Below are 144179 nucleotides of genomic sequence, written 5' to 3'. Positions count from 1 at the left end.
GATCCTGTCTGCTGGGCCCTGTATATAAGCCTACCACACTGTAGGTTTAGATACAGGGCCCCAGCACACAGTAATCTTATACTGTATAAGATTACTGTCTGCTGGACCCTGTATCTAAGCCTACGTTGTGGTAGGCTTAGATAAAGGGTCCCACAGACAGTATCACACATGGGCCCTGTATCTAAGCCTAACACATGTGTTACTAATCGTTTTTCTTGTGTGTTTTCTTACAGGTTCGGTTGTTGGACTACGTCGGATTCCAGGACTACTTCGATGACGGCTTTTTTTTTATTATCAATAAAATGGTTAATGAGGGTTGTGTGGGTTTTTTTTTTATTTCAATAAAATATATTTTCTATGTCTTTGTGTTTTTTTTTAAACTATATTACTACCGCCTTAGTAATGGCCGCTGGCTGATTGACAGTATCCATTGCTAAGGCGGGGCTTATTGTTATAAGGTGCAGAGGCGAACACTAACCCCCTTTATTACCCCGGTACCCACCGCCACCAGGGGTGCTGGGAAGAGCCGGGTACCATCCAGTACCTGACCATCTGTAGTGATGGTCGGCCACTGGGGTGGCCGCAGGCTGGTACTATCAGGAGGGGAAAGGCCAAAAACAGTGGCCCTTCCCACCCTGATGATGCTAGGCTGCTGCTGCTTTATTGTATCTGGCTGGTTATGAAAAATGGGGGGACCCCACGTCATTTAAAAAAAATATATATATAAATAATTGGAAAGAACGATGTGGGGTCCCCCCCAATTTTCATAACCAGCCAGATACAAGACAGCAGGCAGCATTACCAGGGTGGGGAGGGCCACTGTTTTTGGCCTTCCCCAGCCTAATACTACCAGCCTGCGGCCGCCCCGGTGCCTGACCGTCACTACAGATGGACGGGTACTGGTTCGTACCCGGCTCTTCCCAGCATCCCTGGTGGCGGTGGGTACCGGGGTAATAATGGGGGTCAGTGTTGGCCTCTGCACCTGCTAACATTAAGCCCCGCCTTAATAATGGGGGTTGCCAATCAGCCAGCGGCCATTACTAAGGCGGTGATAATAAAGTTTAAAAAGATACAAGCACATAGAAAAAATATTTTATTGAAATAAAAAAACACAACCCTCAATAACCATTTTATTGAGAATAAAAAAAACGCCGTCATTGAAGACCTCAAATCCGAAGTCCAACAACCGAACCTGTAAAAAAACACAAACACACAAAAATAATCAGCAACACATAAAGAAGCAAAATAATTATTCTTACCTTTCCTGGGTCCAGCGCTGGAGCCGCAATGTCAGCGAGCTGAGCCCTATATCTAATCCAATCATGTGTGATACTGTCTGCTGGGCCCTGTATCTAATAGTATCATGTGTGATACTCTCTGCTGGGCCCTATATCTAATCCTATCATGTGTGATACTGTCTGCTGAGCCACTGTATCTAATCCTATCATGTGTGATACTGTCTGCTGGGCCCTGTATCTAATCGTATCATGTGTGATACTGTCTGCTGAGCCACTGTATCTAATCCTATCATGTGTGATACTGTCTGCTGAGCCATGTATCTAATCCTATCATGTGTGATACTGTCTGCTGAGCCACTGTATCTAATCCTATCATGTGTGATACTGTCTGCTGAGCCACTGTATCTAATCCTATCATGTGTGATACTGTCTGCTGAGCCACTGTATCTAATCCTATCATGTGTGATACTGCCTTCTGAGCCACTGTATCTAATCCTATCATGTGTGGTACTGTCTGCTGAGCCACTGTATCTAATCCTATCATGTGTGATACTGTCTGCTGGACCGTACATCTAATCCTGTCATGTGTGATACTGTCTGCTGAGCCGCTGTATCTAATCCTATCATGTGTGATACTGCCTTCCGAGCCACTGTATCTAATCCGATCATGTGTGATACTGTCTGCTCAGCCACTGTATCTAATTCTATCATGTGTGATACTGTCTGCTCAGCCACTGTATCTAATCCCATAATGTGTGATACTGTCTGCTGAGCCACTGTATCTAATCCTATCATGTGTGATACTGTCTGCTGGGCCCTATCTCTAATCCTATCATGTGTGATACTGTCTGCTGAGCCGCTGTATCTAATCCTATCATGTGTGATACTGCCTTCCGAGCCACTGTATATAATCCGATGTGTGATACTGTCTGCTCAGCCACTGTATCTAATCCTATCATGTGTGATACTGTCTGCTCAGCCACTTTATCTAATCCCATCATGTGTGATACTGTCTGCTGAGCCACTGTATCTAATCCTATCATGTGTGATACTGCCTTCTGAGCCGCTGTATCTAATCCTATCATGTGTGATACTGTCTGCTGAGCCGCTGTATCTAATCCTATCATGTGTGATACTGCCTTCCGAGCCACTGTATCTAATCCGATCATGTGTGATACTGTCTGCTCAGCCAATGTATCTAATCCTATCATGTGTGATACTGTCTGCTCAGCCACTGTATCTAATCCTATCATGTGTGATACTGTCTGCTGAGCCACTGTATCTAATCCTATCATGTGTGATACTGCCTTCTGAGCCACTGTATCTAATCCTATCATGTGTGGTACTGTCTGCTGAGCCACTGTATCTAATCCTATCATGTGTGGTACTGTCTGCTGAGCCACTGTATCTAATCCTATCATGTGTGATACTGTCTGCTGGGCCACTGTATCTAATCCTATCATGTGTGATACTGCCTTCTGAGCCACTGTATCTAATCCTATCATGTGTGATACTGCCTTCTGAGCCACTGTATCTAATCCCATCATGTGTGGTATTGTCTGCTGAGCCACTGTATCTGATCCGATCATGTGTGATACTGTCTTCTCAGCCACTGTATCTAATCCTATCATGTGTGATACTGTCTGCAGAGCCACTGTATCTAATCCTATTATGTGTGATACTGCCTTCTGAGTCACTGTATCTAATCCTATCATGCGTGATACTGTCTGCTGAGTCATTGTATCTAATCCTATCATGTGTGATACTCTCTGCTGGGCCACTGCATCTAATCCTATCAGGTGTGATACTGTCTGCTCAGCCACTGTATCTAATCCTATCATGTGTGATACTGTCTGCTGAGCCAATGTATCTAATCCTATCCATAGTTTATAGGGTCGTAGTGCTATAGATATGCTATGTATTGGGGCTATTTCCCCTGACATTTTAAGCCCTGAGGGTATGTTCACGCGGCAGCGTCCGTAACGGCTGAAATTACTAAGCTGTTTTCAGGAGAAAACAGCACCGTAATTTCAGCCGTAAAGGCATGTGCAGGCGTCTTTCGCTGCGTCCATTACGGACGTAATTGGAGCTGTTTTTCCATGGAGTCCATAGAAAACGGCTCCATTTACGTCTGAAGAAGTGACAGGCACTTCTTTGACGCGAGCGTCTTTTTTAGGCGCCGCCTTTTGACAGCGGCGCGTAAAAAAAATGACCGTCGGCACAGAACATCGTAAGACCCATTCAAATGAATGAGCAGATGTATGCCAACGCTTTTGAGCCGCATTTTCGGACGTAATTCAATGCTAAAACGCCCGAATTACGTCCGTAAATAGGGTGTGTGAACCCAGCCTTAGTGACGCCCCCGGCTGCTAGTGCGCATTGTTCGGTCACTTAGGAGACCCAGCGATGCGGCTGAAAGCTGCGGACCGTCGGCCATGAGATGTTTGCGGGGGGGGGGGGCCAAAAAGAACTTTTGCATCGGGGCCCATGAGCCTTTAGCTACGCCCCTGATTGGACTATCCCGTTTGAAAATCGAGTACTGCCGTCTCTCTTTACTGGTGTATATATATATATATATATATATATATATATACATACAGCACATAAGAAAATGGCGACAGTATGCTGCAAACACCAATGTCAACTAAGCCACTAAATATAAATGCAAGATCAAAAAATGGAGGCAGTCACTAACCCCATATATATGAATCACATAAACAACACAAAAGTTTGAACAGCACATTTCAACAAAATGAAAGAAAATGTGTTAACAGGTGCAAGAACGCCTGTGACTGCAAATTTATACAGCACACAAGAAAATGGCGACAGCACACTGCAAACACTAATGCCACCTAAGCCACTAAATATAAATAAATATGCATTACTCCTAAATCTGCTTAAAATAGGGAGGTTCTTAGCGCACATTTTGATCAAATTGTGTGAGCCCACCTGCCACGACAAGGCGACCTCTATGAGGTGGGAACCTACGCTGCACATACAGTGAAGGAAATAAGTATTTGATCCCTTGCTGATTTTGTAAGTTTGCCCACGGTCAAAGACATGAACAGTCTAGAATTTTTAGGCTAGGTTAATTTTTCCAGTGAGAGATAGATTATATTTAAAAAAAAATAGAAAATCACATTGTCAAAATTATATATATTTATTTGCATTGTGCACAGAGAAATAAGTATTTGATCCCTTTGGCAAACAAGACTTAATACTTGGTGGCAAAACCCTTGTTGGCAAGTACAGCAGTCAGACGTTTTTTGTAGTTGATGATGAGGTTTGCACACATGTAGAAGGAATTTTGGCCCACTCCTCTTTGCAGATCATCTGTAAATCATTAAGATTTCGAGGCTGTTGCTTGGCAACTCGGATCTTCAGCTCCCTCCATAAGTTTTCGATAAGATTAAGGTCTGGGGACTGGCTAGGCCACTCCATGACCTTAATGTGCTTCTTTTTGAGTCACTGTATGTTTTGGGTCATTGTCGTGCTGGAAGACCCAGTCACGAGCCATTTTTAATGTCCTGGTGGAGTGAAGGAGGTTGTCACTCAGGATTTGACGGTACATGGCTCCATCCATTCTCCCATTGATGCGGTGAAGTAGTCCTGTGCCCTTAGCAGAGAAACACCCCCAAAACATAATGTTTCCACCTCCATGCTTGACAGTGGGGACGGTGTCCTTTGGGTCATAGGCAGCATTTCTCCTCCTCCAAACACGGCGAGTTGAGTTAATGTCAAAGAGCTCAATTCTAGTCTCATCTGACCACAGCACCTTCTCCCAATCACTCTCAGAATCATCCAGATGTTCATTTGCAAACTTCAGACGGGCCTGTACATGTGCCTTCTTGAGCAGGGGGACCTTGCGGGCACTGCAGGATTTTAATCCATTACGGCGTAATGTGTTACCAATGGTTTTCTTGGTGACTGTGGTCCCAGCTGCCTTGAGATCATTAACAAGTTCCCCCCGTGTAGTTTTCGGCTGAGCTCTCACCTTCCTCAGGATCAAGGATACCCCACGAGGTGAGATTTTGCATGGAGCCCCAGATCGATGTCGATTGACAGTCATTTTGTATGTCTTCCATTTTCTTACTATTGCACCAACAGTTGTCTCCTTCTCACCCAGCGTCTTACTTATGGTTTTGTAGCCCATTCCAGCCTTGTGCAGGTCTATGATCTTGTCCCTGACATCCTTAGAAAGCTCTTCAGTCTTGCCCATGTTGTAGAGGTTAGAGTCAGACTGATTAATTGAGTCTGTGGACAGGAGTCTTTTATACAGGTGACCATTTAAGACAGCTGTCTTTAATGCAGGCACCAAGTTGATTTGGAGCGTGTAACTGGTCTGGAGGAGGCTGAACTCTTAATGGTTGGTAGGGGATCAAATACTTATTTCTCTGTGCACAATGCAAATAAATATATATAATTTTGACTATGTGATTTTCTGTTTTGTTTTTTTATATAATCTATCTCTCACTGGTAAAATTAACCTAGCCTAAAAATTCTAGACTGTTCATGACTTTGACAGTGGGCAAACGTACAAAATCAGCAAGGGATCAAATACTTATTTCCTTCACTGTATAAGGTTTCACAGCTGACAATACACATCAGAGCAAAAACCAAGCCATGAGGAGGAAAGAACTGCCTGTAGAGCTCAGAGACAGGATTGTGTGGAGGCACAGACCTGGAGAAGAGTAGAAAAAAAATTATGCTGCACTGAAAATTCCCAACATCACAGCAGCCTCCATAATTCTTAAATGGAAGAAGTTTGAACAACCAGAACTCCTCCTAAAGCTGGCCTTCCCACCAAAATAATCGGAGAGAAGGGCCTTGGTGAGATAGGTGTCCAAGAACCCAATGCTCACTCTGGCTGAGCTCCAAAGATCCTGTGTGCAGATGGGAGAAACTTCCAGAAGGTCAACCATCACTGCAGCACTCTCTCCTCTGTAAAAGTCACATGAAAGTCCGCCTGGAGTTTGCAAAAAAGCACATAAAGGACTCTCAGACTGTGAGAAACAAGATTTGGTGGTCTAATGAAACCAAGATTGAACTTTGTGGCCCCAATTCTAAGTGTCACATCTGGAGGAAACCAGACACTGCTCATCACCTGCCCAATATCATCCCTACAGTGAAGCATGGTGTTGGCAGCATCATGCTGTGCGGGTGTTTTTCAGCGGCTGGGACAGGTAGACTGATCTGGGTTGAGGGAAAGATGAATGGAGCAAAGTACAGAGATATTCTTAATGAAAACCTGATCCAGAGTGTTATAGACCTCAGACTAGACTGAAGGTTCACCTTCCAACAAGACAATGATCCTAAGCACACAGCCATGACAACACAGGAGTGGCTTAGGGACAACTCTGTGAATGTCCTTGAGTGGCTCAGTCAGAGCCCTGACTTGAGCCCAATCGAACATCTCTGGAGAGACCTTAAAAGGGTTGTCCACCGACAGTCCCCAACCAACCTGACAGAGCTTGAGAGGATCTGCAAAGAAGAATGGCAGAAAATCCCCAAATTCAGATGTGCAAACCTCGTGGCATCATACCCAAGAAGACTGGAGGCTGTTATCACTGCCAAAGGTTCTTCAACTAAGTACGTACTAAGTAAAGGGTCTGAATACTTATTTCAACATCAGTGTAAATAAAAAGGACCGATTAATGTCAAATCACATTTCTGATAATAAAAGTGAAAAACTGACAGGCAAGTTAAAGTGTATGTTCACAAATGCCAGAAGTCTAGCAAGCAAAATGGGGGAGCTGGAGGCCTTGATACTGGAGGAAAACATAGATATAGTTGGTGTTGCTGAAACATGGCTGGACTCTTCACATGACTGGGCTGTAAATCTACAGGGTTTTACACTTTTTCGTAAAGACAGGACAAATAGGAAAGGTGGTGGTGTATGTCTGTATGTGAAAAGTGATATGAAGGCGAGTGTGAAAGAGACAATAGTGGGTGAAGACTGTGAGGAGGTTGAAACCTTGTGGGTGGAACTAGAAAGGGAGGTAAACACTGAAAAAATTACTTTTGGTGTAATCTATAGACCCCCCAATATAACTGAGGAGATGGAAGGTCAGCTATATAAACAGATGGAGCGGGCTGCACAGGCGGGTACTGTAGTGATAATGGGAGATTTTAATTTCCGGGATATTAATTGGTGTCATGGTTCGGCTTCAACTGCAAAGGGGAGACATTTCCTCAACCTGTTGCAGGAAAATTTTATGGGCCAGTTTGTGGAAGACCCGACTAGAGGTGAAGCTCTGTTGGATCTGGTAATTTCTAATAATGCAGATCTTGTTGGGAATGTCAATGTTCGTGAAAACCTCGGTAACAGTGATCACAATATAGTTACATTTTACCTATACTGTAAAAAACAAACGCAGGCTGGGAGGGCAAAAACATTTAATTTTAAGAAAGCCAATTTCCCCAGGATGAGGGCTGAAATTCAGGATATAGACTGGGAAGAACTAATGTCAAATAATGGAACAAATGATAAATGGGAGATTTTCAAATCTACTTTGAGTTATTATAGTGCAAAATTTATTCCTACAGGTAATAAGTATAAACGACTCAAATTAAACCCCACATGGCTTACACCTTCTGTGAAAGGGGCAATACATGACAAAAAAAGGGCATTTAAAAAATACAAATCTGAGGGTACAGCTGTAGCCTTTGTAAAATATAAAGAGCTTAATAAAATCTGTAAAAATGTAATAAAATTAGCAAAAATACAAAATGAAAGGCAGGTGGCAAGGGATAGTAAAACAAATCCCAAAAAATTCTTCAAGCATATAAATGCAAAAAAGCCAAGGTCTGAACATGTAGGACCCCTAGATAATGGTAATGGGGAGTTGATCACAGGGGATCAAGAGAAGGCAGAGTTACTAAATGGGTTCTTTAGCTCTGTATATACAACAGAAGAAAGAGCAGCTGATGTAGCCGGTGCCAGTGCTGTTAATATATCAGTTGATATACTGAATTGGATGAATGTAGAGATGGTCCAAGCTAAATTAAATAAAATAAATGTGCACAAGGCCCCGGGACCAGATGGGTTACACCCTAGAATTCTTAAAGAGCTTAGTTCAGTTATTTCTGTCCCCCTTTTCATAATATTCAGAGAATCTCTAGTGACTGGTATAGTGCCAAGGGACTGGCGCAGGGCAAATGTGGTGCCTATTTTCAAAAAGGGCTCTAGGTCTTCCCCGGGTAATTATAGACCAGTAAGCTTAACATCCATCGTGGGGAAAATGTTTGAGGGGCTATTGAGGGACTATATACAGGATTATGTGACAATAAATAGCATTATAAGTGACAGCCAGCACGGTTTTACGAAGGACAGAAGTTGTCAAACTAACCTAATCTGTTTTTATGAAGAGGTGAGCAGAAGTCTAGACAGAGGGGCCGCTGTGGATTTAGTGTTTTTGGACTTTGCAAAGGCATTTGACACTGTCCCCCATAGACGCCTAATGGGTAAATTAAGGACTATAGGTTTAGAAAATATAGTTTGTAATTGGATTGAGAATTGGCTCAAGGACCTTATCCAGAGAGTTGTGGTCAATGATTCCTTCTCTGAATGGTCACCGGTTATAAGTGGTGTACCCCAGGGTTCAGTGCTGGGACCACTATTATTCAACTTATTTATTAATGATATAGAGGAAGGGATTAATAGCACTATTTCTATTTTTGCAGATGACACCAAGCTATGTAATATAGTTCAGACTATGGAAGATGTTCATGAATTACAGGCAGATTTAAACAAACTAAGTGTTTGGGCGTCCACTTGGCTGATGAAGTTTAATGTAGATAAATGTAAAGTTATGCATCTGGGTACCAACAACCTGCATGCATCATATGTCCTAGGGGGCGCTACACTGGCGGATTCACTTGTTGAGAAGGATCTGGGTGTACTTGTAAATCATAAACTCAACAACAGCATGCAGTGTCAATCAGCTGCTTCAAAGGCCAGCAGGATATTGTCGTGTATTAAAAGAGGCATGGACTCACGGGACAGGGATGTAATAATGCCACTTTACAAAGCATTAGTGAGGCCTCATCTAGAATATGCAGTTCAGTTCTGGGCTCCAGTTCATAGAAAGGATGCCCTGGAGTTGGAAAAAATACAAAGAAGAGCAACGAAGCTAATAAGGGGAATGGAGAATTTAAGTTATGAGGAAAGATTGAAAGAATTAAACCTATTTAGCCTTGAAAAAAGACGACTAAGGGGGGACATGATTAACTTATATAAATATATTAATGGCACATACAAAAAAATATGGTGAAATCCTGTTCCTTGTAAAACCCCCTCAAAAAACAAGGGGGCACTCCCTCCGTCTGGAGAAAAAAAGGTTCAAGCTGCAGAGGCGACAAGGCTTCTTTACAGTAAGAACGGTGAATTTATGGAATAGCCTACCGCAGGAGCTGGTCACAGCAGGGACAGTAGATGGCTTTAAAAAAGGGTTAGATAATTTCCTAGAACAAAAAAATATTAGCTCCTATGTGTAGAAATTTTTCCTTCCCTTTTCCCTTCCCTTGGTTGAACTTGATGGACATGTGTCTTTTTTCAGCCGTACTAACTATGTAACTATGTAACTATGTAACTATATAATACAATATTTTAGTTTTTCATTTTTAATAAATTATCAAAGATTACTAACATTCTGTTTTCACTTTGTCATTATGGGGTATTGAGTTCAGAATGATGGGGAAAAACTTAAATTTTTTTATTTTAGAACAAGGCCTCAACATAACAAAATGTGAAAAAATTGAAAGAGTCTGAAGCTTTTCCGAATGCATTGTATAGAGGTCCCAGTCATGGAAAACCCATCAAATATCCTAGATATGCAGTACATTTCTTAGGTATACCCCTTTTGAGCTTCAGTTATAGGTGTCTTCTTCTCTTTTGGAAGCCTGTTTAAGAAATAAACACTTGCTTGAGGAAGATACCAGTTCTGTGTTGAAACGCGTAGCCCTATGAAATAAAAAAATATTTTAAGCGGATTCCAGTCTATGTCCTTAATCCAGCAGCACCCAGATAACCTTGTTTTTTTAACCTTATTTATGCTCTTGTCTTTTGGGAAAACCTGTGAGGGGCAGAGTATATCTTTGGTGAGCCAATACACAGAACAGGACTACAACATCTAGATGAGTATCAACGAATGTTTATTTTATTTTTAAACAACATCAGCCATATGAGCTAGCTTGGCTTTTTCCATACTTCAGATAGATAGTTGTCACGAGGCGGGGTGTGGACCCACTGGGCCGTACCGCGTAGCGGGATGGCAGCTGGCCAAACAGGTAAGTACAGAGTTTAATAGTTCAGCGAGGATACCTGAGGCAATCGTAGACAGTACAGAGGCAGGCACGTCCCGGACCAGGTGGCGGAAGACGTCAGGAGAGGCGTAGCAAATCCAACGAGACTGTAGCACAGCACGGCAACAGCACAGCACGGCACTAGAACTGGGTAGCACGGAAACAGGATACGGGATACAGGAACAAGGTACACTGGGAAACTGGAAGACACTGGGAGACCATTAGCACGATAAACTATGGGTAACAAACAACGCTCCGGCAAAGAGCAAGAGGGCACAGCCCTTTTTATAGCACAGGGCATCCTGGGCTAGATTGTAGACTTCCTGCAAAATGTGTGCACTGGCCCTTTAAGACTGTGCACGCGTGTGTGTGTGTGTGTGTGTGTGTGTGTGTGTGTGTGTGTGTGTGTGTGTGCGCGCGCCTGCCGGAGATAGCCTCACAGGAGGTCAATAGCCTCACAGGTTTAAGGCAGAACGACGGACCGTGGCCATAGACGTTACAGTATCCCCCCTCTTACTCCCCCTCTTCTTGGGACCAGAGCGGGAGAGAAACTTCCTCACGAGGACAGGAGCATCGATGTTCTCCTCTGGCTCCCAAGACCTCTCTTCTGGCCCGAACCCCCTCCAATCCACTAAATGAAATGTCCTTCCTACCACCTTCTTGGTAGCCAGAATCTCCTTTACTTCGAAAGTCCCCGATGAGCCGCCAGGGACCACTGTAGAACTGGGAGTCCTGGAGTAGCGGTTCAGGACCACAGGTTTCAGCAGGGAGACGTGGAAGGAGTTAGGAATCCTGAGGGTAGGGGGGAGCTGCAGCTTGTAGGATACCGGGTTGATCTGTAGCAGAATTTCGAAGGGTCCGAGGAACCTAGGGGAAAATTTGCACGATGGCGCCTTCAGCCGGATATTCCTAGAAGACAACCAGACTTTAGTCCCTGAAAGGAACTGCGGAGGCGCCCGTCTTCTTGTATCTGCCTTTCTCTTCATGCGGTCCACCGCCAACAGGATAGAAGATCGGGTCTGTTGCCAAATCTGTAGAAAGTCCCTGAAGGTCGAGTCAGCTGCAGGAACATGGGACATAATAGAGACAAGAAGAGGTATACGAGGATGCTGACCGTAGACGATGAAGAATGGACTGGAAGTGGTCGACTAATTGGTGTGGTTGTTATAAGAGAACTCTGCCCACGGGAGCAACTGCACCCAATCATCATGGCGCCTGGAAACAAAATGACGTAGATGGTTCTCCATGAACTGGTTAACTCTCTCGACTTGCCCATTGGACTGTGGATGATAGGCCGAAGAGAAGTCCAATTTCACACCGAGAAGGCCACAGAGTGCTCTCCAAAACTTCGAGGTGAACTGGACCCCTCGGTTCGAGACAATATGCAGGGGCAAGCCGTGCAGACGGAAGATGTGTTGTATGAAGAGGTCAGCCAATCGCGTAGCAGACGGCAGGCCCGTCAAGGGAATGAAATGAGCCATCTTGAAAAATCGATCCACCACCATCCAGATCACACTGCAACTCGCAGAAGAAGGAAGATCCGTGACAAAGTCCATAGTGACATGTTGCCAGGGGGCAACAGGCTCAGGCAGTGGTTGGAGTAGGCCAGCAGGTCTGGAGTGAGCAACTTTATTTGCTGCGCATACCGTGCATGAGGATACAAAGTCCATAACGTCTTTGGGTAGCGTGGACCAATAGAACTGACGGGTGATTAGATCTTGGGTCTTACGAGCACCCACGTGACCTGCCAGCTTGGAACTGTGACCCCAGCGAAGAATTCTTCCTTGGTCAGCCAGACGTACAAAAGTCCTTCCCGGAGGAATGTCTCTAACTTGCAGGGGATTCACAGAGAGGATGCAGGATGACTCAATAATATTCTGTGGGGATTCCATGGCATCCTCGGTTTCAAAAGATCTAGACAAGGCGTCGGCCCTCACATTCTTGTCAGCAGGTCGGTAGTGGAGTTCAAACCGGAACTGAGCATAGAACAACGACCACCTGGCTTGACGGCTTGGCTGAGCCGTCTGTAGGTAGGTCAAATTCTTATGATCCGTGAAGATCAGAATAGGATGAACTGCGCCCTCCAGTAGATGTCTCCACTCCTGCAGAGCCAGCTTGATGGTCAGAAACTCCCGGTCGCCAATCGAGTAGTTGCTCTCTGCGGAAGAAAACAGCTTAGAATAGTAGCCACATACCACAGCCTTGCCTTTCAATCCTCTCTGGAACAACAGTGCACCAGCACCAACTGAGGAAGCGTCCACCTCTAACGAAAATTGTAGGGATACATCAGGATGGTGCAGAATGGAAGCAGACATGAAGGCTTTCTTTAAGTATTCAAATGCGGCTTCAGCCTCCGGAGTCCACATCTTGGCATTCATACCCTTCTTAGTGAGGGTGGAGATAGGGGCAGTCAAAAATGAGAAGTTGGGGATGAACAGTCGGTAGAAGTTGGCGAATCCTAGGAAGCGTTGTATGGTCCTTAAGCCTTGGGGGCGTGGCCACTCCAGGACAGCCTTTACCTTCTGGTGGTCCATCTTGAGGCCCTGATCGGAGATAATATAGCCCAGGAAGGATAGAGACTTCTTCTCAAACACACACTTCTCCAGCTTGGCATAAAGGCGATTCTCTCTTAGACGGAGTAACACCTGGCGGACATGACTTTGATAAGTTACTGGATCTGGGGAAAAAAATCAAAATGTCATCGAGATACACCACAACACAAACATAAAGGAGATCACGAAAAATGTCATTGATAAATTCTTGAAATAATGCGGGGGCGTTACATACAGTGAAGGAAATTAAGTATTTGAACCCTTGCTGATTTTGTAAGTTTGCCCACTGTCAAAGACATGAACAGTCTAGAATTTTTAGGCTAGGTTAATTTTACCAGTGAGAGATAGATTATATATATATATATATATATATATAAAAAAGAAAATCACATAGTCAAAATTATATATATTTATTTGCATTGTGCACAGAGAAATAAGTATTTGATCCCCTACCAACCATTAAGAGTTCAGCCTCCTCCAGACCAGTTACACGCTCCAAATCAACTTGGTGCCTGCATTAAAGACAGCTGTCTTAAATGGTCACCTGTATAAAAGACTCCTGTCCACAGACTCAATTAATCAGTCTGACTCTAACCTCTACAACATGGCCAAGACCAAAGAGCTTTCTAAGGATGTCAGGGGCAAGATCATAGACCTGCACAAGGCTGGAATGGGCTACAAAACCATAAGTAAGATGCTGGGTGAGAAGGAGACAACTGCTGGTGAAATAGTAAGAAAATGGAAGACATACAAAATGACTGTCAATCGACATCGATCTGGGGCTCCATGCAAAATCTCACCTCGTGGGGTATCCTTGATCCTGAGGAAGGTGAGAGCTCAGCCGAAAACTACACGGGGGGAACTTGTTAATGATCTCAAGGCAGCTGGGACCACAGTCACCTAGAAAACCATTGGTAACACATTATGCCGTAATGGATTAAAATCCTGCAGTGCCCGCAAGGTCCCCCTGCTCAAGTAGGCACATGTACAGGCCCGTCTGAAGTTTGCAAATGAACATCTGGATGATTCTGAGAGTGATTGGGAGAAGGTGCTGTGGTCAGATGAGACTAAAATTTAGCTCTTTGGCATTAACTCAACTCGCCGTGTTTGGAGGAAGAGAAATGCTGCCTATGACCCAAAGAACACTGTCCCCACTGTCAAGCATGGAGGTGGAAACATTATGTTTTGGGGGTGTTTCTCTGCTAAGGGCACAGGACTACTTCACCGCATCAATGTGAGAATGGATGGAGCCATGTACCGTCAAATCCTGAATGACATCCTCCTTCCCTCCACCAGGACATTAAAAATGTCTCGTGGCTGGGTCTTCCAGCACGACAATGACCAGAAACATACAGCCAAGGCAACAAAGGAGTGGCTCAAAAAGAAGTCAAAAACAGGGATTTTGCTGATACCCCCACTTATTTATTATATACAAAGTGAGTTAGAGAGAACCACAAAGGTGTATACCACCAATAATTACTTATTAAATTATTTGGGAAAAGGGAAGAGAGGAAAAGAACTGTGGTTCTAGTAGGAAATAAAAATAATAAACTTTATTAATATATTTATGTTAAAATAATTCTATCTTTTTCAATGTAGGTCAAAAATAATTAGCAGTGCAGAAGACCCCTTGTCCTGCACTTAAAGAACAAAATTTGTCTTGTATATGTTTAATTGTAAGTTGCTACTATCATACAATATCAAATTGGACTTTATTGCTTACTAGAGTGAGTAAAGATCTGACTACACTGGTATGTTATGTGCACTACGTATTTCAGCACTGGCTGTCAGTCTCTGAACATTGTATCTGCTGTTCTGTGTACACTGATAGTTGCAATGTTTCTGTTAGTAAATAGACATTGTATCAATTCCTTGGTTCTATGCTATGCACTGTTTGTGTCAATGTTGGCTAGCTAGTTCATAGAAATGTAAGGTTATTTAAATGCTCGTATTTACTGAAAAAATCAGCACTTGCTGCTAGTTGATATTCTCAAGATTGAATTACTGTTGGAGTATCGTGCTAGATTTTATAAAGTGTCTATTTTACAATTGTTATGTTAATATAACAGTCCACATTTGTTTGTTATGCCACGCTGGTCATTTCTACCAGAAATAGCAGTGATGCGGTAACCTGTGTGAATGAGCACTACAGGGAGTGCTCTGATTCTAAATTGCTCAATGTCAGTTCCCACCCTGCGTTTGTGAGAAGCTGTGAATAGCAAGACTCTAAATGACGGCACTTTAAAATGTTAGAATGAATGAAAGGTTTTGTGTTCCACTTTTGCAAGTGACATGCACCTACGATCCTCGTATTAGGGAACAGCAGCTAGATTTTATAAAGTGTCTGTTTTACAATTGTTATGTTAATATAACAGTCCACATTTATTTGTTATGCCACGCTGGTCACTTTTACCAGATATAGCAGTGATGCGGTAACCTGTGTGAATGAGCACTACAGGGAGTGCTCTAATTCTTAGTTGCTCAATGTCAGTTCCCACCATGCGTTTGTGAGAAGCTGTGAGTAGCAAAACTCTAAATGACGGCACTTTATAGTGTTAGAATGAATAAAAGGCTTTGTGTTCCACTTTTGCAAATGACATGCACCTACGATCCTCGTATTAGAGAATAGCAGCAATGCAGTGATCTAGCTAGGTAGCCTTTACGTAGGTGAACTTAGTGAGTGCTATAAAATTAATTAGAAATGCACTTGCTGATGTGCTCTATTAGTTATCTGCTCTCTGTTTATTATCACCGTGTTCACGGAGAGGCAGTGAATAGCAGCACAATGTTAAATTAGCTGGCCTCTATACGTCAGCTGGCTTAGTTAGTGCTGTCAGGGATTTTACCCTGCAGCGTCTTTCAGGATACTCGCACCACTCTCCTATAAGGAGCAGCGCTTTTGCTTTTAAGTCGTTGCCGACTATTGATTGATATTTGTAGGTAGCATTCGATTAAGCTAGGACCTTCAACATTGAATTAGTTAATATGTCTGGACACCCGAAACGCGCGTCGGGTGTCCAGACATATTAACTAATTCAATGTTGAAGGTCCTAGCTTAATCGAATGCTACCTACAAATATCAATCAATAGTCGGCAACGACTTAAAAGCAAAAGCGCTGCTCCTTATAGGAGAGTGGTGCGAGTATCCTGAAAGACGCTGCAGGGTAAAATCCCTGACAGCACTAACTAAGCCAGCTGACGTATAGAGGCCAGCTAATTTAACATTGTGCTGCTATTCACTGCCTCTCCGTGAACACGGTGATAATAAACAGAGAGCAGATAACTAATAGAGCACATCAGCAAGTGCATTTCTAATTAATTTTATAGCACTCACTAAGTTCACCTACGTAAAGGCTACCTAGCTAGATCACTGCATTGCTGCTATTCTCTAATACGAGGATCGTAGGTGCATGTCATTTGCAAAAGTGGAACACAAAGCCTTTTATTCATTCTAACACTATAAAGTGCCGTCATTTAGAGTTTTGCTACTCACAGCTTCTCACAAACGCATGGTGGGAACTGACATTGAGCAACTAAGAATTAGAGCACTCCCTGTAGTGCTCATTCACACAGGTTACCGCATCACTGCTATATCTGGTAAAAGTGACCAGCGTGGCATAACAAATAAATGTGGACTGTTATATTAACATAACAATTGTAAAACAGACACTTTATAAAATCTAGCTGCTGTTCCCTAATACGAGGATCGTAGGTGCATGTCACTTGCAAAAGTGGAACACAAAACCTTTCATTCATTCTAACATTTTAAAGTGCCGTCATTTAGAGTCTTGCTATTCACAGCTTCTCACAAACGCAGGGTGGGAACTGACATTGAGCAATTTAGAATCAGAGCACTCCCTGTAGTGCTCATTCACACAGGTTACCGCATCACTGCTATTTCTGGTAGAAATGACCAGCGTGGCATAACAAACAAATGTGGACTGTTATATTAACATAACAATTGTAAAATAGACACTTTATAAAATCTAGCACGATACTCCAACAGTAATTCAATCTTGAGAATATCAACTAGCAGCAAGTGCTGATTTTTTCAGTAAATACGAGCATTTAAATAACCTTACATTTCTATGAACTAGCTAGCCAACATTGACACAAACAGTGCATAGCATAGAACCAAGGAATTGATACAATGTCTATTTACTAACAGAAACATTGCAACTATCAGTGTACACAGAACAGCAGATACAATGTTCAGAGACTGACAGCCAGTGCTGAAATACGTAGTGCACATAACATACCAGTGTAGTCAGATCTTTACTCACTCTAGTAAGCAATAAAGCTCAAAAAGAAGCACATTAAGGTCATGGAGTGGCCTAGCCAGTCTCCAGACCTTAATCCCATCGAAAACTTATGGAGGGAGCTGAAGATCCGAGTTGCCAAGCGACAGCCTCGAAATCTTAATGATTTACAGATGATCTGCAAAGAGGAGTGGGCCAAAATTCCATCTAACATGTGTGCAAACCTCATCATCAATTACAAAAAACGTCTGACTGCTGTGCTTGCCAACAAGGGTTTTGCCACCAAGTATTAAGTCTTGTTTCGCAAAGGGATCAAATACTTATTTCTCTGTGCGCAATGCAAATAAATATATATAATTTTGACAATGTGATTTTCTGTTTTTTTTAAATATAATCTATCTCTCACTGGTAAAATTAACCTAGCCTAAAAATTCTAGACTGTTCATGTCTTTGACAGTGGGCAAACTTACAAAATCAGCAAGGGATCAAATACTTATTTTTCACTGTAGGTCGAAGGGCATAACTAAGTATTTGTAGTGCACATCACGAGTATTAAAAGCAGTCTTCTATTCGTCATCTCGACGAATCCGGATCAGATTGTAGGCCCCCCCCGCAGGTCCAGTTTAGAAAAAAATTTCGCCCCCCGAATGCGATCAAACAGTTCAGAAATCAAAGGCAGAGGGTACCTGTTCTTCACTGTGATCTGGTTTAGGCCTCGGTAGTCAATGCAAGGTCGTAGCGATTCATCTTTTTTTTTGACAAAGAAGAACCCGGCTCCGGCTGGGGATGAGGATTTACGAATGAAACCCCTCTCCAGGTTCTCCTTAATGTAGGTCGACATGGACTGGGTCTCTGGCAAGGAGAGAGGGTACACTCTACCACGAGGAGGAGACGATTCAGGAACCAGGTCGATCGGACCGTCATATGCCCGATGTGGCGGCAAGTTCTCAGCCTCCTTTTTGTTGAAGACATCGGAGAACATGGAGAAACAGGGGGGCAACCCTGTCAATGGCTGAAGAGGAGCAGACTGTGGCGACTGGATATGGCCCAGACAGTGGTCAAGACACTTCGGACCCCACTGGAGGACTTCTCCAGAGTTCCAATCCAGGACGGGGGCGTGCAGACGGAGTCAAGGCAAACCCAGCAGCACAGGGTTGACGGCCTTGGACAGGACGAACAGGGAGATAAGTTCAGCATGAAGGGCTCCCACTTGGAGTTTCAACGGCCTGGTTACGGACACAACTGGATCAGGCAATGGCAGTCCATCCACCGAGGCAACGATCAACAGCCTTTCCAGTGGGATAGTAGGCAACTGAAGGAGATCCACAAGGTCCTGGCAGATGAAGTTGGCTGCAGAATCGGAGTCCAGATAGGCAGAGACCTGATGGGACCTCTCACCAGCAACGATAGTTACAGGAATGAATAGTTTGGAAGAGAGTTCTTGATTCAATGTGTTGACGTCCAAGTTTGTATCTCCAACCAAACCTAGGCGCTGGGGCTTTTGGGCTTGTGAGGACACAGACACACAACATGGCAAGCGAGACCGCAATATAAGCAAAGTCCAGAGGTGCGCCTGCGCTGTTTCTCCTGGACCGATAATTTTAGTCGGCCTACTTGCATCGGAACCTCAGGCAAAGCAATAGAAGCAGGCAAGAGGGGTTGCTGGAAGTTGGGCGCCAGTCTAGGATGCCGACGCTCCTGACGAACCTCGCAAGATCTCTCCCTCAGCCTTATGTCTACCCGAGTGGCAAGCAGAATCAAGTTGTCCAAGGCAGGAGGCAGATCTCAAGCGGCCAGTTCATCCTTGATCTCGGACGATAGGCCATGCCAATAGGATGCCACCAAGGCTTCATTGTTCCAGGATAGCTCTCCTGCCACAGTCCGGAACTGGATCGTATACTCGCCCATGGAGGTGTCCTCTTGGCGAAGGTTGAAGATGGCAGTGGCTGCCGATGAAACTCGACCAGGCTCCTCAAAAACAGTTTGGAATATTCGCACGAACCCCTGGAAATCTTGGGTCTCGGGTCCCTGACGTTCCCAGATAGGATTAGCCCATGCCAGTGCCTTGCCAGTCAGGAGGGATATGATGAATGCGATCTTGGCTCCATCCAATGGAAATGCTCGAGAGTGCAGGGTAAAATGAATGTGGCATTGGTTTAGAAACCCCCGACAAGCACTGGCGTCTCCATTTAACCGAGAGGGCAATGGCAGCGGGAAACGAGGATCCGGACAGGAGCTACCAGGAGGAGTAACAGGAGGATCGGCTTGGAGGACTTGCATAGAGGCAGGAATAGAAGCAACTAGCGTCCCTAGCTGCTGAGCCATAGAGTCGACTGCCACAAGGAGCTGATCCTGCCTAGCTCGGAGATCCAGCAGGTCCGCCTGCATGGCTTGGGAGGGTGCCAAACCCTTGAATTGACCAGTGGGGTCCATGGCCAGAGCGTACTGTCACGAGGCGAGGTGTGGACCCACTGGGCCGTACCGCGTAGCGGGATGGCAGCTGGCCAAACAGGTAAGTACAGAGTTCAATAGTTCAGCGAGGATACCTGAGGCAATCGTAGACAGTAGCGAGGCAGGCACGTCCAGGACCAGGCAGCGGAAGACGTCAAGAGAGGTGTAGCAAATCCAACAAGACTGTAGCACAGCACGGCAACAGCACAGCACGGCACTAGAACTGGGTAGCACGGAAACAGGATAAGGGATACAGGAACAAGGTACACTGGGAAACTGGAAGACACTGGGAGACCATTAGCACGACAAACTATGGGTAACAAACAACGCTCTGGAAAAGAGCAAGAGGGCAGAGCCCTTTTTATAGCCCAGGGCATCCTGGGCTAGATTGCAGACTTCCTGCAAAATGCGCGCACTGGCCCTTTAAGATGTGCGCCCGCCAGAGATAGTCTAGATGTCCGGAAGTGAGTGCGGCACCTCACAGGAGGACGACGCTGCAAGCAGGTAAGATGTCCATGGCCACGGCCGTCGAGGTTTAAGGCAGAACGACGGACCGTGGCCATAGACGTTACAATAGTAACACCTCTCTCTAGACCATGCACTCCCATTCTCAGGATTGGTAGGACTTGCACTAATCAAACTTATGGCTTATTTAGTACATATACCATGTAATTAATAAGAAACCCCCTAAATTCAATTTTTACAAGGAGAACTTCTTTAAGGAAGATACCCCTGTTTTTCTAAAACAAGAATGACAATTTCAAACATATAGGTATATGACTTCAATTACAACAATCATCTTGTAATTTACAGAAATTGGAAAATAACAAGAGTTTGGAAGAAACTAACGTAGATGAACTTCATGTATATTTTTATTGTTACCAAGCCAACAGATCTGTTAAGTTTTACAGAGCTTGAACTGGAATATTTTGGACAGTTTATCAAAAGTTTGTTCGTTGACAAGGCATTACAATAAGTAAAATGCCTGGCCGCAATTAGAGAACGCTACATACAAGTTTTCTTAATGTTATTGACTGTATAACAGAGTTTTTATTGTCAGTGTCTTCATTAATGAGAACATTATTTTTTTTATTATTCTTGAATGACTGTGCCAGTCTTCATCACATCACAGTATTATAGGCCTTTGCAGTAAATACTATTACCCTTGAGAAACCAAAAATCCAAAGGGAAAGATGACTACTCAGTGGTTACAGGAAAATATGCACTCATAGATTTTCCAATTCTTTGGCAAATTCAACGTCTAAATTAAAAAGTTCTTACATAACCAACAATCAAAACTAGTGGTTCCCAGAAACTTGTCCAAAAGTTTGTAAAAGGAAAAATATGCAAAATATATATATATATATATATATATATATATATATATATATATATATATATATATCAGACATAAACATGACTAGTTTCAAATGTAGTGAACAGTTTAATATCATAAAGATAGACACACAATATATGGTATATGGTTTCATGCTAAGCATTAAATGTAGTTTCTACAGATCTAAAGCCAGATGCACAAGACTGTCTCTCTGGAACAGAGGGAGCAGACGGAGGAAAGCACCAAGGTCTCCACAAAATAAGACACCAAAGTAAGATTTTAGGAACTGTGTACAAAAATAGAAATTTCAGTTTTTTCTTGGATATTCACTGTTGTATCATAATGTCTTTATTCAGTCAATACTCCAAAGACTAGTACTTGGAATGCTACAAAAAAACAAGGTGAAAATAGGTGAAGATCACAACTTAGACCAGAGCTTCACAGGTCCTTTTTGAAGTTAAAATGTACATAATGGTTCTGCTCTTCCCAAGACTGATTAAAATGCAATAAGAACAATAGTTATCATCATATGTACATATGTTAGTGCAATTTTTTTTATTAGTATGAGGGCATATAATCTGTGGACTAATACCTTGAGAAGAAACTGAACTGCTAAATTTTTGCTTAAACCAAAAGTCATTTCACATTCTCCGCCATATCTATATATGATAAAAAGAAATTCTATGCAGAATAAAATTCTACATTGTTTGGTAAAAGTTTCTGACCTACTTTTTCACACTAATTGGTTTTCCCTACTCTTTCAGCAAAACACTGGGGACATACAAATGGACAGGGGTGGGACTTCAGGATCATTGACAGTGTAGCAGAGATTGGAGGAGAAGCTAGGTAAGGGAATGGAGAAGGGATAGTAGAACAAACACTGGTTTTCATAGATGACAAAACAACCCCCAATAATGCCCACCTACTGTTTCAACTTCCTGTAATTATAACTTGGGAGACACTAGTCAATATGGCAAAAATAGAACATAGTTTATCTTATTGAAGTCTATCAGCAGCTACCTGGAGAATATTAATCTCATGATCCATTGAGTTATAGAGCAGTTATATACAGCGGGGGTTATAGGGATTGTCCAGATTGGACTACCCCTGTGCATATGCTCTATCAATGAGATGGTTTAGCTAAGGGTTTCAGTAGCAGCAGTAGAGTCAAGGTTGATCATTGGGGTACCTTGATTTAGAGAAGGGGTTGTCCAGCTGGGACTACACCTTCAATTAAAAAAGTATAATAAAAACACAGTATAAGTGGAGGCATGTATAAATAAATAAATAGATAAATAAGTTAATATCTAATAATTACTTTTCTATTGAAAATGTTATTGCATGTATAGTATTTATAGTATCTTTTATGCTTTTACAAGATGTTAACACAGTTTTTTTAGGCATGCTTTGTGTTAAAGGAATCTCTCTGGTTTATCTATGGAATTTCTAAGTTTATGGCTACAATTAGGAGACACACCAGCTGTTTCAGACCAGAGGGTTCTTATCTCCTAGCACAGCATGACATAAGAAGGGATATGGGAAATAAGATTTACAGAAAAGGGAGTTCAATATATAAATTAATAAATGAAACATTTGGGAAATGTTGCAACAATCAGTGAAACATGACCGAGTATTGTAAATACTACAAGCCTGCTCGATTCCCTCATTGAAATCTCACTCTAATGAAATGTTGGGAAATGTTGTTATTCCCAGCAATAAAGGACATCATATACAGTAAACTGGCCACGCACAGAAAATTCTTAAAGGGGATTTACACAGGACGATTATCGGGAAGATGAGCGTTCATATAACACTTGTTGCCGATAATGGCGCTGTGTAAACAGGGCAACGATCAGCAGATGAATGAGCAAATGCTCGATCATCTGCTGATGGTATCGTTTTAAAAAAGTTAAATATTATCATTGTCGGCAGCAAATCTCCCTGTGTAAACATGGAGACATGCTGCCGACATGATAATAATGTATGGGGACTAGTGATCGGAGTAACGACCACATCCATAGCTCCGTGTGACAGGAGCAAGTGCGCACCGATCATCGATGTCTCGTTGATCAGCGCTCGCTGCACCAGCCACTTATAGGCCGGTGTAAAAGGGCCTTTAGACAACAAGTGTTTTGGCTAACGATGTCCAATGTTCAGTTCTCCCAGTAACATTTTTAGGCTTAGGGAGATACACTGCCTGAAATCACAGGCACCGCTTATCTTGGGAGAAACAATAAAATAGTTCTGGAAAAATATGTCTACTTTATTTTTTTTGCGAACATAAGAAAATGTGCAAGGGTCTTGTAGCCCCCATAGTTATTAAATAACAGTGGATTACAACAAAAGTATTTAATGTGTATGGGCGGCTAAAGATGTAGCCAAGTTTATCTGGACTCTGATAACTTGCTGCAGCGTGATATCACACAACAAAAGCCATTGAAAAGCCAAAGTTAAAGTTTCTTGAAACTGTGTATTTAATGCTTTAAAAGGCAAGATAAAGATGGCTACATATGTATATATACATATACACACACACTCCTCAACACCAAGAAGCGCAAGCCGTAAGGTTATGCAAATCGAGGAAATAGCAGGTGTCACTAAAATATGCAAATGATCAAATTGTCAAGCACCTAGCTCCAATCTGTGGCATGTGGGAGGGCATAAAAGGCAGATTGAAAGCAAAGTTTTTTAGCCACATGAAACCTTAAAGAGGCTCTGTCACCAGATTTTGCAACCCCTATCTGCTATTGCAGCAGATAGGCGCTGCAATGTAGATTACAGTAACGTTTTTATTTTAAAAAAACGAGCATTTTTGGCCAAGTTATGACCATTTTTGTAGTTATGCAAATGAGGCTTGCAAAAGTCCAAGTGGGTGTGTTTAAAAGTACAAGTCCAAGTGGGTGTGTATTATGTGCGTACATCGGGGCGTTTTTAATACTTTCACTAGCTGGGCGCTCTGATGAGAAGTAACATCCTCTTCTCTTCAGAACGCCCAGCTTGTGACAGTGCAGATCTGTGACGTCACTCACAGGTCCTGCATCGTGACGGCCACATCGGCACCAGAGGCTACAGTTGATTCTGCAGCAGCATCAGCGTTTGCAGGTAAGTCGATCTTACCTGCAAACGCTGATGCTGCTGCAGAATCAACTGTAGCCTCTGGTGCCGATGTGGCCGTCACGATGCAGGACCTGTGAGTGACGTCACAGATCTGCACTGTCACAAGCTGGGCGTTCTGAAGAGAAGAGGATGTTACTTCTCATCAGAGCGCCCAGCTAGTGAAAGTATTAAAAACGCCCCGATGTACGCACATAATACACACCCACTTGGACTTGTACTTTTAAACACACCCACTTGGACTTTTGCAAGCCTCATTTGCATAATTACAAAAATGGTCATAACTTGGCCAAAAATGCTCGTTTTTTAAAAATAAAAACGTTACTGTAATCTACATTGCAGCGCCTATCTGCTGCAATAGCAGATAGGGGTTGCAAAATCTGGTGACAGAGCCTCTTTAAAAATCGGATTAAGTGGTGAGGGATGATTGTGCGATGCCTCCTGTTCTTTGATGTGCCCGTTATCGCCACTTGTTACAAACTGAGAGGAACAGAATCCTTGAGACACCTTGGTTTATCACTATAGCAGATCACTACGCGCCTAGCCCGAGATGTCAGCACGTTCAACGTTGCGTATCCCGGAGGTTAGGAGAACAACAACAAACAGGAATGACAGCAAGAGGTGTGCGGGAATGTCAACAATAAATTATTTTCTCAACGATTTTTTTCAATTACTGTTGATTTTTTTCACACTAAGCAATTACCATTATGATTGTATTCAATTAACATATCAAGTGCCTATTTATTCAGCACCAGGTACAGGTCATCTATATGTTTTTAGGTCTGTCTGTTAAAGTTTATGAGCACATTGGTATATACGTCAGGAAGTTTTTTTCAGCATATAAGGCAAATGTTGGTAATACCCCATTAATAATAATAATAATAATAATAATAATAATAATAGTAATATTAATAATAATAAAAATTATATTAATAATTATATTTATAACATTTTAAATACTTATTTATAGTATTATATTTTATTAACAACAATGCGGGACAGAATTAATAAGTATCTAAAGCAGACCATATACTTTTTTTTTAACACTATACACTCCAAAAGGATCTTATATAATTTTTCTTAGATCCTATGATTATGATTAGAATTATTTATGTGTTTTTTTACAATAATTCCCTTTGGTTGCAAACTATCAAATTGCTACAATGAATTGTTTAGTTACTGGGACATTTTGTAAAAATCCTGTGCTGAACACTCCACAGATGCCTTTTGTCCTCAGCAAATAGATAGACTGTAGTGTAGTTCTCATACAGAGACCTCCCTATGCAGCAGGAAGGGGAGCAAGTTCCCCTGACACCTCAGTCATTCAGCACTTCCAAGGGAGGAGAGGACTGAAGAGAGGAGGTGACTGGCTGCAGGACTGATATCCACCATAAGTTTCTAAAACTTTCTATACCCTCACCCTCTCACCAGAGACTTCTTCTTCTCCTTTGGCATCATGCAGTAAATGAGTTCAGTCTGTGGAGAGGACAGAATGAACTGTATGCTTTATTAGATGAAGGGGTCCTGATGGGGGCTATCCTGGGGTGATCTCCCCAGCAGCACAGGTTACTGGACTGGGATAGGCAGGAAGAATAGGACATGCTGCATGTGTGACCGCTTTGGGGGCATTGCCAAAAACTCCCAGATGCTCCGAGCTCATTCTTCTCTAAAGCAGAGCAGCTGGGAAGTGTAAAGAAAGCGGACTCCTTCCACTGCTATGTGTCTGAGGAGAAAGCTGTCCATGTGGAGCTGCGGGGCTGGAGAAGTGTCCGAAGTGCAGGGAGCTGGCTGAGTGACTCACCTAAACTGGGGTGGGGGTGGGGTGAGAAGTCCACCAGATGGACAGCCGCACACTGACCCCTGGACAGCACCAGTATGCTGGACTGACCGCTGGTATATCGCTGCATGGGGCAGGGGGGCTGTATTACAATGTTGGGGGCACTGGCTGCTGCCTTCTCTATGGTGAGTATCATGACCTTTGGATACCTGTCCTGGGACAAAGGGAACCCAAGCTTAGAAGAAAGGGAGACCGTGCACCTAAATGTGGATGAGCAAGTTGGACACCAGCCCCATATCATATTTATTCTGGCAGATGATCAAGGATACAGAGATATTGGGTACCATGGCTCTGAGATCAGGACACCTACACTGGATAAACTAGCATCTGAAGGAGTCAAACTGGAGAACTACTATGTACAGCCCATCTGCTCACCATCAAGGAGTCAGTTCATCACTGGGAGGTAAGTGCAGAAATCGGTGACAACCCCTAGCACCACTGCAGACTTTTCAGCCTTCCTCTCCCTAGCAGTACACTGTACAGGTAAGTAACCAGCTTGTATCCAGCTGCTGTAGAACTACAAGTCCCAATATACCTATGTGGCATTTACCAGGCTGGTTATCCTGGGATTTGTAGTTAAACAGGACACAAAGTGCCACAAATTGCCTATAGACATTTTTCACAAGACTGTTATCATGCAATTGTGCCATGCTTTTGGCAAACTGAGAGGTTGTTAACAATAATTCAGTGTTAGACCCCCTAAAGGCTATGTACACCTTTGAAATCGTTTTTTCTCTTTTCTTTTTTTTTTAAATAAAATTGTCTATCTCCGTGTTTGGTGCAACTTTCTAAATACCTTTTATTAAAAAATATTTTTACTTTCTGAGATACAGCTGCTTTTCATTCTGTATACAGAGTAGCTGTATCTAGCGCTGAATCCTGTATCCGTCAGGACTGACGGGTTCAGTGTCACCGGGTCACGCAGGATCGACCTGTAATCTATTACATTTCCGTTCATAACTGTCACAGGCACGCAGGACCCGCTGTCACTGAACCCGTCAGTGCCGCTGACCTGTCGGATGCAGGATTCAGCGATAGATTCATTTTAATACCAATAAAAGAGAATGGATGATTTGTATGTCATATGATCCTTTCTTCTAAGAATACTAAAAATAATGGACAGAACCAGACATATGTTATCTTTCCAATGAACTATTTTACAACACTGGATATAAGATATCTTTGTATTGCTTTGAATGTTGAAGATAATCTCTTAGGCCTCATGCACACGACCGTATTTTTTCCCTCCCGTAAATACTGGCCGTAAATACGGGTCCGTTGTCACCTGTATTCCACCCGTATTTACAGACCCGTAAAGGGTCACATGATCGCTCAGACGCTATTTTCTCTGCTTCTCTTTATTCAAAAATTGAAATCCCCTGACGTCGCCTAGCAACGCTCCCGTAATTACGGGTGCACACACGTAGCCATCCGTAATTACGAGAGCCCCATAGACTCCTATGGGCCTTCCCGTTCCGTAATTACGGCCTGAAATAGGACATGTTCTATATTTTTCAACGTCTCAGGCACCTTCCCGTACGCAAACGGGAAGGTACCCATGGCCAATAGAAGTCTATGGGCCCGTAATTACGGGCGTTTTTACGGTCGTGTGCATGGGGCCTTACAGGGATATATTGCATAAAAAGTATAATTTTACTAAAAAAGAAAAAAAACTGTTTTCTATCGGCAAAAGTGGCTCAAATTCTGGACATGCGCTAAATGTAGAACATTAGGATATATATAAGAATTTGGTACTATATTTTGGAGTATTGTGGAAATGATATCACTTATGCAGCATTTTGCTGCTATAGGAATATTCTTCTAGACTGTACAATTGTATTGGCCCTGAGTAGGCTTGCGTTTGGTGTATTAAATGTGGCACGCATTTATAAATTTTATGAATGTCTTTAACAAATTAGACCACACCCCCCAAAACAAAACAACACGTCAACCAAATGCTTTATCACTTCAGGACACGCAAAATAAAACCGAATAATTGTTTTTTTTATAAGTGTGCCCTATTGTCTCTACTGCCAGTCCCCTCCCCAAGACACCAACAAAATAAAAACAAAGAAACCAAAAAATGCTCTTTATCTAATACTCTATTCTACATTTCCACAGCTATCATTCTCTAAATAATGCAAAAGGAAATGCTGGTGGTGGATAGACAATACTCATTGAATGATTTAAACAATGGCGGATCATCATTGGGCGCGAATTGCGGCAAATACCTCGACAAAACAGCATTGTGTATATTATGTAGAGGACCTGCAGACATAAAGGTCAGATGACCTTATGTCTGCAGTTTTTGTTACTGATTAGAGACCTGATGGTCACATGACCGCAGCTCCTAGAACAGCAGCAAGAGAGGAGACCTTGAGGTAAGCTGCGATCATGGATTTGTTTAAGGAGTCTGGGGTCTGTGTTTAGGTGTCTGTATTTAGGTGGTCTGGGGTCTGTATTTAGGGGGTCTGGTCTGGGGTCTGTATTAGTTTACTGAATCAGGTCTGGGGTCTTTATTTGGGGTTCTGGTCTGGGGTCTATTAGTCTATGGGATCTGTATTTAGGGGGACTGGTCTGGGGTCTGTATTAGTTTAGTGGGTCTGGTCTGGGGTCTGTATTAGTTTAGGGAGTCAGGTCTGGGGTCTGTAGTCAGGGGACTGGGGTCTGTATTAGTTTATGGGGTCTGTATTTAGGGGTCTGGTCCGAGGTCTGTACTTAGGGTCCTTGTTCTGGGGTCTGTGTTTAAGGTGCTTGTACTGGGGTCTGTATTTATTTAGGGTGCTTGTTCTGGGGTCTGGATTTGTTTAGGGGGGTCTGGTCTGGGGACTGCAATAGTTCAGAAGGTCTGGGGTCTATATGTATTCTAATTTATTAGTCTGAATAAAATAGGTTGTCCGGGCACATCGATAGGTCATAAGCATAAAAAAACGGTCTGTGCCCAGACAACCCCTTTAATGTATGGTCCTGGGCCTTGGTGTCTGAATTTGTGTGTTTCTATAGGGGTTGGAAATGGCTGCAGAAGTGATGGGCAAAGATGTCTCATCAGGAGAAGTCGCCATACCGGTCTGTGTCAGATGTAGAAGAAAAGAGAATGACTCCCATTGGAGAAGACATCACTTGTGAGTCACTGGATCTATAGAGGACCTATCCACTCTCTTGACATGTCTGTTGTAGGAAATCCTTGTATTCCACATAAAGTCTTTGCGTACCCAGAACTAATAGACAAGTGCGTGTTACCATTCCCATTGTCAAGAGGATGTGTCCCTACACAGTGTGATACAGTCAGCGATGGTTGGAGACTGTCAGTATGTAGGGACACAGCCCTTTGACAAGAGGAATCATAACACCCATTTGTCAATGCTCTCACAGAAAGGTGATGTTCACTATAGACACTGCAGAGCAGCGGTGGGGAAGAGGGGTCCAAGTTTGTGGAACAGCCCAGGGCCTATGGTCTACTTAATTCGCGACTGGATTTAAAGGGTGAATTTATGGCATATCCAACTACCAGGACCCACTTATCTACAGAATGGAGGAGTTGCAGCACATATTTAAGTGCTGCAGCTCCTTCACAGTGAATAAGGCTGTTTTAGAGATCCCTGTACAGTGTGTGATCGGGAGCGCCGATGTGCAGGAGAAATGCTGAAAATACCTTGGTCCCTTCGTTCTTGGGATCGGCAGAGGTCAGACGCCCACCAATCATAATGTTATGGCATATCTTAGCGATATGCCGTAGAATTCTAACATGGGAATGCCACTTTAAATACAATGGAAAATTCAGTTTTTTTACCAGTTTCTCTTTAAGGGTATGTTCACACAGAGTACTTTGGCACTGTTTTTGACACGTAAACTGCGTCAAAAAACGCCCGAAAACACATCGAAGGAGTTTTTTTCCCGCAAGCAGAAAAAACGCTCTCGGGAAAAAGTTGCGTCATGCTCTTTCTGCAGGCGTTTCAGTCTCTGAACTCCCAGTGACATCAATGGGAAGCAGAGAAAGCGTTTTTCCCTGCATTTATTGTCCATGGCTGAAAAACGCCGCAAAATAATGCGGGCGAGGAGTATAGGCAGGTCAAAATCTGCCTCAAAATTCCTGATGGAATTTTGAAATTGATTTTTCGGCCTGCAAAAACCTCTGTGTGAACAGGGTCTTAATGTGTTGCTTTTTTTGGCTTCTGTAGAGCCATGTAACATTTGGAGAGCACCACTGTATTATCCCTTCTAATTGAAAGCAATTTCGCATGGTTTATTTATTCTTATTGTACTTTGGAGCAGAACTTTGTCATCACATCAGTTTTTCTTTTCCTCCCAGAGAATAAAGTTTGCAGAACTGAGCTAGACTCTGATTCACCGCTAGATCCCTGCACTTCTGAAAAGGAAACTCTTGCTGCTCAGTATGGTACATGATGAGATCATTAGCTTTTAGGTAACTCAGGGCAATAAATTACATCTAGTGTCTAGCAATCTGCAGAAATGTCTAAGAGCCAGGGAAGGTTTGACATGAAGTAGACGAATGTCAAGAGCTTTAATACGTTTTCCGCTGCAACTCAGCTTCAAGTGCAAAGTATATAGTGTTTTTTGTGGTAATATACTAATATAAATACATTATCCACAATAGTTAACCACATAGGAGACTTCCAGTTCAGCTTTCTTATATAAATGCAGGGGCTACACAAAAGCCTTGCCTGGTGTTATTTGATCCAGATGGCAATAACAGGCACGCTTTAAAGAGCATTAATAAAAGAGAAGGACTGCAGCACAAAATACGTTGTGATGTCATATACGTATTTCCAGTAGTGTACATAGAAGAGAAGGGGCCCCATAGAAAAGATCAAAATATGCCTCCCATTAGGCCGGATTCACACGAGCGTGTGCGTTTTGCGCGCGCAAAAGTTCAGTGTGGCATCTGTATATGGTGTGTGGCTGCGTGATTTTCGCGCAGCCTCCATCATTTTGACACTCTGTTTTTATGTTACGAAACAGTAAAGAAGGAGGGGCTTTTATGTTTCCCTTCACTTCTTTAACAACTGTAGCGCGAATCACGCGCGTCACCTGGAAGTGCTTCCGTGTGCCGTGCCCGATTTGCACGCACCCATTGACTTCAATGGGTGCGTGCTGCACGAATCACGGGCAAGCATAGGACATGTCGTGAGTTTTACGCAGCGGACACACGCTGCGTGAAAATCACTGACAGTCTGAACGTCCCCATAGCCTAACATAGGTCCGTGCGACACGCGCGTATCACGGACGTAATATACGTTCATGTGAATAAGGCCTAATGGTGCTGTTTTCTGCCATCCAGGATAGAAGAGTCCACTGTTTGTTTCCTCCTCTAAGTACTTTACATCACCCTTGGGCCTATTCACCACCCTTTGTTTGCAAACAATGCTGTTTCTCTGGGGGGATTCCCGCACAGGTTTTCACCAGCTAGTAGCAAAGAGAATGGAACCAACCAAGGCTGAGCCACCTGTTAACAAGGACCCTAATGGGAGTCGCATGGTCTACCTCTATGGTATATACGTCCTCAAATATTTCTCATGTACGCAAGAAATAGTATGGACTTGTTGACCATAATGGCAGAGATAATGCCAGAGATACAAAATATTGCATCCGGTTGTTGGCATAGCATTTGGGATTACAAGGAGAAATGCTGCACTAACACAAACAGACGGACGGAACAATAATAAAAATGTAACATAAAAAAATTGCGGTAATAGTCTGGTTGGGAATGGCTGCAATACTTGAACCAGGACTCCACAAACATATCTTCATCGGGCAAGCATGCACAATCTGAGTGTGCTATTCATGCACTACATTAGTTGATGTGTCAAGTCATTGAGAAGTTTGAGCTCTCCAATGGGAAGCCTCAGCAGGTCCCTGGAGGGACATTAGTGGAAATCTGAATCTTTTTCCTAAACACTACTTGGTTAGAAGTATATAAACCCAGGACCATTCTGGCCTTTTAGGTTCTTGAATTATTTGATCTAAATAGATATATTGTTATTGAAAAAAAGAAATGCAGTTAAAGAAAAAATAGGGGCCGCTCTGCCATGTATCAATATGGCTGCGGTTGCCTCAGGTAGTGTAGTACACGCGCGCGTATCGAATAGACATGCGCATCACAGGAAAGATGGATGTTTGATGTATTCATCGAGCGTGCGGGTCATGGTTACCTGGTTACGATGGGAATCATTGCAACATGTGCATAGACAGTGCGCGCAGTTGTAATTACTAGACACCGAGGACGGCATGGTCATACGAGGCAGTGTCCAGCTGGGAAGGTTATTAATATGAAACACATGTTTACTGTCATGATGTAATAAATTAATTACATATACAAGATGTATTATCACTGGCACTGTATATGTTTTAAATCATTTTTTATTTGCACTTGACACTTTATATAATCATTGATCTGTGGTTATTTTTGAATATATGGGATATTGGATTAATTCCATCTTAACACTAATATTTTATTAAATTATCATGATCATGTAATTAAATGTCATGCTGTATTTAAACCTGCTACACACATTGATTGTCATGCTTGAGAAAGGCCCATGGGGGCTGAAACGTTGCACTGTCGTATGGGTGAATAAAACCTTTTTTAACGGAATTTCGTGGAGTGCTGCCTATTCCTTTGGAAATACAAATGTGGGACTGGAGTCTGAGGTCCTAAGGCTTGTGCACACACAATTACATTTATTGTAATATTAGACAGACAGATGAACATAGTTTTAGCCTCAGGACACAAAAGAATCAAGCTACGTTTTGGGAAATAAGGGTAATAACTAATATTTCAGCAATAACAACCTGGTTGTCACTTCTGCGACAATTTAGGAGTAAAGGATGTATCAATGTATAACTGGGCTGATTTATCATTTAGGAGTATGGAAAAGCTAGATGACAACCAATGTGCGAGCTTTTATATTGGACAGATTTTTATTCAATTAAATATTTTTTGTTCCTTCTTATCATGTTTATGTCAATGTAGTAAAATGGCCAATAGAAGTTTTTTTTATCAGCCTAAATGAAGACTCATAATTGGCTGTGACATATTTGTAACCCAGCCCACAATGCAAACTACTTGATGATACTACTGTTATTCCAGAATCAGAGAAGACCAAGTTCAGATCAGATAGTCATAACAGCCCTCAACTATTTTAATAAAAGTAGATCTGAGAAGTAGACTAAGGCATACCTCCCAACCGTCCCGGATCCAGCGGGACAGTCCCGGTTTCTCACCGCTGTCCCGCCGGTCTGCAAAATGTTACGCTGCGTGCTGCATCCAAACAGCTGATCGCTGCTGACAGGCGCCCTGCATGCCAGACGTCTGCAGCAGCGATCAGAAGAAGGCAGGAGTCTTGCGGCGGTGTTCTCACTGGGATCGATGCCGGCCCGTGAGTGCACCAGTCCAGTCATCTGACCTCACTGGTCAGGTGACTGGATTGGTTCACTCTCGGGCCTGCATCGACACCAGTGAGAACGCCGCTGCAAGACTTTTGCCTTCTTCTGATGGTGAGTGAGTGACTACAGGAGAAGTGAGTGACTACGCTGTCCATATACACCACGTTCCAAGTTATTATGCAAATGTTATTTTTCGCTGATTTTCCTAAATAGTCGATGCAAATGACAGTCAGTATAATCTTCAAGCCATCAACCGTTGGAGTATAATGCTAATTTTATTGAACAAATCTCCTAATGATAACAGATTTTTTTTTAGAAGTAAAAAACTCTAAATGCACTGATTCTAATTATTATGCACAACAGAGATCAAAACATTTTAAAGGTTGTAAAGAGAACTAAAATGGTAATTTGTTGAATTTGCAGCATCTGGAGGTCATATTTACAGAAATCAAAAGCACTTTCAATAAAAAAAAAACTTAGCAGGCCAAGTTACATGTTAATATAGGACCCTTTCTTTGATATCACCTTCACAATTCTTGCATCCATTGAATTTGTGAGTATTTGGACAGTTTCTGCTTGAATATCTTTGCAGGATGTCAGAATAGCCTGCCAGAGCTTCTGTTTTGATGTGAACTGCCTCCCACCCTCATAGATATTTTGCTTGAGGATTCTCCAAAGGTTCTCTATAGGGTTGAGGTCAGGGGAACATGGGGGCCACACCATGAGTTTCTCTCCTTTTATGCCCATAGCAGCCAATTACACAGAGTTATTCTTTGCAGCATGAGATGGTGCATTGTCATGCATGAAGATAATTTTGCTACAGAAGGCACGGTTCTTCTTTTTGTACCACGGAAGAAAGTGGTCAGTCATAAACTCTACGTACTTTGCAGAGGTCATTTTCACACCGTCAGGGACCCTAAAGGGGCCTACCAGCTCTCTCCCCATGATTCCAGCCCAAAACATGACTCCGCCACCTCCTTGCTGACGTCGCAGCCTTGTTGGGACATGGTGGCCATTCACCAACCATCCACTACTCCATCCATCTGGACCATCCAGGGTTGCACGGCACTCATCAGTAAACAACACGGTTTGAAAATTAGTCTTCATATATTTCTGAGCCCACTGCAACCGTTTCTGCTTGTGAGCATTGTTTAGGGGTGGCCGAATAATAGCTTTATGCACACTTGCAAACCTGTGGAGGATCCTACACCTTGAGGTTCGCGGGACTCCAGATGCACCAGCGGCTTCAAATACCTGTTTGCTGCTTTGCAATGGCATTTTAGCAGCTGCTCTCCTAATCCTATTAATTTGTCTGGCAGAAACCTTCCTCATTATGCCTTTATCTGAACGAACCCGTCTGTGCTCTGAATCAGCCACAAATCTTTTCACAGTACGATGATCACGCTTAAGTTTTCTTGAAATATCCAATGTTTTCATACCTTGTCCAAGGTATTGCACTATTTCACGCTTTTCGGCAGCAGAGAGATCCTTTTTCTTTCCCATATTGATTGAATCCTGTGGCCTGCTTAATAATGTGGAACGTCCTTCTTAAGTAGTTTTCCTTTGATTGGGCACACCTGGCAAACTAATCACAGGTGTCTGAGATTGATTACAATGATCCAAAGAGCCCTAAGACACAATACCATCCATGAGTTTAATTGAAAAACTAATAATTAAATGTTTATGACACTTAAATCCAATGTGCATAATAATTTGGAACACAGTGTATGGACACAGCGACGTCACTCACTTCTGAAGCGGAATCCCCCACCCTGTGGCCGGGAATTCCGCTACAGGAGAAGTGAGTGACTACACTGTCCATATATGGACACAGTGACGTCACTCACTTGTGAAGCGGAATCCCCGACCCTGTGGCTGGGTACTCCGCTACAGGAGAAGTGAGTGACTACACTGTCCATATATGGACACAGTGACGTCACTCACTTCTAAAGCGGAATCCCCGACCCTGTGGCCGGGGATTCCTCTCCAGGAGAAGTCAGTGACTACACTGTCCATATATGGACATTGAAGTCAGTGACTTCTCCTGGAAGGGGGGGATGGGTGCAACCTACAGGGGGCTGGGTGGCATTACCTACAGGGGGCTGGGTGGCATTACCTACAGGGGGCTGGGTGGCATTACCTACAGGGGGCTGGGTGGCATTACCTGCAGGGGGCTGGGTGGAATTACCTACAGGGGGCTGGGTGGCATTACCGACAGGGGGCTGTGTGGCATTACTTACCAGGGTGGCTGTGGCATTATCTACAGAGGGCTGTGTGTGGCAACAAATTTAAATGAAATTCATCATTTGATGTGTTTATGCGGGGTTTTGGGCGTGGTTAGGGGGCGTGGCTTTAAAATGTCCCTCTTTTTCGAATTCAAAAGTTGGGAGGTATGGACTAAGGCCCCATGCACATGACCGTGTTCGGTCAGTGATATACAGTCCGCATGTCGGCCGCATTGCCCAGACCGAACACAGTGCAGGGAGCCGGGCTCCTAGCATCATAGTTATGTACGATGCTAGGAGTCACTGCCTCTAAATTTTTTAGGATATGTTTATTCAGAATCCTGACACTTCTGAATCTTTTCTGTGAGATTCCAGCAAGGCAAGCGTAATCTCGTTTGAAATGACAGGTTACATCGTAATCTCGCGAGATTACGCTTGCATTGCTGGGATCTCACAGAGACGCTACAGACATGTCAGGATTCTGAATAAACTTCACGTCCAGGCTGGTAGTGATGTATATTCATTATCAGGACACTGCAGTAATGTTAGTGTTTGTGTATGTAGCTGCACATAACGATATAACTATATCGCTAGTGCAGTGTAAATGAATGGAGAGAAGTGCATGACGCTGATTGGTCAGCGTCATACACTCCTCTGTACAACGCCCACTTGGTCTAACGTAAAAACACGCCCATTTGGGCATTAAGAAACTCATTAGCATAAAGCTAAAAATCGCTCATAAAGTGGTTTAAAATAGATCGTTTTTCGAAATAAAAAGCATTACTTTCACCTACATTACAGCGCCGATCTCCTTATATAGATCAGGAACACAGTGTTGAGAAAAGGTATGGAAAAAAACAATTCACAAAGCGGCAAACGATCACCCGTCACTGGCGGAATATGTAATACAGACATAGCTGCAGCCAAGCAGCTGACAAAAAAATCCAACATGACCGATCACTTTTTTGGCAGCCATCGGTTGACCGTCGCCCATCACGAACAAAAGTTTGTATGACATTGTAATACGATGATCACCAAAATGGTCAAAATCAGCCATTTTGGACAACTTTTATTTTGTGTAGGGCCAGCTAAAGTAACTGGAGATTTTTCAGTTTCTAAATCCTATATGTACAAAGTATAACGTTTATATTAATGTCATATGCAATACAGTGGACGCACCAAGAAAAAGTGCTATTTCTATAGTCAGATTCCATGTCTCATTCTTTCAGTGCATGTTAGAAAGGCAGATCTCTGCTTGCTATGGGAAACAATTACACTTGTTATGTAAGCCAGTTTTCATACATGAGGTCCAGCTAGTACTATTACAAAAAACTACGATTTCCATGTACTTTAATTGTCATATTTTCCAGCTTGATGTCAGCTTTGATTCAGTCCGACAAAATTACATATTGCCTGCTAGACAACTTTGACAGCCATGACATCTATATGGAAAATGTAGATACTAGAAAAAGGTATTTATTTTAATTAAAATTCATTCTTAGGCCCTGTTCACATTGAGTTTTTTTTGCAGGCAGAAAAATTTGACATAATTTTAAGGCAGATTTTGACCTACCTGCACTCTCTCTGCCACATCTTTTGCTGCGTTTTTCAGCCGCAGCCATTGAGCGCCGCGGGTGAACAACGTAGTGAAAACCGCTTTCTATGCCTTCCATTGATGTCAATGGGAGGTCAGAGGCGGAATTGCCTGAAGAAAGGTCATGACTCATCTTTTTCCCGCGAGAACGTTTTTTTCTGCTTGTGGGAAAAAAACGTCTCCGCCTCCCATTGAAATCTATGGGAGGAGATTTTGGCCACTTTTTCCAACTCGGTTTTCGCATCAAGAACCAAACCAAAAAACTCTGTGTGAACTAGGCCTTATAGTAAACCTCCACTTCTGAAATAAAGGTCTTTGGTAGTATATCTTTATTACTAAAATGTCTTAATGTACTTACTTGTTGCCTCTTTTAGAACATCCCTATAGGATGTATCTACACATCCTGGTACATAACATAAAACTGGTCTTATTCCCACAGCAACCAATCACTGTGCAGTTTTTCTCTTAGACTATTCTAATAAATGAGGCCTACATTGGGGCAGATTCATCAATGAATCTATGTTAGTTTTCTTTCGCCTGTGCGCCACTTTTACCGAGACCAATATGTCACAAAAAGCAGGTGGGGCTTCAGAGTTGCACCAGGCTTGACTAATTTATTAACATTGCTTGGAAACTTTTCTACTTAATGCCAGATCCGACATTGTTTTAGTCTATGCCAGATTTGTCGACAGGAAATGCGCCCATGTTGATGAACCTGTTGCACATCGGGTAAACATTGGCGCACCTCTCACACAGTCCACCAGTATTAATAAATCTCTCCCAATGTTTTTAAGTTCTGGACTATAAACTACTGCAGATTTACACATATGTAACCACTGATCAAGAAGCAATTCTTAGAGTTGTTATTTAATATCACGCATCTCTTTTTCCCTAATCCAGTACATAAAGGCTTTTGTCTCACTCTCTTTTGTTTCCAGCTTCAGCCCACAGAGTTGAAACGCTATCCTGAACCCTTTCAGACCCTTATTTTGGTAAAATTTCAAGACTTGGGGGATCAAACTGATATCCCCTTGATCTCCAGAATCCTGAACGCCAAGTTGTTTAATACTAGAATAATTCTACATCCTATTGACAATCGACTTCCATTAACTGTTCAGTTCTTGAACGTCCCTTGCCTTCATTTATCTCCACATATTAGGAAATTTGACATATTTCAAATAATCACAATTATACGGATCACTGCTTCCCACAGGACCAATGTAAACACTACCCATTGATCTGATTGGCTACATTATATAACAAAATCTATACAGATAAAATAAGTTAGTTCATGTACCCTAAAATGGGAAATTACAATCATAATTTAGTTCAATTTGCCATATAATATAACTTAGTCTCAGCAATTACTTATTTTTAATACAAAAGAAATATCAACAACCTTTAATGGAGATTAAAATGGAAAATGAGAAAGAAAAAGATCCCTTGCCAAAGATATGTTTTTCTTTCCCTTTGAATAATAAAAACTTTAGTCAAAAGCTTTAGTTAATAGGAAATTAAAACTTGCATTATGTCCTTGTATGGTTCGACAAGTATCACTGTACCACCCTATACTTTCCCTTTAAGATCTATGATGTTAGCCAAAAAAGGACTGAATGTTCACTACACACAGAAGCCTGCCAGGAAATTGTAACAGACTGTCCTCATAGTCCCCAGTGTCAAGCCAGAAGTAATGCTGTTGTGTGGTCTGATATTTTGGCACCTGTTCTGCTATTTGTCAAAGGTCTGACTACTTAGATTCCAAAGATGTAACTTGCTTTTTCGTCTACAAACTCCAACAAGCTGCTCAGGATTTGAAGATTAACGACTTAATTTTGACATTGAATTTCATACCAATTTTTGCAAAAAAAGAAAAAATGCTGGTGGCAAATGCGCGACGCCAGGCTGCAACTTTGATCTCTGATCCTGGCCTAAAGGCAATTTCCAAAATACATATAGCTTAAAATGAAAAGTTTTGATTATTGACATTATATATTGCAATAATATTTCTGTACTTTACTCAAGTACAGCGGTCTCTAACCTGTGTCCCCCCCCCCCCAGCTGTTGCAAAACCTTTAACTACGAGTAGTTTGGCAACTGCTGAAGATTGCTGCTCCAGTGCACACTGGGGGTATCTTTATCACACAACATTCCATCCAAATGCCTGAATAATTTCTAATTCTATAATTTATCCAACAGCTCCACCATCTTTTGGGCTTACTAACAACACTTAAAGGGCTTTGCCCAAGATTGAAGCGTATTACCTTTCCACAGGATAGGTGATAAGTGTCCCCCACTGATCATGAGAAAGGGGTTTCCTGTGTCCCCTGTTTGAAAGGAGCGGCGGTCGAGCATGTGCTTTAGCTCCATTCAACTCTACGGGACTGCTGAAGTTAGCGGAGTGCTGCACTCGGCTATCTTCAGCAGTCCCATAGACTTTGGATGGAGTGGAAGCATGCATGCTCAGCCTCTGCGCCGTACAAACGGGGTATACTGGGAACTCCGTTGTGATCGGTGGGGGCAGGGGCGGACATACAGCCAGTGTAGCTGATTCGGCTGCACAGGGGCCCGGAGAAGTGAATTGCAGTTACGGAAGCACCTTTCTATGAGAGCATTGACAAATTGGAGATACGATTCCTCTTGTCAAAGGGTTGTGTCCCTACATACTGACAGTCTCCAACCATCGCTAATATCACACTGTGTAGGGACACATCCTCTTGACAATGGGAATGGTAACATGCATTTGTCTATTAGTCCTGGGTACGCAAAGACTTTATGTGGAATACAAGGATTTACTACAACAGACATGTCAGGAGAGCGGACAGATTCTCTATAGATCTAGTGACTCACGTGACGTCTTCTCTGATGGGAGTCGTTCTCTTTTCTTCTACATCTGACAAAGACCACTATGGTGACTTCTCCTGATGAGACATATTTGCTCCTCGCTTCTGCAGCCATTTTTAGCCTCCAAGGCCCAGAAACATACATTAAAGGGGTTGTCTGGGCACGGACCGGTGTTTCATACTGGTGACCTATCAATGTGCCCGGACAACCCCTTTTACTAAGACTAATAAATTAGAATACATACAGACCCCAGACATTCTAAACTATTGCAGTCCCCAGACCAGACCCCTCTAAACAAATACAGACCCCAGAACAAGCACCCTAAATAAATACAGACCCCAGAACAAGCACCCTAAATAAATACAGACCCCAGAACAAGCACCCTAAATACAGACCTTGGACCAGACCCCTAAATACAGACCCGAGACCTGACCCCCTAAACTAATAATGAGCCCAGACCTGACTCCCTAAACTAATACAGACCCCAGACCAGACCGCCTAAACTAATACAGACCCCATAAACTAATAGACCCCAGATCAGACGCCTAAATACAGACCCCAGACCTGACCCCCTAAACTAATACAGACCCCAGACCAGGCCCCCTAAATACAGACTCCACAGATTAATACAGACCCCAGACCCCTAAATACAAATCCCAGACCTGACCCCCTAAACTAATACTGACCCCAGACCAGACCGCCTACAATAATACCCCAGACCAGTCTGCTTAAATACAGACACCATAAGCTAATAGACCCCAGACCTGACTCCCTAAACTAATACAGACCCCAGACCAGACCCCCTAAACTAATACAGACCTCAGATCAGGCCCCCTAAATACAGACCCCATAAACAAATAGAACACAGACCGGACCCCTAAATACAGACCCCAGTCCTGACTCCCTAAACTAATACATACCTCAGACCAGGCCCCTAAAAACGTTTTTTTGCCGTGATTCGCGGCAAAATCGCGGCAAAAACGCATTGTATTTGGGGCAGCCATGGGCCCCCCGGGAGCCTTGGGCCCCGGGTGGCCGCCCAAAACGCCCAATGATGATCCACAATTGAATTTGGCGCAACATATTTAGAATCTAATGTTGTCCATTGTCTTGAAAAAGTAGAGCACAGGCTTGTCAGGTCTGGCATCGAGCTTGGGCCTGTTTTATAACAGTCTTTAGCAATAGAGACATTTATTCATGAGTGATTAGACATTTTTGAGCATACCTCCAGCCAAAAATAAAAAGTTGACTGTACTCTTAAATCCTTATATCCAGTATCTATGTGCAGTATTTTTCTTTGTAAATTCAGACTTTAGTTTTTGACACAAGATGAAAAAAGATACTTTCTTCCATCCATATTACCTTTCATAAAGATCTTCAAATTTGAATGTCTAGTGCATATGTATATAAGGCTTTTTTCCCCGCATCTCACCGTTTCACAGCTCTGCCTGGCAAACAATCGCTGTAATACAACCTTCCCATCTCTTAAAACCACCCAGGCAATTCCCTGACATAGCCGAAGAAATATTCGTTCAGCTACACAACGACTGCTGCACATGTAGTATTACATGGCGCTCATTCAAATGAGTCAACCAGAGCAGGAACCACTCTTGGCCGGTAATAGAGAGGGATCTATAGACTGGGGTTATGTAGAGACATTCCTGATTGAAGCTTACATGTAGCGTTCATAGTTGTATCTGAGCTCATGACATCTAGTCCCTGCTAATCTCTATATATTTTCAAATAGCAGGTGGATTCAGAGCTACAGAGTATCTTCACTCCAGTGCCATGCAATAACAGTTTGTTCAGTTGATTCTGTGAGTCTCTCACCATTCCACGTGATTTCAGTGATATATGGTCTTCCTCTTTTCACCCCATTTCCAGCATTACCAAAAAGAACACTCCTGGCCTCCGTCACTGATTTTACAGACGTTTCCAGAGGTGAAGACTTCAGTTGCCCGGAGTTGGTCCCAGCAATCTGTACAGAGAATATAGAGAGAAACATATTAGAATACTGTGTGGAACCAGTGGTGAAGACATTTCCCTCATTTTAATTCTCAAAGTGAGGGAAATATCTTCACCTCTGGTTCCACGCAGTTTTCTATTATCTTCCTCATGATATTCTCTACAGATTGCTAGGACCGCGAAGTGTGCGCAAGCCCAACATCACTCACCTGTGTGGCACTGTAATGGCTGCCGGTTCCTCTCCCTGCCTCTGCCACCATGTATTTGCCTCCACACGGCATTCCATGATCCCTGTTCCGCGCCGCATCCTTTCCTCTGTTAGGTCTGCTCGCGATCTCCATCACCGCCACTCTCCTTCGGCATTTCCTAGTGTGCATGCTGGCCCTTGCAATCTTAAAATACAAACGCCCGCCAATTCTGCTACCCAGGTTTCCCTGGGTTTAAAGGCGCCGCTCTTTCTTTGGCACATTGCCTGACCAATTGGGTTCATCCTAGTTTACTGGTGATACCCTGCGTTATACTTTGTTGGATTTCCTGTGATTGACATCAGCTTGTGCCTTTGACTATCCTTGCCAGCCGTCTGCCCTGACCTATTGCTTGTGACCCATGACGAACTATGAGTGCCCGTCTGCCTCCTGCCCTGACTTTTGCTATACCTGAAATTGCATACCACCTGCTGTTTCTGTACCACACCTGTTTACCTCTGCCATTGCCAAGGGAGACTACTGCTGGGGAATCCTAGGTCGCTACCCCCGGAGTAAAGTGACAGAAACACTTGCTGCTACGAGCAGCCGTAGGACTACTGAGGTCTCGACCTCTGGAAACGTCCGTAGAAGTAGTGACGGAGGCCAGGAGCGTTCCTTTTGGAAAGCTGAAAATGTGGTGAAGACCATAGATCGGTGAACCCATCTAGAGTGGTTAGAGGTTCACATAACTAATTTAACAAACTGCTTTTGCGTGACCCTGAAGTGGAAAACCTCTGCAGCTCCGAGTCCACCTGCTATTTCAAAGTACATTGACTTTTTTTTGTGTGAAACACAATATCGGACGCATAGCATAGAAATGTGTAACTGTACAGTATAGTGTGCTCTGTATCTGTGCTTTGTTTTTTACTTAAATAGTTTCTACATAGATAGGATTACAGTGTCTCAGTGTTCAAAACAAGCCCATTGTGCGTATGAATGTAAGATAGACTGTTGTGGCATGCTGGTACTTGTAGGTTCACAACATCTGAAGAGATGCATATTACTGCATGGAAGCCATTTAAAGCACACGTTGAAAAATATAAACATACACTGATATTTCCCTATAAACTGCCTGGCTGTGTACTTCATAATGACATCTTCAAGAAAAAAAAATTACTGCATTCAAGGGCATTAGACTTAATTTTTAACCAAAGTCAGTGCAGTTTATATGTAGCTTTGTATCTTACAACTTGAAAAAAATGGTAAGACAAAGAATTTTTTAAGAAGACTATAGCAATATTATTGTAGTGCCTATGGCACATACATATAATGCTATATGTCTAGATCTCACTCCTAAGATATTATTGTTAAAAAGGACGTCACCTCTCCTGACATGTCTGTTTTAGTAAATAATTGCATCTTTTCTTTGAAGTCTATGTTTTGCCGTTCCTCTGTTATTTCTCATAGAAATTTATGAAGAAATTGACAACTGGGTGTTACCAATTGCGGATGTGTCCCTGAACAGTCTGACAATGTCCAATCAGTACTGACAGAGTGAAATTGGTTAGTCCCCCTCCCCTTTTAATAAGAGGAATTGTAACACCCAGTTGCCAATTTATTCATGTTTTTAGGGGGAATAAAAGACAAACGGCACAATGTAGACATGTCAGAAGAGGTAACAAATCCACTTTTAACCTGCAATTATTTTTCTGCATTGTAACATTGAGATCTTAGGCTTTTCTCAGGATTTATATTTATATTCAAGTATCCATGCTATATCCAATATTCATCTCTATGACTACTGGTATTTTAATACTCGGATTTGTTTTCTTGTTTCTCACAAAAAAGCCATAAAATGTTATTTGACACAATGCGGTAGATTTACTATGCAAAATGTTTCAGAAATCTGACACAAATTGTGCCAAAAATATAGTGTGCACCAAATTTATTATGTTTTTTAGAAAGTTTTTACACCTCCCTCACAGTTTTGAAATGTGCCTAGAAAAATGGGCATGGAAGAGGAGTCATTTGGATTTTTTCTTGAAGGTTCTTTTCCCTTGCAAGATAGATTTTTTTATTGTATTCTACTGTATGATTGTACAATAATCCAGAATACCTGATGATGATGATGATGATGATGATGATGATGATGATGATGATGATGATGATTCAGCATCTGCTGGATTTAAGAAATGTAACTTTTTTGGGAGAAAACAACATACAGAACATATATAATTTACTTGCTTAGCTAAGTGAGTATCAAAGGTCTTGGCAGAACATTGTGCGATTGTCACTTTTAGAGCAGTGAGTAATTCTTATTATCCCTAAGGGTATGTTCACACTTAGTTTTTTCAAGCATATTTCTAAACGCCTTGAAATAAGCCTGGAGAAACACTAGCAAAATGCCTACAAACAGCCACCCATTGAATTCAATGAGAAATACACTGTGCTGTTCACATGAGGTGTATTTCTACTCTGTTGAATTAAAACACCTCGTAAAAAGAAGCCTCCTAAATAAAAGTAGCATGTTACTTCTTGAGGCGTTTTTGCAGCTGATTTTCCATTAATTGGGTATGTTCTTACAAAGTCAAAAACAGCTGAAAATTACGAAGCTGTTTTCCAGGGAAAACAGCCTCTGATTTTCCTTCCGTTTTTGTATCAGAAAACGCTTTTTGAGGCGTTTTTGGAGCTGTTTTTCCATTTGTCAGAATCAATAGCACAGTCAACTGCGCTATTGGTTCCATCAAGAACAACGGAACCCTGTCACAACGGTGACAGACAGAAACCATTAGCTAGGTGTTAAGGATCTGCCAGGCACAGCTTCTGTATCTACGCCCATAGGAAATCAGTCTGCACCTGCTTCTATGTCTGTGAGACTGACTCCATCTTCCACCACTCAGGATGTCAGGCTTAGGAGTGGGAGAGCCTATCACAGCCTGGCCAGACGGAGCTAGCTCCCGCCCTCTGTCTATTTATACCTGCCTTTCCTGTTCCTCCTTGCTTGTGATTCTTCTCGTTTGGTTTCCTGGCCCTGCTGCAGCTTCTTGAACTATTTGACCCTGCTTCATATTGACCCTTGCTTACTGACTACTCTCCTGCTCTGCGTTTGGTACCTCGTACACTCCTGGTTTGACTCGGCTCGTTCACCACTCTTGTTGCTCACGGTGTTGCCGTGGGCAACTGCCCCTTTTCCCTTGCTTCTGTGTACCCTTGTCTGTTTGTCTGTCGTGCACTTATTGAGCGTAGGGACTGTCGCCCAGTTGTACCCCGTCGCCTAGGGCGGGTCGTTGCAAGTAGGCAGGGACTGAGTGGCGGGTAGATTAGGGCTCACTTGTCTGTTTCCTTACCCCCGTCATTACACTAGGTTTCCGTCACCATTGATATCAATGGTGAGGGAAATGGAAGCTTAAGTTTCCGTTTGCCTTTCCGTTGAGGAGTTAACTTGACGGAAACCTCTGACGGAACCCCTCAACGGAAGGGCAACGGGCCGTTATTTGATCTCCCCTCCTTAGAATAGGCGAACAATAGGCTTTGGAAAGGGGGCATAGCTTAGTCTGTTTTTCTCCGGCTGTAACGTAGTAGAAATCTACGCGGCAAACCTAGCACACACCTCTTTCATTACGTCCCAACTCTTATAACACACAAACCAAAATATGTAGAGAACCAAGACTTTTGCCAGATATGTTCAAGACTGTCAGGTGTTTGCAAGAAGGCCTTGAAGAATGACAAAACCAATAAGCAAACAATTGTTTATATATATATTTGTTTTGATAATTTCTAGGTTTAGTGTTTCTTTTAATAACAAACTTTTATATATAAAAAAAAATGTCAGTATATGTATTATTTGTAATAAATAACCCTGTACCCCCCTGCAGTGTCCAAAAAAACTATACGATAGAGTGATCAAATAATACTTTGAGAACCAGTCTACATAACAGAGCCAAAGCAAAAGGTAAGAAAAAAAAGGGTTTTCATGTACCCTATTTTCAGGTTTCTCATGTTTTGGCCAGAGAGGAGAGCAGCTACATAGAGCATTTCTCACTATGGAGGACCTGTCCTGCCCTGCACTAACATAGACTACCCATTGATTTAAATGGCACTGTGCAATGCTTAATTTCTCCTGTGGTGGTGCTGCAGGTAAATTGAATACACACTGCCATGTTTCCCCACAAATTACAGCTGGGGACACTTTCTGATTAGGGATTATTTTCATGGGACCTTTATAACAATTAATAAAGTGATGAAATTTAACCCCTTAAGGACAAGTGACGGTTATATCTGTCACAAACAAGAGCTAGTTCCCGCATAGCGACGGATACATCCATCACTCTGATCTCGTGGGTACTGGTCACTGTACCCACGAGATCAGCGGCAGGGTCATGGCTGTTAGACACAGCCAGGCTCTTGCCGCAACTGCCAGAATTGAAGAGCTCTTCAATTCCGGCAGTTTAACCCCTTAGATGCTGCTGTTAATAGGAACTCCCTCTGTCACGACATGGGCACACCCACGACGAGATAGCGGGGTGCCGATGGGTGTCCATGGCAGCCGTGCACCTAAAAAAGGCCATCAGGTCTGCCTTTAGCCAGAGGCACGGCCTAATAAGTTGCCTGTTAGTTTTAGGGTCAGTTCACACATTTTTGCGTAAATACTGCGGATTTTCCGCAACAGAGTTTGATGCAGAAAATCCGCAGCAAATACAGTAGCAACAAAGTGGATGAGATAAAACAAATCTCATCCACACGCTGCGTAAACACTGAGCGGGAAAAAACGCTCAGAAATTGACCTGCGGTGCGGTATCTTATTCCACAGCATGTCAATTGTATTTGCGTAGACGCTGCTTGCTTGTTGCGGGTTTTCCCCATTGAATTGAATGTAATGACCGGGGGGTAGGGAAACGGACAAGTGAGCCCTAATCTACCCGCCACTCTGTCCCTGCCTACTTGCAACGACCCGCCCTAGGCGACGGGGTACAACTGGGCGGTGGTCCCTGCACTCAGTAAGTGCACGACAAACACGACAAGCATACAAGGGAATACAAGCAAGGGAAAGGGGCAGTTGCCCACGGCAACACCGTGAGCAACCAGAGTGGTGAACGAGCCGAGTCAAGCCAGGAGTGTGCGAGGTACCAAACGAAGAGCAGAAGAGTAGTCAGTAAGCCAGGGTCTGTATGGAGCAGGAACAAAATAGAAGGAGCTGTAGCTAGGCCAGGAAACCACACGAAAAAGAATAACAAGCAAGGAGGAACAGGAAATGCAGGTATAAATAGACAGAGGGCGGGAGCTAGCTGAGTCTGGCCAGGCTGCGATAGGCTCTCCCACTCCTAAGCCTGCCAGCCTGAGTGGTGGAAGCTGGAGTCAGTCTCAGGGATGTAGATTCAGGTGCTGACTGATTAATTAAGGGAGTTAACCCCGAAGCTGTGCCTGGCAGATCCTTTACAACGAGAGCCAAGCTCATACATATATACAGCACCAGAACAAAACTCAATACATAAATACAGCACTAGAACCAAGCTCAGTACATATATACACAGTAGCAGAATCAAGCTCAATACATATATACAATACCAGAACCAAGCTCAGTACATATATACAGCCCCAGAATCAATCTCAGTACATATATACAGCACCAGAACAAAGTTCAGTACATATATACAGCACCAGAACAAAGCTCAGTACATATATACAGCACCAGAACAAAGCTCAGTACATATATTGTAAAGGATATGCCAGACACAGCTTCTGTGTCGACGCCCGTGGTTAATCAGTCTGCATCTGCTCCTAGGTCTGATAGAGTGACTTGATCTGCTACCACTCAGGCTGGTAGGCTGAGGAGTGGGAGAACCTATCACAGCCTGGCCAGACGGAGCTAGCTCCCGCCCTCGGTCTATGTATACCTTCATTTGCTTCTTGTCTTTGCCTGTGATTCTCTCTTGTTTCCTGGCTCTGCTGTTCCTGCTATTACTATTGACCTCAGCTTCATATTGACCCTGGTTTTACTGACTACGCTGAAGCTCTGCGTTTGGTACCTCGTACACTCCTTGTTTGACTCAGCTCGTTCACTACTCTTGTTGCTCACGGTGTTGCCGTGGGCAACTGCCTCTTTCCCCTTAGCTTCTGTGTTCCCTTGTCTGTTTGTCTGTCGGGCACATATTGAGCGTATGGGACCGTCGCCCAGTTGTATACCGTCGCCTAGGACGGGTCGTGCAAGTAGGCAGGGACTGAGTGGCGGGTAGATTAGGGCTCCCTACCCCGTCATTACATATATACAGCCCCAGAACCAAGCTCAATACGTATATACAGCACCAGAACAAAGCTCAGTACATATAGTACCAGCTCAATTTAGTTCAACCCCTGCCATATAGGTTTGTACGGCATAAAACTACAGCTCCTAGCATGCCCCGAACAATGGTAAGGATATTTTGGGAGATGCTGTTTCACAAAAAAAAATCATATCATAATCAAAACACCGATCATCTCGCTGCAGATCATACAGCGACTACATTACTGAATACAGGCAGAATAAACATTTACATTAACCGGTTAAGGACTAGGCTGTTTTACAGCTAAATGACCAGAGCAAATTTCACAATTTTGCTATGCGCTTCTTTAGATGACTATAACTCAGCAGGTGAATAAAGTTCATCTTTGAATTTTACACTCTTTTTAAAGGACAGATAGGGCTTTGTTTTAGTGGCATTTGTCAGTATATATCATTTTTTTTTTTTCTCTAAAGTGGGCAAAATTGGAAAAAAATGCAAGAATTTAGCAATTGCGCCAGTTTATGCTAGCATTTTTCACACACGGTATGGACCACGGCCAAAATTAATCTCCTTTCACATTCTTCCACTTCTCCCGTGCATGGGGATACCAAATATGTGAGCCTTATTCACTGTGCGGGCATGTGCCAGGGCTTGGCATAAAAGGAGGCTTTTTGGCCTTTTCGGTCCAGGAATTTTGCATTTGATTTTATAGCCGTATACTGTTTTCTGGGGGTCCTAATGCTGCTGAAACATTAGAAACACCCCATAAATGACTTCATTCACACAAGTAGACCCCACAAGGTTTCCTTCAAGGGGTTTATCATATTTTTAGCAAGTCCAGTTTTCTTCTGAAAGTTTCTTGAATAAGATGGAACAAAATAAAATCAGCACTTTTTTAGCAAATGCGTCAGTTTAGGCTAGTATTTTTCACACACGGTATAGACCACGGCCAAAATTAATCTCCTTTCACGTTCTTCCACTTCTCCCGTGCATGGGGATACCAAATATGTGTGCCTTATTCGCTGTGCGGGCATGTGCCAGGGCTTGGCATAAAAGGAGGCTTTTTGGCCTTTTCGGTCCAGGAATTTTGAATTTGATTTTAGAGCCGCATACTGTTTTCTGGGGGGCCTAATGCTGCTGAAACATTAGAAACACCCCATAAATGACTTCATTCACACAAGTAGACCCCACAAGGTTTCCTTCAAGGGGTTTATCATATTTTTAGACAGTCCAGTTTTCTTCTGAAAGTTTCTTGAATAAGATGGATCAAAATCAAATTAGCAATTTTTTAGCAAATGCGTCAGTTTATACCAGCATTTTTCACACACAGCATAGACCACGGTCAAAATTAATCTCCGTTCACATTCTGCCACTTCTCCCGTGCACGGGGATACCAAATATGTGGCCTTATTTATCACATAGAGATGTAGGAGGGCGGAGGATAGAAGAAGATTATTTCACATATCGCTTTTTTTCAAAGCTGGTTTTACAAAACTCAACAGAGTTTCTATTAGGCTAAGTTCACACGGAGTATTTTGGGGGAGGAATATCTGCCTCAAAGCTCCAAACGGAATTTTGAGGCAGATATTCCTCCCCCAAAATACTCCGTGTGAATAGCAATTATCGCGCCGTTTTTCGCCCGCGGCCATTGAGCGCCGCGGGCATAAAACACGCTTTCTCCTGCCTCCCATTGAAGTCAATGGGAGGTCGGACGCGGAAGCGCCCGAAGATAGGGCATGTCGCTTCTTTTTCCCGCGAGGCAGTTTTACTGCTCGCGGGAAAAAGACGCCGACGCCTCCCATTGAAATCAATGGGAGGCGTTCTCGGGCCGTTTCTGCCGAGTTTTGCGACGCGGTTTCCGCGTCAAAAAACTCGGCAAAAGACCCCGTGTGAACATAGCCTAACACTTCCAAAATATCTGCTCTTGAAGCAGAAATCCCAAAATATTCTTCTAGGGGTATAATGGGAATTTATTTTTTTGGGTTTTCTAAAATAAGAAATTGCAGGTTTATGCAAATGGAGCTCTCCAGCAGATGAACTTTAGAGAACATGCAAACATGACATCCACCCCCCACCCATTCCCTCCCTCACCCTTGGAGTAAAATCATTGGAAAAATAAAAACGTAATGTAGGGCAAATATATTTTCAACAAATTAACTAAAATCTAATAATTCAGAACAGTGTGGTATTTTTTAAAACATGGCTCAATGCACAGGCCTGGTTGCGAGGGACATGAGGGACAGAAATATCGGGAATCTTTGCGGTGCCCGTCTTTTCTGCAGACGCGGCACTTTTTCTGGGGGTTGCTTCTGGTTGCTGTTGGGGGAATTCGACTGATGAAGTGTCTTTCAGTCAGTCGCGTGACATCCTCAGACTGGGGGCATTCTCGGGTGTCCTGAACATCAAAAATGAGGCCTTCAATAATTTTTTCCTGGAAATCCAGGTATGTGTCTCTGCCTCTGTTTTTTTTATACAGCACAAATGAATTGTGGATTGCCACCTGTAACAAATAAATGGCCACCTTTTTGTACCAGGTTTTAGTTTTGCGTTTTACTAAATAGGGCTGTAAAACCTGGTCGCTTAAATCCACCCCCCCCATGTACTTGTTATATTCGGACACGCTCACTGGTTTGTGCTTGTCCGATGTTGCCCCCCTTTCCCTCACTGCCACTGTTCCTGCGGTATGAATCGTGCTTAGCACATACACATCTTTGCGATCCCTGAACTTGACCGCCAGCAATTCTTCAGATGCATAAGCACAGGAGTCCCTCTTTACCATGCGCTTCCCCACTAATTGCTGTGGAAAACCAATTCGGTTTTTGCGCATGGTACCACATGCCCCAGTCCTTGCAGCATGCAAATGCCTAAACAGGGGCACACTAGAATAAAAATTATCACAGTACAGGTGGTACCCTTTGTGAAGCAGAGGCTGCATTATCTCCCACACAATCTTACTGCTGGTGGAAAGATCAGGGGGGCATCCAGGAACATTTATTGTGCGGTCCCGCCCTTCATAAATCCTGAAGGCGGTGGTATATCCTGACCCGCTTTCACACAATTTGTAGAGCTTAACGCCATATCTTGCCCTTTTGGAAGGTAGATATTGGCGAAAGCTAAGTCTGCCATGAAAGTTGAGGAGGGATTCGTCCACACTTACATTCTGCTCAGGGGTGTAGAGTTGCAGAAATAAATTATTCAGGGAATTTATTAGCGGTCTTATTTTGAACAACCGATCCCGGTTTGCATCGGTACTTGGGGGGGCCTGTGCGTTGTCATTGAAGTGGAGGAACCTCATTATTGTCTCATAACGAGACCTGGGCATTACTGCAGAATATACTGGGGTGGCTTGGGCGGGTCTTGTTGACCAGTAAGACCTAATGGAGGGCTTTTTGACAATACCCATATTTAGGGTGAGCCCCAAAAATTTTTTTAATTCCTGCAAATTGGTGGGCGTCCAATCTCTGGCATGGGTGGATGAAGGTTTCTGCCTTATATATTGCGTGGCATATAAATTTGTTTCGTGGACAATCTGATTTAGGATGTCGTCCGTTATAAATAAATGGAAGTAATCCATTTGGACAAAATTTGTATTGTCCACGGTTATGCCAGGAGTGGCCGTAAATCCGTGGATTCTAGGCCCAAAAGATGGGGCAGGTGCCCATACAAGAGCCTGGACTGGAGGGACCAGGCTGTCCCGTGCTACAGCGCTACTTGGCCCTGCGCTTTCATGTTCTGCAGTTTCGACTGCATCAGGGACAACGTCCCCTGAAGATGAACCTGAAGTGACGCTGTCATCGTCACTACCTAAAACAGGTTCCATCTCGGACGCCATCTCTGATGCGGTCTCCGACTCAGACCACAGCATGGCGTATGCCTCCTCGGCGCTAAACAACTTCCTCGCCATAACGTAACTAACACTAACACTAACTAAACAAATTTTTTTTTTTTTTTTTTTTTTATAAAACACACAAACTAACTGGTATATATATCTACACTACCGCTAACAAAAAAATAAACCGCTATTGCTATATATATTATATATATGTGGATATATATATATAATTATATACTCCCTACCTGCCTATTCTAATAGAATAAAAGATAGAAAGGTAGATAGATAGAAAAAAAGATAGATGGATAGATAGATTGTATAGATAGATAGAAATCTATCTATACAGAGAATGTTTTAGAGTGTAACTGTATTTTTTTGTAACTGTAACTGTATTCTTCTGGCAGCAATTCTCCCGAGTCTCTTCTTCTCCTCAAACTGAAACAATGTTTGAGGAGAAGAAAAGAGGCAGGAGATTTACTGCCAGAAAAGTTAAAATAAAACAAATGTGGTCGCTGTGATAGGTTTTCACAGCGACCACATGTTCAGGGACCATCAGATTGGTCCCTGATACTCTGCCCAGTGCCCAGAGCTGTTGGTAACAGCGTGGGCACAGGGCTGTGTGCACGCGATCGCGTGCACACTGTTTTATAAGCAGGAATGCATGTGATCGCTGTGATTGGTTGTCACAGCGACCACATGTTCAGGGACCATCAGATTGGTCCCTGATACTCTGCCCAGTGCCCAGAGCTGTTGGTAACAGCAAGGGCACAGGGCTGTGTGCACGCGATCGCGTGCACACTGTTTTCTATGCAGAAATGCATGTGATCGCTGTGATTGGTTGTCACAGCGATCACATGTTCAGGGGCCAAAAGATTGACCCCTGACATTCTGCCCAGTGCCCATGGCTGTTAGCAACAGCCAGGGCATAAAGCTGTGTGCACGCGATCGCGCGTGCACAGTCTCTGAAGTGCGGCCGTATATATACTATACGCCGGACTTCAGAGACCCTGACCGCTGGCCGTATAAATACGGCCAGCGGTCGGGAACCTGTTAAGTGACTCACCGGTGACGTCTTAGATTCTAGTTCTTTTTCAATTTTCTTCTCAATCCGGAACAGACCTCTATGACGACTTCTTCCGGCCACAACCCATTCCACTCAGATGTCTTCCGCGTCTCACTTTTAAAACATTTCTGCACCTATAAACGAAGATAAAATTCTCAACACCCCTAAATATAATAGCGCCATACACTGCATCTAATTATAATAGCGCCATACACTGTGTCCCTGATTATAATAGTACCATACACTGTGTCCCTACTTATAATAGTACCATACACTGTGTCCCACACACACACACCATGCCCCCTGTAGATAGTGCCACCCAGGGGCGTAACTAGGAAAGACTGGGACCCATAGCAAACTCTTGACTGGGGCCCCCCTCCGGGTGCCACAAGTAGCCCCCCTTATAAATAGTGCCCCCTGTAGAATGTGCCATACAGCCCCCCTGTAGATAGTGCTATATAGCCCCGCCTATAGACAGTGTAACACCCCATTTGTAGATAGCGACCCCACCTCCCCCTTGTAGATAGTGCCATACAACCCGCCTGTAGATATGGCCATAAAGCCCCCACTGAATATAGCGCTGTACAGCTCCCACTGTATATAGTGCCACAAAGCCCCACTCCCTTGTATAGAGTGCTCAGAGCCCCCCCCCCCCCCTTAGTAGAAAGTGCAGCACACAGACCCCGGTAGATTGCACCACACTCAGCCGCCTGTAGATAGAGCCACAGCCCTCCCCCTTGTAAATAGTGCCATACAGTTCCCCATGTGTATAGTGCCACACAGCTCCCCCTTGTATATAGTGCCACGCAGCTCCCCCTTGTGTATAGTGCCACACAGCCCCCCTTTGTGTATAGTGCCACACGGCCCCCCCCCCCTTGTGTATAGTGCCACAAGGCAATGGCGCATCCGAGAAAGTTGTATCAGCCAGGGAGATGTCACTCAAACATGGAAAGGTGGGTTTGGAGGCAGGACTATGTGACTCTTCAGGATAGCAGCACCGCCCCATGACCCTCTAATGAGTAATTAGCATATAGTGTGTGTCGTTTTAAAAGTGGATTTTAAGGATTTTGCTGCATCGGAAAAAAACATACAAGGGAATGCTTGGAAATATTGTCAGGTCATGTATTACCGCAAGGTGGCGGTTCAAGGGGTTAAAACTACCTGACAGATTCCTATTAAATTTACAATGAATTGAGAACAATTCCATCTGCCCTGCAATTTTGTTATTATAAATATATCCTATATAACTACAGATCCAGAACCAAGCTCTGACATATATACAGTACCACAACCAAGCTCAGTACATAAATATAGTACCACAACCAAGCTCAGTACATAAATACAGCACTAGAACAAAGCTAAGTACATATATACAGCACCAGAACAAAGCTCAGTACATATATACAGTACCACAACCAAGATCAGTACATATATACAGCACCAGAACAAAGCTCTGACATATATACAGTACCAGAACCAAGCTCAGTACATATATAAAGCGCTAGAACCAAGCTCAGTACATAAATACAGCACTAGAACCAAGCTCTGACATATATACAGCACCAGAACAAAGCTTAGTACATATATACAGCACTAGAACCAAGCCCATACATATATACAGCACCAGAATCAACCTCAGTACATAAATACAGCACTACAACCAAGCTCAGTACATATATACAGCACCAGAACAAAACTCATTACATATATACACAGCACCAAAACCAATCTCATACGTATATACAGCACCAGAACCAAGCTCAGTACTTACATACAGCATCAGAACCAAGATCAGTACATATATACAACACTAGAACAAATACAGCTCAATTTAGTGCAACCCCTGTCGTATAGGTTTGTACGGCGTAAAACTACAGCTCCCAGCATTGCCCGAACAATGGTAAGGATATGCTGGGAGAAGCTGTTTCACCAAAAAATATCATATCATAATCATCTCGCTGCAGATCGCACAGTGACTACAATACTGATTAGAGACAGAATAAACATTTACATTAAGTGACTCACCGGTGACGTCTCAGATTCTAGTTATTTTCTTCTCCCTCCGGTCCAGACCTCTATGATGGATTTCTATCAGCCATGACCCATTTCTGCAGTTTTCCGCTCAGATGTCTTCAGCTTCTCACTTTTAAAACATTTCTGCACCTATAAACAAAGTTAAAATTCTAAACACCTCTAAATATAATAAAGCACCATACACTGCACCTCTAACTATAATAGCGCCATACACTGTGTCCCTGATTATAATAGTAACATACACTATGTCACACAGACACACACACACACACACACACCGTGCCCCCTGTAGATAGTGCCCCCATAGCCCAGTGTAGATAGTGACCCCCATAGAGCCTCTGTAGATAGTGACCTACATAGAAGCCCCTATAGATAGTACCCACATATGGACTCCAGAGCTGCAAGGCAATAGTGCTAACCACTGAGCCACCGTGCTGCCCTACATATAGCTTCCCCTATAGATAGTGCTCCACGTAAAGCCCACCTCTATAGATAGTGTCTCACATATAGCTCCCCCTGTATATAGTGTTCCACATATAGCCCACTCCTGTAGACTGTGCACTACATATAGCCACCCTGTTGCTGGTGCCCCACAGGTAACCCACCCCTGTATATAGTGTCCCACATATAGCCCACCCCTATAGAAAGTACCCTAAAAATAGCTCCCTTATAGATAGTGCTCTACATATAGCCCACCCCTGTATAGTGTCTCACATATAGTGCCTCACATATAGACCCCCTGTAGATAGTGCCCCACATATAGAACCCACTGTAGATAGTGGCCCACATATAGAGCCCCCTGTATATAGTGGCCCACATATAAAACCCCCTGTATATAGTGGCCCACATACAGAGCCCCCTGTATATAGTGGCCCACATCCCCACATATAGACCCCCCTATTGATTGTGCCCCACATCCGGACATACAGACCTGCCCTGTAGCTAGTGCCCCACATATAGACCCCCCTGTATATAATGGCCCACATATAGAGCCCCCTTTATATATTGGCCCACATATAGATCCCCCTGTAGATTGTGCCCACATATAGACCCCCCCTGTATATAGTGGCCCACATATAGACCCCCCTTTATATAATGGCCCACATAAAGACGACCCCCCTGTAGATAGACCCCCCACTATAGATAATGCCTCCCATTTTTATGAGAAAAAAATATATAAACTTGACATACTCACATGATCCCGTTCCCACGCTGTTCACTGGCGATGCAGACATGCTCTCTTCTGAGTATATCTGCTGGAGCTGAACGAGCGTCATCCAATGCCGCTGATTGGCGGGGCAGAATGACTTGCCCCCTATATCAGCACCTCCCAAGCATGGAAGCGGCGCGATGATGTCATTGCGCTGCTAGCCAATCAGTGTCATTGTAAGGCATTGGATGGTCGGGCACGGAACATGCCCGGCCATTCAGTGCTAATGCATGTATTTGGCTGCCGCTAGCACCGGGGTCCCCTCCGGTGCTAGCGACACCTACAGGCATGAGAGGGCCTGTGTCGCCCAGCCCATACTTGGAGGCTCGGCGGCGCGGGCCCCATAGTAGCGGCGCTACCGCTGTAGCAGCCTTAACGGCTGCTAGCAGCGCCACCGGGCATATGGGGGGGGCGTGTCGGCTGGCAGCACGGGCCCTCTCAAGCCCTGGGCCCCGTAGCAGCCGCTACGGCTGCTACCGCGGTAGTTACGCCACTGGTGCCACCATAGCCCTTCTGTAGATAGTGCCCTACATAGAAGTCCCTGTAGATGGTGCCCCACATATAGCTCCTCCTGTATATAGTGCCTCACATATAGCTCCACCTGTATATAGTGTCCCACATATAGCCCACCCCTGTAGACAGTGCCCTACATATAGCCCCCCTGTAGATAGTACCACATAGGTAACCCACCCCTGTATATAGTGTCCCACATATAGCCCACCCCCGTAGATAGTGCCCTTAAAATAGTACTCCACATCCCCACATATAGACCCCCCCCCTGTAGATAATGCCACTCACAGTTTTATTAGAAAAAAAAAACACTTTACATACTCACATGATCCCGTTCCCGCGCCGTCTGGTGGCATTGCAGACCTGCTCTCTTTTGAGCAGGTCTGCTGGGGCTGAATGACGCAAGCGGCACGATGATGTAATCGCGCCGCTAGCGTAGTTGAAAGGTTCTGATTGGCAGGGCAGAATGACTTGCCCCGTCAATCAGCGCCTTTCAACAATGAAGCGGTGCGAGGATGTTATTGCACCGCTAGCGTAGTTGAAAGGCCGCTGTTTGGCGGGGCAGGTAATTTTGCCCTGCCAATCAGCGTCATTGTAAAGTGCTGAATGGTCGGGCACGGAATGCAATGCATGTATTTGTATCTGCGTGCTATAGACGCAGGTACAATTAGTGCAAAAATTTGTGGCGGCTCTGGTTTCAGTGGTGCCACCACTCCCTCAGAGATGCAGCAGCACTCTATAATATTAATTTGTATCTACGTCCAGAGGACGCAGATACAAGTCAATGTGGCTGTCGTGAGGTGGCATGGAGCCCGTAGTGGCATAACGGCTGCTAGCGGTGCCACCAGGCATGGGGGACTCGGGTCGGCGGCGGCACGGGCCCCCTCATGCCACGGGCCCCGTACCAGCCGCTACGGTTGCTACAGCGGTAGTTAAGCAACTGGCTGCAGTGGTCCCCTGGGATGAAGGGTAGCGTCATCCCAGGAGGCCGGCCTGCTAGTGCTGCAGTTTTCCGAAGCGGACATTCCGGGCGAAAAACTGCACCACAGTTTGGTGCGTTTTTTCACCCGGAATTCCCTGCCGCGCACAGGACAGATATGCTCCGCGCTTGAACACGGATACGCTGCGCGCTTGAACACAGCCCTACACTGACAGGCAATAATACTAAGTATGCCAAAGCATTATATCTGCGATCAAAAGATCGGCAAGTGAACTCCCCTAGTGGGAAAAAAAATAATTTCAACTGTTAAACAAAGCTTATGAAAACTAAAAATAATAAAATAAAAGTTACGACTCTTGGCATGTGACGGTGAAAAAATAATCCTTGGTCATTAACAAGCAAATAGGCCTGGTCATCAAGGGGTTAAAGACAGGACTCACGTTGTAACTACAGATGTTATCAGTTGATTAAATGATACACCTATATTTGCATCTACAATGTGAGCGTTGTCTTCAAACTTCTTTTTATTGCTTAAATACATGAGTGAGATGGACCAAGCCCACCAGGAGACATGCACCACTTGGACTTTGCTTATATCGGAATGCTGTTCATTTGCATTTTTGCAAGGAGTAGAGATTGTCAAGACTCCTTTATGGTCAATATTAGTTTGCTGGTTATTTTTGGTAGTCTTTTTTTAATTACTTCATCTTATGTTTGCATATCTGAATAGCTAGGAGATATGTCTTATAAAATATAGGGTACAGAAAGGACAGCATATTCAGCTGACAGATCCGCTTTAAAGCCTATGTACAACTTTGAAATCGTGTTGTAGTTTTTTTTTTTTTAAATGTCTATCAGTATGTTTGGTGCAACTTTCTAAATACTTTTTACTAAAAAATATTTTTACTTTTTAAGATACAGCTGCTTTGTATTCTGTTTGCAGAGATGCTGTAACTAGCGATGAAACCTGTACCTGTCAGGTCAGCGGCACTTGACGAGTTCAGTGAAAGTGTTACTGATCACATTTAAGTTTATAACTTAGATTTGGATAACTTAGGACCCGATTAGGGCCCGCTGACCTGACGGATACAGGTTTCAGCACTAGATACAGCTGCTCTGTCTAGAGGATACAAAGCAGCTGTATCTCAAAAAGTAAAAATAATTTTTCATAAAAAGTATTTAGAACATTGCACAAAACACACTGATAGACATATTTATTTTAAAAAATAATAATAATTTCAAATGTGTAGAAGCATTTAAGTCCTGTACAACCCCTTTCAATTTTCCCTTGCTCATTGCTGTAAGTAAATTTATCTGATTTCATTTAAAAAATGTCTGCATTACATTTACATAAAAACACTAATTAGTGTTATTAATTTATCAAAGCAATCAAGACCTGTGATGCTAATTGAACTTTAGTGAAATTCCCAGTTCTCCGTGTATCTTGTTTCCTTGTACTGTTAATTAATTTATTATGTAAATGTATTCTTTTCATTTTTACTTCATTTTGTAGTGTGTGTTTTTAGAAACTTTAATTTCTAATAGAAACTTACTTTGACGTTATATTCTAAAGAATCTCAACAGTTGGCTAAGTTTAATGCTAAGGTTCACATTTGGCGGTAATCCATTTACTTAAAAGGGGGGTTCTCAACGCACCCAAGTATGGCATATTCACTGGATATGCCATAAATGTGTATTAGATGCGGATCCCAACTCTGGAACCTGCTCCTAAGTGGAGAACAGGGGTCCCCTGGCCCATGTCGCATCTGGTGAGACAGCTGCCGGCTGCCGCATCCAGCTAGAGAATGAATGGACAGGTGGCCGAGCTTGCTCGGCCGCCTCCGTTAGGCCAAATTCACATGAACGTGTCCGCAGCGTTTTTCTTGTGTTGCAGTTCCGTGTGGCATCTTTGTACAGTGCGCATCTGGAGGTGTTGGTTTTTTTCCTTATCATTTCTTTAGCAACTGGTGCGTGAATCACAGACAGCACACGGATAACGTCCGTGTGCTGTACACTGTTTTCCCACACCAATTGACTTCAATGGGCTGCGTGGTGTGCAAAAATGCACAAAAATATGACCTGCAGTAAGTTCCACGTAACTAACACACACTGCATGAAAAACAATGCATGTTTGAATAGCCCCATTGAATTACATAGGTCCATGTGACGATCGTTGTTGTAACGTCCATAACACGAACATAAAATACGCTTGTGTGAATCAGGCTTTACTCCCATAGAACTGAATGGAGAAAGCCGCGCACACTTGCGGCTACCTCTTCGTTCATGCCTGGATGCAGCATTCTGCGGCAACAACACTAGTCGGGGCACCGTGTTCTCCACCTAGCTATAGGTCCCAGAGTAGGGACCCACACCTATCACACATATATGGTATATACTGTGGCTGGCTGGGGTCTGAAATTTTCTGATAATAATGATAACGAGATAGATATTGTGGTAACAATCTATATCACAATATGTAGATTTTACATGGTATAAAAAAAATTATATTCCCTTCAAACAAGAAAAATGTCCTCCTTTAGCAGGCTCAGTGTTACCCTTTAGCCTAGTCAGTAATCTGTACAGATCACTTTTGCAGGGATGGCCCGGATGCGGCCAGTCCCGGCTCACGCACATGGTGTATACTGTGCATGAAGAACAACTTTGCATGTCCACACACAAATAAACCTCAGACCAGAACCCCTAAAATAATACAGACCCCAGACCAGACTCCAGGATTAATTGAGGTCTCAGACCACACCCTTAAATACATTCAGACCTCTGACCTCAGCTCAGACCCCTAAATAAATGCAGACCTAAGACCAGACTCCCTAAACAAATCAGAACTCAGACCAAACCACCTAAATAAGTCAGACCCCCTAAACAAATCAGACCCCAGGCCAAACCTCCTAAATATGTCAGACTCCAGACGAGACCCCCTAAACAAATCAGACCTCAGATTAGACTCCCTAAATAAATATAGACTTCAGACCAGACTTCCTAAACAAATCAGACCTCAGACCAAACCACCTAAATAAGTCAGATCCCAGACCAGACCCGTTAAACAAATCAGACCCCAGAGCAAACCTACTAAATAAGTCAAACCCCAGACCAGCACTCCTCGAAACAAATCAGACACCAGACCAAACCTCCTAATAGGTCAGACTCAGACCAGACCCCCTAAATAAGTAAAACCCCAGACCAGACATCCTAAACAAATCAGACCTCAGACCAGACCTCCTAAATAAGTCAGACCCCAGACCAAACCTCCTAAATAAATCGAACTCCAGACCAAACCTTCTAAATAAATCAGACTCCAGACCAAACCTCCTATATAAAGACTTTAGCCCAGACCCCCTAAATAAATCATACCTCCTAAATAAATACAGACTTCGCAACAGACCCCCCTAAACAAATCACACCTCAGACGAGATACCCTTAGCAAAAAATGTGATTTGCGTAATGCAAATCATATCCAGTATATGCCAACCAATAAAAAAATAAACTCATATTTGGGCGTCTGAAGGGGAGGTTTGGGGGGACCAGACTTATTGGACCCCCCGTGTGTGCGCCATTGGCACCCAGTACAGCAGAACCAGTTTCTTGCATTCGTCTTTAAAGGCTATGAACACCTTTTACAATTTTTTTTTTTATTGTCCCAAGACTGATCTTGCAGTCACACTCACTTCCATCTCTTCTTACTAACCTACCAACTATATATTAGCAAGAAGTAAAGCGTGCATAAAAGCCAGTATTGCTGTAGGGTCAGATTTTCCAAGGTTTGGTTGTTGTCTGTTACCATGGAGACGCATAGGTCTGCATAGAAGCTGTAGAAACAAAACTACAGTAAGTTTTAAATAAAGAGCATAGTGATGCAATTCTGGCTGCCTGCAGCCACCACTAGAGGGAGCTTAGTTTACTGCATAATGTTTTAATATTGAGTTCAATGTATAAACAGAGTTCTGCATCAGGAAAAATTCAGAACCGAATTTTAGTTTAAAAAAAAATAGTGGTGCATAAGGGTGTACATTCATTTTTGTTCTTATTGGCATCTATGTTTACATTTTCTTTTTTATAAAGAAACAAATCAGTCTACAGATCCTACTCATTTCTATAAAACTCGACGGACTCTGAAGTGCAACAGTTTGCATCAGTTTCTTTAGCGTCTTCAGGATAAAAAAAAAAAAGATACCAGATCCGTCACGGTTTTAAAATCAGTTACAATTAATTTTAGCGGAGAAATCATGACTGATTCATGTCACCCATGATGTACCACTATTACCTGACATCTTGGCGTTAGTGAGGATCTAGATAACATAGCACGATTTTGCGAAAATCACCCAAAGAACGCAATTTGACAGCAACATTCTTAACTCTAGAACTATACAAAGAACAATTATATTAAAGTAAATTGACAAACTCATCTCTGCTACTTCTACAAACCCAAACTGCTATATCTCTATAACAAGGTCTAATGCAAGTCACTGTGTACTTCTAAAAGCCATCAGCTTACAGCTTGATTGATATTACAATGTCCGCAGCTGTCAACAATTATAGATATATATGCGCTTGTTTCTAAGTCACAAATTGTCTTTATAAATACATTTTACAAAATGAACAGAAATACCTTGCAGCAACAATTTAATTGTATTTTATGCTGATATTTTATGGTAAGCTGCCCCTGGAAAGAACTTATAATGTCCCCAACTAGTAGACTGTGGACATCTGCTCCCTATATCCATGTGCAATTAAAATAATTACTCATTTCCAGGACTCGGGCTGTGTGATCGCCTATAGCTACAGTAGGTGGAAGTGACAAATGACTGGCAGATAATATGGAAGGCTGAACTTTCTCATACATCAAATAATTGTTTGCTTTATAGCCTGTGTCTTAACCTTACGTATTAAATTTAACTTGGGGATGATTACAAATGTAATGTTTCATTCTACAGTCGCCTGTAGAGAATTTCTTCTTAATTTTACTTGGTAAAGTATAGATTTTCTTTTAAACTTGTTCCCATTATAAAATCAGGATTTTCTTTACATACGTTGCTCTCTCTAAGCTGTTCGACTGGAAATGATAAAGATAAAAATTCCACACCTGCCGACAGGAAGGGCTGCCTGTACTCATAGTGGTCAGAATCTGTCATTTTGGATGACTTTTATTTAATGTGTATGGCTTAAGAATGGTGGTGGTCCGACTGTTGTGACACTCAATGACCACTTAAAAGTGGTATCTGTTCTTATATAAATGGCAAGAGTTGGAGGAGTTTCATGTAGCAATGGCCAAGCATGTGCTCATCCTCTTTCATTTATGTTAATGGGAGATACGGAAATAGTTGGACACAAGCACTCCCCTGAATGTTACCATGTTTTCCAGTCCATACTCAGCCATCACTGCATACAACTCTAGCAATTGGTGGGGGTTCCCGGTGGTTGGACCACCACCATTATAGCATTCATTACCTATCTTGTGGATAGGTTATAAATGCTAATATTGGAAAAACCCCTTAAAGTATACCATCAATTATAATTATTTGGGAAAAAAACTGTATATGGCCGGGTTCCCACAGGTATGATACGCTGTGTAATAACTGCACAGCGTATCCGACATGCAACCCGCAGCACATTCCGTCTGAAAAACCGCACCACATTTCGGCAGGAATATCCGCTGCGGAAAGCAGCGTAGAAAAAAATGCATCCAGTCTGGCCTCCCTGGATGACGCTGCGGCCCATGTGACCGCTGCAGCCTGTAAATCGCAACAGCGGTCACATGAGATGAAACGTCATCCCAGGAGGCAAGACTGGAGGAAGAAGCAGGGAGTTCTGGCTAAGTATGATTTTTCTTTTTTTCTGAGATTCTGCCGCAAAAGCCGCAAAACTTGACTTTCTTTTGCGGGTTTTGCATCCCCATTGAATTCAAATGGGGGGAAAACCCGCAACTGAAAAGCAACGAAAACGCAGCATAAATTGACATGATACGGATTTAATTTCCACAACGCAGGTCAATTTCTTAAAGTTTTTGCTGCGGTTTTTTTCTGCAGTGTGGGCATTCGATTTTCAAAATGCTACTAAAAATGCTGTGGAACCCGGCCTATAGGGTGAAACATTTTGTCCTTGTGTCCTTCAGACATTTGTGTTTTGCTTCTTTATTATAGACTCAGTACTTGTCCTCCATTAGGAGGTCAGATATTAAGTCCGCTTGTATACAGCTCCTTTGCCCTGAATTGGAGCTAAATACGAGTGTATATGGATCAGACCAGCACCAGCCAATGGTATGATACTGGCTAGAAACAATTATTAATATATTAGGAAATTGAGGCAGCCAGTATTCGGTAAATAAAGCCCTAACGGAGGCCGCAGCAGTGTGCGGTCTATCCAGAGTACAAGCTGTGAGAAAATATTGACTGTATTCTGCAGACAGTTGGCACATTTGAATTATCTAGAGCCCTGCAAGTTTAGCATTGAAATTGCCTCCAATTGTAAAGATAAAGATCCCTATAGCAATATTACATTAATGAAATTGCTCATAATCTAGTTCCTTATGACAATATTGGAAGTGACTCCACACTGAAGATTTCTTTGAATTTGAGTGTCCAGTGTAAAAGTCTCCAAAGAGGGGAAGTCAGTATGTATATTAATAAATAAAATCTGGGATTAGTGTATTCCTGTGCTTTTAACCTGTATAAACCACCACGGATATTTTTCTTACTTGAAATTTTCTGAGATCTGGCAAAACGTTCCAGATGTATGCAACTGTCGACTTCAACCCTTAGAAACTCTATGCCTGCCAGTTAGAAAATGTTTTATGTTAAGAGAAAAAACAGGTTCCTCATAGCAAAACTCTTCATCCGAAACAACCAGCCTTCACTATTATCAAATCACCTAAATATAGTGGCAAACCAAGTTGATTTTTGTTTAGAAAATATATATTTACACTGGTAACAGGAGACAATGCACAGGTAGTTGCCCCACTTCTGAACGATAGCAGATAAAGAGAAAGGGAACAGCAGATACAGTTAAAGAACTAGTTAAAGAAATTTGACCCAAGTACCTCAAAGCCAGATCATGTCGCAATGTTGAGCGAAAATTGACAGCATATTACTCCACAATTTTCCCATTCGTGTCAATTTCTACATGAATCAATCACCAATAATGAACATATAATAGTAAAAAGAAACACTAGAGAAACTTAGTTGTGGAGGTGAGAAATGCTGTAGTTTTCCCCAGTTAATACTGCCATACAATACATCTCAATACAATGATTAATTTAATCCCCCAATACATTTCCCCAAGTGCCTAATATATACCTCTATACACTGTTCAATAAACACCATCATACTGTGCCCCTGTGGATTGTACCCCATACCATGGGCTGAGAAACACTTCTTTAAAGCATAGTACGTTACAGTATATAGATATCAATGAAAAATAAAAACCTGATTTTAAAAACCTATGAGTATGCCTATTTTAGCCTTGTCATTTCTGGTGATACAGTTTTCTAGAGGTTGACATTTTTATAACATTGTGGGATAGTTGGACTTTTTAGTTATTGTGAGGACTGCATCCAATGAGACAAAAAAGTTATGACTTGGAGTCTAATACAAATTAAAATGATCATCTCCATTGGTGACGTTAAACAGTCTTTGTTGGACTTAAAGAGGCTCTGTCACCAGATTTTGCAACCCCTATCTGCTATTGCAGCAGATAGGCGCTGCAATGTAGATTACAGTAACGTTTTTATTTTTAAAAAACGAGCATTTTTGGCCAAGTTATGACCATTTTTGTATTTATGCAAATGAGGCTTGCAAAAGTACAACTGGGCGTGTTGAAAAGTAAAAGTACAACTGGTATCATCCACTTCTCTTCAGAACGCCCAGCTTCTGGCAGATCACGCTGTGACGTCACTTCCCCAGGTCCTGCATCGTGTCGGACGAGCGAGGACACATCGGCACCAGAGGCTACAGATGATTCTGCAGCTGATGCTGCTGCGTTCTGTAGAGAAGTGGTTGATACTTCTCGTCAGAACGCCCAGCTAGTAAAAGTAGTAAAAACGCCCCGATGTACGCACATAATACACGCCCAGTTGTACTTTTACTTTTCAACACGCCCAGTTGTACTTTTGCAAGCCTCATTTGCATAAATACAAAAATGGTCATAACTTGGCCAAAAATGCTCGTTTTTTAAAAATAAAAACGTTACTGTAATCTCCATTGCAGCGCCGGTCTGCTGCAATAGCAGATAGGGGTTGCAAAATCTGGTGACAGAGCCTCTTTAAAAGAAAAAAAAGCATAGACATCAAGGGCGATGATATGTGGTCCCAACTCACAACTAAAGGATTTCATGCTGGGATCATAAACAACAATAGATATGTCATGTGCCCCTTGCAGCTGGTTTTGGTTTCAAGAGAGTAGAAGTCCTAACTCCCCAAATCTTTAGGCATTTGATGTCCATCCATTGGTTTCCTGCAATTATAAACAAAAGTACATCTTAACCTTAACCAAATGACAAAGTAAATTGTGTCAATTACTGTAAATTGTAACTGAAACATGGAAACCGTATTTTTATATTTATTTATTCATTCAGTCCCATTATCACAGGTGTATAAAAGCCAGCAACTCGTCATGCAGTCCGCCTTCACAAACATTTGTGAAAGAATGGGTCGTTCTTCAGAGCTCACTGAATTCCAGCGTGGTACTGTAATAGCATGTCCCAAATTCAACAAATCAATTAGTGAAGTTTCTTCCCTCCTAGATCTTTCATGATAAGCTGTGAGTGGTATTATTTCAAAGTGGAAGCGTTCTCATTCCACAGCAGCTCAGCCACGAAGTGGCAGACCGCCTAAAGTTACAGAGCGGGGTCGCCGAGTGTTGAGGCGCATAGTGCTTCAAGGTCGCCAACGCTCTGCTGACTCAATAACTGCAGAGTTCCAAACCTCCTCTGGCATTAACATCAGCACAAAACTGTCCTCCGAGAGCTTCATTGCATGGGTTTCCATGGCCGAGCAGCTGCATGCCAGCCATACATTACCAAGCACAATGCCAAGTGAAGGATGGAGCAGTCTAGCAGTCTGATGATCAAATCTGGGTTTGGTGAATGCCATGAGCACATTACCTGCCTGACTGCATTGTGCCATCTATAAAGGTTGGTGGAGGAGGAATAATGCTATGGGTTTTTCAGGGGTTGGCCTATGTCCCTTAGTTCCAGTAAAGGGAAATCGTAATGCTTCTGCATACCAAGACATTTTGGACAATTGTAAGCTTCTAACTTTGTGGGAACAGCTTGGGGAAGGCCCTTTTCTGTTCCAGCTTGACTGTGCCCAGTGCACAAAGCAACGTCCATAAAGGCATGGTTGAACTAGAACGGAGATTGCGAGCCAGGCCGTCTCTTTTAACATCAGTGTCTGACCTCACAAATGCTCTTCTGAATGAATGGGAAAAAATTCCCACAGACACACTTCAAAATCTTGTAGAACGCCTTCCCAGAAGAATGGAAGCTGTTTTAACTGCAAAGAGGGGACCAACTCCATATTATTGCCTATGGATTTAGAATGGGATGTCATAAAATCTCCTGTACATGTAATGTGTAGGTGTCCCAATACTTTTGTCCAAACAATCTTCTTCAATTCTATGTTTAGATTCATGAATGCCAAAATAACAATTGTTTGGTCCTCACCAACTTCAAACAAAAACATACAACATATTTTAATGCGAACGTAATCTTGTTTTCTAAAAAGTAAACCGACATTCAGAAAGAAGATGGGAAAAAATAAGTACACACTTCCTGCTTCCACAATTGTTAAGAGAGTAATTAGCAGTCAGTTACTAATCAAATGCACAAGATTAGTTAATTAAATGCGACTACAGCTATAAAAGAAGAACTTTTGGTAGTTTGGTGTTCTGGAGCACTCAGGTATCTACATCATGTCAAGAAGAAAGGGCATCAGCCATGATATCAGAGAAGCAATTGTTGCTACTCATCATCCTGTGTAGAGTTATAAGGCCATCTCCACACAATGTGAACTTCACCATTCCACTGTGAGAAGAAGGATTTCTTAATAATAGAGTGACTTCAAGACAGTTGCCAATCTTGCTAGGAGTGAGCGTCCAAGGTGAAACCTACCGACATCTGTCAGCACATGCCATGTTTATGTTCATGACAACACAATTAGAGAAAGACTGAACAAGTATGGCTCTCATAGAAGAGTGTCTAGGAGAAAACCCCATCTCTCCAAAAAGATATAGCAGCACAACTTAGGTTTGCAAACCTGCATCTGAACAAACCACAAAATTTCTTAAACAATATCACTTGCTTGGTCATCATGCACAGCGCCATGTTTGACGAAAATCAAGCACAGCATATCACCACAAATACCTCATACCACTTGTCTGTAGAAGTAATTTATTAAGACTGGCGTTTCATACGCTAGTCTTAATATAAAGATAGTTAGAGTAAAATGCGTCTATTTTATCCAAAGGAGCCCGCCTCTTAATAAATCAGGCTTATCTCTGGCCGTCCGTGCACCAAAGAGTCAAATCTACGCCAGCTACGAGCTGCGGTAGATTTGTACCATAATTTACGCCAGCTTCTGGCGTAAGTTATGATAAATTTGTTGGGATGTGGATGGCGCCGCACCTTCTGCTTAGTTCTGCACACTTTTTAAAAAAGTGTCACAAGTGGTGGAAACTGCACAAAAATCGATTTATTTTTTTTACCGCAAATTGCAACTTCTGTACCATTCGCGTCTCTTCTACGGCAGAAAAATGATGTCGAAAAGATAATATTAAGACAACAATAAACTCCGCTTTATACCAGAATATTATTAATACGAATGGGAGGCCATCTGTCCAGCGGGTAAAGCTGGGCTGATATTGGGTTGTGCAATTGGACTATGATCCCAAGCACACCAGCACATTGACATCTGAATAGCTAAAGCAGAAAAAAAGGAAGGTGTTGGAATGGCCAGGTCAAAGTCCAAACCTCAACCCTAATGAGATGCTGTGGCAGGATCTTAAGAAAGCTGTGCATTAACGTATGTCCTCAAACATCAATGAACTGAAGCAATGTTGTAAATAAGAGTGGACCAGAGACTGGTAAAAAGTGGACCAGAGACTGATAAACTCCTACCGAGAACCTTTACTTCCAGTGAAAGGTCGTTCTAAATGTTACTGAAATATAGGGTGTACTTATTTTTTGTTCCACGTGAATGCTGTTTAACATTTGAAAATAAATATCCTACATATTTTTTTTTTCTGTTTACTTGTTTGTATTGTGTATATATATATATATATATATATATATATATCAATAGCGTAGTCGACTACGCTATTGATTCCGTCAAAACGACGGAACCCTTGCACAACTGAGACATGAACCATTGGCACCAGATCCATCACCATTGAAATCAATGGGAATGGAAACGGAAACCTTTGGTTTCCGTTTGTGTCAGTCAGGGTCCCGGTCCAATGGAAAGCTCAGGCGGAATGTCGGAACGGGACCCTGGCACAGATGTGAACGAAGCCTAAGAGTGTTAACTCCAACCAGTGTCTACAGCATCCCACCATTCCCAGAAATGTAGTCAGGGTGTATGGGGATAGAAAAAATGCAGAACACAAATCAATGACTGAAAAATGAGTCCTGTCAGAGAGGACCTGCATCAATATAGTTGCTGGATTAGGGACTACTGGGTGCAGGGGAACCACTACTTCATTAATAGTTCTCAGATCCTGCACCATTCCCCATGCTTCACTATTGCCATGCTTCTGAATGGGGTAAATAGGGCTATTACAAGGACTATTGGTTTTCTTAAGGACGCCTTTTTTCAACAATGAGTCAACTGTAGGGCCAATTCTTATCTCTGCGTCTGATTTCAGAGGATATTGGGGCTTTCTGGACAAAACGCAGTGCAATTTCAGAATTGAAGTTGTCTCATTGTGCCTACTCCAGTGGAATTAGAGTTCCATAAATGGGTCGGTATATTTTGTATTATGGCCTCTACTGCAGCATCTGTAATGAGTCAACTGCTTTTTTTCTGTTAACTGTGGGGTAAGATATAACCGATTAACAGTATCCTCCTTGTTTTCTAATGGTACCTGCAGATGTACGCTGTCTGGTGTACAGTAAATGGTACATCCCAACTTACACAATGAGTCCCGTCCCAGTAGGCTTATCGGGGCATCTGCTAACAAGAAAAAAATGCTCAATAGTTATGGGACCTACAGAAACAGTGGTGGGGTTAGAAATAGGAAAATATTTTGGATTTCCTGTGACTCTCACAGTTTTCACTTTCTGATCCGATAAGGAAAAAATTTCATTATTGATTAGATATACAGAGGCTCCTGTATCAACAAGGAAATATATCCTATCTTGCGATATTACAATTCAATATAGGTTCCTATAAGAGATTGTGAAAACATAAAATCCTCTTCCTGTATTTCATTTAGTCACTTATCAGCTACTAAGTCATCACAGACATCATTTCTTTGTTTCTTGGGCTTTCTACAGTATCTGGCTATGTGACCTTGTAACACTTGATGTCTTTCCTTCTCTGAACTTGGTTACAACTTTTCCCTTAATTACTGTAATGACGGGGTAGGGAGACAGACAGGTGAGCCCTAATCTACCCGCCACTCAGTCCCTGCCTACTTGCAACGACCCGTCCTAGGCGACGGGGTACAACTGGGCGACGGTCCCTACGCTCAGTAAGTGCACGACAGAAAAAACAGACAAGGGTACACAGAAGCTAGGGAAACGGGGCAGCTGCCCACGGAGACACCGTGAGCAACGAGAGTAGTGAACGAGCCGAGTCAAACCAGGAGTGCACGAGGTACAAAGCGCTGAGCAGGAGAGTGGTCAGTAAGCCAAGGTCAATAACAAGCAGAGGAGTGTAGTTCAAGCAGCAGCAGCAGAGCCAGGAAACAAGCAGAGCAGAATCACAGGCAAAGGAGGAGCAGGAAAGGCAGATATAAATAGACATTGGGCGGGAGCTAGCTCCGTCTGGCCAGGCTGTGATAGGCTCTCCCACTCCTAAGCCTGCCATCCTGAGTGGTGGAAGATGGAGTCAGTCTCACAGACATAGGATCAGGTGCAGACTGATTACCCACGGGCGTCGACACAGAAGCTGTGTCTGGCAGATCCTTTACAATTACCTTTCTGTAAGATTGTCTCTTTTGACTCAATTTTTAATTGCCTCTGACTTTCTTTGTTTCTGTTTTTTTTTCAAGATTTTGCTCATGTTCATACAACAATACAACAATATATCTGGCATCTGTCTAACTTTTATATCAGGCATACCAGTCACAAATCTAGTTCTAAGAGTGGAGCTTAAACCATTTACAAAGTAACATCAGGGATCTCAAACAAATCTCTAGCTCCACCCTTACCTTTAATAAATTTATGAAACCTGTAGTGGTATTCTCTAACTGTTTCATTCACCTCTTGATGAATGGTGTGTATAGCACTCCTATCTACATCATCATCATGTTAGGTGACATACAGTACATTGGTGGAGCATGTGGGGCTATAGTTGCTGTAGGAGCATCTCCTCTAATATCTGCATTAGCTAAATCCAACCATTCATAATTTATTTTCATTTCTACATCATTCTTACAATACGGAGCAATAGTTTTGAACATTTTAGTATGTAGAGTACCGTCCAAAGGTAGAGCTGGAAGCACATTTCTCCACCCGTTCCATATTTTGTGTACATTCTTGCCACGTGCCTTGATAGGACTTTCTTCTGGATATGCCACACACTGTGTCCCCTGGGGTTTTACCTTTACCCCAAATTTCACTTATCATCTACGGAAGTCTCAAAATTACAGGGACATAATTTGGACCTCGTCAGACCACCTTTAATAGGCAGGCAATGTTACTGGACCAAACATTAATACTACACATCACACTTTGCTTCTATAGCATAGCAGTCAAAGATTAGTAACTCAAGCACATGCACAGAAATATACAATGGAGAAACACTCTTATAGATACAAAGGATCACACTATCAGTTAGTACACAAACATTCCCTGCTTCACTCTCTACTAACTCCTGCTACTGAGCGTAACACAGAGCATTAAAACTAGATAGCGGACCTTTTATGGGATTCAGAGGCTTTTACCGTCCCTCATAGCATGCAGACAGTTCAGGAGTAACCCTTCACTTGCCTCAATCATTCACACACCTTTCAAAGGTCCTTGGAGTATTGGATATGGCGAGGGAGGGGCTGAAGATACAGCAGCTTTGTCTTTATTTATGCTGTCAGTCATTTGTCCGTCTAGTTTCACTCCACTATACATGAACATACCCTTTCTTTCTATTTCTATAAATCCTTTGTCGTTAACTTTTTTTTGGGACCGCACACCAGGTGTCGACAACTGGTTCTAGTCTATTATCTCTGATCTGCCCTGCACACAGTGTCTTAAACGTACACCACTTTTCACAATCCAGGCACCCTGTCTTTAGCATACCTGGCTTTTTAAACACTTTCTGTATGTCTTTCATGGAATACGTTCCCACATAGTTCTGTACTATTTCTACAGCATTCCTCTCAGGATCTTCAGACCCATGACTGTTTACTCCCCATTATGGCCAATAATGGAAGTACCCGTATAACGCCACAAACCTGCGGACTCTACATATATTCTAATCCTGAACACAAGAACGTCACTCACAGTTAGCTATTCTGCGGACTCCACTCATATTCTAATCCTGAACAAGAGAACGTCACTCACAGTTAGCTACCCTGCGTACTCCACTCATATTCTAATCCTGAACACAAGAACGTCACTCACAGTTAGCTATCCTGCGAACTCCACTCATATTCTAATCCTGAACACAAGAACGTCACTCACAGTTAGCTATTCTGTGGACTCCACTCATATTCTAATCCTGAACAAGAGAACGTCACTCAAAGTTAGCTACCCTGCGTACTCCACTCATATTCTAATCCTGAACACAAGAACGTCACTCACAGTTAGCTATCCTGCGAACTCCACTCATATTCTAATACGGAACACAAGAATGTCACTCACGGTTAGCTACCCTGCGGACTCCACTCATATTCTAATCCTGAACACAAGAACGTAACTCAGTTAGCTATACTAATTCCTAGTCCCAGAACAAGCCTTTCTTCTGTCTCCTCCTTCAATTTATCAACAAACAACAATGCCAAACAGACAACAATGCGAAATAGACACAGTGTGATTATACTCAAGGTGAATCCCTCCTTACAATCAATGTTCTTATTATTCACTCCTAAGGGTTTTTATCTGGACACAAAATCCTCAACTGACTTTTACTTTAGTTCTCACGTCTATATAAAGAAGTCCTTGATGAACTGTGGGAGTATAAAATATCTTATTTCTGGTGTCAGACTATAAGTCAGGGGAATATGTGGGCCGTTTCCGTCCGACCTACTCTGTATTGTCACACTTACAATTGGTAGTTGTCTAAGGGTATGTTCACACGGCCAAATTTCAGACGTATACGAGGCGTATTATGCCTCATTTTACGTCTGAAAATAGGGCTGCAATACGTCGGCAAACATCTGCCCATTCATTTGAATGGGTTTGCCGACGTACTGTGCAGACGACCTGTAATTTACGCGTCGTCGTTTGACAGCTGTCAAACGACGACGCGTAAATTTACTGCCTCGGCAAAGAAGTGCAGGGCACTTCTTTGCCACGTAATTTGAGCCGTTCTTCATTGAAATCAATGAAGCACAGCTCAAGGTTTACGAGCGTCTCAGACGCCTCGTAAATTACGAGGAGGAGCTTTTACGTGTGAAAGGAGGCAGCTGTTAACAGTCTGTCTTTTCACACGTAACTGCCTCTCAGCGTGTGAACATACCCTTAAAGTTCTTCTGTCCCACAAACTATTTACTCATACACTTTGTTACCGAGGACCGGTAAGGCACATGATGTTGATCATAGGTAATTCTACTTACTTTAAACGTCAGACAAGGTACAATATCACAAATAAAAATCAATGGTTCTCTTACCGCGGTTTTTGTGTATTGTCCGCTCTTTGCCATCCAGTAACCTCGACAATGTCCTACGATTTCACATGTGCCCACATTCTCCACCAGTTGATAGAGTACTTTTCTTAATTCCTCTTTTTGGGTTGATAGGCAACGGCTATCGGGCCTAGTCCTAGTACAAAGTCCTAATTATCAAAAGCTCTTAAAGGAACAGTGTCACCACAATTATTTTTTAATATGTTAAAGATGTTAGTGCTTTATTAAAAACGTTTGGATTAATTTGTGTGTTTGTGTGTTACTTTTTTTTATTTTTACACTTTTTCTTCCCTATGGGGGCTGCCATTTTTTTTTCCATTTCTGTATGTGTCGATTAACGACACATACAGACATGGAATACGGCAGCTCCAGTCCCATAGGGACTGCGAACGGGGCCTGTTCCATCCACTTTCGTGTACGCCGCTGTGTGGGAATGGCACATGCGCCGCTCCCACACAGTTCAATTTGAAATGCGCGCCGTCCGGCGCCATTTTCCTGTGGACCGGAAGTCGTGGCAGGACAGTAAGATTACTACTTCCGGTCGCGGCTTCCGGACTTGTGCACATGGAGCAGCGGCAGCAGACAGAGCGGATGGACCGGAGGGAGCGGCGGCGACTGGAGCAGGTAAGTTATTTCTATGTATGTTCGTGTTTCAGTGTGTTTACTACTGTATGTTAACCTTCTACACTGTGTGTTAGCTCAAAAAATGGCGACACACAGTGTAGGAGGTTAGACCGTTCAAACCCCTCGTTTATCCCGGCACTAGCCAGGATAAAGGAGGGGGGGATTCTGAGAGCTCACTAGAGCGAGGGATTTTTACCCAATTTTGCAGCATAAAGCAATGTGCTTGCTTTACCATATGCAATGCTGCAATTTTGGGAATGGCTCCATCTAGTGACCAGTGCTGGGAAATATTATAAATTGAATCCAATTTATAATATTTCCTGACTCGTGAAAAAAAAATAAAAAATTAGAACAATGTTTAATCACCTACACACTAATTGTTTAACTAAAAAAAAAAAAACATGTTTTGCTGGCAACACATTCCCTTTAAGAGAATCAGGGTACACACAGACACAAGTGTATGTATGTAAATCAAGCTGGTTCTGCTTTATTGTGACTGCATTCAGGGTTTATAAAGCCTTAGAACAAGGAAGTAAATGGTATATACCTTATATGGTTACATATGCTGTTTTATCCAATGACAAGAGTACAACTCATCTTTAAAGGGAATGTGTCGCTAGAATTTATTTTTTTCAGTTAAACAATTAGTATTTGAGTGATTACACATTGTTTTAATTTTTTAAATTTTTTTCACAAGTCAGGAAATATTATAAATTAGATTCTAATTTATAACATTTCCATGTGCCTTCCACTAGAGGGAGCAGTTCCCAAAATTGCAGCATGGTCACTGTGGTAAAGCAACCTCATTGATTTATGCTGCAAATTTGGGGTGGACACACTCTCCTCTAGTGTCCTCATACAATCCCCCCTCCCTTCTTCTGTCTAGTGACAGGAGAAGGAGGGGTTTGAATGCCTCCATTTTCTGAGCGACTGCACAGTGTAGGAGGATTAGATACAGGGCTCTGCAGACAGTATCACACGAACATACACGAACATAATACACACATCACATACACGAACATAAATGACCTGCTCCTGCCACCGCCGCCGCCTCCGCTGGTCTACCCTCCTATTCCTTGCGCCTTCGCTTCGTTGAACATATGCGCCGTTCCCACACAGACGGCTTACGCTTCTGAGAATGGAACAGCTCCCGTTCGCATTCTCTATGCGGTTGTATGTGCCGTATATAGCCGTATAGCATCTCTGTATGTGTCGTTAAGAGATGAAAAAAAAATAGCAGCCCAATAGAGAAGTAAAAGTTTAAATACAGTAAAAAGTAGAAAGTCACAACACTAATAAATAAAATGTTTGTTTATATTTAATTAAAAGCAATATAAAAAAAAAAAATCATGACACCTTCCCTCTAACATATAGACAAAGGCTGGTTCTCTGCTATGGGCATAGGTACTTGTTTACTGATTAATCTATGCCACATAAACAGGATTTTACATTCATCTGCATGGGTGTGGCTCAAAATGGCAGTTTTGTCCTGCTCTTTCACTGTGGAAACTTCACACTGGATCGTAAGCAAGTTGGATTGAGTGCCTCTCCACTCTTCCTCCAGAGTGCAAAATTTACTTTCATCTGAAAACAGGACTTTTGACCCCTGAGCAACAGACCAGTCTTTTTAAAGGAGTAGGAAACCTTTGCAGGTGTTTTGTGATGATTAGCTGATTTAGTGTCACACCTTGAGTCTACAATCTTCAACTTTTACCCAATATTCTCATTTTCTGAGAGACTAAATTTTGGGTTTTCATTAACTGTTAGCCATAATCATCAACATTAAAAGAAAAAATGCTGGAAATAGATCACTCTGTGTGTAATGAATCTATATAGTATATGAGTTTCACTTTTTGAATTGAATTACAGATATAAATTGACTTTTTGATGATATTCTAATTAATAGAGAAGGACTAGTGTATATATATATATATATATATATATATACACTACCGTTCAAAAGTTTAGGGTCAGTTAGAAATTTCCTTATTTTTGAAAGAAAAGCACAGTTTTTTTCAATGAAGGTAACATTAAATTAATCAGAAATACACTCTATACATTGCTAATGTGGTAAATGACTATTCTAGCTGCAAACGTCTAGTTTTTAATGCAATATCTACATAGGAGTATAGAGACCCATTTCCAGCAACCATCACTCCAGTGTTCTAATGGTACATTGTGTTTGCTAACTGTGTTAGAAGGCTTATGGATGATTAGAAAACACTTGAAAACCCTTGTGCAATTATGTTAGCACTGCTGTAAACAGTTTTGCTGTTTAGAGGAGCTATAAAACTGACCTTCCTTTGAGCTAGTTGAGAATCTGGAGCATTACATTTGTGGGTTCGATTAAACTCTCAAAATGGCTAGAAAAAGAGAGCTTTCATGTGAAACTCGACAGTCTATTCTTGTTCTTAGAAATGAAGGCTATTCCATGCGAGAAATTGCCAAGAAACTGAAGATTTCCTACAACGGTGTGTACTACTCCCTTCAGAGGACAGCACAAACAGGCTCTAACCAGAGTAGAAAGAGAAGTGGGAGGCCCCGCTGCACAACTGAGCAACAAGACAAGTACATTAGAGTCTCTAGTTTGAGAAATAGACGCCTCACAGGTCCTCAACTGGCAGCTTCATTAAATAGTAACCGCAAAACGACAGTGTCAACGTCTACAGTGAAGAGGCGACTCCGGGATGCTGGCCTTCAGGGCAGAGTGGCAAAGAAAAAGCCATATCTGAGACTGGCTAATAAAAGGAAAAGATTAATATGGACAAAAGCACACAGACATTGGACAGAGGAAGATTGGAAAAAAGTGTTATGGACTTGCAGCACTCTCAAGCATGATAAAGGTCCTATTGTAGGATTGAAACGTTGCTGTGTGTTTGACTGAATAAACCACAATTTTTTCATACTGGAGTGCTGCAAGTTTTCTCTTTCTATAGTTGATATTTGATACTTCGTCCGAGGATCAGGACGTCTTGCTGGGCACCCGTACAACAATTTTAGTGAGTGCTGCTGCTTTCTACCTCTCTCTCTCTCTATATATATATATATATATATATATATATATATATATATATATACATACATACATAAATCATCCTAATCATAGTAATCATAATCCAAGGTCTAGCAGCACTGGTCACAGTAATTGGGTGCAGATCCCAGGGATTGGACTATCATCCCCAATCTGGCAAAGAAACACAAAATAGGCAGCACATCCAGTAGTAGGTGTTAGAAAAAAAAGAGCTTTATTAGCCCAAATGCAACGTTTCGGCTCAATGTCCTAGAGCCTTTCTCAAGCAAGAGATGATTATATAGCTACTGTATAGTACATATGTATCTACACTATTTATTAGTTAACTTGGTAATATCCTCCACCTATATCACATGTCGTAATAATAACAGTTAATCATTGGAAAACCCTGTTCTCAATTCTCAATACCAGTTTTCATTGTCAATAACAGGTCACTAAATAATTTCCTGTCCTGTAAACAGAGTATAATTCTGAGTATTCAGAATTTTTCACTTGAATTGTTTGGAGTTGTGATCAGTTTTCAGATACCGTAGCTCTGACGTCTATATAATTATGTAGGTAATGAAGTAACGCATTACACTATAAAGAGGAACAATAATAGTTGTGACAAGTCATCACTTACACAAGTCCATTAACCAGTAGACTTCAGCTATGACCTGATACATAGTTCAGTGATTTCAAACAAATCTTTTTCTTTAGTTCTCCTGTTACATATAAGTCACACTCAGGGTTTAATACTTCTATAAACTTTGAAATATGTCCATCAGATTTGAAGGTTTTAGATGTAGAAATATGACTTGTTGTTTCTTTCTTCTATGATATAATTCCCTGAACAATAAGCTTGTTCTCCGTGGTGGCATAACGCACACACGCTACTGCACTGTGCAGTCAAGCATATCTGCTCCCAAAACAGACCTCAAATATTTATTATTAATACTATTTCACCAGTGGAATATTTGGGAATGAAATTTGTAGCAATTTATTATATATATTTTTTATATATATCTAATGGTCTAGAAGAGCTCCAGTAAAACAGCAGAGCAGTCATAAAGTCTGTGTCCTATTTTTGCAAATGGCAGCCTGCTGGCCGTTGACAGGTTCACTTGGGAAAGATAGGATATGTAAATGCTCCATAGCCCTCTTACTATAAGGACACTCCAACACCTGTAAATAGAGGAATTTCAATAATAAGTCTACTAAGGAATTGCTACAATTTTCTAATATATTTGTGGTGGGGGGGGGTGTTTGAGCTTAGTTTTAGGCCTCATGCACACGATCGTAGCCGTGTGCACGGCCGTGATTTTCTGGTCGGCCGGCTGCGGACTGTCAGCCGCAGGCCGCCCGCAAATGGCGGGACATGCACATGGCCGCAGCCATTGTTTTCAATGAGCCCGGACCGCAGAAGACGGCCGTAATAAGACGTGCCCGTTCTATCTGCGGTGCGGGCTCCCGGGCCATGCACAGACCGCAAAAACTACGGTCGTGTGCATGGCCCCATGGAAATGAATGGGGCCGCAATTCTCCCGTGGATTTTTGGGGGAATTGCAGCCTCAAAAACACGTTCGTGTGAATGGGGCCTTACTGTTACAGAGCTCCAAGTTTGTTGCTTCCCTTCACACAGCCATTGAATTGAACGATACAACTCTGGCTGCCCACAAAATAACTAGGTAAAGATTACTGAAGACAGATTTATACAGCTTCCATTGGACTCAATATTAAAGGGAACTCATCTGTAAAAAAATTACATACTATTTGAATCAGGTTCTTATTTTAAATATATTTTTTAAACATTTTTGGTAGTGTTTTATATTTTGTATGTGACTATCCACATAAAACAATCTATATATTACAGTTTTCATCCTGGCCACTAGAGCAGACAACAAAGTGATATTTCCTGTTCCCTGTAGCTCATTTGTCAGCTTTGCTGTATATACAGGCACAGGATAAAGAAAAGAGGGTGGGTGAGTAGATGGCAGCCCTGTTGTACTGATCGAGGCATAGATAAGGTAGGATAGCAACATTATACATTATACACACAAATAATGTTCTGAATGTATCTCCCCTGGGCTGTCCTTTATCACTTACTGGAGACAGTCATAATCTATGACATTTCTCTGTAAATTGACTCTCATTCATTTCAGCTGCCGTAAAGCATACACAGCCTGCTGTACTGATTACACAGGTATACTGAATGGTAGCGTGTGTCTCCAATATAAAATGTAATAAATAAAAAATAATGACATTAAAAAAAAAGAACAATCACATTTAGAATCTATCTACTTAAATATAATTCATGAAATTAAATACATGACACATCAGCTTTAAATAATTTATCAGTAACTTCCTAAGCTCCACCTATTGGTGACTGAAATTTTATCATTTTATCTATATGACTGTGTTATCTGAAAAGATTTTAAGATATAAATATAATGTATATTATGAAATTAATCAGTTTCGAATTTTAGACCTTTTTATTTACTCCATTTTAAATACCCACCGACAAAATCCTTATTTATTTGGTGGGAAAGGGACCTGCAATTTTAACTGTCCATGGATACTTGGTGATATTGTTGTTAAAATATCTCTAGAGGAAGCTATTAGGATTCCCTTTATTGAGACCTTTACGTATTTAATTATGTCTGATGCTTAGATATCTACAACATATTACGCATTGCTGTACAGAAGAATACTTTATTAAACAAAACTCTCTCCTGTTGCAGGTCTCTACTTGTCTTCCAGAGACCAGACCAAGGCTAAGTTACTTCACACAGCCTCATGCCTCCTTCACAGCTTTCCCGTCTTTTTGCCAGACGTTCATCTCTCCCGTCTTGTATCCCCTAGGCGCTTTATCTTCACCTTCCAGCCCTAACCTATAGGCCCCTGTTTCTCAAAATGGCATTGACCCTCTGCTTCAAGGGTTTAGTACAGGGGTCAGCTACCTTCAGGGCTTCAGCTGTTGTAATACTACAACTCCTGGCATGCTCTAACAGCAAAGGGATTTATTATTCCAGCCAAAGGCTGACACGGCATGCCATGAATTGTAGTTTCATAACAGCTGGGGTGCCAATGGTAGATGACCCCTGATTTAGTATCTCCGGGACACCGCCTCTCTATATTCTATCCTAGTCACTTCTGACAGGTATTTATACCAGGAGGTCCCCAGACTCTATCCCATCTCCTCCTACACTTCCATTCAATCCTGGATCAAGGCAGCCTTTCCACTGGGGCCCTGACTCTCAAAGGTTACCCACTGCTACCTTTTCCAATGACTATACCAGTAGTCCAGTCTTTCCCAGGACTACAATCACTGGGCCATGTCTCAGGCCTACATGGCAACCAGTCGCCACTGTAGTGTTCACAAAAAATGGAACATACATATACAAAAAAAAAAAAACTGTAGTGTTCCTCACACGCCCACCAATACAGGACTTCACACTAGGCCTTACTGCAGACTTCTCCTGGGCTGACTATCTACATACAGCAGCATACAACCCCCTGTAGACAGCACCATACTCAGCCCCCTGTAGATAACGCCTAACAGCCCCCCTGTAGATAATGCCATACAGCCCCCCCCCTGTAGATAATGCCATACAGCCCCCCCCCTGTAGATAACGCCATACAGCCCCCCTGTAGATAATGCCATACAGACCCCTCCTGTAGATAATGCCATACAGCCTCCCCCCAGTGTAGATAACACCATACATCCCCCAACCCCCCCCCCCAAAAAAAATGGCCTATAGTTTGTCCTACAAAAGAGATGTATCCCCTATCCACAGGAAAGGGGATACATGTGTGATCGCTGGCAGCGATAAGGAGAACGGGGGACCGAAAGTCCCCCGAAGCTCTCCATGACAAAACTCGGACTTCCGGGGTCTGCGCAGTTCAATAAAAATGAAAGGAGCGCTGGTCACGCATGCGCACAAGCACGACCGGTGCACAATTAATTTCTATGGAGCTGCCGGAAGTCCGAGGTTTGTCATGGAGAACTTCGGGGGACTTTCTGTCCCCCGTTCTCCTTATCGCTGCCAGCGATCACACATGTATCCCCTTTCCTTAATAGGGGATACATCTCTTTTGTAGGACAAACTATAGGCGTCCCAGCGATCACACATGTATCCCCTATCCTGTTAATAGGGGATGCATGTCTTTTGTAGGTACAACCCCTTCAGTGGCGTCACGCTGTAGCAGCCATAGCGGCTGCCAGCGGAGCCTCCGGCCATGGGGGGGGGGGGCATGCCGCTACGGCTGCTACAGCGATAGTTACGCCACTGAATATGCTTTGTCCATTCACATTCTATGGCTCCCCGCGTCAGCTATTGTTAGCACATTTGTGTCTACTATTTGAACTTTTTTTGTCCCTATGCAAATTCGTTCAATGAAAGATTTTGAAAAAAAACTACATACACTTTGACTAAGGCCGGATTTACACGAGCGTGTGCGTTTTGCGCGCGCAAAAAACACGGCGTTTTGGCGGCGCAAAAGGTACGTAACAGCTCCGTGTGTCACTCTCGTATGATGCGTGGCTGCGTGATTTTCGCACAGCCGCCATCATTATGACACTCTGTTTGTATGTTTGTAAACAGAAAAGCACGTGGTGCTTTTCTGTTTTCATTCATACTTTTTACTGCTGTTGCGCGAATCACGCGCGTCACACGGAAGTGCTTCCGTGTGCTACGCGTGATTTTCACGCACCCATTGACTTCAATTTTACAGAAAAAAATTGTTGCATGCTCTATTGGACGTCATAGGTATAGAGGGACAAAATATCTCTGTACATACTAAGTCCAACGGAGCCTGTATGGCATTGCACAGAGTCTGCATGGCTCCGTACTGCAGAACTGTACAGGCCCCAGTATATTGCCGTATAGGCTACGCACATTGGGCCCTACTGTGTACTTGAGCTTTCTTCAATGAGTTAATTGTAAAACTTCTATAACAACATACCAATCTTAATTTATGTGACATTGAAAGGCACTATAGCACAAATCACTATATAAATAATACTTGTGTTTTTACTACAAAACTGTACAATTTGTAGAAATTTATAGAGATTATAGAGATATATAGAGATTATTGCATTTCAGCACTTTATACCATCACTTACAGTTCCTGCTAAAAAATTAGAATATCATCAAAAAGTTAATTTATTTCAGTAATTCAATTCAAAAAGTGAAACTCATATATTATATAGATTCATTACACACAGAGTGATCTATTCCCAGAATTTTTTTCTTTTAACGTTGATGATTATGGCGAACAGTTAATGAAAACCCAAAATTTAGTCTCTCAGAAAATTAGAATATTATATAAGCCCAATTTCAAAAATGATTTTTAAAACTGAAATGTTGGCCTACTGAAAAGTATGTAGAGTATATGCCCTCAATACTTGGTCGGGGCTCCGACTCTGCATGAATTACTGCATCAATGCGGCGTGGCATGAGGAGATCAGCCTGTGGCACTGCTGAGGTGTTATGGAAGCCCAGGTTGCTTTGATAGTGGCCTTCAGCTCGTCTGCATTGTTAGGTTTGGTGTCTCTCATCTTCCTCTTGATAATACCCCATAGATTATCTATGGGGTTTAGGTCAGGCGAGTTGGCTGGCCAATCAAGCACAGTGATACTGTGGTTATTAAACCAGGTATTGGTACTTTTGGCAGTGTGGGCAAGTGCCAAGCCCTGCTGGAAAATGAAATAAGCATCTCCATAAAGCTTGTCAGCAGAGAGATGCATGAAGTGCCCTAAAATTTCCTGGTTGATGGCTGCGCTGACTCTGGACTTGATATAACACAGTGGACCAACACCAGCAGATGACATGGCTCCCCAAACCATCACTGACTGTGGAATCTTCACACTGGACCACAAGCAACTTGGATTGATGCCTCTCCACTCTTCCTCCAGACTCTGGGACCTTGATTTCCAAATAAAATGCAAAATTTACTTTCATCTGAAAACAGGACTTTGAATCCCTGAGCAACAGACCAGTCCTGTTTCTCCTTAGCCCAGGTAAGACACTTTTGACATTGTCTCTGCGTCATGAGTGGCTTGACACAAGGAATGCGACAGTTGTGGCCCATGTCCTGGATACATCTGTGTGTGGTGGCTCTTGAAGCACTGACTCCAGCTGCACTCCACTCCTTGTGAATCTCCCCCAGATTTTTGAATGGGCTTTTCTTGACAATCCTTTCAAGGTCGCGGTTATCCCTGTTGATAGTGCACCTTTTTCTACCACACTTTTTCCTTCCTCTCAACTTTCCATTAATGTTTTGTGTTGATTAGCTTATTAGAATGTGACACCATGAGTCTACAATCTTGAACTTTACCCAATATTCAAAATTTCTGAGAGACGAAATTTTGGGTTTTTGTAAAAGGGGGTGGTGTAATATGTGGGGTTCACTGGCTAGTGTCGCCCACTACTACTACCTCCTTTATATCAGGGTCACTAGGTTTATGCCTAGTTCCCCTACCTTTCTTTTATACTAACGTCAATCTAATTGCTTTGCTACTAAGTAAAGGAATACAATTGCAAGTAAATAAAAGGTAATATTTATTAATACAACAGTAATCACACTTAGATATAAAATACATCAAACACAGTAAATAATCACAGTATAGTATCAGTGTATGCCAATACACATAATAACTTAATATTTATTGAATACACTGACACTACACGTTGCACAGATTAAATAAGGTATCGCAAATACTAATCTATACCACCACCCACTTACCTAAACATACAAATAAGTTACGTTGTAATTCTCACACGCTCACTATTTTTGTCCCACTCCCTCCTACATATAACTGTCACTGTACACTAATGGTTAACAACAGAGGTGGAGGATAAAGGGTTACCAGGGGATAATCAGGTAAGGGTTAACAATGGGAATGTGCAGGCAGGTTTGAAAGGGTTAACCAGGGGATGTGCAGGTAGGTAAAGGGTTAACTAGGGGATGTGCAGATAGGTAAAGGGTTAAATAGGGGATGTGCAGGTAGGTAAAGGGTTAACTAGGGGATGTGCAGGTAGGTAGTAAAGGGTTAACTCAGGGGCACCAGCTCATTGCGTAGGGGGGATAGGCAAGGGTTAAGCCAGGGGGAGGGTTTGATACTTAGCGCTCGTTGTCTAGGACGTTAGTGGGGCTGGTAGCCGGAGAGGTCCGTTGGTGGAGCCAGGTAGCAGGTAAGTAGAGCGTCGGTGGAGTGGTGAGGGACGCAGGAGTGGTGAGCTGGTCCGTTGGTGAAGTGGTGTGGGCAAGTCCCAGCTGCTGAGCATACCGATGCAGGGCTATTTAAACCCTGCCGGTACACTCGTAGCAGGGAGCGAGTGGTGTTCGCCCCCGGCTAACACGGGTTGGCACGGTGATAACATATCATGAGTGCCCGCGCGATAGTTTAAGTATGGAGACAAGAGATCAAAAGCAGTATCTCCCGCCTTCATCAGTTTTAAGCAAAGCAGGACAATGACTAATTGTCCTGCCTTGTTTTCATTCCGCTTCCCATGACCAGGGCTGTGTCTCTACAGCCCTGGTTCATTAGACAATATATATATATATATATATATATATATATATATATGGGACAGTTCCCCTTACAGTTTTCATTAACTGTTAGCCATAATCTTCAACATTAAAAGAAAAAAATGCTGACAATAGATCACTCTGTGTGTGATTAATCTATATAATATATGAGTTTCCCTTTTTTGAATTGAATTACTGAAATACATTTACTTTCTGATGATATTCTAATTCATTGAACCAGTAAGCACAACGGCATTTATTTACATTACAGCTTTCTCACTGGGAGGTATCATGTAGTCATGTGTACACTGTAACGTCTCATTTATTTTTATTTCTTGTAAGGCTCTGGTGCATTTTTTTCAATTTGAAATTGTTGATTTAGTCACAGACTTAGAATCCCAGCCCAAATCTGTCTTCAACCCATCACAGGAAATATGGAGGATGTAGGCTTTGACTATTCAAGCTTTTTAATCTATATCTAAAAATATAAATGTTGCTAATATTGGTTTAACTTTAACAGCCCATCTTAATATATATGTGTTTTTTTGCTTATGTTTTAATCGTGGTGGGGGCCTCTTGGCTTATAGCGCCCCCATACACGTGCTTAGGCTGCAAATATGTTATGTCTGTCCCTGCTAACCCCTTAAGGACACGGCCAATTTTGGCCTAGAGGACGGAACAATTGTTTTCCTTCTTTGCATCCCGATGCTCATAACTTTTTTTAAAAGTTAATTCATTGTAAAAAAATAAAAATATTTTTGTGTATCTTTTTTAAAAATAAATAAATTTAACACTACTTTTTTTTTAAATTCATTTAACTTTTTTTTATATCCCATAGGGGGATTTTTTATTTTTTAACTGTAATGTACTGGCATATATCTATACATTAGCCTATGTACGGGTTTTACACAGGCAATTGTTAGGGCATTCCTCCCGTATGCCCTAACAACAGGGAATATGGTCAGACAGCCCTGGGGTCCTTCAATGGACCCTAGGCTGTCTGGCCATACAAGTTATGGTCCTCAATCACGTCACAGGGATTTCCTGTGACACAATGAAAGGTCTGTCCCCCCTTCTCCTATCAGCTTTGATCGCGGCATTCGAGGGATTAACGGCAGAGAGAAGAGGTTTCTATTCTCTCCGCCGTTAGAGCGAGAGTGCGGCTGTTTACTACAGCCATTGCCCCACTCCTGATCGCACGCGCACACTGGCTTTCACACAGGAAGAGAATGCTCGTCCTAATGCGGCAAGCACCTGCTGCTCAGGACGAGAATGCTCGATACAGGACAAGTATTCTTGTCCTATGTCGGCAATCAGTTAAAATAAAGGAATTTTGCAATATATATTTATTACAGGTAAGCCTTAAAGGGGAATTAATAAACTGGGGTCCTCTGTTTAGGATCCTCATCTCTTGGCTAAAGTGGAGAGCGGTTCTAAAAAGCATATAAAAAGTATTTAATGACTAATCAAGAATCTATAAAGCTCTTCCCGACATCCTCCGTATATATACGGCAGAGGTCGAGTTGGAGAGTAACTCACGGGCTAATCCCGCTCCATAGAATGAGCGTGTCGGCTGTATGTAACAGCCGACAAATTCGTGTAACAAGCGGGGATCCCGCTCGAGCGCAATGCCTCTCGTTTAACCCCTTAGATGCAGCAGTATAAAAGCACCGAGGCATCTAAGCGATTAGAAACAGGAGGGCAGCCACCTGTAACGTTGCATCGCGCCCCCCGCGACGTGATCACAGAGTGCCGATGGTTGGCATGTGCTAGGGGACTAGTAAAAAAAACTTTAAATACAGTTAAATAAAGTTTTTTTTAATATATAAAGAAATAATAATATTAAAAGTTAATAAACAAACCTTTTTCCATTCTCTCCAAATACAATCTAAAAAAACAAACTAAAATTAACATAACTGGTAGCTCTGCAACCGTAAAAGTCTTAACTACACCGCGTTCCAAATTATTATGCAAATGTTATTTTTCGCTGATTTTCCTAAATAGTCGATGCAAATGACAGTCAGTATAATCTTCAAGCCATCAATCGTTGGATTATAATGCAAATTTTATTGAACAAATCTCCTAATGATAACAGATTTTTTTTTAGAAGTAAAAAACTCAAAATGCACTGTTTCAAATTATTATGCACAACAGAAATCAAAACATTTTAAAGGTTGTAAAGAGAACTAAAATTGTAAAGGATCTGTCAGGCACAACTTCTGTGTATACGCCCATAGGTAATCAGTCTGCACCTGAGTCTATATGTCTGAGACTGACTCCATCTTCCACCACTCAGGATGGCAGGCTTAGGAGTGGTAGAGCCTATCGCAGCCTGGCCAGACGGAGCTAGCTCCCGCCCTCTGTCTATTTATGCCTGCCTTTCCTGTTCCTCCTTTGCTTGTGATTCTTCTCGTGTGGTTTCCTGGCCCAGCTACAGCTTCTAACTATTTGATCCTGCTCCATACTGACCCTGGCTTACTGACTATTCTCCTGCTCTGCGTTTGGTACCTCGTGCACTCCTGGTTTGACTCGGCTCGTTCACCACGCTTGTTGCTCACGGTGTTGCCGTGGGCAACTTCCCCATTTCCCTTAGCTTTGTGTACCCTTGTTTGTTTGTCTCGTGCACTTACTGAGCGTAGGGATCGCCGCCCAGTTGTACCCCGTCGCCTAGGGCGGGTCGTTGCAAGTAGGCAGGGACAGAGTGGCGGGTAGATTAGGGCTCACTTGTCCGTTTCCCTACCCCTATCATTACATAATCACAAGCCCATATACCTAGTCTACCCTAGTCCCTGACACTACTATGGACCCCCTTGAGACCCTGGCCCAGCAAATGCAGGGTCTCTCCCTACAGGTCCAGGCCCTGGCTCAGAGGGTCAACCAGCCTCACGCTACCATGGTAGTGCCTCTCACCTCACCTATTGAACCCCACCTCAAGTTGCCTGACCGGTTCTCAGGGGACCGGAGGACTTTTCTCTCCTTTCGGGAGAGTTGTAGGCTCTACTTTCGCTTAAAGCCTCACTCCTCAGGTTCTGAGAGCCAGCGGGTGGGTATAATTATGTCCCGGCTCCAGGAAGGGCCCCAAGAGTGGGCCTTCTCCTTGGCTCCTGATGCCCCTGAACTTTCCTCCGTTGATCGTTTCTTTTCTGCTCTCGGACTCATTTATGACGAGACTGACAGGACTGCCTTTGCCGAGAGTCAGCTGGTGACCTTACGTCAGGGTAAGAGACCTGTTGAGGAGTATTGTTCTGACTTTAGGAAGTGGTGCGTAGCTTCTCGGTGGAATGACCATGCCTTAAGGTGCCAGTTTAGGTTGGGTCTGTCGAACGCCCTGAAAGACCTGCTAGTTAGCTATCCCTCTTCTGACTCCCTAGACCAGGTTATGGCTTTAGCTGTACGACTTGACCGACGTCTCAGGGAACGACAACTTGAACGTTTTTGTGTTTTCCCCTCTGACTCCCCCATGATGCCTCCCGAGGTCCCGTTGCTTCGCTCTTCCACGGAAGACTCGGAGGTACCTATGCAACTCGGTGCCTCCGTGTCTCCCCAACAACGTAGAGAGCTCCGCAAGAAGAATGGTCTCTGCTTCTACTGTGGGGATGACAAGCATCAAGTGAACAACTGTCCTAGGCGTAAGAATAAGCAGCCGGAAAACTTCCGCGCCTAAGTGATCATCGGGGAGGTCACTTGGGCGCACAGGTATTTCCCGTAAATATGAAACGTAATAAAATCTTGCTTCCCTTTCAGGTCTCTTTTGGTGGTAGGTCTGCTACCGGCAGTGCCTTCCTGGATTCAGGGTCTTCTGCTAATATCATGTCTGTGGAATTTGCTATGTCTCTAGCTATGCCTTTGATTGATTTGCCTAAACCTGTCCCGGTAGTGGGTATCGACTCCACTCCTCTTGCTAATGGTTATTTTACACAACATACCCCTGTTTTTGAACTCCTTGTTGGCTCCATGCATTTGGAGCAGTGCTCTGTACTGTTGATGCAGGGATTATCATCCGATTTGGTTTTAGGCCTTCCCACGTTTGACTGGAATACTGGGGAGCTTGCCAAATGGGGTAATGAATGCTTGACGTCATGTTTTTCTGTTAATTCTATTTCTCCCCCTGAGGAGGTGAACACGCTACCTGAGTTTGTTCAGGACTTCGCTGATGTTTTCTCTAAGGAGACCTCCGAAGTGTTACCTCCTCATAGAGAATATGATTGCGCTATCGAATTGGTACCAGGAGCTAAGCTCCCTAAGGGTAGGATATTTAATCTTTCTTGTCCCGAACGTGAAGTCATGAGAGAGTATATCCAGGAATGCCTGGCCAAGGGTTACATTCGCCCCTCTACTTCTCCGGTAGGTGCTGGCTTCTTCTTCGTAGGGAATAAGGATGGTGGTCTTAGGCCATGCATTGACTACCGTAACTTGAATAAGGTCACTGTAAGGAACCAGTATCCCCTTCCTTTGATTCCTGATCTCTTTAATCAGGTTCAGGGGGCCCAATGGTTCTCTAAGTTTGATCTACAGGGGGCGTATAACCTTATCCGCATCAAAGAGGGGGATGAGTGGAAGACTGCGTTTAACACGCCCAAAGGTCATTTCGAATACCTCGTCATGCCCTTTGGGTTGTGTAATGCTCCTGCGGTCTTCCAGAATTTCATAAATGAGATTTTAAGAGATTACCTGGGGGTATTTCTTGTAGTGTACCTTGATGATATACTTGTGTTTTCCAAGGACTGGTCCTCCCACATTGAGCATGTCAGGAAGGTGCTCCAGGTCCTTCGGGAAAACAAACTGTTTGCGAAAACCGAAAAATGTGTGTTTGGGGTACAGGAGATACCATTTTTGGGTCAAATCCTCACTCCTCATGAATTCCGCATGGACCGCGCCAAGGTCCAGGCTGTGGCAGAATGGGTCCAACCTGTCTCTCTGAAGGCGTTACAGTGTTTCTTGGGGTTCGCTAATTATTACAGGAGAATTATTGCTAACTTCTCGGTCATCGCTAAGCCTCTTACGGACCTCACTCGCAAAGGTGCTGATCTCCTCCACTGGCCTCCTGAGGCTGTCCAGGCTTTTGAGGTCCTTAAGAAGTGCTTTATCTCGGCCCCGGTGCTGGTTCAGCCCAACCAAATGGAGCCATTTATCGTGGAAATTGACGCATCCGAGGTGGGAGTGGGGGCTGTCTTGTCCCAGGGTACCAGGTCCCTCACCCATCTCCGTCCCTGTGCCTACTTCTCCAGGAAGTTTTCGCCTACTGAGAGTAACTATGATATTGGCAACCGCGAACTCTTAGCCATTAAATGGGCATTTGAAGAGTGGCGCCACTTCGTGGAGGGGGCTAGGCACCAGGTAACGGTCCTTACCGACCACAAGAATCTGATTTTCCTAGAATCTGCCCAAAGGCTAAACCCGAGACAAGATCGATGGGCGCTATTTTTTACCAGATTCAACTTTTTGGTTACCTATAGGGCTGGGTCTAAAAATATTAAGGCCGATGCACTGTCGCATAGCTTCATGGCCAGCCCTCCTTCGGAGGAGGATCCTGCTTGTATTTTGCCTCCTGGTATAATCATTTCTTCTATTGATTCTGATTTAGTCTCTGAAATTGCGGCCGATCAAGGTTCAGCTCCCGGGAACCTTCCTGAGGACAAGCTGTTTGTTCCCCTGCAATTCCGGCTAAGGGTACTTAGGGAAAATCATGACTCCGCACTATCTGGTCATCCGGGCGTCCTGGGTACCAAACACCTCATTGCCAGAAACTATTGGTGGCCTGGGTTGCCTAAAGACGTTAAGGCCTACGTCGCCGCTTGTGAGGTTTGTGCTAGGTCCAAGACTCCCAGGTCCCGACCAGCGGGCTTACTACGTTCTTTGCCAAGTCCCCAGAGACCTTGGACCCATATCTCCATGGATTTTATCACCGATTTGCCTCCATCTCAAGGCAAGTCGGTGGTGTGGGTTGTAGTAGACCGCTTCAGTAAGATGTGCCACTTTGTGCCCCTCAAGAAACTACCCAATGCCAAGACGTTAGCTACCTTGTTTGTCAAACACATCCTGCGTCTCCATGGGGTCCCTGTCAATATTGTTTCGGACAGAGGGGTACAATGTGTTTCATTGTTTTGGAGAGCCTTCTGTAAAAAGTGTGAGATTGATCTGTCCTTCTCCTCTGCCTTCCATCCTGAAACTAATGGCGAAACTGAGAGGACTAATCAATCTCTAGAACAATATTTAAGGTGTTTTATCTCTGACTGCCAATATGATTGGGTCTCATTCATTCCCCTCGCCGAATTTTCCCTTAATAACCGGGTCAGTAACTCGTCAGGGGTCTCCCCCTTTTTCTGTAATTTTGGGTTTAATCCACGGTTCTCCTCCGTTTCACCTGGTAGTTCCAACAATCCCGAGGTAGAGGTCGTTCATCGGGAACTGTGCACAGTCTGGGCCCAGGTTCAGAAGAACCTAGAGGCGTCCCAGAGCGTACAAAAAACTCAGGCAGATAGAAGACGTTCTGCTAACCCCTTGTTTATGGTCGGGGATCTGGTGTGGTTATCGTCTAGGAACTTGCGCCTTAAGGTCCCGTCCAAGAAGTTTGCTCCCTGGTTTATTGGGCCGTATAAGGTCATTGAAGTCCTCAATCCTGTCTCCTTCCGACTGGAGTTGCCCCCATCTTTTCGAATACACGACGTGTTTCATGCCTCCCTCCTTAAACGCTGCTCCCTGTCCTTGGCTCCCTCGAGGAAACCTCCTGTTCCCGTTCTCACCCCTGAGGGGGTGGAATTCGAGGTGGCCAAGATTGTGGACAGCAAGATGGTCCAAGGCTCCCTCCAGTACCTGGTCCATTGGAGAGGATACGGGCCTGAGGAGAGGACTTGGGTACCCGGCCGGGATGTTCACGCTGGGGTATTGGTCAGGAAGTTCCACCTTCGTTTCCCCAATAAACCAGGTCCACTTAGAAAGGGTCCGGTGGCCCCTCATAAAAGGGGGGGTACTGTAAAGGATCTGCCAGGCATAACTTCTGTGTATACGCCCATAGGTAATCAGTCTGCACCTGCTTCTATGTCTGTGAGACTGACTCCATCTTCCACCACTCAGGATGGCAGTAATAGGAGTGGTAGAGCCTATCGCAGCCTGGCCAGACCGAGCTAGCTCCCACCCTCTGTCTATTTATGCCTGCCTTTCCTGTTCCTCCTTTGCTTGTGATTCTTCTCGTGTGGTTTCCTGGCCCAGCTACAGCTTCTAACTATTTGATCCTGCTCCATACTGACCCTGGCTTACTGACTATTCTCCTTCTCTGTGTTTGGTACCTCGTGCACTCCTGGTTTGACTCGGCTCGTTCACCACTCTTGTTGCTCACGGTGTTGCCGTGGGCAACTGCCCCATTTCCCTTAGCTTTGTGTACCCTTGTCTGTTTGTCTCGTGCACTTACTGAGCGTAGGGACCGCCGCCCAGTTGTACCCTGTTGCCTAGGGCGGGTCATTGCAAGTAGGCAGGGACAGAGTGGCGGGTAGATTAGGGCTCACTTGTCCGTTTCCCTACCCCCATCATTACAAAAATGGTAATTTGTTGAATTTGCAGCATCAGGAGGTCATATTTACAGAAATCAAAAGCTCTTTCAATAAAAAAAAGTATTTGGACAGTTTCTGCTTGAATATCTTTGCAGGATGTCAGAATAGCCTCTCAGAGCTTCTGTTTTGATGTGTACTGCCTCCCACCCTCACAGATATTTTGCTTGAGGATGCTCCAAAGGTTCTCAATAGGGTTGAGGTAAGGGGGACATGGGGGCCACACCATGAGTTTCTCTCCTTTTATGCCCATAGCAGCCAATGACACAGAGAAATTCTTTGCAGCATGAGATGGTGCGTTGTCATGCATGAAGATAATTTTGCTACTGAAGGCACAGTTCTTCTTTTTGTACCACGGAAGAAAGTGGTCAGTCATAAACTCTACGTACTTTGCAGAGGTCATTCTCACACCGTCAGGGACCCTAAAGGGGCCTACCAGCTCTCTCCCCATGATTCCAGCCCAAAACATGACTCCGCCACCTCCTTGCTGACGTCGCAGCCTTGTTGGGACATGGTGGCCATTCACCAACCATCCACTACTCCATCCACCTGGACCATCCAGGGTTGCACGGCACTCATCAGTAAACACGGTTTGAAAATTAGTCTTCATGTATTTCTGAGCCCACTGCAACCGTTTCTGCTTGTGAGCATTGTTTAGGGGTGGCCGAATAATAGCTTTATGCACACTTGCAAACCTCTGGAGGAGCCTACACCTTGAGGTTCGTGGGACTCCAGAGGCACCAGCGGCTTCCAATATCTCTTTGCTCCTTTGCAATGGCATTTTAGCAGCTTCTCTCCTAATCCTATTAATTTGTCTGGCAGAAACCTTCCTCATTATGCCTTTATCTGAACGAACCCGTCTGTGTTCTGAATCAGCCACAAATCTTTTCACAGTACGATGATCATGCTTAAGTTTTCTTGAAATATCCAATGTTTTCATATCTTGTCCAAGGTATTGCACTATTTCACGCTTTTCGGCAGCAGAGAGATCCTTTTTCTTTCCCATATTGCTTGAAACCTGTGGCCTGCTTAATAATGTGGAACGTCCTTCTTAAGTAGTTTTCCTTTGATTGGGCACACCTGGCAAACTAATTATCATAGGTGTCTGAGATTGATTACAATGATCTAAAGAGCCCTAAGACACAATACCATCCATGAGTTTAATTGAAAAACGAATAATTAAATGTTTATGACACTTAAATCCAATGTGCATAATAATTTGGAACACGGTGTATTACAATATAACACTATTTAACCCGCACGGTTACCGCCATAAAAAAAATGTTTCAACGCCAGAATTGCCGCTTTTTTGGTCATTGAATCTCCCGCAAGAAATAGAATAAAAAGTGATCAAAAAGGGGTTAAGTAAAAATAGGGTAGATGACAGCATCTTCATAAAAAAAACGATCTTATTTATGCATGCAAAAAAACACTGCATCCAAAAATTTCGATGTTTCAGCTCCAAAGAAGTAAGCCTTCCTGAATATTGTTCAATCTACCATTTTATATAGGACAGAGCAAATCACAGTGTTACCCCAATTGATTAACTGACCAATAAGGTCCATGCATAAAACAGAGAAAATTACATTTAATAATATAATTAACATATCAATACATACATATTTCATCAGGTGCTAAATATCAGAAATCATCTCCAGCATGAATGTGGGCTGCTGTCACGATCCGTGGGTATGTGGACCCACTAGGCCGCACTGCCATAGCGGAGTAGCAGCTGGCCAAACAACAGTCTATAAAGTCTATGCAAAGTCCTAGCACAAGAGTACCTGTAATAGTCCAGACAGTAGCAGAGGCTCGGCACAGATGGAACGTGAAGGTAGATGACACCACACATGGCGGATGATATCAGATCTGCCAGATGACACCAGACGTGGTGTATGACAGCAGGTGTGACAGATGCCACAACACGACTCCAACACTTGGAGAGGCACATTAACAAATACAGCACGGGATACAGGATACAGGTAGCAGGGCACGGGAACACTGATAACAGGATACGACTAAGGCACCATTTGCTAAGACTAACATGGGAATACACAACAATGCTTAGGCAAGGAGTGAAAGGGCAGGGCCCTTTTTATATTCCAGGGTGATCTGCGGATAATTAATAAATTATTTACATGTGTGCGCGCTGGCCCTTTAAGGCCAGGACCGAGTACATGCACCCTAGTGGTTACTGCAGGGCAGAATGGTCGGATGTGCTGGCATCTCTGGGGAGGGAGAAGTCGGCAGGAGGAGGGAGGTCTGCGGTCGCGGCTGTCAGCAGGTAAGGCGAGGCGGCGGTCCGCGACCGTGGCCGTTGCAGATCCCTGAATCTACACATAAGGGGTTGTCCAGTTGTCCCATGATCACCCTGAGCTAGCACTGTGTGTGAAGCAGCTTCATGCTGATTGGAGAGCATCAGAGGCTGTGAGGTAGCTCCACCTCAGGAGAATCACTGGGGTTGATGCTATCTTGGCTAGTAAGCGATTCATTACCATATTTGGGGCCAAAAGAACCGGGGGCCATATCTTGGGAACAGGGGGGTGTAGAAATAAAATTAAAGCACCGCTGGAGTCCAGGAGACAGCGGTAGTAAGGTGAGACTACTGCTTTACTTTCTATAACCTAGTGACATGTCCACTTGAATGACCAGGATACACAGCGTGAACCATTAAAGTCGCCATTACAAGACAAGATAAGGAGATCCTTTCGTTACAAAACATCAGTGTAAATAAAAAGGACCGATTAATGTCAAATCACATTTCTGATAATAAAAGTGAAAAACTGACAGGCAAGTTAAAGTGTATGTTCACAAATGCCAGAAGTCTAGCAAGCAAAATGGGGGAGCTGGAGGCCTTGATACTGGAAGAAAATATAGATATAGCTGGTGTTGCTGAAACATGGCTGGACTCTTCACATGACTGGGCTGTAAATCTACAGGGTTTTACACTTTTTCGTAAAGACAGGACAAATAGGAAAGGTGGTGGTGTATGTCTGTATGTGAGAAGTGATATGAAGGCGAGTGTGAAAGAGACAATAGTGGGTGAAGACTGTGAGGAGGTTGAAACCTTGTGGGTGGAACTAGAAAGGGAGGTGATCACTGAAAAAATTACTTTTGGTGTAATCTATAGACCCCCCAATATAACTGAGGAGATGGAAGGTCAGCTATATAAACAGATGGAGCGGGCTGCACAGGCGGGTACTGTAGTGATAATGGGAGATTTTAATTTCCGGGATATTAATTGGTGTCATGGTTCGGCTTCAACTGCAAAGGGGAGACATTTCCTCAACCTGTTGCAGGAAAATTTTATGGGCCAGTTTGTGGAAGACCCGACTAGAGGTGAAGCTCTGTTGGATCTGGTCATTTCTAATAATGCAGATCTTGTTGGGAATGTCAATGTTCGTGAAAACCTCGGTAACAGTGATCATAATATAGTTACATTTTACCTATACTGTAAAAAACAAACGCAGGCTGGGAGGGCAAAAACATTTAATTTTAAGAAAGCCAATTTCCCCAGGATGAGGGCTGCAATTCAGGATATAGACTGGGAAGAACTAATGTCAAATAATGGAACAAATGATAAATGGGAGATTTTCAAATCTACTTTGAGTTATTATAGTGCAAAATTTATTCCTACAGGTAACAAGTATAAACGACTCAAATTAAACCCCACATGGCTTACACCTTCTGTGAAAGGGGCAATACATGACAAAAAAAGGGCATTTAAAAAATACAAATCTGAGGGTACAGCTGTAGCCTTTGTAAAATATAAAGAGCTTAATAAAATCTGTAAAATTGTAATAAAATCAGCAAAAATACAAAATGAAAGGCAGGTGGCCAAGGATAGTAAAACAAATCCTAAAAAATTCTTCAAGCATATAAATGCAAAAAAGCCAAGGTCTGAACATGTAGGACCCCTAGATAATGGTAATGGGGAGTTGATCACAGGGGATCAAGAGAAGGCAGAGTTACTAAATGGGTTCTTTAGCTCTGTATATACAACAGAAGAAAGAGCAGCTGATGTAGCCGGTGCCAGTGCTGTTAATATATCAGTTGATATACTGAATTGGATGAATGTAGAGATGGTCCAAGCTAAATTAAATAAAATAAATGTGCACAAGGCTCCGGGACCAGATGGGTTACACCCTAGAATTCTTAAAGAGCTTAGTTCAGTTATTTCTGTCCCCCTTTTCATAATATTCAGAGAATCTCTAGTGACTGGTATAGTGCCAAGGGACTGGCGCAGGGCAAATGTGGTGCCTATTTTCAAAAAGGGCTCTAGGTCTTCCCCGGGTAATTATAGACCAGTAAGCTTAACATCCATCGTGGGGAAAATGTTTGAGGGGCTATTGAGGGACTATATACAGGATTATGTGACAATAAATAGCATTATAAGTGACAGCCAGCACGGTTTTACTAAGGACAGAAGTTGTCAAACTAACCTAATCTGTTTTTATGAAGAGGTGAGCAGAAGTCTAGACAGAGGGGCCGCTGTGGATTTAGTGTTTTTAGACTTTGCAAAGGCATTTGACACTGTCCCCCATAGACGCCTAATGGGTAAATTAAGGACTATAGGTTTAGAAAATATAGTTTGTAATTGGATTGAGAATTGGCTCAAGGACCGTATCCAGAGGGTTGTGGTCAATGATTCCTTCTCTGAATGGTCCCCGGTTATAAGTGGTGTACCCCAGGGTTCAGTGCTGGGACCACTATTATTCAACTTATTTATTAATGATATAGAGGAAGGGATTAATAGCACTATTTCTATTTTTGCAGATGACACCAAGCTATGTAATATAGTTCAGACTATGGAAGATGTTCATGAATTACAGGCAGATTTAAACAAACTAAGTGTTTGGGCGTCTACTTGGCAAATGAAGTTTAATGTAGATAAATGTAAAGTTATGCATCTTGGTACCAACAACCTGCATGCATCATATGTCCTAGGGGGCGCTACACTGGCGGATTCACTTGTTGAGAAGGATCTGGGTGTACTTGTAAATCATAAACTCAATAACAGCATGCAGTGTCAATCAGCTGCTTCAAAGGCCAGCAGGATATTGTCGTGTATTAAAAGAGGCATGGACTCGCGGGACAGGGATGTAATAATGCCACTTTACAAAGCATTAGTGAGGCCTCATCTAGAATATGCAGTTCAGTTCTGGGCTCCAGTTCATAGAAAGGATGCCCTGGAGTTGGAAAAAATACAAAGAAGAGCAACGAAGCTAATAAGGGGCATGGAGAATTTAAGTTATGAGGAAAGATTGAAAGAATTAAACCTATTTAGCCTTGAAAAAAGAAGACTAAGGGGGGACATGATTAACTTATATAAATATATTAATGGCACATACAAAAAATATGGTGAAATCCTGTTCCTTGTAAAACCCCCTCAAAAAACAAGGGGGCACTCCCTCCGTCTGGAGAAAAAAAGGTTCAAGCTGCAGAGGCGACAAGGCTTCTTTACAGTGAGAACTGTGAATTTATGGAATAGCCTACCGCAGGAGCTGGTCACAGCAGGGACAGTAGATGGCTTTAAAAAAGGGTTAGATAATTTCCTAGAACAAAAAAATATTAGCTCCTATGTGTAGAAATTTTTCCTTCCCTTTTCCCTTCCCTTGGTTGAACTTGATGGACATGTGTCTTTTTTCAGCCGTACTAACTATGTAACTATGTAACTATGTAACTATGTAACCTCCATGAGTAATACAATCCACCACTGACACTTTCCAGTGAAAGTTCTACATTTAGAGAAAGATCTTATGCAGTCTTCTGCTTCATTATGTGGGAAGCTAAAAATATAATTACGATTACTGGCTGGTAGGCGGACAGCATCTACAGAAATCTGCCCAGAATATGTTATGTTTCCCTTTAATGCTGGCACATTGTTTCAGGGAGATTAATTACAAAACAAAGATGTTTTTGTTTCTTTTTAATGCAGGATAACTTATCTAAAGGGAAAATAAGTTCTTTATCACCTGCATACAAATTCTTATATATGACCATATGAGAGTACAAGACCAGCTCCGAAACAAGTTGATGCAGACTCTATTTTTATTTTATTTTCTAAAATTATTTAACTACAACTATGGGCACCTTTTTTTATAACACCTTTATATGGGGTTGCATTAAGGCTGTGTTCACATCACCTTCTGTGTTCCATTGAGGGGTTCCGTCTGATGTTTCCGTCGGGTTATCCCCTTACCGGAAAGCCAACGGAAACCTAAGTTTCCGTCTCCCTCACCATTGAACCCATTTTTTCCTCTTTTTAATGTGTTTGTTTAGTCTCTGCTGAAGACGTTTAATAGAGTGGCTTAGGGCCTGTTCACATCACCATTGCGCTTCTGTTGAGGGGTTCCGTCTGAGATTTCTGTCGGGTTAACCCCTCAACAGAAAGGCAAACAGAAATCTAAGCTTACATTTCCCTCACCATTGATATCAATGGTGACGGAAACCTAGCTAATGGTTTCTGTCTGTCCCCATTGTGACAGGGTTCTGTCGTTTTGACGGAATCAGTAGCGCAGTCGACTGTGCTATTGGTTCCGTCAAGAACAACGGAACCCTGCCACAACCGTAACAGACAGAAACCATTAGCTAGGTTTCCGTCACCATTGATATCAATGGTGAGGGAAATGTAAGCTTAGATTTCTGTTTGCCTTTCTGTTGAGGGGTTAACCCGACAGAAATCTCAGACGGAACCCCTCAACAGAAGGGCAATGGTGATGTGAACAGGCCCTAAGCCACTCTATTAAACGTCTTCAGCAGAGACTAAACAAACACATTAAAAAGAGGAAAAAATGGGCTGCTTTATGCCTTATTTGTAAAAACTAGAGCAATAAAAAGAACATTCTCTAGGGTAACTAGTCAGATTTCAGTTTACAGTTTACAGGCAGAATAGAAAATGAAAAAGTTATATGGTTGCATGCAACAGCAAACTTCTCTAATTTGCGTCTACATTTGTTTTTATACATGTACGAAATAATGATTATCTATTTCATATTGTTTATCCACCACTATGACTCAGTAGCAGGGGCATAGCTCGGGGGCAGTTAGCGAGGCATATGCTCCGGATGCTGGTTGCTGGGGATGTCACCAAGAATCCACTCTCCCCACAGAAATAGACCATACTTACTCATACAAGAGCGGGTAAGGAAAAACACCCATTTTCAGCAGGATGCAGACAAGCCACAATGCAATATGGGGAAGTCACACAGGTGAAAATCAATAAGAAATATCCACTCACACCTATCTGAAAGAGGGGGTTGCTTAGTATTACAATTGCACACATATAAGGCTTCTATAAGGTGTAGTGCACCATCTATTAGTCATGCCCATACTATTAGATAAAACACAGAGTACTGACACCCCATTCTAAATGATAACCATGAGGTATTAGTTTAGATTTTGTCCAAAATACGCAAGCTTGCAACCCTCATCATTTTGCAATTCCCTACACTAACATTACAAACAAATTACAGAATATGATATTACATTTATTTAAAATCACAAAAAAAAAGCCATACAAGGGCAGGTAAAAACATCAGTTCCCAGCAGGATGCAGTCACAATGCTATATGGGGAGATAGCATAGGTGCAAAATACAGCCACTCACACACCTATCATCCATGAGGGGGGTGGCTGTTAAGTATTACCATTGCACACAGATAAGGCTTCTACAGTCACGCAGTTACGTGTAGTTCATCATGCTGGCTCACAGCCTATTAGTTACGCCCATACTATAAGATCCGGCAGGCTGACCAGCACCTTCTCTGACATCACAACATCACATGGCCAGGATGCCGCCAGCAAAAAAAAAAAAAAGAAGTTATAAACAAAAGGTATTAGTTGATAGTTTGGCCAAAAAAAAAAAAAAACTCACAACCCGCATCAGGAGACTTCATTTTCTTGTTAATCACTGCACGAAATATTAAAAACAAGTTACAGAAAATGGGATCAAAATTACTCTATATCACAGAAAAATGCCATGCTTACTGACAAAAGGCCACGGTAAAATACCAATTCCCAGCCTGATGCAGACAAGCCACAAACCCCCAACAGTAAATGTTAGATTAAATTGTCGGTGGATTCTGTCAAACTCGCTAGAATTTGACTACAAATATCTCATGCCAATGGCCAGCAATAATAAAGTGAAGCTTGTATACAATTCTCCTAAAGCACTTACCCTGCTTCTTAATGAAGTTTGGCTCACTTGTAGGACACTGGTGTGGAATAGATTGTTACTTGAATAACACATTCAGCCATGCACACAGAAAACTAATTTATTTGTAGAATTGTATAAAAGCACTGAGCTGTGTCATTAACTTTCGGAGACATAGAATGAGCACAATTGTGGACTATATTCATGAGTTTACACAATGTTAACAGAACATTTTTAACATGGCAGCCTGTGCCTAATAGCGCATTTAAGTATGTTACATCTTAATTCTAGACATGGGGAGAATGCTGTTCTCTGAATGATATAAAAAAAAAAGCAAAACTTTGTCAAACTATCATTTAGTAATATATAAAATAGGTTCAAACTGGCTGCCATGGATCCGATAGATAGATAGATAGATAGGTAGATAGATAGATAGCACCCCATGCAGATTGCACCACCACCCTTCTTTGCACATCGCACCACCCCCCCCCCTTATAGATCGCACGACCAACCCCCTTGCAAATCGCATCACCACCCCCCTTGTAGATCGCACCACAGTAGCTCCCACTAGGAGCTGAATCCCTGGCCAAAGCGTTGACTGGAAATGGATGAGATTTTGGAGATACTGATGCAAAATGGACATGAAAAACTGGCAATTGATCAGTTTTTAACGCCTTCCCTCTTTGGCCACTTTTGACCTTCCTGACAGAGCCTAATTTTTCAAATCTGACATGTTTCACTTTATATGGTAATAGCTTCAGAATGCTTTTACCTATCCAAGCGATTCTGAGATTGTTTTCTCATGACACATTGGACTTTAAGTTACAGGCAAAATTTTCTCTATACATTCAGTATTTAATTGTGAAAAACACCAAAATGTAGCGAATAATTGCGAAAATTAGCATTTTTCAAAATTTTCATTTATCTGCTTGTAAGACAGGCAGTTATACCACACAAAATTGTTGCTAATTAACATTCCCCATATGTCTACTTTAGACTGGCATCATTTTTTCAACATCCTTTTATTTTTAATTTCTCACATTTTCAAGAAAATTTCCAAAACCTATTTTTATAGGTACCAGTTCAGTTCTGCAGTGGCTTTGAGGTCCTTAAATATTAGAAACCACTACAAGTCACCCAATATTAAAAACTGCACCCCTGAAAGTTTTCAAAAGAGCATTTAGAAAGTTTCTTAACCCTTTAGGTGTTTCACAGGAATTAAAGCATTTTTTGTCAGAAAATCCAATTTCATCCATTTTTTACTGTAACACAGAAGGTTTTAACCGAGAAATGCAACTCAATATTTATTGCCCAGATTCTGCAGTTTTTAGAAATATCCCACATGTGGCCCTAGTGTGCAAATGGACTGAAGCACAGGCCGCAGAAGCAAAAGAGCACCTAGAGGATTTTGGTGCCTCCTTTTTATTAGAATATATTTTAGGCACCATGTCAGGTTTGAAGAGGTCTTGTGGGGCCAAAACAGTGGAAACACCCCCAAAAAGAACCCATTTGGCAAAGTGCACTCCTCAAGGAATTTATAGAGTGGTAAAAGGAGCATTTTGACCCCACAGGCTTTTTGCTGAATTTAGTGGAATTAGTCCGTACAAATGAAAATCTAAATTTTTTCCAATAAAACGTAGAAATTATCAATTTTGACAAGGCATACAGAAGAAAAAGCACCCCAAGATTTGTAAAGCAATTTCTCCTGATTACGGCAATACCCCTTATGTGGTAATAAATGGCTGTTTCGGCACAGGGAAGGGCTCAGAAGGGAAGGAGCGCTATTTGGTTTTTGGAGCTCAAGTTTTTCCCCCAGTACTAAGGCTACTAGTAGCAGCCTGTACTGGGAAATTCCGGGCTGCGGGGAATGCCTGTGTGCGCTGTTAGGCACACACGTAGATTAACGGGCTGCAGGCAGAAGGACCAGTGCTGCAGCCCATTAATTCATCTACGTGGGGTGGTTGGGAAGGGGTTAAATAAACAGAAAAAAAATAAGAAAATCAAGATTCAAATAAAAAATCGCCCATAGTGTTGAAAAAAATCTAGATTTTATTGTTTGGCAAAATCGTCCAGCCCTACTAAAGGGTGTAGTAGGGTACAAGTTATTCATCTAGGGGTGTAGTGAGCATTTTGACCCCACAGGTGTCATAGATCTTACGTTTATGGGACTCACCCGACAGTATATGTTGGAGAAAAGAAGGTTTGGGCATGTTGGATTTCAACATGCCTGATCTTTTGTTACCACAGGAGATAAGCCACATGTTTTAGATAAGATGGATACCATCTGTTACTGGCCTTTGAAGTTGAACCAGTGATGGGCAAATCTCATTATATATATTCAATGTACCTAGAAAAATACTTCACTTTTTAGATTGTTCTGTATGTGGTCTTACTAGCTTTTATCTAGAAAACTAATTTTCATATACCCCATTCGGAGTCCTCATCTCTTGGCCAGAGTGGAAACCAGTTACAAAAAGCGATTCTTGCTCTGGAGGACCTGTCCTGTCCTGCATTACAAAGAGAACCCATTGATTTCAACAGGCACTGATTAATGCTGCAGGGAAATTGTACACTTACTGCTATATTTCTCCACAGATTACAGTTGAGCACTGGGGGTCCCAGGAGGACACTTTGTGATCATCTTATTGTCAAGGGACTCTTCTAACAAGTAGGGTGTTAGGAACTGAACTTCTCGGACTTGAACTCTAGACTCTCCAGCCTTGCTTTTCAGAGTTGACCTCTCTTCTTTATTGAACCCTGCTTGTTCTAGCCTTGTCCCAGACGTGTGTTTGCTGCTCTTGGTTATTAGTTATGGATTGTTCCTGCTATGCGGCCAATATTCTGGCTTGCCAGTAATCCAGCTTTCTTGTGCTTAACCACTACTGTTCTTCTGTGTACTTACCTCTGCATACGTTTCACCACGGCTAATCTCTCGCTCCTATGTACCGAACTCTGCATATGTCTGAGAAGGGCTGATCTCTCGCTCTTATGTACCAAACTCTGCATATGTCTGACCACGGCTGATCTCTCACTCTTGTGTAATGAACTCTGCATATATCTGACCATGGCTGATCTTCCGCTCCTGTGTACCAAACTCTGCATACGTTTGACCGTGGCTGACCTCTCTCTCCATTGTACTTGTTCACCTGCAGCTCTGCCGTCATTTGGGGACTATCCTGGGGTTCATGACCTGGGAATCCCCCTGCAGCAAAGTTCACACCCACTTGCAGGGATTTAGGGTGAAGACCAGTGCATTCCTTAGACTCTGTACCCCGGGTTAGTCTACGCCAACCCAATTGCAGCTATTACAACTCCTTTAAGTACAACTCCTTAAAGTGCAACTCCTAACAGTGCTATAAACACTGTGTTACTACTGAGTATTATTGTGAGCTGGTTTTTTTTTTGCCTCACCTATTAGATTCTAGACCCGAAAAGCAGGATCAAGACATAGAGATTGTCCAAAGCGGACAACCCCTGTAAAATGTTAAGTTTTTTGTCCATGCCTTCAAACTAGGTCATTGAATTCATCAAGTTCTTTGGACCACTAGCTTATGCCATGATGACTTTGACATTGGTTGACTTAAGGGAAAGCTAGACAAGCAGCCACCATCATCTAGCACTACAGATAAATGAATGAAAAAGAAACTTAACTTGAACTGAGCCATTCCTATTTTCTCTTTACTGTCACAATCAACAACATAAACGTTGAAAAGTATGCTGCAAAGATGAATCCAACCTGTCAGAAACAAAAGGGTTTATTCATGTCACTTATTTCATTTTAATTACAAAAGTGTTTATATCGAGCTGGAGATGTTAAGCTATAGAAGATGTCTATATCAAATATTACAATTGTAGTTAATCATCCAATACATCTGACAGCGAAAGAAGCTTGATAAAAGCTTTGAAGACACGTTGAAGGATTAATGCATAGCTTCACTTAGTGTAGGTGTCTTAGAATTCTTACTGAACAAACAGTAATTGCTTAAGGCAACTTTTTATGTCAATGAACCACTGCATGAATGATAATTAGTCTGTATGGCATTCCTCAAGCAATCTGCTTGTTACACTTCAGCTTTTCGCAAACCTAAAGCAACATTCCATTCAACATTGGCTATTGAATGTTACTGGACACCTCCTCCTCATACACCTCACCAACTAACAATGAGATGCAGCATATCCACATAAAGGCTGAGGCTTCCCTTAATAGTATATAAAAAAAAAACTGTAGTACATAGAAGAGTGCTTCTGACATAGAACACTTATTTAATATTAACATTTTAGGCTTTTAAAGCACATTAGAGTGTTAGGGTATGTTCTCATGTAGCAGATTTGTTGCAGAAATTTCTGCAACTGTTCTGTCTGAATGGGGTTTGTAAAATTGATGCACATGCTGCAGAAACCTCGCCATTCATATTTATGGAACATACTTTTCTATGCAGAAATTTCTGCAATAAATCTGCAACATGTGATAACGCCCTTAACCCCTTGCCGACATTTGTTGTAAGTGTACATCATGCATGCCTCCCAACCTTCAATTATCGCAAAGAGGGACACATTTTTCCTTCTAAGCCACGCCTCTAATCCCGCCCAATCCCTGCCCATACACACTCGCTTCAGCCCACACAGTATTATGCTCCCATAATGCCTCCCACACGGTGTAATGTCAAATAGCTGCCACCATAATAATAATAATAATGTTTATTTATAGAGCGACAAAAAATTCTGCAGCACTTTACAATTTAGAGGGTTCATGTAAAGACAATATCAGACATTACATATTGACAAAACTAATTTACAATTCAAACAAGAGGAGTGAGAACCTTACAATCTATGAGCAAATACTGGAGACACAAAATGTAAAAAAGTGCTTGTTAAGTATAATCGCCCAGCCATCTTTTATACACATGAGGTAGTACACATAAAGCTGCATGAGCCGGTCACCAGCCAGTATCTGTGTATGACAGACATGAAGTGCAAGTTCTCATGACTAATGTAAAAGGGGGGCCAGGGAAAGGAGCTAGATTAGGGAATGTTAAAGGTCTGTCTAAAAATATGTGCTTTCAGGGCACACTTAAAACTGTAAATGTTGGGAACTAATCTGATTGTCTGGGGTAGCGCATTCCAAAGAACTGGTGCAGCATTAGAAAAATCTTGGAGACGGTAGTAGGAGGTTCGGATTATGGTAGATGTTAATCTAAGGTCGTTGGTAGAACGTAGAGCATGGGTAAGGTGGTAGACAGAGACGAGGGAGGAGATGTAAGGAGGTGCAGCACTGTGGAGAGCTTTGTGGGTGAGAGTAATAAGTTTGAATTTAATTCTGAGGGGTATGGGCAACCAGTGCAGCGACTGGCACAGGGTAGAGGCGTTGGTGTAGCGGTTGGTCAGAAAGATGAGCCTGGCTGCTGCATTGAGGATAGATTGGAGAGGGGAGAGTTTAGTGAGTGGAAGACCGATTAGTAATGAGTTACAGTAGTTAAGATGAGAGTGAATCAGAGCGACAATGACAGTTTGGCTGTTTCCACAGTAGGAAAAGGGCGGATTCTGGAGATGTTTTTGGGATGAAAGTGACAGGAGCGTGTAAGTGATTGAATGTGTGAAGTAAAGGAAAGATCTGAGTCAAAAATAACCCCAAGACAGTGGGCATGTGTCACGAGGGGTACGTGGACCCACTGGGCCGTACTGCCTTGATGGTATGGCAGATGGCCAATAGGACACAGATTACAGTCTATAGTTGGTATAGTGTACCTGTGGTAGCTCAGACAGTAGCAAAACAGGCTCGGCTGGCGTGGGACACAGCACAGTACGACTTCAGCTTAACACGGCACTTGACCAGGATAGCAGGGGATACAGGTTACAGGTAGCAGGAACGGACAACACTGGGAACTGGAAAACACTTAGGAGACCATTTGCATAGACATACTAGGATAATGACAAAAATGCTCAGGCAAGGTAGGAAGGGGCAGAGCCCTTCTTATAGTCCAGGGTGCTCTGGGAGAAATCAGCTCAATCTCACACCAGTGTGTGCTCCAAGGCTGGGCTGAGCTCACGAACGCACCCTGGTGGTCATTGTGGAACAGGACAGCTGCATGTGCAGACATCTCTGGAGAGAAGGGCGTCGACCGGATGGAAGGAGTTCGTGGTCAGCGACCACAGACGTTACAGTATCCCCCCTCTTACGCCCCCTCTTCTTAGGACCAGAACGAGAGAAAAACTTCTTAATGAGGGTAGGAGCATTGAGATTCTCTTCTGGCTCCCAGGACCTCTCTTCTGGACCAAACCCACTCCAATCTACTAAATAAAAGGTTCTTCCTCTTACTTTTTGGTGTCCATAATCTCCTTAACCTCAAATATCTTGGAAGAACCGCTGGGGGCAACAGCAGGGCTAAGAGTCTTAGAGTAGCGGTTCAGGACCACAGGTTTCAGGAGAGAAACGTGAAAGGAGTTGGGGATCCGGAGGCAAGGACGCAGCCGAAGTTTATCCGTTGCAAGATCTCGAAGGGTCAGAGGAACCTGGGAGCAAACTTGTAAGATGGCACAATCAGCCGGATATTTATGGAGGACAGAAAGACCTTGGTACCTGGAGAAAACTGGGGAGGTTCTCTTTTCCTTGTGTCTGCCTTATGTTTCATGCGGTCCACCGCCAGCAGAAAGGAGGATCGGGTCTGCTTCTAGATCCACAGGAGATCCCTAAAAGCAGAATCAGCTGCGGGCACTTTGGACATAACGGACACCGGAAGAGGGAGTCCTGGGTGTTGGCCGTAAGCTATGAAGAATGGTGTATTACTTGTGGACTTGCTAGTATGATTATTATACGAGAACTCGGCCCAAAGAAGAAACTGCACCCAGTCATCATGCTGCTTGGAGATGAAGTGTCGTAGGTAGCTCTCCATGATTGGACTGAGGATGGTAGGCTGAGGAAAAGTCCAACTTCACACCGAGGAGTACGCAGAGGGCTCTCCAGAACTTCGAGGTGAACTGAACCCCCCGATCAGACACAATATGCCTAGGCAAGCCGTGTAGGTGGAAGATGTGTTGGATGAAGAAGGCCGCCAGTCGAGATGCAGAAGGTAGGCCAGTCAGCGGAACCAAGTGAGCCATCTTCAAAAATCGTTCCACCACCACCCAAACCATACTGTATCCTGCAGAGGGAGGCAGGTCCATGAGAAAGTCCATAGCAATATGTTGCCAGGGGGCATCGGGCACAGGCAGCAGCTGGAGCAGGCCCGCCGGTTTGGAGTGGGCAACTTTATTTGCTGCGCACACCGTGCAGGAGGAGACAAAGTCAGTGATGTCTTTGGGCAGCGTGGGCCACCGATCAGACGCAATATGCTGCGGCAAGCCGTGCAGGCGGAAGATGTGTTGGATGAATAGTTTGGCCAGCTGAGGAGCAAAAGGACGACCGGTCAGAGGAACGAAGTGGGCCATCTTCGAAAACTGATCCACAACCAACGGCAGAGTGAGGCAGGTCCATTATAAAGTCCATAGCTATATGCTGCCAGGGGGCAATGGGCACAGGCAATGGCTGGAGCAGACCACCAGGTCTGGAGTGAGCGACCTTGTTGGCTGCACATACAGAACAGGAAGAAACAAAGTTCATAATGTACTTGGGCAGCGTGGGCAACCAGAAATGATGAGCAATCAGATCCCGGGTCTTACGGACCCCCGCGTGACCTGCCAGCCTGGAAGAGTGTACCCAGCGCAGGATTCTTCCATGATCAGCCAGGCGCACAAAAGTCCTCCCTGGAGGAATGTCTCCAACTTGCAGGGGATTGACAGAGACAATTCAAGACGGATCAATAATGTTCTGTTGAATCTCCATGGTGTCTTCAGTCTCGAAAGACCTGGACAAAGCATCGGCCCTCACATTCTTGTCGGACGGTAGTGGAGCTCAAACTGGAACCGGGCAAAGAACAGCGACCACCTGGCCTGACGGGGATTCAGTCGTTGGGCCGTCTGGAGATAAGTGAGGTTCTTGTGGTCCGTGAATATCAAGAAGGGATGAACTGCGCCATCTAAAAAAAAGTCTCCACTCCTCCAGAGCCACTTTGATGGCCAGTAACTCCCCATCCCCAATCGAGTAGTTGTGTTCTGCAGAAGAGAAGAGCTTGGAGTAATAGCCACATACCATTGACTTGCCCTTGGAACCTCTCTGGAACAGGAGTTCACCAGCACCAACAGAGGAGGCGTCCACCTCCAACGAGAACTGTCGTGAAACATCTGGATGATGGAGGATAGAGGTACGTGAAGGTACTCTTCAAGCTATTAAATGCGGCCTCCGCTTCTGGAGTCCACACCTTGGTGTTCATGCCTTTCTTGGTGAGGGTAGAGATAGGAGATGTCAGTGAGGAGAAGTTTGGAATGAACTGTCTGTAGAAATTGGTGAATAGGAAGCGCTGTATGGCCCTCAGGCCTTGAGGGCGTAGCCATTCCAGGATGGCCTTTACCTTTTCAGGATCCATCTTGAGACCCTGATTCGAGATGATGTAGCCCAGGAAGGGTAGAGCATCTTTCTCAAACACGCACTTCTCCAACTTGGCGTACAGGTGATTCTCCCTTAACCGTAGCAAAACTTGACGGACATGTCTCTGATGAGTCATTGTATCTGGAGAAAAAATCAAGATGTCATCTAGATAGACCACAACACAAACATAGAGGAGGTCACGGAAGATTAACGAATTCTTGGAAGACCGCGGGAGCGTTACAAGGCCGAAGGGCATTACTAGATATTCATAGTGTCCGTCACGGGTGTTAAATGCCGTCTTTCATTCGTCACCCCGGCGAATCCAGATTAGGTTATAAGCCCCCCGCAGGTCTAGTTTATAAAAATGTTTGGCTCCTCATATGCGATCAAACAGTTCAGAGATCAATGGCAACGGATATGTGTTTTTTACCGTGATCTGGTTGAGACCCCGGTAGTCGATGCAGTGCCGCAGAGAACCATCCTTTTTCTTGACGAAGAAGAACCCAGCTCCTGCCGGCGAGGAAGACTACCGTATGAATCCCCTCTCCAGGTTCTCCTTAATATAAGCGGACATGGACTGAGTCTCTGGCAAGGAGAGAGGATATACCCTACCACGAGGAAGGGATGCACCAGGAATCGGCTCGATAGGCCAGTCATACGCCCGGTGTGTGGTGTGGGAAGCGTCTCCACCTCTCTCTTGCTGAAGACATCCAAGAACGTGGAATAATGACAAGGCAATCCTGCCAAGGACCAAGGCAGAGGAGACTGAGCCGGATGAACTTGTACCAGGCAGCGGTTGAGACACTCGGAACCCCACTGGAGAACCTCTCCAGAATTCCAGTCCAGGACTGGGGCATGTAGTCGGAGCCAGGGAAGGCCCAGCAGCACAGGATCAACGGCTTTAGCCAGGACAAAGAACGAGATGAGCTCGGAATGGAGGGCTCCCACTTGGAGCCTCAGCGGCTTGGTCACAGCTACTATCGGGTCTGGCATAGGTAGCCCATTCACAGATGCAACCATCAAAGGCCTTGTCACGAAGGGTCTGTGGACCCACTGGGCCATACCGCCTTGGCGGTAGGGCAGCTGGCCAACAAGGCGCAGGTCAGAGTCTATAGTATATAGGGTACCTGTGGCAGCACGGACAGTAGCTTGGCAGGAACTAGGCAGCAGGTGGACATCAGGCATGGAGAAGCAGACAGGCGTGTTATCCAACACAGCACGACTATAGTAAGCACGGCACTAGATCAGGATACAGGAACAGGAAAAGGAAACACTGGAAGTAGGAAACACTAGGAGACCATTTGCATAGACAAACTATAGGGAACACAACAACGCTCAGGCATAGAACTAGGGGGCTGGACCTCTCTTATAGTCCAGAGTACTCACGGGTCAAAGTTCGTCCATGACGTCCGGTGCGCGTGCTGCCCCTTTAAGAGCGGGCACGAGCGGGCACGAGCATGCGCGTGCACCCTACGGATCCGGCAGAGGTGAGTGGACGCGAGTGCTGGCGTCTCCTGAGGAGGAGGCTGGGGCTAGCGCTTGCCGAGTCGTGGCTGCGGCTGTCAGGGGGAGGTTGGAGCTGACAGCCCGCAGCCACGGACATTACAGTATCCCCCCTCTTACACCCCCTCTTCTTGGGACCAGAGCGAGAGAGAAACTTCTTCAGAAGAGTAGGGGCATTGAGGTTCTCCTCTGACTCCCAGGACCTCTCTTCAAGACCGAACCCCCTCCAATCCACCAAATAAAAATTATTTCATCTCACTCTATTGGTGTCCAAGATCTCCTTGACCTCAAAGATGTCCGAGGGGCCGCTGGAGGCAACCGCAGGGCTGGGAGTCTTGGAATAGCGGTTCAGGATCACTGGTTTCAGGAGGGAGACATGGAAGGAGTTGGGAATCCTGAGGGTAGGAGGCAGCCGAAGCTTGTAGGCGACAGTGTTGATCTTTTGCAGGACCTCGAATGATCCGAGGAACCTGAGGGCAAATTTACATGACGGCACCCTCAGTCAGATATTCCTAGACGACAGCCAGACCTTAGTGCCAGGAAGAAACCAAGGAGGCTCTCTTCTCCTTGTGTCAGTCTTCCATTTCATGCGGTCCACTGCCATTAGGATGGAGGATAGAGTCTGCTGCCAGATCTGCAAAAAGTCTCTAAAAGTGGAGTCAGCTGCAGGTACCTCGGAAGTATCAGGCACCGGAAGAGGAATTCGTGGGTGCTGGCCATAGACAATGCAGAACGGTGTATTCCTAGTAGACTCGCTGGTGTGATTATTGTAGGAGAACTCCGCCCATGGGAGCAGTTGCACCCAGTCATCATGCTGTTTGGAGATAAAGTGGCGTAGGTAGTTCTCCAAAATCTGGTTGATCCTCTCGACCTGACCATTAGACTGAGGATGGTAGGCAGAAGAAAAGTCCTACTTCATGCCAAGAAGTCCGCAGAGGGCTCTCCAGAACCTCGAGGTAAACTGAACCCCCCGATCAGACACAATATGCTGTGGCAAGCCGTGCAGGCGGAAGATGTGTTGAATAAATAACTTGGCCAACTGAGGAGCAGAAGGAAGACCAGTCAGAGCAACGAAGTGGGCCATCTTCGAAAATCTGTCCACCACCACCGAGACAGCACTGCATCCAGCAGAGAGAGGCAGGTCCGTGATAAAGTCCATCGCTATATGCGGCCAGGGAGCATTGGGCACAGGCCATGGCTGGAGCAGACCAGCAGGTCTGGAGTGGGTGGCCTTGGTGGCTGCACATACAGCACAGGAAGAAACGAAGTCCACAATATCCTTGGGCAGAGTGGGCCACCAGAAATGACGAGCAATCAAATCCCGGGTCTTACGTAACCCCGCGTGACCTGCCAGTCTAGAGGAGTGTCCCCAGCGGAGTATTCTTCCACGATCCACCAGGCGCACAAAAGTCCTCCCTGGAGGTATGTCCCCAATTTGCAGGGGATTGACCGAGACAATGCAGGATGGATCGATAATGTTCTGTGGACTCTCAATGGTGTCTTCTGTCTTGAAAGACCTGGACAAGGCATCGGCCGTCACATTCTTGTCGGCCAGGCGATAATGAAGCTCAAACTGAAACCTTCCAAAGAACAGTGACCACCTGGCCTGATGAGGGTTCAGCAGTTGGGCCGTCTGGAGGTAGATCAGATTCTTGTGGTCCGTAAAAATCAAGATCGGGTGAGCTGCGCCCTCTAGTAGATGTCTCCACTCTTCCAGAGCCAATTTGATGGCCAGTAACTCCCGATCCCCAATCGAGTAGTTGCGTTCTGCGGAAGAGAAGAGCTTGGAAAAGTATCCACATACCCTTGACTTGCCCTTGGGACCTCTCTGGAACAGGACTGCACCAGCACCGACAGAGGATGCGTCCACCTCCAACGAGAACTGCAGAGAGACATCCAGATGAGGGAGGATAGAGGCTGACGTGAAGGCACACTTCACGCTATTGAATGCAGACTCTGCCTCGGGAGTCCACACCTTGGCGTTCATACCCTTCTTAGTAAGGTTAGAGATGGGAGAAGTCAGTGAGGAGAAGTTCGGAATAAACTGCCTGTAAAAGTTAGCAAATCCCAAAAAGCGCTGTATGGCCCTCAAGCCTTGAGGACATGGCCACTCCAGGACAGACTTTACCTTCTCAGGGTCCATCTCGAGACCTCGATTCGAGACGATGTAGCCCAGGAAGGGTAGAGCATCCTTGTCAAATACGCATTTCTCCAACTTGGCATACAGACGATTCTCCCTTAACCGAAGCAGAACCTGACGGACATGTCTCTGGTGCGTTATAGGATCTGGGGAGAAAATCAAGATGTCATCAAGGTAGACTACAACACAAACATAGAGTAGGTCACGTAAAATGTAATTCACAAACTCCTGGAAAACTGCGGGAGCATTACACAGGCCGAAGGGCATTACTAGATACTCATAGTGTCCATCACGGGTGTTAAATGCAGTTTTCCATTCATCACCCTGGCGAATCTGGATTAGGTTGTAAGCCCCACGCAGGTTTAGTTTAGAAAAAAAATTTGCACCACGTATGCGATCAAACAGTTCGGAGATCAGTGGCAATGGATATTTATTCTTCACCGTGATCTGGTTGAGACCATGGTAGTCGATGCAAGGAAGAAGAGAGCCATCTTTCTTTTTGATGAAGAAGAACCCGGCTCCTGCCGGGGAGGAAGACTTTCGTATGAAGCACCTTTTTAAGTTCTCTTTCACGCAAGAGGACATGGACAGAGTCTCTGGCAAGGAGAGAGGATATACCCTACCACGGGGAAGGGATGCACCAAGAATTAGTTCGATAGGGCAGTCATACGCCCGATGTGGAGGCAATGTCACCGCCTCCCACTTGCTGAAGACGTCCAAAAAGGCAGCATAATGACCCGGAAATCCTGCCAATGACCGAGGCAGCGAAGGCTGAGCCGAACAAATCCGCACCAGGCAACGACCTTGACACACAGGGCCCCACTGAAGAACCTCTCCAGAATTTCAGTCCAGAACTGGAGCATGCAGACGGAGCCAAGGCAGGCCCAGCAACACAGAGTTAACAGCTTTGGGCAGGACATAGAAAGGCAGAAGTTCGGAGTGAAGAGCTCCCACTTGGAGCCTCAGCGGCTTGGTCACAGCTGAAACAGGATCTGGCAGATGTAGTCCATTTACTGAAGCTACTGTCAACGGGCTCTCCAGAGGGGTGGTGGGTAATTGCAGAAGGTCCACGAGATCTCTGCGGATGAAATTAGCAGCGGATCCAGAGTCCAGATACGCAGAGATCTGATGCGTTTTCTCGTCGGACACTATCGTTACAGGTATGGACAATTTAGACGGAAGTCCATCTTTACCCAAGGTCGTCACTCCAAGCATCCCTAGGTTTTGGGATTTTTGGGGGCACAGGCGCACCAGATGGCCATCGAGACCGCAATAAAGACAGAGTCTAGATGTGCGTCTGCGTTGTCTCTCTTGGGTAGATAACTTATACTGATCCGTTATTACCGACTTCTTGGGAGGATCGACGTCTGAGGACAGCAGGGGTTGCTGCAACGTAGGGACCAGACTAGGAAGGGCTCCCTCCCATTGAACCTCTTGGAGGCGTTCACGGATCCGTATATCAATCCGGGCAGACAGAAGGATGAGGTGATCCAGGGTAGACGGCAGATCCCGGGCGGCAAGTTCGTCTTTAATTCTTGAAGATAGTCCGTGTCAGAATGCTGTCACCAGAGCCTCATTGTTCCATAAGAGCTCTCCCGCCATGGATGGCGTACTCATTGACGGAGGTGTCTCCTTTGCGCAGGTTAATCAAAGAAGCTGCTGCAGATGAGACCCGTCCAGGCTCCTCAAACACCATGCGAAAGTCCGGAGGAAGGCAGGGAAGTCACGGGTCTCTGGTCCTTGTCTCTCCCAGATAGGGTTCACCCATGCAAGAGCCTTTCCGATGAGGAGAGAAATTATGAAAGCGATCCTGGAACCATCAGACAAAAATGTCCTAGCATACAGGCTGAAATGGATCTGGCATTGATTAAGAAAACCACGACAGGTACTTGCTTCTCCATCATAGCGGTCAGGAAGTGGCAATGAAACACGTGGGTAAATGCTGCCAAGAGGTGTAGACTGAGGATCCACATTGCCAGGAGGTGTAGTAGGAGGAACGGCAGCTTGTGCCTCCTGCCGATGTGCAAGAATGTTCAACGCCTTGAGGAGTTGGTCCTGTCGAGACCGGAGGTCCAGCATATCCGCTCGCATCTCCTGTGTCGTCGTCATAGTCTTGAACCGACCAGCGGGGTCCATGGCCTGAACGTACTGTCACGAAGGGTCTGTGGGCCCACTGGGCCATACCACCTTGGCGGTAGGGCAGCTGGCCAACAGGGCGCAGGTCAGAGTCTATAGTATATAGGGTACCTGTGGCAGCACAGACAGTAGCTTGGCAGGAACGTGGACGTCAGCAGGTGGACGTCAGGCGTGGAGAAGCAGACAGGCATGGTATCCAGCACAGCACGACTATAGCAAGCACGGCACTAGATCAGGATACAGGAACAGGAATAGGAAACACTGGGAGCAGGAAACACTAGGGGACCGTTTGCATAGACAAACTATAGGGAATACAATAACGCTCAGGCATAGAACTAGGGGGCTGGACGCCTCTTATAGTCCAGGGTACTCACGGGTCAAAGTTTGTCGATGAGGTCCGGTGTGTGCGCTGCACCTTTAAGAGCGGGCACGAGCGTGTGCGCGCACACTACGGGATCCGGCGGAGGTGAGTGGACACGAGCGCTGGCATCTCCTGAGGAGGAGGCTGGGGCCAGCGCTTGCCGACTCATGGCTGCGGCTGTCAGCTCCAACCTCCCCCTGACAGCCACGGACATTACAGGCCTCTCCAGAGGGGTTTTGGGCAATTGGAGAAGAAATTAGCAGTGGATCCAGAGTCCTGATAAGCAGAGACCCGGTGCGCTTTTTCGCCGGACACTATAGTCACGGGAATGGACAATTTAGACAAAAGTCCTTTTTTGCCCAGGGTTGTCTCTCCCACCAACCTTACGTTCTGGGGCTTTTGGGGGCAAAGACGCACAAGATGGCCTCCGAGGCCACGCTCAGGCAGGGGATTTCACTCCTGGAGAAGCCACTGACGTCATTGTCCATGTATGGACAGTGACGTCAAGGGCATTCCTGGGCTCAGCGTTTTAAGTAGCGCTATGCCCAGGGAGTCCTCGATGAGTGGAGAAGCTCCCTCTGCTCCTCCCCTCTGTACTAATGCTGAAGCAGGGTTCTGACGGCTCTCTGCTTCAGCATTGGGCTCAACTGTATCTGAGTCCTGAGGACGCAGATACAGTTGACACCAAGACATACCAACGGCTGCCTGGGACAGCGGGAAACCGTCTGAAATCCGAGCCTGTCCCGCTGAATCCGGGATGGGTCATGGTAGGCAAGGGATTTCTGCAATTTGCCATACATTTAGCCCATCACCCCCCAACTCCTGCAACGTGACCCTAATAGGCTGCCTGTCAATGAAAAACTGACTAAGTAAGTTCAGGCCTTCAATTTCCTTAGTGGGACTAAAAAAAAATAAAGAAATATAAAAAAATCTAAGTTTCAAGTAATAAAATTTAAAAAATCAACTTTTTCGGTTATCATGTGCCTTATCATTGAAAAAAAATGAACAATTAAATAAACTTTACATAATTGGAATCGCCAAGTCTGTAATGGCATAAACTCTAAAATTTTTATTTATCCCGCGCGGTGAACTGCGTAAATAAACAAACAATGCCAGAATTGCTGTTTCTTGGTCATCTTACCTTCCAATAAATATTAATAAAAAGTGATCAAAAAGTCGTATGTATCCCAAAATGGTGGCAATAAAAACTACAGCTCGTCCATCAAAAATCGAGCCCTCAAACTCTGTGGACAGAAAAATAAAAAGGTTATGGCTATTAAAACATGGCATTACAAAAAAGAAAACATTATTTTTACAAAAAAGTAATTTGATTGTGGAAGAAGTTGTAAAACATACAAAAAAACTATATCAATTTGGTTTTGCCAGTGTCATACTGGTCCACAGAATAATATTAACATGTCATCTATCACGCACAGTGAACGCTGTAAAAAAAGAAATTGGAAAAACAAGTGATCAAAAAGTGGTATGTTCAGCATATGGCGAATATGATTTTTTTTTTCAAAATAATGTTTTATTTTGTAAGAGAAGTAAAACATAAAAAAATATATATATATTTGGTATTACCATAATCGTACTGACCCGCAGAATAAAGTTAACAGGTCATTGATACAGCACAGTGATTGCTGCATTAAAAAAAAAAAAAATACTATGTAGGAATTGTTGTATATTGATCACCTTGCCTCTCAAAAAATGGAATAAAAAGTCACATGTACCTCAAAATTGTAACAATAAAACTACAGCTTGTCCTGCAAAACACAGCCCCGATACCACTACGTCTATGAAAAAATAAAAAGTTATGGCTTCCGTAAGTTGGGGATCAAAAAACATCTCGATGTATAGACCTGAGTGGAACATTTCTTCTGTTTCAAGAAGCAGTTATTAAGGCCCTAATATTTGCGAACCAGGAAGGGGAGGGCCCAAGCACAGCTGCTGGAAGTGGGGGTTTCCATATTGTACCAGGCCAACACTTTTACAGCGCAATTCCCCAAACTGCAAAGGTGCGGAGTGTGTACCAAAAGAGGGATAAGAAAGGACACCATCTATCAGTGCGACACTGGCCTTTGTATAAAGGATTGCTTCAAAAGCATCTATGGATAATTGTATTATTTATTTACTCCACTATTATACATATTTTAATGCCCTGATATACTCTGTCCCTGCTTACATATGCCCTCACATTATAAGCTGAAAGGCCAGTAAAACCCCAAACAAAACAGCTACCAAAAAAAAATTCGCTCTCCAAAAGCCAAATGGCGCTCCTTTCCTTCTCAGCCCTGCAGTGTGCATAAACAGCAGTATCGTCCACATATTTAGTATTACCATACCTCAAAGAACTCTTAACAATATATGTCGGTTGTGTCTCCAGTGGCATCAGCTAGGCACAACATATTGGGCACTAAAATGGCACGTCTGTGGAAAAATTTACATTTTCACTTTGCACCATCCGCAGCGCATTAATTTCTGTGGGGTCAAAATGCTAACTACAACCCTTGATAAATGCCTTGAGGGGTGTAGTTTCCAAAATGGAGACACTTATTTATTTTACTATTTGACCTCAGAGTCTCTACAATTGTGGGCCAATGCTGCGTAAATCAACAAATTAGGCCTTTAAATACTCATGATGCTCTTTCACTAGTGAGCCCTGACATATGTCCAGGCAAAAAATTAGGACCACATGTAGGGTGTTTCTAAAATCAGGAAACACAATATAATAATAATTAGAGAACTGTCTATTCACGGGGGCACAAGCTGGGCTCCAAATGATAGACACTGAAACGGCATAGCTATGAAAAAATTGCCATTTTCACTCTGCAACATCCAGTATGCGCTCATTTCTGGAAAAATGCTCACTATACCCCTGGGTGATTGCTTTGAGGGGTGTAGTTTCCAAAGTGGAGTCACTTCTGGGGGTTTTCCACTGTTTTGGTTCCTCCGGGGCTATGCAAATGCAACATGGTGTCTAGATACCAATCCAGCAAATTCTGAGCTCCAAAAGCTAAATAGCTCTCTTTCCTTCTAAGCACTTCTGTGTGTCCAAACAGCAGTTTATGACTAAATTTGGGGTATTGTCGTACTTGGGAGAAATTGCTTTACAAATCTTGGGATGCATTTTTTTCCTTTATTCCTTTACTTTTTGGGGACTCTGCAAATTCGACATAGCGCCCAGAAACCAATCCAGCTAAATCTGCGCTCCAAAAGACAAATGGCGCTCCTTCGCTTCTGAGCCCTGCGTGTGTCCAAACAGCAGTTTATAACTACATTTGGAGTATTTCCTTACTCGGGAGAAACTGCTTTACAAATGTTGGGGTGCTGTCTCTCTTTCTTTCCATGTGGAAATTAAAAATTTTTAGCAAAAACTTCATCTTAGTCAGAAAAAAAGTGTTTTCAAATTTTCACGGCCCAATTCTAATAAAATCTATGAAACACCTGTGGGGTCAAAATGCTCACTACACCCATAGATTAATTCCTCAAGGGGTGAAGTTTCCTAAATGGAGTCCATTTTTGGGCATTTGCACAGTTTTGGTCCCTCAGCGGCTTTGCAAATGCGACATGGCCTCGGCAAATCATTCCTGCTAAATTTGAGCTCCAAAAGCCAAATGGTGCTCTTTTAATTCTAATCCCTGCTGTGTGTCCAAACAGCCATTTATGAACACATGTGGGGTATTGTTTTACTCAGGAGAAATTGCTTCCAAAATTGGGTCTTTTTTGGGGTATGTCTTATGTTTTGGCACCTCAAGGCCTCTGGAAACCTATGGTGGTACCTGGAAAACATCCTAATAAGATGGAGGCCCAAACTCCACAAGGTGCTCCTTCATATTTGAGGCCTGTGTTGCAGTCAAGTATCACCTCTAGGGCCACTTATGGGATATTTTTAAAAAGTGAAGAATTAGGCGGAATTCACACGACAGGGTTTCCCGGCCGGGTGACGGCCGTTAATAAATCGTCTGTCACCCGGCTGCATTAGGAACAATAGACCTCTAATGGGGCTATTCACACGACCGATTTTTTGACAGGCCGGGAAAACGGGCCGTCAAAAAATGGGACATGCCCTATTTTCGGCCGGGTGCCCGGCCGCCCGGCTCCCGTAGAAGTCTATGGGGCCGGGTAATACACGGCTGTCACCGGAATGTGTCCCGAGTGATGGCCGGGTCTACCGTCGCTCGCGCACTCTCTCCTCCTCCTCACAGCGCAGAGTGCATGTGAGGAGGAGGAGGAGTTGATGCCATTCGGACGAATGGCTACGCTGGAGATACAGTGTGGCAGGGCCGGGGTGTACAGCAGGTGGAAGGGAGCGCTGCGCTGGCTCCCTTCCCCTGCTTGTTTTAACTGGTTCCCGACCGCTGGCTGTATTTTTACGGCCAGCGGTCAGGGTCCTTAAAACACGAGCCATAGACTTTATACGGCTCGGGTTTTAACTTGCTGCCCGCGCGATCGGGCAGCTGAATGTCGGGTCTCTGGCTGTCAGTGACTGCCGGGGACCCTGAGGAGAGGATAGAGGCAGTTTCACTGCTTCTATCTTCTCCGATGTCTTTTTACACAGCTGTGTATAGGACTGACAGACTGCTGCTGGGTCTAACTAGACCCAGCACAGCCCAGTTAGTGACAATCGTCACTATGAGAGGGCTGATTTCCCCCGTAACTGGGGCTGCTGTGCAGCTCCAGTTACAGTGGAAAAGCATGGTGTAAAAGAAAGAAAAAAAATATTAAAAGTTCCCCAAAGGTCTTTTTTGACCTTTGAGGGACAGACCATAGTAATCAAAAAATAGTAAAGTGCAAAAATTTTTTATAATAAATACACATAAAATACCCACCCCAAAAAAAAACGTTCCCCCCCGCCAATCATTGTTGTAACGCTAGCGCTGACCCAATTACCCTAATATAGACATGTAATATATTAACATTTACGGTAGACAATGACGATCACAAATAAAAGGTCTATTTTAGGGTAAAACTATGTTATTACCAAAAAAAATAACTGAAACGTAGAAAAGCTTATTTTTTTACTATTACTTTCAAACTTTATGAATAAAAATTCTAAAATAGCAAAAAAGGTGTATATAAAAACAATAAAAAAAGAAACCTGCATTGTCTACAGAAAAAACGTCGCAAAAATCACGTAGTTAGCCCAAAAAATAAAAAAGTTAAATGGCTATAACTAACACGTGCTAAAAAGGGCTAAACGGTGTCTGGTCCTGAAGGCGCAAAATAGCGCGGACCTGAACTGGTTAAAAGCACCCTGGCCCGGCAACACCTTCGATGGCGCTGCTAGCAGCTGCTGCTGCTCCGGCTGCTACCATTGCAGCGACGCCACTATAGCAGAGCAGGGAGGTATCTCCCCGCTCTGCTATGTGCTAGCCCCACTTTAGCTCCCTGAAGGAGCGGAATCCCTGTGTGTTCGGGGATTCCGCTCCTTGACAGAGCGCTTGATGTCTCTATCCATATATGGACAGTGACATCAGGGGAAACTCCTGAAGTGGAATCACCGGCCACATGGAGATTCCACTTCAGGAGTTGCCCCTGATGTCCCTATCCAGATATGGACCGAGACATCAAGCGCTCTGTCCAGGGGGACATACAAAAGAATGTTGAAAACGAATGAAGTAAAGAATGAATGTGAAGATAATATAAAAAAATTCATCCGATTAAAAAACGATCAGAGAAAAAAACGGATGCAAATCGGGTCCAAATCAGCCGGTAAAAACGGCAACACGGCCCGGAACGGAATCGGAACGGATGCAAACCGAGCTGCATTTTCCTGTTAACACATGCTGTCTTACAGAAATAAAGGACTAATATTGATATCTGATTAAAAAAAAATAATTGAATATTTGCAAAAAGAAAGAAAATCATTCCTGTGAAACGCCTAAAGGGTTAAGAAACTTCAAAAATGCTGCTTTGAATACTTTGAGAAGTAAAGTTTTTTAAATGGGCTTATTTTTTAGGGGTTTCTAACATATAGACCCCTTCAAAGCCATTTCAGAAATTAATTGGTCCTTAAAAAAAATAGGTTTTGCAAATGTTCCTAAAAATTGTAAAGATTACTGCTAAACTTGTAGGCCTTCTAACACCCTAAAAAAATAATATGATGTTCAAAAAAATGATGTTATTATAAAGTGGTCATATGAGAAATATTAATTTCTTACTATTTTGTGTGGTATTATTATCTGTCTCACCAGCAGAGAATAGCAAATTCTGAAAAATAAAAAAATGTCAACATTCAAAATGAATGTATTGACCAAAATTATACCACTAACATAAATTACAATGTGTCACAAGATTTGAATAACATTTCAGATTTGAAAAATGTAACTTCGTCAGGAAGGTGAAAACTGGCTGCGGTGGTAAGGGTTAAAACAGAAGATACAGTGCCTATAAAAAAAAAGTATTTACCCCATGGGCATTTTATAGCTTTAGTTTTTATTGAACATTTAAAAATAAAATCTAAAACTAACCTGTTAATGTAATTAAGTCCTTAAGTTGTCCTCATCTGTGAATTTGTTAAAAATTCTATGCATCTGTTTATTAGTCATATCTGTTCCTGGCAAAGCTGGGTCACAACCAGGGCCAGCCTTAGGGGTGTGCGAGCTGTGCGAGCGCACAAGGTACTGCCTCCTCCAAGCATGTAGGGGGCGCCACTGGGCTCTGCCTCTAGTCTATGCTCTTCTCTTAGTTCTACACATGGAGTAAATAAGAGCCTAGGAGCAGAGGAGGAAGCTCCGACCACAGCCCGTCCTGCACAAAGCCTGTGATCCTGTCAGCAAGGAGAGATGTTGAGTGTCTGTGTGTTTGTGTGTCTGTGTGTATACAGTATGCGTCTCTGTGTTTGTATATGTTACTGTGTGTGTGTGTGTGTGTGTGTGTGTGTGTGTGTGTGTGTGTGTTACTGTGTGTGTGTAATGTTACTGTGTGTGTGTGTGTGTGTGTGTGTGTGTGTGTGTGTGTGTGTGTATGTGTGGTTGTGTGTGCATGGGTGTTACGGACACTGGGTTTGTGGACCCACTAGGCCGCTCTGCAGTAGCGGGGAGGCAGCTGACCAGGTCACAGTCTATGTGAAAGTAAGATAGCAGACAGTAATGCTTAGGTACCTGAAATAGTCCGGACGGTGACTGTGGCTTCAGCACGGATGGAGGCAGGTGCGGAAAGTGGCGCTTGATGTGGCAGATGACACTTGACGTGGCAGATGGCACTTGACATGGCAGATGGCACTTGACGTGCAGATGGCACTTGACGTGGCAGATGGCACTTGACGTGGCAGATGAGACTTGAACACGGGTAGGCACAGGAACAATGCGGAATACAGGAACGGTAACAGGGCACGGGTAACAGCTGGAACGGGAGACACTAAGGGACCATTTGCGAGACAGACAGGGAAAGACTAACAACGCTCAGGCAAGGATCAGAAGGGCTGGGGCATTCTTATAGAGCAGGGAATCACGTGGGTTAATGATCATTGTTTTCATGTGCACGCGCTGGCCCTTTAAGAGCGGGCGCGGGCGTGCGCGCGCACCCTACGGGACCCGGCCGGACGGAGCGGAAGTGAGCGCTGGCATCTCCTAGGAGGGAGACGGAGGCCAGCGCTCACAGATCCATGGCTGCGGGCGTCGGGAGGTGAGTGAACCCGACGGCCCGCGGCCATGGGCGCTACAATGGGTTTATGTCTCTTTGTAAAAGTGTGTGTTCAATATTAAAGTAGAACAGATAAAACGAAGATATCTGTGCTGCCCCCTATATACCCTGCTGCACCTATATACCCTGCTGCCCCTATATATTCTTCTGCCCCTATATATCCTGCTGCCCCTTATATAACCTGCTGCCGCTATATACCCTGCTGCCCCCTATATATACTGCTGCCCCTATATATCCTGCTGCCCCTTATATAACCTGCTGGCGCTATATACCCTGCTGCCCCCTATACATCCTGCTACCCGCTATATATCCTGCTGCCCCTTATATACTCTACTTCCTCCTATATACCCTGCTGCCCCAATATAGCCTGCTGCCCCTATATAGCCTGCTGCCCCCTATATATCCTGTTTCCCCTTATATACCCTGCTGCCCCCTATATAGCCTGCTGCCCCTATATATCTTCTGCCCCTTACATTACCTGCTGCCGCTATATACCCTGCTGCCCCTTATATATCCTGCTGCCCCCTATATATCCTGCTGCCCCTTATATACTCTACTTCCTCCTATATACCCTGCTGCCCCCTATATAGCCTGCTGCCCCTATATAGCCTGCTGTCCCCTATATATCCTGTTTCCCCTTATATACTCTGCTGCCTCCTATATACCCTGCTGCCCCTATATATCATGCTGCCCCTTATATAACCTGCTTCCTCCTATATACCCTGCTGCCCCTTATATACCTGCTGCCCCAATATACCCTGCTCCCCCTTATATACCCTGCTGCCACTTATATACACTGCTGCCCCTTATATACCTTGATTCCCCTATATACCCTGCTGCCCCTATACACCCTGCTGCCCCTTATATACCCTGCTGCTCCTTATATACTCTGCTGCTTCTTATATACTCTGCTGCCTCTTATAAACCCTGCTGCCCTTATATACTTTGCTGCCCTTTATAAACCATGCTGCCCTTATATACTCTGCTGCCCTTATATATATATATGCCTCTCTGTGTCTGTGTTTATATGTGTCTGTGGGTATAGTTATCATCTACGACATTATCTGTACTCAGAGAGTTATCACTGTGTTATCAGCGGTGTTACATAGGACTGCAGGTAACATTTACTGCATTATCTGTATACAGAGAGTTATCACTGTGTTATCTGTGGTGTTACATAGGACTGCATGTAACGTTTACTACATTATCTGTACTCGGTTATTACTGTGTGTTATCTATGGTGTTACATAGGGCACGTGAAATCTACAACATTATCTGTACTCAGAGAGTTATCACTGTGTGTTATCTGTGGTGTTACATGGGACTGCATCTGAAATCTATGACATTATCTGTACTGGGTATATATGGGTCTGTTTGTGAATGTGTCTTTGTGCTTGTATATATGTGCCTTTTATGTATTTTATGTTCCTGTCTTGTATTTATCTGTCGGTGTGTGTGTGTGTGTGTGTGTGTGTGTGTGTGTGTGTGTGTGTGTGTGTTTATGTGTCTGTACGTCTATATATTTACCTGTATGTATATATTCCAGATGTGTGTATGTATATTTGCCTGTATGTCTAAATATCTGTCTTTATGTATGTACAGTATATATGTTCCAGTAAGTGCGTGTCTATATATGTGGTTCATTTTTTCTTTGTGTAGGGGGCGGCAATAGGGAGTCCCGCACAGGGCGCCATCCGACCTAAGGCCGGCCCTGGTCACAACCCATTGGGCTACAATTATATCTTCCACAGAAGTTGTTACCTAGATTTCTCAGACTGTTAACATTTTCTAGTCATGCAAAAAGATACATTTTAAGATAAAAGCAAAGAGGAAAAACCCTGCCATATACTAGTAATCTATTTTATTAGACCGGCCAACATGAAAAGTGTTTTTCTGAGTTCTAAAAGCTAAGCTGTTTTTTGCACTATTCCCATGTCACTGCTTTGCCTGATTTTGCCCACTCTCTGTTGGTAATCTTCTGTGATGACACTGCACGTCGTTATTGCGATAGTCACAGCCAAAATGGCACTTTTGCCGTACATTTTGGTGCTTTACTCTTTCAAAAGAAATCAAGCCAAGCATCCTTCCCTATGAAAGAGAGGGCTCACTCTTGGTTGGCCGTATCCCTTTGGTCTTGTTTACACGGTGCTAAAAAAAAAGACACGTTTTTGTAAAGCTTTTTTTAAACTACAGGTGATTTTTGAGCCGTATTGTATGCACTTTCAGCTAGTTTTTTTAGAATTTAGAATTTACCTGACCTTGATTCTAGAACAAAACAATTCCCCTTTGTACTGCTTGAAAATTTCTGTTACTGGAAATCTGACACAACATTCTTATAATAGATGCATTAAAGGGGTTTTCCAGCCGATGAAAATTTATGGCCTATCCTCAGGATAGGCCATTAATAACTGATGGGTCGGGGTCTGACTCCCGGCACTCCCGCCGATCAGCTGTTTTGAAGGGGCCTGCAGCGCTTGTACGAGCGCTGCTTCTCCTTCATTTCCTCTTGCTCTCTGTAACTATTAGACAGTAGAAGAAGGGAGGAAACCTCCAGCTCACCGGTAGTTGCATCTCCAGACACTTCGCTCAGATCCCCGCGACGGCCAGCGGTAAGTACAGCAGAGAAAAGGAAAGGACGATCCAGCGCTGTGTCAGATTTTAAAAAGGAAATACAATTCCCAATTTTATTGGAGATATAATTAAAAAACGGAAAGGAGACGCAGTCTCAAGATGAAGTGTAGTAGCGGGCTGATAGCCTGAGCCTACGCGTTTCGAGCACGTCCGGTGCACTTAGTCATGGCAGAAAATGTGAATGCCCTTTGTGTTTTGTCCACTTAATATGCATCGCTGGTAATTACGACGTGTTGGTGATTGGACAACACTAATTGGTAAGTATCGCTGCAGGAGGAGTGTTCATATAGTGAATTGAACGGAAGTAGGTTTTTTCAAAACTATGACATCTAAAAAAAAATTTGAATGTGTCAATTTATCACAAATAACTAAGAATTTTTTAGTTCTTTTATATATAAAATGATACATACATTAAGATGTTCAAAACTGTCTATCAGGCCATAGTTTATATAACACCTTAGAGGTTTTAATAGGTGCTCCATAATATACTAATGACCCAGCGAGGCATGGACAAAACAAAGAGGGCGTGTACACACCAAAACATTCTTGGTATACACCAAACTGTGACAATGAGATAAAAATGAAAACAGTGCAAGTTATAATCCAATAATCTGATCTAAGTACATCCAAAACAAAGTTAAGAGAGTATATCATAAACTTGTTACTGTATGATATTGGAAAAAAAATGCATCACCATACAGAAAACAGGATGCGCGAGCCCTTTGGTGGCAGCACCATATACATGTTGATAAGGGGTTAAAGAGAATGTGGGAAAATTGGTAATATACTAGTAAAGTAAGGGCCTTTTACATGGGCGATTATGTAAAATATAGTAAAATCAAGTAAAAGTTTGCAATCATTGGTCAGTGTAAACACCATCAGTGAGAAATTGCTCGCTTGTCATTGATCTAATCTTTTATGATAGCCTAAAAGTTGTCGTTTGTCAGCATTATATCCCCTCGTGTAAACAGGCATCTGCTAGTCATTAGCAGAGGAGACAGGAGGAAAGAATCTCAAAAGCGATTGAAGTTACGAAAATTTATAAACGCATGTCTTTCAAACTTTATGACACGCTATCATGTCAAATGACGCTAATTTACCAATTTAACTTCACATGTAAGAAGGACCCTTAGAGTAATAGCCAAAGTTTGACAATTATGTAATTCTTCGAGATTTTGCAGAACACATTTATGAAAGCGTGGCAACAAAAAGTGTCACCATATTGGTTGTCAGCTTTGAATTTGCTTCCCAACTATTGAGCACTAATAATCATTTTCTCAGCATGTTCCACCAATATAAAAGGGACAATTTACCAAGACGCTAATTCAAAGGTGACAACCAATATAAAGCCAGGATCACACACACAGTTTTGATGCAGTTTGAGCCAAACGGAAAGAAAGGTATAAAGAAAGGACTGACATATATATCTCCTTTCTTGTGTCTCCACTCCTGGCTTTGGCTCAAAAAACTGGGCCAAAAACTGCATCAAAACAGTGTGTGATCCTTGCCTAACTGCACTTCCGGTTGTTGCTTTTGCATGAATGGCCTCCACAACTGAATAGAAACATGTCAATATATGCAAGTAAAGAAAACAAATTAAGTACTGGCCTAATTATATGGCCAATTCTACATTTTGCGTCGCAAATGGCATATAAAAAGTTTTCCCATTCAATACATTTCTTACCTATCCACAGGATTCCTCAACCTGTTAAATTCTCAGACCAGCTGGATACCACCGTAGCATTGGCGTTGCAGCGTCAATGTTTACATTCCAGCAGTATGGCATTACTAAGTAAAGGCCCTTTTACACTGGCCAATTATCGGGCAAACGAACGTTCACAGAACGCTCGTTCCCGATAATTGCCCTGTGTAAACAGGGCAGTGATCAGCAGATGAATGAGCAAACACTCGTTGATCAGCTGATCGTATCGTTTTAAATGCTCCAAATATTATCGTGGTCGTAAACAGGGAGACGTGCTGCCGACATGATAGAAATGTATGGGGTCGAGCGATCGGAGTAACGAGTGCTTGTCCCTATGCTAGCCCCCTGTGAAAGGAGCAAACGAGCGCCGATCAACGAGCTGTCTCATTGATCGGCGCTTGCTGCACCGGCCAAAATAAAAGTACCTTAACCTCTTCCCGCTGCAGCCAGTTTTGACCTTCCTGACAGCCTCATCTTTCAAATCTTATTTTACATATGTCACTTTATGTGGTAATAACTTTGGAATATTTTTACCTATCCAAGCGATTCGGAGACTGTTTTCTTGTGACACATTGGACATTATGGTAGTGGTAAAATTTGGTCGATACATTTAGTATTTAATTGTGAAAAACACCAAAATATAGCGAAAAATTTAAAAAATGTGCATTTTTATACATTTAATTGCATCTGCTTGTAAGCCAGATAGTAATACCACACAAAATAGTTACTAATTAACATTTCCCATAGGTCTACTTTATGTTTGCATCATTTTTAGATCAACCTTTTATTTTTCTAGGACGTTACACGGCTTATAAATGTAGCATAAATTTCTCACATTTTCAATAGGCTATTTTATCAGGGACCAGTTCAGTTCTTAAAGAGACTGTCACCACATTATAAGTGCCCTATCTCCTACATAAGGAGATGGGCACTGTAATGTAGGTGACAGTAATGATTTTTACTTAAAAAAAACGATCTTTTTTCACAACGTTAGGAGCGATTTTAGTTTATGCTAATGAGCTTTCTTAAGGGTATGTTCACACGGCCAAATTTCAGACGTATACGAGGCGTATTATGCCTCGTTTTACGTCTGAAAATAGGGCTGCAATACGTCGGCAAACATCTGCCCATTCATTTGAATGGGTTTGCCGACGTACTGTGCAGACGACCTGTAATTTACGCGTCGTCGTTTGACAGCTGTCAAACGACGACTCGTAAATTTACTGCCTCGGCAAAGAAGTGCAGGGCACTTCTTTGCCACGTAATTTGAGCCGTTCTTCATTGAAATCAATGAAGCATGGCTCAAGGTTTACGAGCGTCTCAGACGGCTCGCAAATTACGAGGAGGAGCATTTACGTGTGAAACGAGGCAGCTGTTAACAGTCTGTCTTTTCACACGTAACTGCCTCTCAGCGTGTGAACATACCCTAATGCCCAAGTGGGCGTATTTTTACTTTCGACCAAGTACAGGGGAGTGTATGATGCTGACCAATCGGCATCATGCACTCCTCTCCATTCATTTACACTGCACTAGCGATATAGATATATCGCTATGTGCAGCCTCATACACAAGCCCTAACATTACTACAGTGTCCTGATAATGAATACACATGACCATCCAGCCTGGACGTCATGTGTACTCAGAATCCTGACACTTCTGAATCGCGCATCACACACCCATTGAAGTCAAAGTGAAAATCATGTGCACCACACGGAAGCACTTCTGTGGGACGAGCGTGATTCGCGCAACAGCAGTAAAAAGTATGAATGGAATCAGAAAAGCACCACGTTCTTTTCTGTTTACAAACATAGAGTGTCAATGATAGCGGCTGCGTGAAAATCACGCAGCCGCGCATCATATGGTGATGACACACGGAGCTGTTAAGTGCCTTTTGCGCGCGAAAAACGCACACGCTCGTGTAAATCCAGCCTAAAAGTGAGATTTACAAAAAAAAATTTTTTTAAGAAATTCATTTTAAATACAATTTTTTTTTAGTAACAAGATTTTACCAGAGAAATATAGCTAAAAATTAATTACCCAGATAATGTACTTTTTAGAAATATCTCAAATGTGGCCCTAGTGTGCTAATTGAGTGAAGCACCGGCCTTCGACACAACGGAGCACCTAGTAGATTTTAGGGCCTTCTTTTTATTAGATTATATTTTAGGCACCATGTCAGGTTTGTTGAGGTGTTGTCGTACCAAAACAAAGGAAACACCCTAAAAAATGCCCCATTTTGGAAACTACACCCACAAGGAATGTATCTAGGTGTGTAGTGAGCATTTTGACCCCACAGGTGTTTCATAGATTTTATTAGAATTAGGCTGTGAAAATGGGATTTTTTTTATTCTCCCAATAAAACTTAATATTTTCTCATTTCCACAAGGACTAAAGGAGAAAAAGCACCCCTACATGTGTAAAACAATTTCTCTCGTGTACAGCAATACACCATATGTGGTCATAAATGGTTGTTTGGACATACAGCAGGGCTCAGAAGGGAAGGAGCACCATTTGAATTTTGGAGCTCAAATGTTGCTGGAATGGTTTGTGGAGGCCATGTCGCATTTGCAAAACCCCTGAGGGGCCAAGACACTGGAAACCCTCACAAATGACCCCATTTGGGGAACTACACCCCTCCGTGAGCATTTTGACCCCACAGATTAATGCAGAAATTATTGGAAATAGGGCGTGAAAATGAAAATCTAAATTTTTTTCCAATAAAATGTAGGCTTAACAAATTTTTTTTAAATTACCACAAGAACTAAAAGAAAAAGCCCCACAACATTTGTAAAGCAATTTCTCCCGAGTATGGCAATACCCCTTATGCAGTCATAAACTGCTGTTTGGACAGACAATAGGGCCCAGAAGGGAAGGAGGGCCATTTGGCTTTTGGAATGGTTTCTGGGCGGCATGCCGCATTTGCTGAGCCCATGTAATACTAGTACAGTGAAAACACCCCAAAGGTGATTCCATTTGGGAAACTACACTCCTGAGGAATCATCTAAGGGTATAGTGAGAATTTTGACCCTAAAAGGTTTTTTGCTGAATTAGACCTTATTCACGCGACAGGGTTTCCCGGCCGTTCATAAAACGTCCGTCACACGGCCGCAGTGGGAACAATAGACCCCTAATGGAGATATTCACACGACCGATTTTTTGACGGCCCGGGAAACCATATATGGACACAGTGACGTCAGGCACTTCTGAAGCGGAATCCCCGACCCTGTGGCCGGTGTCTCAAATCCAGGAGAAGTCCCTGACTTCACTGTCCATATATGGACTGTGAAGTCAGGGACTTCTCCTGGAACGGTGGCGCTATCTACAGACAGGTAAGGGGGGGTGCCATCTATGGGTGGGGTGCTGTATAGAACTACCTACGGGGGGCTGTGCGGCAGTATATACAGAGGGAAGTGTGTGGCAAAAAATGTACAAATGAAATTCATCCGATTTTAAAACGGACAGGGAAAAAAACCAAATGCAGAACGGGTCAAAATCGGCCGTAAAAAATTGCAACACGGCCCGGAATATCATCGGAACGGATGCAAAACGGCAGTTTTTATCGGCCAACACTCGGACCCTGTCGTGTGAATAGAGACTTCATTAGAACGAAGATGTGAAAATGAAAAATGTTATTTTTTTCAAATAATATGTTGTTTGTCTATTCACAAGGAATAGCGCCCCCCCCCCCCCCCAACATTTGTAAAGCAATGTCTCCCAAGTATGGTAATATCCCATATGTGGTTATATACGGATGTTTGGACATATGGGAGTGGTATTTTATTTTTGGAGCGTAGATTTTGCTGGAATGGTTTGTGGACGCCATGTCACATTTGAAAAACCCCATATGTACCAATTAAAAAAAAAAGAAGAAGTGACCCGATTTTAGAAACCCTAAGGGCATTTATCAAGGGGCGAAGTGAGCATTTAGACCCCACAGGTGTTTTTCAGAAATAAAGGGGTTATCCGGGGGACCAAAAATTGAATTGCAATAATATATTTATGTGAAACTAAGTAACTTACGAATATACTTTAATTAAAAATTCTGTGCTAAATGGCGCAGTTCAAACCTCTTGAATTATTCAGGAAGTGCTGGAGCTTTCTAAAAGTGATGACGCTCCGACACGGCCCCACATGACTGAGATCTTGCTTCATGTGCTGTTCGTGAACATGACCGCAAGGGGCTGTCACATTGCCTGTTGCTTGAGTCCCGAGCAGAGCATCAACTAGCGCTTTGCTCGGGACTCCAGCATTGCTCCCGACGTCCATATTTGGTCAATTCAAGGGTTTCCTATCACTGGAATCCCCGAGCAGAGCATCAGCTTATGCTCTGCAAGAGCTCAGTCACGTGGGGCCATGTTGGAGCGTCATCACTATTAGAAAAGCTCCAGCACATCCTGAATAATTCATGAGGCACCATTTAGCACAGAATTTTTTATTAAAGTATATTAGCAAGTTACTTAGCTTCACATAAATATATTATTGCAATGCAATTTTTGGTCCCCAGATAACCCCTTTAATACGCAGTGGATGATGCAAAGTGAAAATTGTAATTTTTCCACCGATATGCCATTTCACCACTCAATAGGTTGTGGCCAACTTTTACCACTGGAGAATCTTACCCAATAAATTGTTAAGCAGGTTCCCCTGGGTATGACAATGCCATACATGTGGACGAACTGCTGTTTGGCCACACAGTAGGGCTTAGAAGGGAAGGACCGCCATTTGGAGTGTGGATTTTGCTTGGTAGTAGTTTTGTTTGGAATTTTACTGGCATTTCAGTTTATAATGTGAGGGCATATGTAATCTGTGCGGAGTACATCAGGGCATAATAAGAGGGTATAATAATGGGGCAAATAAAACTATTCATAGATGTGTGGTACGCTGTGAAGCAATCAGTTAAGCGCAGGGCAGTGTCGCACTGATAAATGGTGTAGTTTCATATCCCCCTTTTGTAACACTCTGCACCTTTTGGGAAATTTTCCTGGGAAAGTGTTGCCCTGGTATAATACAAACGCCCACGCTTCCAGCAGGTGTCCCTTCCTAAATACTAGGGTCCCGAAACTGAAGCAATGTTCCACTCCAGCCTGCACATCGGGATGTTTTTTCATCACCGCATTACTAGTGCCATAACTTTTTTATTTTTCAGTTAATGGTGCTGTGTGAGAGCTTGTTTTTTTGGAAGACAGGCTGTAGATTTTATTGGTACCATTTTAGGACACATACGACTTTTTGATCACTTTTTATTACATTTTTTGGAAGAGGAAATAACCAAAAACAAGCAATTCTAGAATCGTTTGTTTTTTTTGTTTTTTTGAGGCATTCACTTTTAGTATTTTTTCATGTATTACAGCTTTCGCACAATAAAATCAATCACTTAAAAAATAAATAATTTGTTATCGGTGTCGCCATATTTTAAGACCCATAACTTTTTCATTTTTGTGTGGACAAAGCTGTGTCGGGGATTTTTATTTTTTTTGCTGGACGTGCTGTCATTTTTATTGGTACTATTTTGTTGTTAACGTGACTTTTGATCACTTTATTCCGTTTTTTGGGAGGAGATGGGACCTATAAACAGCGATTCTGGCGGTGCTTTTCATTTATTTTTATTTTTTTACACCATTCACCATGCAGGATAAATTACATAATAGTTTTAACGCTTGGGACATTACGAACGCGGCAATACCAATTATGTATATAATTTTTTTTTCCAATAATAAAAAACTTATTACAGGTAAAAAAAAAAAAAAGTTATTTTGGATTTTAGAACTTGAAACTTTGATTTCTTTACAACATTTTTATTAACTTTTTTAAACTTTGTTTGTCCCACTAGAGGACTTAAAGGCCTGAAGCCCTGATCGCTATTCTAATACACTGCACTACATACACTACCGTTCAAAAGTTTAGGGTCACAGTTTTTTTCAATGAAGATAACATTAAATTAATCAGAAATACACTCTATACATTGTTAATGTGCTAAATGACTATTCTAGCTTCAAACGTCTGGTTTTTAATGCAATATCTACATAGGTGTATAGAGGCCCATTTCCAGCAACCATCACTCCAATGTTCTAATGGTACATTGTGTTTGCTAACTGTGTTAGAAGGCTAATGGATGATTAGAAAACACTTGAAAACCCTTGTGCAATTATGTTAGCACCGCTGTAAACAGTTTTGCTGTTTAGAGGAGCTACAAAACTGACCTTCCTTTGAGCTAGTTGAGAATCTGGAGCATTACATTTGTGGGTTCGATTAAACTCTCAAAATGGCTAGAAAAAGAGAGCTTTCATGTGAAACTCGACAGTCTATTCTTGTTCTTAGAAATGAAGGCTATTCCATGCGAGAAATTGCCAAGAAACTGGAGATTTCCTACAACGGTGTGCACTACTCCCTTCAGAGGACAGCACAAACAGGCTCTAACCAGAGTAGAAAGAGAAGTGTGAGGCCCCACTGCACAACTGAGCAACAAGACAAGTACATTAGATTCTTCAGTTTGAGAAATAGACGCCTTACAGGTCCTCAACTGGCAGCTTCATTAAATAGTACCTGAAAAACGCCAGTGTCAACGTCTACAGTGAAGAGGCGACTCCGGGATGCTGGCCTTCAGGGCAGAGTGGCAAAGAAAAAGCCATATCCGAGACGGGCTAATAAGAGGAAAATATCAATATGGGCAAATGCACACAGACATTGGACAGAGGAAGATTGGAAAAAAAAGTGTTATGGACAGACGAATCGAAGTTTGAGATGTTTGGATCACACAGAAGAACATTTGTGAGACGCAGAACAACTGAAAAGATGCTGGAAGAGTGCCTGACACCATCTGTCAAGCATGGTGAAGGTAATGTGATGGTCTGGGGTTGCTTTGGTGCTGGTAAAGTGGGAGATTTGTACAAGGTAAAAGGGATTTTGAATAAGGAAGGCTATCACTCCATTTTGCAACGCCATGCCATACCCTGTGGACAGCGCTTGATTGAAGCCAATTTCATCCTACAACAGGACAATGACCCAAAGCACACCTCCAAATTATGCAAGAACTATTTAGGGAAGAAGCAGGCAGCTGGTATTCTATCTGTAATGGAGTGGCCAGCGCAGTCACCAGATCTCAACCCCATAGAGCTGTTGTCGGAGCAGCTTGACCGTATGGTACGCAAGAAGTGCCCATCAAGCCAATCCAACTTGTGGGAGGGGCTTCTGGAAGCATGGGGTGAAATTTCTCCCGATTACCTCAGCAAATTAACAGCTAGACTGCCAAAGGTCTGCAATGCTGTAATTGCTGCAAATGGAGCATTCTTTGACGAAAGCAAAGTTTGAAGGAGAAAATTATTATTTAAAATAAAAATCATTATTTCTAACCTTGTCAATGTCTTGACTATATTTTCTAGTCATTTTGCAACTCATTTGATAAATATAAGTGTGAGTTTTCATGGAGAACACAAAATTGTCTGGGTGACCCCAAACTTTTGAACGGTAGTGTGTGTGTATATATATATATATATATATATATATATATATACACAGTGTGTACGTACATATCTAGGTGGCATTATTTATGTTGCAAAGCAATACTGGGTCGTGAGAGTTTCTACAGTTACGGCCACCCAAAACTGGAATGTTTATATACAATACTGAAAAAATCAGCAAACGACACTTGGTTATACAAATGATAATAAAGGTCTTGATTGCTCCATTGTTGATAGCATTACTAGTCTGTAATGTTTCCGCTGTGGGAAATGACTAATAATTGCTGCCTAATTGTCCAGAAAATTAGGAGTTTTATATTTTTCATCCAAAACATAAAAGCGATTAAGATCTTATTTTCAGCGTATAGTTTGCCAAGTTCTTAGTGACATTTTAAAAAAAAATGGGCATGAAAAGTAAAGGGACCAGTAATTGTTTTTTTTTCTCATACTTAAATTTTATGTTTAACTTTAAACATAATTTTATTTCTAGAATACAGAATTATAACTTTGTAAATACATTGCATTATTTGTCTTTTACTGATCCTGAGTTACAGCCTGTATTACTGTATATCCAGAGCAGTATTCACAATTGTCTGTCAACAAGCTTGTCGACTGTTTCCAATAATAACCAGCAGATCTGTAAATGCAGATCTGGAACATAATGCAGACCTGTAACTCAGGAATTACTGCAAGAATGGAGAAACACAAGACTACTAAATCAGAATACACACAGGGTTTCTGTAACCATGTGAATATAGGTCTGCATAGTAGCTATATACACAAAATGGTAGTATTATTTTAATCAAGAATATTTTCAACATAATACAAACCTGTAACTCAGGATCAATGCAAGAATGGAGAAAGACTACTGAATTAGAATATGCACAGGGTTTCTGTAACCATGGAAAAACACAAAATGGTAGTATATTTTTAATCCAGACTATTTGCAAAATTTAAAAAAAAATGTTCAAAAATGCACATTTAATAGATAAAATTCCACAAATGGTATCCTTTTAGTTGATAAAATACATGAAGCTACCACTAAGACAATAGTTCTATGGCAGCTGTATAAATCTATCCTCCTGGTAGTGGCATCTGCAGGCAGCCAGAATTTTATACTTTAACTCTATAGTTCAACAAGGGAAACAGGAGATTTAGTATGAGATTGAAAAATTCATTTTTGGTACTATTCTTCTAGACTTTTCTTTTCAACTTAAAAATGCACAAAATCACTTTAATAGCCGAAAAAAAAATTATAAAAAAGTTTAGCCATTTACCCAAAACATTCAGAAAATAACTAAAAATGGTCCAGTCATTAAGGGGGTTATGTCGGGACCGAAAAGTATTAGCAGTGCACTCACTGCAGTATGTGAGTACACTCGCTAATATACATCGGTCCACCGTCACGCTGATTATGAGATTTTAATAGATTTTTACAGCTCTGGCGGATGACGGAAGTCTAGTGGCACAGTCTTCCTACATGTGACCGGCCCCGCTGTACTCTATGTAATCGCTGTAGCAGTAGTACAGCGATTACATAGGGACCGGAATGTATATTAGCGAGTGTACTCACATACTGCAGTGAGTACACTGCTAATACTTTTCGGTCCACACATAATCCCTTTAAGGCCTAAAATAATTTCAATATCAAGGGGATAAAGCCCCTGTTTGGTGCAATTGGCAATAATAATGGTTAATCATTAACGCATAATGGTACATAACTGAGCCTTGAAGATTGTGGCTGAAAATATTTATGAAAGGCTTCTTGCCACACGCTTTTATCAGAGTAGATTGTTCAATGTTAAATACCTTTGTGACAAAGAAGACAAACATATTATAGGTACACGTATGATACCTTTATTGGCTAAGGGTATGTGCACACACACTAATTACGTCCGTAATTGACGGACGTATTTCGGCCGCAAGTCCCGGACCGAACACAGTGCAAGGAGCCGGGCTCCTAGCATCATACTTATGTACGATGCTAGAAGTCCCTGCCTCGCTGCAGGACAACTGTCCCGTACTGTAAACATGATTATACTACGGGACAGTTGTCCTGCAGCAAGGCAGGGACTCCTAGCGTCGTACATAAGTATGATGCTAGGAGTCCGGCTCCTTGCACTGTGTTCGGTCCGGGACTTGCGGCCGAAATACGTCCGTCAATTACGGACGTAATTAGTGTGTGTGCACATACCCTAACAAGAAAAATTATGTTTGCAAGCTTTCAGAGCACACAGACTCCTTCTTCAGGCAGGTTTACAAATGTATGACTTAGAAAAGAGCACAACACTGATGTTACACAGACAATTTGTACATGAGGTTCTACATCATAAAGGCTCTGTACACCTTTGAAGGGCAATTATTTATTTATTTATTTTTTATAAAAATGTTAGTCAGTGTGAATTGTGGAACTTTCTAAATAGTTTTTATTAAAAAATAAATTTTACTTTGTGGGATTTAGCTTCTCTGTATTCTCTATTCATAACTTAGATGTGATAGATTACAGTTGGATCCTGCATGTCAGATTCAGACAGGACCCGCTGACACTGAACCCATCAGGTCCGTGGGACTGACGGATTCAGGTCATAGAGAACGATACAGCTGCTCTGTATAGAGAATACAGAGAAGCTGTATGTCAAATAGTAAAACGTATTTTTAATAAAAAACGGTTTACATAGCCTTTAAGATAAACCCGGGGCAAAAAAAACTGAGGTTATAGGGGTAATGAGTTAGGAGTTAAGGGATCTGGAGTCAGTCTGTTGGGGAGTGTGACGTGTGTCTATGTAGTGGCTCATAAATCCAGGTGTTAGGCCTCATGCACACGAACTTATTTTTTTCCTCCCGTAAATACTGGCGTAAATACGGGTCCTTGGTCACACGTATTTGACCCGTATTGCACCAGTATTTACGGACCCGTGCCCGTAAATACGGGTCCGGTGTCACCAGTATTCCACCCGTATTTACAGGCGCGTTTTCGCTGCAAAATTGCACTGCACTAATCGGCAGCCCTTCTCTCTATCAGTGCAGGATAGAGAGAAGGGCCAGCCCTTTCCGTAGTAAAAGTAAAAGAAATTCATACTTACCTGGCCGTTGACTTGGTGACGCGTCCCTCTTTCGACATCCAGCCCGACCTCCCTGGATGACCAGTCCATGTGACCGCTGCAGCCTGTGATTTGCAGCAGCGGTCACATGGGCTGAAACGTCATCCCGGGAGGCCGGACTGGAGGAAGAAGCAGGGAGTTCTGGGTAAGTATTTTTTTTACACGTCGATCTATATTGTGATTGGTAGTAACTGTCCAGGGTGCAGAAAGAGTTACTGCCGATCATTTAACTCTTTCAGCACCCTGAACAGTGACTATCCCCTGACGTCGCCTAGCAACGCTCCCGTAATTACGGGTGCAGACACGTAGTCACCCGTAATTACGGGAGCCCCATAGACTTCTATGGGCCTGCCCGTGCCGTTATTACGGCCTGAAATAGGACATGTTCTGTATTTTTCAACGGCAGGGGCACTTTCCCGTAAGCATACGGGAAGGTACCCGTGGCCAATAGAAGTCTATGGGCCCGTAATTACGGGCGTTTTTACGTTCGTGTGCATGGGGCCTTAGATTGAGACCTTGTGTCAGTGACTAGAATGTTATCATCAGCTTAAATTCACAATTTTTTCTTTTTGTCGTTCTTAAATTGACCCTTCAGTATTAGGACTTTTAAATCTGCCATACTGTGGTCTGGTCCAGAGAAGTGTTTTCCCACGGGTCTATTCAGCTGCTGTTTTATTGCATGACTATAGATTTATTCTGGATTGTAGCTTTTATTTTATTTCTCTAATGTAGATTTATTTACTGATGCACCTTGTACATTACATTAGGGGATGTACATGAGAACGTGCAGTGATTTTATAGTTCTGCTGCGTGTTTGGTATGTGGATGGTGTTTGATGACAAGATGTTGGTATGGGTCTTGCATTTTCTACTGTTGCAAGAAAAAGTGTCAGGGCACTTCTGACCAGGAGATTCCTTAGGTTTGGCAGCTGTTTGTATGCAAGGAGAGGTAAATCTGGGAATATTTCCTTTAGGTTATTGGCTTTGTGAAATACGGGTTAGAGATCAACAGTGATTTTCTTCAAGATGTTCATTTGGTGGTCGTATATGACCACTAGGTGCACCCTGCTGTTGTCGTTCTTTTTGTAGTAGATAAAAGTAGTTACCCAATGTCAAAAAGGTCCAGTTAATTTATTAACTTAAATGTTTATAGACAAGAGGAAGGTAAGTGAATATGTGAAGGGAGTGAAATACAAGGTGCATGGTTTTTATTCATATTTATTCATGTCCATATTTTCTTTTAAATTAGTTTATGGGAAGAATAAAATTATGAGTCTAACCTTTATGGAATGATTTGAAATATACAGTATGAAATATATGTTTACCTAACCCTAAAGTTATACATACAGAGATACATACAGAGGTGATGTTTGGGTCACATGAAAAGGCAACAATAATAATATGCAATATGTTGGTAAAATATAATAACCATGTTACCAGTTTGATTCTTTCAATATTTACACATATTTGATTGTTTTTCTGCGAGAGGTCAATCTTGAGGGTCTGAATTCTTCCTAGATGTGTAGGCCCTTGAGATGTTTAAACCATATGACCTCTTACCACCCGAAAGATAAAAGGTCAACACATGTGGAACAGTAGATAAAGTACCAAGACCATATGCTTTTGAGTTTATGGGTTTGATGACTGAGAACACTGTTAGCAAAATGACTCCCAGCTGTGGAAATGAATTGTTTCCTGTGGGATTTTAAGAACAAACATGTCTAAGACTTTTTGAACTCCTGTTATAGACCTCCAGGTCCCTTTCATTTTAAGAGTGTCTTGTATATAAGGTACAGCAGCTAGAGGGCAAAAAAAGAGCAAAGTGCTTCATTGGATAGTACCACTGGACAAAGTGAGGATATATGTGGGATACACAAGGTTCTCAGAAAAGCATTAGTAGCATGTAGAATAATCCATACAGGGTGCTGCGTCCACCAGTTAACCAGCTGTTGTAGTCTACTGGATCTACTCTTGGTGTGAATGAGCGCAAAGACACAAGTAAAATAACTGCTCGGGCTAGTGCTACCCACATGCTCGTTCCAGTAGCTATTTTACTTCTCTTTTCACACTTGTATTTAGGGTGGCAAGGGACGTATCATTCAAAGGACTACTGTAGATAAAAAAATATATAAATAAATAACATTCATATAGATTTTTTAGATATAGACCAATATTTTTATTTACAGATAGATAGATAGATAGATAGATAGATAGATAGATAGATAGATAGATAGATAGATAGATAGATAGATAGATAGATAGATAGATAGATAGATAGATAGATAGGCTATTCTATGTAATGTAATATATTATAATATAAATGTAACATTATAAAATGTCTCTTTCTTTTAGGTACCAGATACACACAGGTCTTCAGCACTCTATAATACGACCATCCCAGCCAAACTGTTTGCCACTGAACAATTTGACATTACCACAGAAACTAAAGAGCATTGGCTATGCGACACACATGGTTGGAAAATGGCACCTAGGATTTTATCGCAAGGAATGCATGCCAACACACAGAGGGTTTGATTCTTTCTTCGGATCACTTTTGGGAAGTGGTGATTACTATAACCATTATAAATGTGACAGCCCTGGAACATGTGGATATGACTTGTATGAAAATGATAATGCAGCATGGGATCATGACCGTGGTGTTTATTCTACACAGATGTACACTCAAAGAGTGCAAAACATTTTGGCCAGCCACAATTCCAAGAAGCCTATATTCCTTTATATTGCTTACCAAGCAGTGCACTCTCCTTTACAAGCTCCTGGAAATTATTTAGAAAATTATAAGTCAATTACAAATGTTGACAGGCGGAGATATGCCGCTATGCTGTCATGCTTAGATGAAGCAGTTAACAACATTACCATCGCGTTACAGAAATATGGCTTTTATGAAAATAGTGTCATTATTTATTCCTCAGACAATGGTGGACAACCAATGGCAGGAGGTAACAACTGGCCTCTCCGGGGAAGCAAAGGTACATATTGGGAAGGTGGTATACGTGCAGTTGGCTTTGTTCATAGCCCATATTTAAAAGTCAAGGGCTACATCTGTAATGAACTAATCCACATAACAGACTGGTTTCCAACAATTGTTACTTTGGCTGGTGGTGAAATAGAGGAGGACATGAAACTAGATGGCTATGACATATGGGAAACAATAAGTGAAGGAAAACGTTCTCCAAGAGTCGACATTCTACATAATATAGATCCTATGTATACTAAGGCAAGAAATGGATCCTGGACTGCCGGTTTTGGCATTTGGAATACTGCTATTCAATCTGCAATTAGAGTAAACCAGTGGAAACTGCTTACAGGAAACCCTGGGTATGGAGATTGGGTGCCTCCTCAAAGTTTTAGCAACATTGGACTTAGTCGCTGGCACAATGAGCGGGTGTCTCTCACAAATGGAAAATCTTTGTGGCTTTTTAACATAACAGCCGACCCATATGAAAGAGTTGATTTGTCTAAAAGGTACCCAGATGTTGTAAAGCAGCTGCTTAGGAAACTTGCACAGTTTAACAAATCTGCAGTCCCAGTGAGATATCCTCCAAAGGATCCAAGAAGCAATCCTAAACTAAATGGAGGAGTGTGGGGTCCTTGGTACAAGGAAAGTAAAAAACAGAAAAACTCGAGCAAGAAATCTAAGAAAAATAAGGACAAGAAGAACACTAGCCATCGGAAACAACAGTATTCTGGTTGTCTTCCATCCCTGAACAATTCTTAAAAGCAGGAGTTATCACAAGAAAATTTCTGGTGTACTAAAGCAGACAGTAATTATAATGTGTTATGGACCATGTACACTGGCAGTGCCGTGTTATATTATGTAGCAACATTGTACTATATACAGTTGTATGTTCCATTGTTGCTGGTGTATTTGTTCCATGTGCAATACACCATTACTGAGATTTTTAAGATGTATTGTCGTCTTGCTTTATAGACAAGGATTGGTTGGTGAAAGACTGTTGTATGAATCCTGAAGCTACACAAGTGAACCAAAATTAAAGAGGCTCTCTCACCACATTATAAGTGGCCTATCTCCTACATAAGGAGATGGGCGCTATAATGTAGGTGACAGCAGTGCTTTTTATTTAAAAAAAAACAATCAATTTTTACCACTTTATTAGTGATTTTAGATTTATGCTAATTAGTTTCTTAATGCTCAAGTGGGCGTATTTTTACTTTAGACCAAGTGGGCGTTGTACAGAGAAGTGTATGACGCTGACCAATCAGCGTCATGCACTCCTCTCCATTCATTTACTCAGCGCATAGGGATCCTGCTAGATCCTTATGTGCTGTCTTATACTAACACATTAACAATACAAGTGTTTAGACAGTGAATAGACATTCCACGGTATGTCTATTCACAATCTCTGCACTTCGTTACTGTTTCTATGGTAGTTACATCAGAGGAAGCGTGATCTCGTTGTAACCTGTCATTTACAGCGAGATCTCGCGAGATCACGCTTCCTCTGCTGTAACTACCACAGACAGAGTAACGAAGTGCAGAGATTGTGAATAGACATCCCGTGGAATGTCTATTCACTGTCTAAACACTTGTATTGTTAATGTGTTAGTATAAGACAGCACATAAGGATCTAGCAGGATCCCTATGCGCTGAGTAAATGAATGGAGAGGAGTGCATGACGCTGATTGGTCAGCGTCATACACTCCTCTGTACAACGCCCACTTGGTCTAAAGTAAAAATACGCCCACTTGGGCATTAAGCAACTCATTAGCATAAATCTAAAATCACTAATAAAGTGGTAAAAATAGATATTTTTTTTAAAAATAAAAAGCACTGCTGTCACCTACATTATAGCGCCGATCTCCTTATGTAGGAGATAGGGCACTTATAATGTGGTGACAGAGCCTCTTTAAGCCCTCTATACATATTCAATATACTAATGTGATCAATGTTATAAATTAACAATGAGAAGTTATGAGGTTTTCATGAAAACAGAAACTAATCCCGGAGTCCTACAATTAATCTAAAAAGTCAAGGCATTTCATAACACATTTTCCTATCATGTCTGATGATGTTTCTATTGCTGAGATTTATAACATATGAATTATTTTTAGCTAAAGGAACATCATTCAAGATTAGAAATGAGTAAAAACCGGCATTTCTTTGATAGTTACTGCACTGTATAAGATAATGGAGGAAGAAATGCATTCATACAGATCACCATTGCATACTCCATTGTTTTGTATGAGGGAACTACAGCTTGATAATAGGAAAGATGCCCATATTATTTCTTCCTTATTTTCTTCTATATTATTACTTAAAATATATTCCCTTTTAAATTTCATAATAGAAAAGTAATATGATGCTACTAAATTTTAACATTTGCAAATTTTATTTGCAAAGGCTCCTTCTTATCTCAAAACTCCTACAAAGGTGTTGACCACCAAGAAGCTCAACTCCCTTTAGTTGGCGTACCACCATTAATAGATTTAATAGACACTAGAGCAAGGTGTCGCTGTCTTTTAGATTTTTAATCTTTTCAGAGATAGACCTTTCCAGTATATGATCACTTCTGTCAAAACTGCCTTCCCAGCCGCACATGATTAACAACTCGAGACGCCTCACAATTTGAGAAGCACTATGCTAGAGTACTTAAAGGGGCTCTGTTTGGTCCATTTTTCTACCCTATCAAGGGGCAGCATAGCGTAGAGGGGAAGATGCTGAGCTTGAAGATATATTGTTTTCTATCATTTGAAGCAGTTTTCATGTAAAAAGATATTTACATGATGACAGGACTACAGAAAGCCTGTAAGTCCGTTTTTCTCTGCCCACACAGAGTGATTAATAGCTTTTTCTGGATGAGTTTCTTTACAATAAGACCTGTCAATCATTGTGTGGACGGGGACTAAGCAGGACTCACAGGCTTTTTCTATGAGTTCTGGCAGCATTTGAACAGTTTTTTTACATCAAAATACTGAATCAAATTATATAAATTACATAAAGCTCTGCATCTCCCACTCTATCCTATGCTAC

The 144179-nt window shown here is 42.9% G+C and overlaps 1 protein-coding gene across 1 annotated transcript; it reads left to right on the top strand.

Annotated features, from left to right (window-relative positions):
• Positions 1 to 25596: 25596 nt before the first annotated feature.
• On the top strand, positions 25597 to 142086 carry ARSJ (arylsulfatase family member J). The gene is made up of 2 exons (XM_075849742.1): positions 25597 to 26493; positions 140519 to 142086. The coding sequence occupies exons 1-2, from the start codon at positions 26159 to 26161 to the stop codon at positions 141903 to 141905; spliced, it is 1722 nt and encodes a 573-aa protein (XP_075705857.1). The 5' UTR covers positions 25597 to 26158; the 3' UTR covers positions 141906 to 142086.
• Positions 142087 to 144179: the final 2093 nt, after the last annotated feature.

This window comes from Rhinoderma darwinii, chromosome 1 (assembly GCF_050947455.1).
Source record: "Rhinoderma darwinii isolate aRhiDar2 chromosome 1, aRhiDar2.hap1, whole genome shotgun sequence".
In the NCBI taxonomy this organism is placed as follows: Eukaryota; Metazoa; Chordata; class Amphibia; order Anura; family Rhinodermatidae; genus Rhinoderma; species Rhinoderma darwinii.
The sequence above is the reverse complement of the archived record's forward strand: the minus strand, read 5'-3'. Positions and strand labels throughout refer to the sequence as shown.

What these genes read in the sequence shown, in the direction of transcription:
- ARSJ (XM_075849742.1), top strand. Translation starts at nt 26,159, where the DNA reads ATGGGGCAGGGGGGCTGTATTACAATGTTGGGGGCACTGGCTGCTGCC. An exon ending in AGTCAGTTCATCACTGGGAG is followed by an intron (nt 26,494 to 140,518) that starts GTAAGTGCAGAA and finishes TCTTTCTTTTAG; the next exon opens with GTACCAGATACACACAGGTC.